The sequence below is a fragment of the Argopecten irradians genome, chromosome 5 (assembly GCF_041381155.1).
Source record: "Argopecten irradians isolate NY chromosome 5, Ai_NY, whole genome shotgun sequence".
NCBI lineage: Eukaryota > Metazoa > Mollusca > Bivalvia > Pectinida > Pectinidae > Argopecten > Argopecten irradians.
In genome coordinates, this window is record NC_091138.1 from 26,966,394 (window position 1) to 27,088,289 (window position 121,896).

The 121,896-nt window shown below is 36.2% G+C and overlaps 7 protein-coding genes and 1 pseudogene across 7 annotated transcripts; 4 read left to right on the plus strand and 4 right to left on the minus strand.

The window, feature by feature from the left end:
• Positions 1-7,406: 7,406 nt before the first annotated feature.
• On the minus strand, positions 7,407-26,077 carry LOC138323383 (rhodopsin, G0-coupled-like). The gene is made up of 5 exons (XM_069267966.1): positions 25,633-26,077; positions 21,728-21,890; positions 21,147-21,274; positions 10,900-11,240; positions 7,407-7,892 (listed from the first exon to the last, which is right to left on the minus strand). The coding sequence occupies exons 1-5, from the start codon at positions 25,736-25,738 to the stop codon at positions 7,407-7,409; spliced, it is 1,224 nt and encodes a 407-aa protein (XP_069124067.1). The 5' UTR covers positions 25,739-26,077.
• Positions 26,078-58,492: 32,415 nt separating this feature from the next.
• On the plus strand, positions 58,493-73,048 carry LOC138324357 (uncharacterized; annotated as a pseudogene).
• A 6,202-nt stretch (positions 73,049-79,250) lies between these two features.
• Positions 79,251-82,613, plus strand: LOC138324358 (zinc finger protein 862-like). The gene is made up of 7 exons (XM_069269431.1): positions 79,251-80,221; positions 80,379-80,559; positions 80,667-80,670; positions 80,830-81,146; positions 81,490-81,711; positions 81,889-82,027; positions 82,161-82,613. The coding sequence occupies exons 1-7, from the start codon at positions 79,438-79,440 to the stop codon at positions 82,428-82,430; spliced, it is 1,917 nt and encodes a 638-aa protein (XP_069125532.1). The 5' UTR covers positions 79,251-79,437; the 3' UTR covers positions 82,431-82,613.
• A 424-nt stretch (positions 82,614-83,037) lies between these two features.
• LOC138323384 (von Willebrand factor A domain-containing protein 3A-like) lies at positions 83,038-87,659 on the plus strand. The gene is made up of 6 exons (XM_069267967.1): positions 83,038-83,200; positions 83,760-83,911; positions 84,080-84,206; positions 84,898-84,995; positions 85,228-85,280; positions 85,506-87,659. Exons 1-6 carry the CDS (start codon positions 83,066-83,068, stop codon positions 85,553-85,555), a joined length of 615 nt encoding a protein of 204 aa, XP_069124068.1. The 5' UTR covers positions 83,038-83,065; the 3' UTR covers positions 85,556-87,659.
• A 217-nt stretch (positions 87,660-87,876) lies between these two features.
• LOC138323385 (dynein axonemal assembly factor 5-like) lies at positions 87,877-96,828 on the minus strand. Its single transcript, XM_069267969.1, has 10 exons — positions 96,078-96,828; positions 95,385-95,627; positions 94,803-94,889; positions 93,983-94,215; positions 93,418-93,627; positions 92,279-92,422; positions 91,773-91,941; positions 89,143-89,441; positions 88,432-88,780; positions 87,877-88,105 (listed from the first exon to the last, which is right to left on the minus strand). Exons 1-10 carry the CDS (start codon positions 96,706-96,708, stop codon positions 87,969-87,971), a joined length of 2,502 nt encoding a protein of 833 aa, XP_069124070.1. The 5' UTR covers positions 96,709-96,828; the 3' UTR covers positions 87,877-87,968.
• Positions 96,829-96,846: 18 nt separating this feature from the next.
• On the plus strand, positions 96,847-101,752 carry LOC138323386 (17-beta-hydroxysteroid dehydrogenase type 6-like). Its single transcript, XM_069267970.1, has 5 exons — positions 96,847-97,291; positions 98,397-98,606; positions 98,897-99,082; positions 99,273-99,405; positions 101,419-101,752. Exons 1-5 carry the CDS (start codon positions 97,138-97,140, stop codon positions 101,750-101,752), a joined length of 1,017 nt encoding a protein of 338 aa, XP_069124071.1. The 5' UTR covers positions 96,847-97,137.
• A 122-nt stretch (positions 101,753-101,874) lies between these two features.
• On the minus strand, positions 101,875-106,256 carry LOC138323387 (citrate synthase-lysine N-methyltransferase CSKMT, mitochondrial-like). The gene is made up of 2 exons (XM_069267971.1): positions 106,105-106,256; positions 101,875-102,932 (listed from the first exon to the last, which is right to left on the minus strand). The coding sequence occupies exons 1-2, from the start codon at positions 106,190-106,192 to the stop codon at positions 102,283-102,285; spliced, it is 738 nt and encodes a 245-aa protein (XP_069124072.1). The 5' UTR covers positions 106,193-106,256; the 3' UTR covers positions 101,875-102,282.
• Positions 106,257-110,517: 4,261 nt separating this feature from the next.
• LOC138323388 (sodium-coupled monocarboxylate transporter 2-like) lies at positions 110,518-121,431 on the minus strand. The gene is made up of 15 exons (XM_069267972.1): positions 120,846-121,431; positions 120,438-120,503; positions 119,882-119,933; positions 119,077-119,144; positions 118,484-118,638; positions 117,947-118,087; positions 117,355-117,457; positions 117,136-117,224; positions 116,232-116,347; positions 114,755-114,822; positions 114,172-114,258; positions 113,717-113,913; positions 113,109-113,209; positions 112,733-112,857; positions 110,518-112,007 (listed from the first exon to the last, which is right to left on the minus strand). The coding sequence occupies exons 1-15, from the start codon at positions 121,212-121,214 to the stop codon at positions 111,771-111,773; spliced, it is 1,974 nt and encodes a 657-aa protein (XP_069124073.1). The 5' UTR covers positions 121,215-121,431; the 3' UTR covers positions 110,518-111,770.
• Between the last annotated feature and the right edge of the window lie 465 nt (positions 121,432-121,896).

A 121,896-nucleotide genomic window follows, 5' to 3' on the forward strand; every position in this document is an offset into this window, starting at 1 on the left:
CAGTTGGAATAAAACCCAAATACATCAAGGTCAAAGTAACAATTATTCAAGTTTAACTTTAAATATAACAAAAAAGAAGCTGTAATTTAGTTTTTTACGGAGTTTCCATAGAAACGGAAAAATTTCCAAAAAATGGAAAGTACTCAACAGCAAAAGGCACAACTCGGGCATTGTCTGATGTATACAGAAAGTTTCAAGGATCAGCGTTGAACGGTTTTGGCGTTATAGTCCGGAAACAAAAGAAAACATTATTAATTTGGTATTTTTGACTAAGTTTTCCATGGTAACGGATAATTCGGTTTTTAAAACAGTTTTTGAGTTATAGTCCTGAAAAGGATCTCGGACGGACGGAGCCCAAACAATATCCCCCCAAACGCGTTTCGCGGGGGATAATTATCAAAATTCAAGATGGTGGTTTGTTGGCCATCCTGTTCACCGATCGGTCCGAAAATGCAATATGGACAACTAGACCCCTAGGGGAACCTGCACATGGAGACCGATCCCTTCAGTACTTTCTGAGAAATAGCGGAAACAAACTTCAATTATCATAATTCAAGATGGCTTCCTGTCGGCCTTCTTGTTCACCGATCGGTACCCAAGTGCAATATGCATAACCAGGGACATAAGGTAACCTTCAGTACTTTCTGAAAAATAGTAGTAACAAGCTTCAGATCTCAAAACCAAAGATGGCGGCTTGTCGGCCATCTTATTCACCGATCGGTCCCAAAATGTGATAGGTACAACAAGACCCCTAGTGGAACCTGCACATGCAATTTGATACAGATCCCTTCAGTTTGTTTGTTTGTTTGTTTGTTTGATTCATTAACGTCCTATTAACAGCTATGGTCATGTAAGGACGGCCTCCCATGTATGCGGTGTTGCGTGTATGTTGTGCGAGGTGTGTTTTTGGGAGACTGCGGTATATTCATGTTGTGTCTCCTTGTATAGTGGAACTATTTCCCTTTTTATAGTGCTATATCACTGAAGCATGCCGCCGAAGACACCAAGTAACACACCCTACCCGGTCACATTATACTGACAACAGAGCGAACCAGTCGTCCCACTCCCTGTATGCTGAGCGCAAAGAAGGAGCAGAAACTACCACTTTTATAAAGACTTTGGTGTGTCTCGGCCAGGGGACAGAACCCAGAGCCTTCCTCACAGGGGGCGAACGGTCAACTCAAGGCCAGAAGTGAGGCGTTGCCAAGGGAGGCATTAGGAAAGATAAAGTCAGTTAGGAAGAAGAGAAAAGATCAGATCCTAAATTTAGTCGCCTTTTACAATCATGCAATAGGGGCAGTAGGTACAAATCTCACGCCGTACCTGCAGGGCCGGATCCCTTCAGTACTTTTTGCGAAATAGCGGTAACAAACTTCAATTGTCAAATTCCAAGATGGCGTCCTGTTGGCCATCTTGTTCACCGATCGGTACCAAAATGCAATATGCATAACCAGAGACCTAGGGGACCATGCACATGAAATTTGAGACAGCTCCCTTCAGTACTGAGAAATAGCGGTAACAAACTTCAATTGTCAAAATCCAAGATGGCTACCTGTCGGCTATCTTTTTGACAGATCAGTCCGAAAATGCAATATGCATAACTAGACCCCTAGGGGACCCTACATGTGAAATTTGAGAAGAATCCCTTCAGAACTTTCTGAGAAATAGTGGTAACAAACTTTGACTATCAAAATCCAATATGGCGGCCTGTCGGTCATCTTGTTGACTGATTAATCCCAAAATGTAACATGCACAAACTAAACCCCTAGGGGAACCTTCATGTGAAATTTGTGATAGATCCCTTCTGTACTTTCTGAGAAATAGCGGTAACAAACTTTAACTATCAAAATCTAAGATGGCTGCCTGGCGGCCATATTTGTTGACCAATTGGTCCCAAAATGCAATATGCACAACAAGGGCCCTAGAGAAACCTACATATGAAATTTGAGAAAGATCCCTTCAGCACTTTCTGAGAAATAGCGGTAACAAGAATTGTTAATGGACGGAAGTTCGGATGGAAGGACGGACGACGGACAAAAAGCGATTTGAATAGCCCACCATCATCGGCTAAAAAATAACTAAATAATGAAAATTATAATGATAACGATGCTTATAACGATAAATGAAATTCAGGATACGAATAAAATTCAAATGGGTAGGAGAAAAACACAAGAAGGAAAAGGAAGACAGGAGGATTAAGGAGTCAAAAGAAGAAGAAAGGGGGAGGAACTGTAGATTATAATATGGTTGAATAAAGGATAACAAAATATTAGTGTAGATCAATGCAAATATGACATTATAACTTATTATGAAATTGTATGTACATAATCATATATACATGCATCATTGTCTAATCGGGTAGGGCGTTAGAGTTTTACCTGCTGCCCCTATTGCATGACCGTAATAGGCGACCAAATTTCAGGTATTATCTTTTCTCTTCTTCCTAACTGACTTTATTCTTCCAAACGTCTCCCTTGACACCGCCTCAATTTTGGCGTTCCATTGAGCGCTTTCCCCTGTAAGGCAGACTCTTGGTTTTGTCTGCTGGCCTAGACTCACCAAAGTCTATAAAAGTGATAGTTTCTGCTCTTACTTAGCGCTCAGCATAAAGAGAGAGGAACGACTGGTTCGCCTGTTGTCAATACAATTTGACCGAGTGAAGTGTTTTGGTCTCTTCGACAGCATGTTTCAGTGAGATAAAACTATAAACACTATTAAAAGGGTAACAGTTCCTCTATATAAGAAGGCATAACACGAACATACCGCAGTCTCCCAAAACACGCAATTCGCACTTTATACACGCTACACACCGCATACATTGGAGACCATTAATCAAACAAACAAATAAACCAAATATGCCTAAATAGGATAAATGAGAAGTTAGTGCGTAGCAGGGCAGTCATCTGCAATGTTTTACTGGCTTTGACTGTTTCCTCCCTCTATATTTTCCCTGAATGGTATCTGTACCATCTACAAGAAATATACATATTTACAATATACTGTATGTATCTTCCTATGTAATCCAAATTAACGTTCTCTTATTTCTAAGCAGCTGACAGACAGGAGAGTTCCACAGGGCCGCTTAGGTTGTTTTATGGTGGAGTATTTGAGTAATTAAATTCTTAACATTTGAGAATAACGTGAAGAAAGCGTTCCTTTTCATATCTGTAGTGCGAGCCTCCGCAGTATGACTTCCGATACTTTACAAACAACTGACGTTATGCTAACCAATCTGTAATTATTTTAGCATTTTTCAAATCGTCTGGTACTCTTCCTGTTTTCAGTGAAACTGAATAGTTTCATTAATAATGATAAAATTGTCTCTGCGGTTTTTCATGAAAATGTAACTTATCCATTCCTGGCGATTCATCTAACTTCAAATTAAAAAGGTCCATTTATACGGTATCCTGCTTAATCGTGTAAATTATTTCTTGTAGGGAAAGGATTCTCGCATTATCTTCTTACAAACGTACTTAGAAATAATAAGATTCTTACATATTCGCTTTTATCTGTTAGCTTGTTCTTTGCGCGATTTTTTCCCTATTAAATACTCATCACGTTTATATCATAGTTGGTCAGTGGTCAGTGTTAACATATAGGTATTTGAACGCTTTGACTTTTCTTCCCTTAATTCTCACTGATTTTGACAATTCGTCGAGGCTAATCATGAACTCTGATTATCCGTCTATCTCATACCAAAGGTATTCCGTACCATGTTCCGCTTTTCCTATATCTAGGACATTACAGGTGTCGAAACTTTGCACTCTTTCTTCCATATTGTTTTTGATGATACAGACCATTTTTTATCCTTAACTATTTTTCGGACTATTTGCGGCACATACATTAACTCGTTTTCATCTCCTTGACGTATTCTTTGAGTTCCCTGAATATTTCTTACTAAGCCTTATAACTCTGGATTGTACTTACGTAGGCGATGGTGAGTTGTAAATGAAGATGACGTTCTGTTATGAGTTGAAGCAGCTAATATTGATATTGAAATATGAAACGTGCCTTGAGACAATGATAGATGTTACCAACATGATTCAACTTCTATCAATATATATATTAATATCGAAATATGAAAGATACCGGGCGTTCCATTTGCGGGTTATTAGATGTTATTAGATCTACATGTTGGTCATTGGTGTAGCTGGTAACTCTAATCTACATGTTCCCTTATGATATACATTGTACGTATAGAGACATGCGTATGGCCTTTATAAACAAAAGACATCAGTTGGCTAGTAAATTACATTACTAATTTGTATCAAATATCAGGTGACTGTTAAGGCCCATGGACTTCTTATTAAAATGACAACAAAATCGTTGATTTGGAAACAAAAACTATTATCAATATCAATAAAAGTGATCATGATGCAAAATGTTATATTCAGATACATTAATTAATTTAATCAGAACAGCAAATATTTTTGGTTTGGATCGGACACTGGAAAAATTTATTACGATATTAGAAAATAAAGTGTGATTGTAATAGAATGAGAGAATGCAGAATGAGAGTGATGTAAAAATATACAAGCAAATTATTATTACACAAATATTCCATATTAATCGTGTTATTGATGTAAGAATAATAGTATTGAATGAAAGAAGAGTAAGTAAAAGAATGATAGTATTAATGGGATTGTAATAAAATGAGAGAATAAGAGATATATGTACAATGAAAGGTAAAATGAGTGCGATAATATGTTGAATTCAAGATGATTTTATAACAAAATGCTTACATGAAATAATTGAGAGATGAGTAAGTAAGTGAATGATGAAAATGTACAAGTTGTTTATATGAACATGACTTTCATTCATGGTTCATCAAATATATCAGAATCTAAACTTCTTCTATTAAACGAGTTCTTTTGTATTGCCTTCATTGTTTGCCACTACTATATTCTTTGAGGTGTTGTTTGTTCCAATAGTCAGATGACCATTAAGGCCCATGTAAGGCAAGGTCCTCTTGTATTGCATAGCAATTAGATATTAAATGTTCATGATGGTCCTGACGTACATTATATAATACCAAGGTACATGTATTTACAGCATATATATATATATAATTCAAATAAAACCATTGTGACTACAAGTGCTACACGGCGCGGTCAAGTGACAAATGTGTTTTAAACCCCTAGACAATGTGTTAAACGCAGAAACTAATATTAGATCACTACACATATATTTTTAGCCCACCATCATCAGATGGTGGGCTATTCAAATCGCTTTTTGTCCGTGGTCCGTCCCTCCGTCCGTTAACAATTCTTGTTGTCGCTATTTCTCAGAAAGCATTGAAGGAATCTGTCTCACATTTCATATGTAGGTTCCCCTAGGGCCCTAGTTGTGCATTTGGATTTTGGGACCAATCGGTCAACAAGATGGCCGCCAGGCAGCCATCTTGGATTTTGATAGTTAGGGCCCCGCATCGAGATGCGGGTGCCCTATAGTAATCAGGTTGTCCGTCTGTCCGTCCGTCCGTCTGTCCGTTTTTTTTCTTTTGCACATTAATGATGGAAGGGAGTGGAGTATTTTCCCCATATTTTACATGATGATTCCCCATCCATCCTAGATCTGCTTGGTAATTTTTCAGGCTGAAATTAAATTAAAAAATCGGCCATCTTGGATTTTAACATTTAAAAAAATCACAATGTTGTTGCTCTTAACTGATAAACATTTTGTTATAACATTATGATGCAAAGTTGTTCAGAATTAAACAAGGAGTTGACTGTCCAAAGGTAAGGTCATGGGCTAAGGTTACTAAGTCAAAGGTCAAGGTCAAATTTAACAAGCAAATATTTGTAGATCTTATGTGATGGGTAAGAAATAACATTTACTATGAACTAGTATACAATATTCACTTAGAATAGTTTCATCTAACTTGATATTTTTTTTCAGAATTTATCCTGAAGTAAGTTGTCCAGAGACAAAGAAAAGATATACCATTCCACAGAGTTTATTTGCAGATACAACTCTTATGGAAAAAAAACTTTTACATGATTAAAATATTTGAGCAAGACCTTTATTCCCTTCCTTTCACATTTGTTATGTGTTTCTTCAGCAAACTATGAGGTTTACCTTGTTTAAAAGGGGTATTTGAGTTATTTGTATGCTCTTAATGTAATGTTAGCTTGGAATCAGGATTCAAGTTAAATACTTGGAAGACTTTTTCCAAAGAATTATAATAATGTACCATCATCGGTTTCCCAATTAATGTTGACATTAATTATTTATTAGCAACATATAGCTAACACGGAAGAATTCGTTATCAAAATACTACTTTTCCACTTAAGCACGTCAGACACATAGCGGGGCCCTTTCTGACGTGTCAGTGTTCTAGTTAAAGTTTGTTATCGCTATTTCTCAGAAAGTACTGAAGGGATCTGTCTCAAATTTCATATGTAGGTTCCACTAGGGCCCTAGTTGTGCATATTGCATTTTGGGACCAATCAGTCAACAAGATGGCCGCCAGGCAGCCATCTTGGATTTTGATAGTTAAAGTTTGTTATCGCTCACTTTTGCCCTCGAGTTGAGCGTTCGCCCCTGTGAGGAAGGCTCTGGGTTCTGTCCCCTGGCCGAGACACACCAAAGTCTATAAAAGTGGTAGTTTCTGCTCCTGCTTAGCGCTCAGTACACAGGGAGTGGGACGACTGGTTCGCCTGTTGTCAGTATAATGTGACCGGGTGGAGTGTGTTGCTTGGTGTCTTCGGCGGCATGCTTCAGTGATATAGCACTATAAAAAGGGCAACAGTTCCACTATACAAGAAGACACAACATAAATATACCGCAGTCTCCCAAAACACGCACCTCGCACAACATACACGCAACACACCGCATGCATGGGAGGCCGTCCTTACATGACTATAGCTGTTAATGGGAGGTTAATTAATCAAACAAACAAACAAAAATGATATGTAGGTTCCCCTAGGGCCCTAGTTGTGCATATTTTGATTTGGAACCGATCGATCAACAAGATGGCCGCCAAGGAGCCATCTTGGATTTTGATAGTTGAAGTTTGATACTGCTGTTTCTCAGAAAGTACTGAAGCGATCTGTCTCAAATTTTATATGTAGTATTTTTGCAAAAGTTTGAAAAGCAGAGAAAAGATCCCTCTTTCCTTTGTCAGACATAGATCATTCTTTGGTGGGTCTCCAAGATCCCTCTGGGATCTCTTGTATGTAATAATTTAGAATAGAGGCAAATTCATAGACGATTTGGGTAGTCAAATAGATGTAAAATAACTCATTATAAAACATAAGACAAGCAGCGAATAATTATTCACTTTATTTCGAAGAAATTGAAAATATTATTTTGAGCAAATCATGAAAACTGTCAGAACTCTATATAACCACGTCAACGGGGTGATCTTGAGATTCCATTCCGAACAAGCAATCACTATCGTACCATCAGATAGCAGAGAAGTCAACATTGTTGGAATTAGGGGAGATAATCACCGGATCTCGTGGCTCAATTCTAACAGTTTGACTATATAAACCTGAATTTGCTCGAATTCTTCTGATTCGTTCATTTGATGAGTTTGTGTTTAAAGAATTAGCCATGAATAAGCGTTCATCTGGTAAGTCGTTGCCTACCGTATAAATGACACTATTAGTGCGTCGTTGTTGATAATATGTAACACGTGGCCATAACGTAAAAGCAGCTACACCAACTCTGCGTCTTGTCCATGGAGCCACCATCTCCTTTAAGGAATCACGAAATGTCGAGTTGGTGAAGGCGTAAATAAAAGGATTATATGCACAAGATGCTTTAGCAAACAGCGTTGGAAGAGCGGCCACCGAGTGGTTGAAGTTGAAACTAGCAACACTCATGCCCGACATAATAGCGTACGGAGTCCACGCAACAATGAACGCAGACATCATCATGAAACTGATCTGCAATAAAAACCGTTAACATATAACATTGGTAACACATAACCTGGTTTGAGGCAGTCATTTTCACTGTAGTGAAAGCTAGTTCTTTGTAATAATGAAGATACATATTAATAACGTTTTCCAAAAAAAGTAAGCATTTTAATTCAAAAACATGTCTCCATTAAAGCACTTTTATTGGTTAAAAGTCGAACGAGGTGGTGTTGAATTATAATTTAGAACTAATGAAATGAATTATCTAAAATAGCTAACAAGAGACCTATGGGCCGTCAAGGTTCAATTCAATAATTATTTCAACGGGCAAAAAATCTGTAAATAATCGTCGAATCAATCTAATTTTCAAACTCATTCGATATCTTTCCAATATTAGTCTAAATGCAAAGTTTTATTGACCGCGGTTTATATCTACTAAATATCGCGTTCACAAGGCCCAATATTAATTATTAGTGCAAAGGGCAATGACTCCATATATTACTGTCGAATCAAGCTGATTTTCAAACTCGTCCGAATCTTTCCAATGCTAGTCTAGACAGAAAGTTTCATTAAGCTTGGCTTATATTTACTCAAGTTATCGCGTTCACAAGGAAAAGTTAACGGGCGACGGACGATGCACGACGGACGCCGCATGACGACTGACAAAAGACTATCGCAACAGGTCACCATGACCTATGGTCAGGTGACCTAAAAATTATGAAGTTTGACATAAAATATCCACATCTTTTGCGTTTTTCAGGGCTTTTCATTTATGGTAGAAAAAACCTATTGTGTTTGTTCTGTATTCATTATTATTCTTCTGCACAGAAAATTGTATACAGAGGATCTGAAATGGTAAGAGGTATGCCAATGGACATGTCACCGGCTAATTGATATAGATGTAATAACACCACTATTAGAGACCACTTATTTTTTATCGGTTATATTGCCCTGATTCGGTGTAATAGCTGATACATTTACAGCGTATCTACATTGACAAGTAAAACAGCATACGCTCTATAAAGCTTTAGAGTATTTGATGGAAAAATGACAAGAAGTGAAGGGTATTTTCACCCGTTAATTATGTATATATTATACAATGTACATGTATACACGTGTACATGTAAGGTATAATTTTGCTTTAAATACATAAATACACATTGAATTAAGATATATAGTTAGGCTGATTTTTTAAGTAAATACGATTGGAAAATGTTATATAACTAGTGGCATATAGGGAATTTCCATTAGACAGATACACATTATAACTAGGGATATATAGGAAAATTCCTTTAGACGGATATATACTATAACTAGAGATATATTGCGAATGTCCATTAGACGGATATATACTATATCTAGGGATGTATAGGGGATGTCTATTAGACGGATAGACATTATAACTAAGTATAAATAGGGAATGTTCATAAGACGGATATAGACATTATAGCTAAGGATATATAGGGAATGTCAAATGATGATATAATGTTAAAAGAAAAAAAATGTAACTAATTAGTCCGCTAAACTTGCCTATAGTATTAGGTTTTTATTCGTTTTGTTCTTATATATAGTTCATATTAGGCAAAAAATATTTAAAAATCCTAATAATATAGACAGGTTTAGCGGACTAGTACCTTATATCATGACAAATGAAAATAAAATAATGGTAGAAGCAAGTATAAAACCTTATAATATAATGAAAACTTTTCTTTATAGCCGCAAAAACCTGTACAAAATATGATTATTTACACTTAGAAACTCGTCACAAAAATTCTGCATACGCTTCAACGTTTATTAGATTTAACACAGTAGAACTTGTAGTCGATAAAATGGTGTTTTCAGTAGATAGCAGATGTGTCCATTAGAGAGATGAGATTTCCTGCGATCGGATGTTTTGAATGTTCCCGCATCGCGCATGCACATAGGGATTGTTTACACTCAGCGAAAAATAATAATATGAAATAGTGACTAGGTCGTTTCTGTTTATTTTCAGTTTTTCTCCATTTTCAACAAAATGGCTATACAAACTTTTAAATTTTGTTATTAACACACAGTACACAAATTTTACAATTATCTTTATTTCTTTAATTCTTTTAGTCTTTTATAACATGGGTTTTTAACGATTTAGTCCCTTTATAAAAGTTCTGGAAGGCCTTCTGGCCTAACATTAGGCATGTAGCAAAGTTTGATCATATGAACGACCTTGACCTTCATTCAATATGGAACATAAATGCTAAAATCTTCAAATGACATCTAGTGAAGTTCTAAAAGGCCTAGAGACCTAGTATTAGGCATGTAGCATACAGACATACATGGCTACCGCGTTAATGAATATGATTCAAGGTCACAGGAACCAAAAACTCAAAATTTTCAAATGACATTATAGGGTTGTTTGTTAAAGATGCTACACCGCTGACAAATGGGATTTTTTCATTATCAAAAACAGGAGCAGACGATTGGGTATTTTTCTTCAGTTACAAAAGTTACTTACTTTACACCATTACCACCATTGAAAAGTTTGAGCTTCTACTTTTACTTCAAGTTAAAAATATGAAAAATAATTAATTGCATCCCGAAAAAATTCCGTGACACTATATCCTATATGGAATGAAGTACTGATTGCGCATGCACCAAAGGCGAAATAAATTATTTTATATTATTTTTTGTGTTAATTAGGCATATATACACACGATTAAACACCTATTATTGTTCAAATGATGAATATCATTTATGCTCTGTCGGCGATGGAGCATCTTTAACATGATTAACCTTCATCGAAGTTTCTTTTTGGTGAAGAGTATTAATTGCAATTTTAAGTTTGCAGAAATTGTGATTGTATATCAAGTATTCTTATCTCAATTCTACCAATAATCATATATATTATTAAACATGTTTGAAACATTCAAAGCTTTATTTTGTTTAAATATACACATTCAGGGCTCCCTTAATTCATGAATATGATAACTGTTCCTTCAAATTTCTCCTGTACTTAACATGTGAATATTAATACAGAAAATACTACCGATCGGTTACTCACCAATGTTACACGTTGCTCAAGGTCTTGTATATATCGTGGCATATAGCCTTGGCGTGTACGGGTTTCATTCCTCCTGGTAGATATGCATAGTTTTTTCCTAAGAATCATCCCATAGGAGAACGTAATCACACTTAAAGGGAACATGTATATCGCCACGATGACGGATACTGTGTATGTAAGGTCCCCGACCTCTTGACCAAACCAATTCAAACTACAAGACACTGGTATGATTTCCTCGACATATGACGACCATCCAAGGAGTGGGGACACAGTCCAAAATAGAGCAAAAAACCAGATACAGAAAATGATCTTTAAAACCATCGTCTCTGTTATCTTTTTACCTGAAACATGTTTCCAAAGGAATGTTTTATGTGCCGTAAGCCAAAGTAATAAACCAATTAAGGAATTCAGGTACATGCAACATTTCCAGTGATATCGGTAATTATATATTGAATTCTTGAAATAGATTTTCATCTAAATATTCATAAAACACAAAATAAGAATTATAACAGTGCATGTTTTTCAAAAAGATCACAGAAGAAAAATTAGTTTAAGTGAGATAGCTTGTTTGTTTGCTTAATTAATTAATGTCCTATTAACAGCTATGGTCATGTAAGGACGGCCTCCAATGTATGCGGTGTGTTGCGTGTATGTTATGCGAGGTGCGTGTTTTGGGAGACTGCGATATATTCATGTTGTGTCTTCGTGTATAGTGGAACTGTTGCCCTTTTTATAGTGCTATATCACTGAAGCATGCCGCCGAAGACACCAAGCAACATACCCCACCCGGTCACATTATACTGACCACGGGCGAACCAGTCGTCCCACTCCCTGTGTGCTGAGCGCTAAACAGGAGCAGAAACTACCACTTTTAAAGACTTTGGGGTGTCTCGGCCAGGGGACAGACCCCGAGCCTTCCTCACAAGGGCGAACGCTCAACTCAAGGCCAAAAGTGAGGTGGTGCCAAGGGAGGCATTAGGAAAGATAAAGTCAAATAGGAAGAAGAGAAAAGATAAGATCCTAAATTTAGTCGCCTCTTACGATCATGCAACAGGCAATTAATTTCTTGTAAGGTTCTGCATGTGCTAAACTTGCATCAAATGATCCTGACATGGTCCCGACCAAGTATTGTTATTTTTCGGGTCGATCCGAAATTCAAGACTGCCGCCACAGCTTCAAAACACATTTTGAACTTCTCAAGTTCTGCCATTGCCATTTTGCTGAAACTGGTATGAAATGATCCTGACTTGGTCCAAACAAAGTGTTATTTTTCGGGTCGATCTGAAATCTAGGATGGCCGCAACAGCCGCCATCTTGAAAACACATTTTGAACTTCTTTTCAAGTTCTACCGGTGCGATTTAGCTGAAACATGCATGAAATGATCCCGACATTGTCCCGACAAAGTGTTGTTCATTTTTACAGTCAAACCGAAATCCAAGATGGTCGCTACAGTCGTCAACTTTAAACACATTTTGAAGTTCCTTTAAAGTTATACCTGTTCAAATTGACTGAAACTTGCCTGAAATGATCCTGTTGTATGTTCTGGTCGATGACCGGTAGGAAAATACTCAAACACGTCTTGTCTGGATTTCACGTCTGCTTTTGTTTCTGGTCTTATATCTTACATCTCTTATTGCGCATGCTCAGCCTCTCACTTACGTGCGTATTGGAGTTATCTCCCTTTCCACACACATGCATACTATGTCAATACCACACTCCTCCCTCTTTTCTAAACTGAAGCATATCATGTAACAGCCATATTAAGGTAATTTCAACAATTTTAATTTGCTGATGTTTCACCTACTGGTGGAAAGTTCACACGTTTGGCAACAGTACAGTTCCATTTGTTCTGCTTCACGAGCATTAATTCTAACACGATGTCCATGAAACCACTCGAAACAGAAATCGCATTGAATCATAAGACTACCATCCGGTTTCCTACAGAGACAGTAGGTCTCTTGCTGAATGTGTTCCGGGGTTTCCTTCAGGTCCGTTATCCATTGCGGCAGGTTACGATCAGTGCAAATCTTTAGGCGATCATGGTTTATAGCCTTCTTCGACCTGCCGATTTGCACATCATATACGTAGGGTGTAAACTGTCCACAGATTAGCCCAGGACCCTTCCATACATCCTTTAACTTGGGATTTTGACCAGGTGGTGTAGCGTTGTCAAAGATATACACTATTTCACCTACCTTGAATTGTGTCAACTTCATCCGTAGGTCATAGTCACGTTTCATCCTTTGTTGTGTTGTCACCAGATGTTTTCGGGCAAGTGCGTTTGCCTCTTGAATCGCGTCAACCAAGTGATCAACATAAGAATCCGTTTCGCAGACTATTTTCGTAGAGGGTACACGATACATAAGATCAGCTGGTTGGTTCGTCTCCCGACCAAGCATCATGTAGTTTGCCGTATATCCTGTTTGCCGATTAACTGCACACCGCAAAGCCCCTGCAAGCTGCTGCAAATACAAATCCCATTCATTTTGAGACTTGATAAAACATCTGATGGCGTTCATAATGGTGCGATTATATCGCTCAACTTGTCCGTTTGCAGATGGTCTATAAGCTGTATTCCTCGTTTTATGAATTTGCAGTACTTCACACAGTGATTTGAACAATCGACTTTCAAAGTTCCTTCCTTGGTCGGAATGTATCTGAAAAGGGTAAATAAATCTGGCGAAAAAATCGTTTACAGAAGCCCTAGCGGTGATCTCAGCAGTCTGTGATGGAAGTGGCACACACTCCACCCATTTGGTAAACTGGTTGACCATGACTAGAATATATTCGTTCCCTTTCTCGGTACAAGGCAGTGGTCCCATAAAGTCTAGATGGACTCTTTCCATGGGTTCCCCGGACTGAAGCAATGTCAAAGGACAATGCGCTTTACGATTTGGTTTCTTTCGTGTATGCAGACAATGCAGCTCTTCACAAACTTTTGTACATCGCGAGGTAAACCATACCAATGAAATCTTTGTTTGACCATCTGTTCAGTGCGATTTATCCCTTGATGTGCACTTGCTGGGATATTATGACAGAGCGCGATAGCTTTCTCTCTCATACTTGGTGGCACTACCAAATAATTTGCTGAAGTTTCGCCTCCTCGTGGTTCTTTCCTTAACAGTATCCCATTTTCATCTAGGAAATATAGGGGTCTGTTAATCCAGTAATACTTAACGGCACGATTTGTGCTAAATAGCACCCCATCATCTACCTCCTTCCCCGTTTTCAAAAACTCCAGGAGAATAGAGAGGTCTTCATCCTTTTCTTGTGCCTCCTTTATTTCTTGTGTTGAATACTTCAATAACTGAGTATCTAGGACACCAATGTTGGCATTTGTATGGTCTGCATATGTCAAAATGTTTATTCCTGTAGTAGAGACTTCTATAGTGAACTCATCTCTGTCATCTACCGGTGTTACTGTCTGTACCCCTGGGAGGCTGCTTAATGACACCGCTTCATCCACGTTAGATATCAACTGATGCCATTGTTCGTGTGCACGCACGCAATATGAGCAACCACCACACGGTAATGTCGATGGCTGCTGGCCATGCTTATATTGGTCACATTGGTCCTTTGCTTCACTGCGGGACAAACCATCTGCATTTTGGTGATCTTCACCTCGTCGATGCTTTATGACAAGATCATATTGGCTTAACTCTTCAAGCCAACGAGCCAGTTGTCCCTGTGGATTTTTGAAATTTAGTAACCAAACTAAACTGTTGTGGTCAGTTCTGACTGTAAATGTCCGTCCTAGTAAATAATGACGAAAGTGCCTAACACACCGAACTACCGCCAAAAGTTCTTTGCGCGTTGTACAATAACGTCGTTGTTCGGGGGTAAGCGCAAAGCTAGCATATGACACAGTTCTTTCTTGGTCACCCTGAACTTGGCTAAGTTCACATCCAATTGCATAGTCTGACGCATCTGTGTCCAGTATGAATGAGTCCTGACCATTTGGTATGGCTAACACAGGTGGCGAGGTCAACGATGACTTAAGCTGTAAAAATGCTTGCTGATGTTCGTCTTCCCACTTCAAACCATTCTTTCCAGTCAACTGATATAGTGGGAAAGCTATGTTGGCATAATCTGGGATGAATGAACGATGGTAATTCGCAAACCCTACGAATTGTTCGACCTCTTTTGATGTTATTGGCGTTGGCCAGTCTTTAATTTTCCCAACGTGTTGACCACTGGGCTGAATGCCATTCTCGCTTATTGTCCGTCCAAGGAATTCCACTTTCTTCCTGAAGAATATGCATTTGGCTGGTTTCAATTTTAATTGATAGGAACGGAAGCGTTTGAACACGTGTGAAAGATTTCTGAGGTGCTCATCAAATGTTCGTCCCAGCACCAATATATCGTCAAGAAATGCTAAAACAATGTCCCACGTTAGTCCGCAAAGCACAAGATTCATCACTCTGGCAAATGTTGCCGGGGCGTTGCAAAGCCCAAATCCCATTTTCACAAATTGAAAAAGTCCATGTTTTGTGCTAAATGCTGTTTTCGGTCTATACGTTTCACTTACTGGGACTTGCCAATACGCCGAATTCGCATCTAATTTAGAAAACCATACATTATCAGTCAATGCATCCAGACATTCTTCAATTAGTGGTAGAGGGAACACATCCTTGGTTGTTACTGAATTTAAACCCCGATAGTCTACACACCAGCGTACTCCTCCGTCGCGTTTCCGAATCAGGACAGGGGCAGATGCCCACTCTGAAACCGAAGGCTCAATAACACCTGCATCAAGCATCTTCCGCAAATGGGCTTCCTCTTCATTTGAAAAACAGGCTGGAGTTTTGCGAAAACGTTGTTTAATAGGCTTTGTACTTCCAGTGTCTATATGATGTTCTATGGCCTTGAAGCAACCCAAATCGAAGTCATTCTTTGCAAAAACATCGGAATACTCTACGAAGTCATTCTTTGCAAAAACATCGGAATACTCTATGACAAGTTTTTCGAATTGAAGTTGTTCTTCTTGTTTAAGATGTTCCTTTGCATCCTCTATTAAACACTTGACATGTTCTGGAACTATTTCGGAATCTGTTTCAGTACATTTCAAATTATTTACAAATATTTCTGAAATGTCTTGTCCATAATCCATATCCAGAATCTCTTCAGCTTCACTTGCCGTTGCAACTTCAGTTTTCCGCTTCAAGATAATATTCTTGTCTGTGGTGTTGACACAACAGAGCTTGATGTTCAAACTGGAGTTGAACACTGACCGTGGGATCAGTAATCCATTTTGCAATGTCGATTCTACTACTATGTTTGACATTTCCATGCTGTCAGAAATTCTACAAGACACTCGGGCGACGCTGTTAGGTGGCACTACTGTTCTCTTCTTTACAAACACCTTGGTGGAGGTATTGGTTGAAAACGACTTTCCCGTACTTATCGATAATTTTTCTTCACGCAACTGCAAAGTTAATGACTCTCCACTGATATCAAGTTTAGCTTTGTTAGCTTTTAGAAAGTCTAGACCAATCAGGACGTCATCTTCTATGGGTCCAACAAAAATATTCCCACTATAGCTTTTTGATGCTAGGTCTAATTTTATTGGTCCAATCACAAAACTTTCTATGAGTTGATTTCTGCCTGCCGCGTTAAGTGTCACATGTTTGAGAACTTTAGGAGGGTTATCAAGTTGTTTATACACGTCATCCGATATAATAGATATTTCCGCTCCTGTGTCTATGACGGCTCGCGTTTCAAATCCACCAACCGTGATCGGTACTTGAAACATTGATGTAGAACGAAGACGCTCTATCGTTCTGTTCTGATTAATAAATGATTTTACAGTTTTCTCCCCTTTAGGATCACTGTTAATATCACTTCCATTATCCGGTAATAGAAGTTTATCGTCTTTAGACGTTTCAACATCAAATGTATCCGTTAGAACTTCACCTTGACTAGCTATAGGGCCCATTCTAATATCCAAGGTCGGGATTAGGCCCTGCTGTCCGACCTCTACTCGTTTAACTCCTCTTTGACTTCTAACTCTTCTGATTCACAAACCGACTCCAACTCGTTTGAGTTAGATACGTCAAGTGCCTGGACCAATTTCTTCTCTTCTGTCCTTAAAGGGCAGTTTGGCTTTATATGCCCCTTCACACCACAACCATAACACAGGACATCCTTTTTAGGATTTGATATGGCTGCTAGCACCTGCCGCATTGAATCTTGCAATTCGTTGACTTTCCTTTCCAATGATGAAAGTCGTTTGGTTACTGCCTGAGAATCATGATCAGCATTGAATGAAGTTCGCTGGCTTGGATTATTCATTACCTTTTAAGTAAAGGCCCGGCTTACGTTAGGGTGTTCTGGATCATCCTCATGACATGCCTCCTCATTGTTCTGATATTTTGGTCTTTCCCTGCCATAGATTGCTTTTCTGTTATGTTGAAACAGGCGAATTTGGTCGATCACTTCAATAGTACCCAGTCTCTGGTTTAGTACATGTTGACCTGCTTCCTTATTCAATGCTCCCTGACAGATTGTTGCAATAGCTTGTCGGTACATGAATTCCTCTGGAATGTCTCGGTAAGCTTTGGTCGCTAATGACACCACTCTGTCTGCCCAATCTGCTATCTTTTCTCCTTGGTATTGCTGAGCACTTCGCAATCGCGCTTGTGTCGTTTCGGGCAGTTCTTTGAATCCGAATCGTCTGTCCATCTTGACATGATATCAAAGTATTCAATTTTGGGTTCGCGTTCCAACAGTAACGTAAAATATTCGCTTGCCTTTCCTTCCAATACTCAGCAGAGATTATCCTTACATTCCCTTGCTGTCAAGTTTTCAGACTCTGCAAACTTAGTAAACTTTGTTACAAAGGCTTTCCAGTCTGAGTTTCCGTCGTACTTTAGAGTCTTCGGAATCATCACCCGACGTCTTTGAGGTTGATAATTATAATTATGAACTTGCTCATTATGTTGTTGGTATGGATCTCGACCTCTGCCGTTTGGCGTATACCTGTAGTCTGGGGGTCCATATGGATTCCTTTGAAAATGATGAACTTGATTACATGGCAATGGCTCATGCTGATATGACGGTTGTTGTTGAACATATCCATACTGAGCGCCTCCCTCATAATTAGAGAATCTATAGGTTGATGAAGGTTCTTGCTGATATGAAGGATGTTGTTGAGCAAACTGAGGGCCTCCAACTAAATGAGAGGATCTAGCCGTTTGAGATTTATCCTTTGGGGAACTAACCTCTCCTGGATGGCTACTGGCTGTTTCACTCAAGCTTGTTGCTCCACTCATTGAAAATTGGTCAATCCTTTTTTCGTAGCTTGGCGAAAAATCCACACAATTCATCATTGCGTCTGTTGGTTTGAGGTAGGGTATTGAAAGAAAAACTTCTCTATTAATGTCCCCTAACACCTCTCTGAGCTGTAGAATCTTATCTGCTAAGCGATCCCCAATACCTGGAATTTCCTTTAAGGAATCCTTATTGGCGAATTTTATGCGAATCATTTTGTGAAAGGGGAAGAGGAGACAACAGATCACCAACCACACAAACACAAAATATTGCTTTAGTTCAAACTTCTATGTGCATGGGGATCAGGCGACAACAGATCACCAACCACGCAAACACAAATAAGTAAGCGTTCAAATTTTCCTATTTGGAACTCTCTAGCTTTGAAATGTCCGCAGATATGCCAGTAATTATCTGGTTAAATAACACCTTTTTCGTCTCTTACTTGGCGTGCAAACCATCATAAAAGTGTTCGTAGTTGAAATTATAGGCAACGACAAGTTTCCGGGCTCTACCGCGTCGTTTTTTGTGCTTTTTAATCACAATGTCAGCCCACTTGACTGTCCAACTAGCTGGCACGTTTTGCTGGTTTAACAGGTGAATTCTTGAATTCACCTCCAATATCACACTGTTATGTTGTTCCTGTAGAGGTCCAAGATGTTCGGTACACACTTGTATCTTGCTGTAAGTTGTTTGAAAATCCTTTAATGATGCAGGAGGAATTGTCACAAAACTGATGTTAGAAGTTGGTCGTATCTCCTTAATTCTGTCCTTAAAATTTGTAAATTCTTTTACCAAATCATCTGCTGATTTTTCTGATGGTATAATTGTCTTTCCTAATGAGTCACGTTTAAGAACTAATGAGTCGTTGATACCGGCTGCGATTTTGATAATTAGTGTTTTTTGTGGCTCGAATGTCCGTAAAATTGGAATTGATAATGCTCTTAAGTCTTCTATTTTACCGCCTCGTTGAATAATACATTTCAATCGGAATTTATCTGCAGGAGTCTTGAATTTATCGAAATTATTTCCTCTTGAGTCAGCAATGAGCACTCCAGCAAAATGTCTATTCATTTATAAGTATGAGTCCAAAACAAGAAATTTATAAATTCAAATGCTAAAATAAGTAATTATCTTATTACTGAAAACTTAGTATATTAATTATATCATTGAGAATCAATAGTAATACATATATGTGATATTATTATGGAAAATAAATTTCAAAATGAAAATGAAGAATTCTGGGATATCAAATAAAATTACAACATTTATATCAAATACAATATTATCAAAATTACTATTAAAATGGATACCAGATATGTACAGTATTAATTAATAACAGTACCAGAATGATCCACTGATTAATCAAAATAGCAAAATTTTCAATACATACAATGAAACAACTATAACTCTTGTTCAAAAATGCAATATACAATTAATGTATGTGAAATATTGACAAAATATATTTGTTATTATAATTATTATATCAAGAAATCAAGTTCAAACATTAAACAATTGAAATAATAAATTATAAAGTCAAATACTTGCAATACTATTGGGGATTAGCGTCCACAAAACACCCACAACACCGAATAGCACAACAATATTAATCAATAAAGAAACATCACTATCAACAAAACTTTCCGCGGGAAAATAAAGTTGACTCCGCACAATTAAAAAAAACAAATTTAATACTACACAGTACAGTTAATTACAACTTGATAATGTAAACAAAAGTTTCTTTATTACAAATTACTGACACTTCAAGGTATTAAGCTAACAGCAGACCTTCTACACAGGAAAGCTATCACTCAAAACATTGGTTAAGCTAACAAGTCGATCACGTAACAATATAAACAAAAGTTCAAAGATGGCGTGCACCTTCTCCACGGGATATTACGATCTTGAAAACACTTAAAACACGCAAAAAAAAAAAAAACCCCACTGAAATTTCTGCCCAATTTCAGAAAATACTCGCGAACAAGTCCACCCTGCTCGTGACGCCGATTTGTTGTATGTTCTGGTCGATGACCGGTAGGAAAATACTCAAACACTTCTTGTCTGGATTTCACGTCTGCTTTTATTTCTGGTCTTATATCTTACATCTCTCATTGCGCATGCTCAGCCTCTCACTTACGTGCGTATTGGAGTTATCTCCCTTTCCACACACATGCATAATATGTCAATACCACAATCCTGATATGATCTTGACAAAGTGTTTTTGGTTGATTCGAAATCTAAGATGGCTACCATGGAACCATATCTAATACATTTTTAATATGACTTTTTACCAAGAAAGAGACATGATCATTATGTGCCTTGGCCCTCTTGTTTAATTTTAAGTTAGTTTATATTTAACGTCCTAGGGTCAAATAAAAACGGCCTCTCATGCATGCAGTGTGTGAAGTGCGAGATGCGTGTTTTGGGACACTGCGGTATGTTCGTGTTGTGTCTTCTTTTATAGTGGAATTGTTGACCTTTTTATAGTGCTATATCACTGATGCATGCCGCAGAAGACACCAAGCAACACATGTATACCCCATCCGGTCACGTTATACTGACAACGGGCGAACCAGTCGTTCCACTCCCTGTTTGCTTAGCGTTAAGCAGGAGCAGAAACTGCCACTTTTATAGACTTTGGTGTGTATCGGCCAGGGAACAGAACCCAGAGCCTTCCTCACAGAGGCGAACGCTCAACTCAAGGCCAAAAGCGAGGCGGTGCCAAGGGAGGCATTAGGAAAGATAAAGTCATTTAGGAAGAAAAGATAGTATCCTAAATTTAGTCGCCTTTTACGATCATGCAATAAGGGACAGCAGGTACAATTCTAACGTCCTACCTGCAGGGCAGGGCCATTTATAGACAGTCTCCCATGTGTGTAATGAGTGAATGCAAAAGTATGAAGAAGAGAAATGATAAATTTAGCCGGGTTTGAGGATCGAGCAATAGATGTAATGTACCTGCATGGTCGTAAAAACTTACGGTATCCATACTTGCAAACGATGACGTAACGACAGAAGCCGAGTGCGGCATGGGTCATTATACTACTCACGCCGGAGTTGAAACATATAAACGCATACAACTTGCAACCAGCACTTTCAAAAATCCACCTAGAAAAAGAAAGTACGCACAATCAGGATATCAACATCATCAGGGTAGGCGATCACTTGACTCAAAATGATACGTTTCGTTGAAAAATATGAATAACAAAGAGTAAATCTTAATACATCTTTCACGTATATCATAATGTCTTTTAAAATGACAAGATTTGTCCGATTTTCCCATGATCCTTCAATTTAAAATACACTGTAGTAGAATGTAAATACATGGACAATGATGGGAAAATAGATGTAAGCGGTGGCGTTTTGATGAATTATCGAATAAATTCATAGCATTTGTTTTAAAATACAATATTTTTTTGCAAAAAACTAAAATAATTGCATTAATTAGCTCGTGTTAATATTTAAATTTTATAAACCAAAGCTTAACAATTGTTTCAACAATGACAACGTATTTAAAATTTCCATATTTACAATGACTGAGTTAAGATTGTCTGTGTTTACCTGTTTGAAAATGCCGAGACTGCCGTCATGGGATAACCAATCAGAGCCACGAAGAGATCACTCAATGCTAGGTTTAAAACAAAGAAGTTGATTGGACGTCTGACGGATCTTCGTTTGGTAAAAACGAGGACAATGAGCAGATTTCCGGATATTCCTAGCACACCTGTCAACATAAAATGTTTTTTTTTACAAAGAATTGCAAATTAGACAAAAGGGAAACAAACAAAAATGTTTATTTTATTAAGTTTATTATATAATTAACTTGATTGAATTAAGTATACTAAGTACATCTTATCTTTAATAAAGCCAGACAATAACACTAATTGTCTTGAACTCTTTCGTCAGGACACGGTGTCAAGTTACTGGCAATTTCCATCGGTATCGCCATAAACTTCAATATCTATATTGTCATTATATAAGTTTATATATCAACACTAACATAGTCTAATATTAAGAACACATTGGAGTATATTAGCGTACGGTGTTGATAAAGCGCTTAAGGAAAGTGGGGTACTGAGGTGGAATATTTTTAAAATACAAAATTAAAAACCATTACATGCATGGAAGTAATGTTATGGTACATGTATAAATAAAAACACGTTTTAGTTTAAAGCATCCGAAAAGGACATTTACAACCAATGCCGGTTGTCATAACTATCTTTTATTACAGTGTATGTCTTACTTCAATAAAAAAAAACCTAAAATGACCATATATACCATGAATATGTATTCCCATACTTTACGGAGGCGTGAGAATTAGTTACGGTTTATATCAGTATGGACCAACAAGTATGTCCATAGAAATAAAATGGGCGTTTCTGGGGACTTGATCAGAAATTGGTGATTATCATATTCTACAGATGTACATAGTTCTACAAATCAATGGATAGAAGGCTCGCCAGACAAACAAGAGATCCCAGAGGGTTCTTAGCGTTCACCAAAGAATGATTAATTAAGGTCCTACTAATAGCCAGGCCTCCGATGTATGCGGTGTGTATGAAGTGCGTGTTTTGGGAGACTGTGGTATATTCATGTTATGTCTTCTTGTAAAGTGGAACTCTTGACCTTTTCACAGTACTATAAGAAGGAAGAATGCTACCGAAAACACCAAGCAACACATCCCACCCGGTCACTTGTTTCAAACGTCACTTCCTTTCCATATGAATTTTGAAACAGGTTCCATTACTTTCTGAGTATTATGGGTAACGAACTTTAACGGACCAAACAATCTATCGGCCTGTTGTCTGATACCTTCAAAGCTCAAGGGTAAAAATTTAAGACAGAATACTCGCGTTCTTCCTCAGAAACAATATAATAAGCTTTCAAAAGAAATATACACATATGAAGTTTGAGAGAGATACACAGAATAATATTTGAGACATATATCGATATAGCGATAACAAGAATCTTTCACGAACGGTGAAGGAGGGACGGATGAATTCAAGTCGCCATTCATATGTGCTCTCCGTCCTGCCTTCAACATTGTTGTTACCACCATACTGAGAAATCTTTTGTCTTCTAGGGATATCAACTTCTTATGTAGACCCTAATTTTGCATTTTGGTCCCTATGGCTAAGAGGCAGTCATCTTGAATTTAAGTCTTTTATTTAAACTGCATCCAGAAAAAAATCCATGATACTCCCCTGTCTAGATTGAGGTACTGATTACAAAGAAAACACAAGAAAAGTAGATTATTTTTATGTACTTTTTTGTTAAAAAAACATATATATATACCCGATAAAACATCAATTATTATCCAAATGATATATATTATTTATTCTCTGTCGCCAGTAGAACATCTTTAAGGATTAACATGAATACATATTCTTTTGTTATACAGCTGTAAAATTCTCAATTCGGTGTAAAATAAGAGTAAACTCTGGTTTTTATGTCATAGCTCCATAACATTACACATAGTAAGGTTTGTTTCTTTGATTGAATAACGTACTATCAACAACCAGGGTCATGTAAGGACGGCCTCCCAGGTATGCGCAGTATTGCGTGTATGATGTGCTGGTGAGACCGCAGTATATTCGTGTTCTGTCTTCTATTTCAAATATATACGGTTACATTTTGTATAGCCTCTGATTTATTAATATTGTTTTTGTTTTAAAAACAAGATTACAAAGTATATCTTGCTTATATTTTATATCCTTATACACTGCACATCATAATTGTCTTCCGCGCGTTAAAGATGCTACACTGCTGACGAATGGTATATTTTTACTATAGAAAACAGGAGCAGACAAATTAGTACTTTTTCAGTTACAAAATATACTTACATTACACAATTACCACCAATGAAAAGATTTTTCATTTTTACGTTTAATTAAATATATTTAAATAATTTATTGTGTCTTGAAAAAAATCCGTGTCACGTAAAAGATTTTAGCCTATTTGCCCCCGTGACCTTGATTGAAATCTTTAAAACAACTTCTTTTGAATAACTAAAAGGCCAAGAGACCTGATATTGGGCCTGTGGCATGCACGGATGAAGGGCTACCAAGTTTGTACAAATGAATGACATTGATCTTCATTCAAGGTCACAGGGGTCAAATAGGCTAAAATCTTGAAACGACTTCTTCTCAAGAACCGAAAGGCCCAGGGTACTCATATTGGGCCTGTGGCAAGCTGAAATGAAGGGCTACCAAGTTTGTTCAAATGAATGACCTTGACCTTCATCCAAGGTCACAGGGGTCAAATAGGCTAAAATCTTTAAACGACTATGTTGTATTGTGCCAATAGTCAGATGACCCATAAGGCCCATGGGTCTCTTGTAATTTTTTGATCCCTGTGACCTTGAATGAAAGTCATTGCCATTCATTTGAACAAACTAGGTAGCCCTTTATCCCAGCATGATACAGCCCCAATATGAGTACCCTGGGCCTTTTGATTATTCAGAAGAAGTTGTTTGAATAAACTTAACGTACAGTGACGGACTGTGTATGATCACAATAGGCCATCCTGAGTGGAGAAGTTTTTTGAATTTTATATAACAAATGTTTTATAATGATTTGTCCTGCAGGTAGGGCGTTAGAACTGTACCTGCTGCCTCTATTGTATGATCGTAAAAGGCGACTAAATTTAAGATCTTATATTTTCTTTTCTTCCTAACTGCCTTTATCTTTCCTAATGCCTATCTTGGCACAGCCTCACTTTTGGCCTTGAGTTGAGCGTTCGCCCCTGTGAGGAAGGCTCTGGGTTCTGTTCCCTGGCGCGATACACCAAAGTCTATAAAAGTGGTAGATTCTGCTCCTGCGTAGCGCTCGGCAAACGGTGATTGGGACGACTGGTTTGCCCGTTGTCAGTATAATGTGACCGGGTGGGGTGTGTTGCTTGGTGTCCTCGGCGGCATGCTTCAGTGATATAGCACTATAAAAAGGGGAAATAGTTCCACTATACATGAAGACACAACATAAACATACCGCAGTCTCCCAAAACACGCATCTCGCACTACATACACGACATATATGACCATAGCTGTTAATAGGACGTTAATTAATCAAACAGACAAACAAACAAATTTTTGTTCAAGATATTGACAATATGAATGTAATGTTCATTCATGCACTATAGCCCTGTACGCTCCCTCCTATAAAATTCTTCATTGTGGTTTGCCTTTGGCCATACAAAGTTCCGTGGTTTTGGAAAAGTCGGTTATCATTAAATTCGTCAAGATTTCGACACAATATATATGATGTTTGGTCCTGCTCTAAAACCCTTTTCGCTCGCTCCTATATAATAAACAAAATTTCTGAGAAGTCGAGTATGTGTAAAATGTTTATGGATAAACGACAATTAGCATAGGTCATGAGACCTTTCTCAGTTAACCAAATGAAAGCATTTTGTAAACCCGTAGATATAGTGTAATATGTGAATAAATCGTTTAATGAATATATACTTACTAACGATGGATATGATGATTCCTATTGTCCTATATCCAGAAGGCTGTATACCAAGTGCTCCCGAGGGCTGATTCCCATTTGATATATTGCTCCAAATACGTACCATACTTGAGTATCACATTGACAGAAAACCGTTGAGAAGAAAATTGTAAATCGCCTTTTTGCACCTTTTTATCCTGAATGTGTAAAAAGGATCTGATGACACTATCACTTAAATTTCAGTTGTGACATCACCGAATTTGGTATGGAGACCCATTGTTCCAATGGAGACCCATTGTTCCATATTTACCCATGTTCCATCAGTACGGTAGTTAATATCATTCGTTGTCTCTGACACTACTTGGGAGCACTCTTAGACACAATAGAAAGATATTTGAAATACGATTACCAGCAATGCGCTATCTCTAATACTTTGTAAGTCCACGTTCACGCTTACAGCGAGCGACTCCATAAATCTTCTGCAACAAACGTTGTAATCGGCTTTTATGTCAAACCAGTGTGATGTTAAAATCATATATTTATATATATATATATGAAGTTAACGTACTAATTGGCTCTAGTAATCATTGAGCCAAATTGATTTTTTCTTCTGATTTTTGATCATATTAGGTATGCTTTATTACAATGAAGAATATCACTCGGTGACTTTATTTTTGAAACACATCTCATACATTATGAACGGGCAAACCAGTAGTCACACTCTCGGTATGCTCAGTGCTAAACAGGAGCAGAAACTACCACTTCTATAGAATATGGATTATGAGAAAGAACCCAGAGTAATTTTGTTCTCAGTTAAAGACTTAACATTTTCGTGATATAATTCCTCGAATTTAGTACGACAATACATATCAATACGAAATGCAATTGAAACATTGCATTTTATTTAGCCATTACAAATATTTTAATAAAACATTTGACATTAATGGCTTCAACGTAATGACGATTGATTATTGTTAGACACTGAAACTTTTCAAAAATGTTTCTCCCTCGAAATCTAAATTTTATCATACAGATACTTAAGGAATGCAAATGAAACATCACATTTTCTGAGGTATTTTAAATAGTTTTAATAATTTTTGACTATAGAAGCCTCAATGTGACGGCATGCACATGAGTATAACGTTAAAGACCATTTGTAACATGAAGTCAATACGGAATTGAAGAGGGAAATTACAAATATAAAATACGTTAACAATGTTTTGGTTGTAAACCTTTAACATTTCCATATATCTACAATGACGAAGTCGTTACAGTAAATTTAACGGGGAAGACCGTGGACATACTCAACAAGTTTACACGCTTAATTCCTTGACAGCACTCTGTAACATTGCAAATTAATACCTGTTCTTTGCATAACTAATCTGAACACGAGAACATTATATCAAAATATCACACCATGAAAGGTTTGCTGTGAGAAATTGGTAGAATAGTTTTGTACATTAACCGATACATTAAGGATATTTAGCATGTATAGCATATATTTCAGGTTTTTCTTAAGATATCCTTTGATATTAAGGTTTCTTATTAAGTAGCATGATTTAACCATGATTGTATCTATTAGTGGTATGCTCAATCGATATATCGGGTGATTTACTTCATTAAGATAATAACACGGAAAAAACATCAAAATCCTACCAAAATTATGTATATTAAATAATATTTTTTCCACGACAAGGAATCGTTCTTCATCTCTAAATCCACCAAATACCCAATAAAATAAAAGTAAGAGTTAATCTATAAAATAACGTGGTCAGTGACATACTGAATGGTACTATGCTGATGAATCATACTATCAATTTGTACTTAAAATTTATACTTTGGGATCAATCAATCGTACACCATATATCCTTACAATGTAATCTATAAGTCACATCCATTGTAACTACATGGAACATATTTCTTCATTATGAGGATGTTATGTTTAGCTAGAAAGGTCATGCGTGTTCAATACAACGTTCACAACAGAATAATCTGATCATGATTGACGTTTCTGTAGTGATACGTGTTGGAATAATTAGGATCTACCTTTATCGATCTGAAGCTGTACGGGATTTTTACACGTACCTTTTCATGTCATACGACACGTTGCTAGTGATAGATATGATGTACCATTATGCTTTTTCCATAATACCCCCGTGATCCGATCGTGTATATCATAATAATACTGTATTTTTACGGTTTGAATTCTGTCCATATTTTATGCCAATGAATAACATTACAATTGAGTTTTAGTACAAAATTAAAATTTACACAACTACTAAATCTGAATAAAAGATTAGCCATTTTCACATATGATGAACACTAGTTGAAATCCCTTATGAGTTGCATACCGTTCTGTATCATTCACCAACGACAAATTTTGATATTTTATATAGACAAGTTTACCTTTGAATCGTAGAGGATTCAGTTACATGAACAAAAATAATCACAAACTTAAACGTTGCTTGTTATGACAGTATGAATATAAACAAATACGTGTTGTTTTGTCGTATAAGTATCAGACATTTAACAAGAGCTGTTGGAGAACAGTAAAGCTCGCCTATTCAGAAGAAGTTGATGTTCAAGTATTTACTATTTAAATATGGAAATATGACAAATAAACAGACTCAAAAAACCCCTAAAGGGCCCCAAATTGGTTGTATTATCACGTTCAGCATCCATACACATTAGGAAAATAAAATCATAAACATTTATGATGACTTAAGCTTAAAACAATAGACAAAATAGAAACTTGCTCAAAAACTTTAACATGGAAATATGACAAATTAACAGACTCAAAAAAAACCTAAAGGGCCCCAAATTGGTTGTATTATCACGTTCAGCATCCATACACATTAGGAAAATAAAATCAAACATTTATGATAACTTAAGCTTAAACAATTGACGAAACAGAAACTTGCTCAAAAACTTTAACGTGAAATGGGACGCCAACACTGACGCCGACGCCGGGGTGACATTAGCTCCCCCTATTCTTCGAATAGGCGAGCTAAAAAACCATTTTATGGAGACAAGCAAAAAAATAAATAAAACGACAGTGCTACATTATAGATTCGATATTTTATAGACGGTTTGTTTTTTTAGTTCATATACCGAGAAGCTTTAAAACCATTTTGCTTGTGATTTTTTTCTTTTCAAATCAGACACATAAAATATTTGATCAACATTAAGTAATAAGCGATACTAAAATTCCGTGTTGCTGAACTTCATGTGTTTGGATTTCAACTCTCATTCACAATCACTGCCACATTTGACTACATTGTTCCATTACACGTCCTATTAACAGCCAGGGTCATTTAAGGACGGACTCCCATGTGTGAAATGTGCTACCAAAACTGATCATGTGTATGTATTAAATGCGGTGAATGGCTTCGAGGATTCTTTTCTGAGCAACTTTGGTTCCTTGATGAAGTTGTATTGATTTGTTTTCAAAAATATTTTTTCTTTCAGTTTTACCGAATCATAGCATACATACAGAAACGCAGTCTCATTTGCGTAATGCCGAGCGCAGCAGCAGGTGCAGAAACTACTACTTATATAGCATTCCTCATAGTGGCGGGCAGTTAACTAAAGGCCAAAAGGGAGCGATGTCAAGGTAGATGTTAGATCATAAACTAGGTCAATGGACAGTTGATTTTTCTTCGGTTACTTTTATATCATTATAGGTTATATTTGTCAAGTATAAAAACGAGCTGTTGGGGAACTCGCTCTACATGTCTTGATTCTTCAGAACAAAAAATCACATATGTTTGGTTTCAACTCCACGTTCATTCTCCTTTCTTATGAAGGGGGAATAACTCCTACAATTAGAGTGACGATTATCTCCCTTTGGCAACATAATGTAATCTCATCACATTCGTACAAATACATGATAAAAAACATCAAACGCACGAAATAATTTCTGATAACATGTAGTAAGTAAAAAAAAGAGGAATTGTCGCGATCTACCTGAAGAACGAAACGTACATGTTGTGTAGCATACAGTTATGAAATTATGAGCGTTTAAAGTTCATTCGAAAAAAAGTATTTTTTTTTTTACATCTGTGACCTTGACCTTGAACGTTATCGTCCATCCTGAATGGAAATCCCTAATAAGAAGAAAAAACAGAACAAAAACAATAGGATTTCCATCCTGAATGGAAATCCCTATTTAGAAAAATTAGCAAAATTGATACCATGGTTTGTTTAATTTTGAATCCCAACCATATAATGATGCTATAGATACCAAATGAATATGCTATCCAATACATACTTTCAGAGAGAAAGTAATTTATATGAAAAAAGTAGCCCTATTGACCCTTTTAGCCCCTATAAGGAAGAGTGTTGTCCCATGCATAGTTGCAGAGAAGAAGTCGTTTTTATGGTAACAGCCAAATTGATCCCTTTTGGCCCCGCTCCTTAGGTCTCCGGGGGATCAGCCCAAACATTTGTACAAATGTGAATCCCCACCCTATAAGGATGCTACCATTGCATTATGGGTGCTATCACATGCTTAGTTTCAGAGAAGAAGTCGTTTATATGGGAATAGCCAGATTGACCCCCTTTTGACCCCGGCCCTTCGGGGTCAGCCCCATCATTAGTACAATTTTCAGAAGGTAACCAATAAGGAGCAACCAGTCAAATTTTGTTAAATTCCAACCAGAATTCGATTACTTACTGACGGACGCCAGGGTATGGCATAAGCTCACCTTGAAGCAGGTGAGTTAATTAAAGTAACTAAAAGTAATTTTAACGTCCTATTAACAGCCAGTGACGCCCTGCAGGTAGGGCGTTAGAATTGTACCTGCTGCCCCTATACTCCTTTCTCGCGCGTCATGGCCACCGAACTGGAAACGAGGCTGTGGGCGCACCACCAGCGCCACCTACTAGTGCAAACATGGCCGCCAAGCACTGTTGTGTACCACTGTGCAGTAACGATTCAAGGAAATGTCAGTCTGTATCGTTTCATCTTTTTCCGAAAAACGAAATAAGAAGAAGTAGATGGATCGTGAATATCAGACAAGATGAGGGGGATTTTTTCAAGGCATGACACAGTATTATATCAAAGCAGATCTAAAGTTTACGTAGGGCCTACCTGCCTACTGTTGACCAGTTCTCGCTGAAGTACCAATTCTCGCCATCGCATAATATAATCACAAACGAATTTTGGGACAATTTTTTATGGAAATCAGCTTGAAAGTGTCTTTTATCAGAAGAAGGCTTCATAGAGATACAGATGCGATGGCGAGAACTGGTCGCCTGCCAGTAGTGTAACGTTATAAACACAGGGCACACATATTGATCACAGGAGTTTGACGTTCTGTCAATAATATATAGTAAAATTATATAAAAAAAATACCACTATATACTACAAAGGGGTATTTCTTATATATTATTGACAAAATTTCAAACTCCTGTGCATTGATTATGTATGGTATTAGCTAGACACGTAATATTACTAATTGTACGCTTATTAGGCTAGTCTATGGTTAGTCCTTTTAAATTGTTGCTCCTTACGGAACTGATAAAGATCAATAATAATACACATATGTGTGTCCCTGTCGACTCGTATGACAGTACTATGTACTGTTAATATTGTTGCTGTCTGTACTGCGGACTGAATCCAACTATGTACATGTCTTTTTGTTCCACGATGAGAAACTTTTTATGGGCATTATATATATATATATCAGTGACATCTATGGGAAGCAGATGTCGTCGTCTAAACTTGTGCTGTTAATTATAATGCAACAAAGACCAACTACACCCCTCTCCCTCATACATGCCAAAGGACGACGTCATATGTACTTACATGTATATAATAGTACTTCATTGTATGCATCTGTACAGGTAGAACGAATATACGTTCCCGGCCGGGTACGTCTACGAAATGGTCCCTGTATATTGTAATGGAGCACTGCCTTAGAAAATCACTCGGGCAGTTTTCTATACATGTACTTTGTTGTAGGTTCGCAATTATTTTAAGCGTATACATGCATCTCATTTCATGATTAGTGTCCGTACCGATATCACGTCATCCGAGTTCTTTTCTCTGGGTTTTAGTGTTGACATATCTGATTTGACTTCCGGTATGGATGATAATATATATATATATAGTTTCAAATGCACAGTACATGCAGCAGGTAACATATTATGTCTACAGTATAAAGGACAGGATAAAACAGAAATTAATGTTGTTAACATCGCTGGAACTGTGAGTGCAATATAAATATTGTCATAAAATATAAGTACATTGTATTATATAACATCAATGCATGATATGCTGATTAAGATAAATATTTTGTTTTCCGTTTAGAGTCAGCTGGTCACATATATGGGACATAATATACAGATAATCCACGACATATGGGTATGATGGGACAAAATTCACAAAACAGAGATAGTATTCCTAAAATTTCTTAACAACGTTATAAGATACAGTAACTAAATAAAACAAGACACTAATTTTTATAAATTGTGATAATACCTATACACCAGCTGTCCTGATTGTTCAAAAGGTGATTACTGGTAACTTAAATCATTCCATAATAGATTTTTGCACTTCTCCTCTGCTGCAAAACTTGTATTTATATTTCAGCAAGCATGAAAGGAATGGAGTTTAAAAATAATATATTGTGTAAAGTTAATATTTTATATTAAAAGAAATTTGAATATGAACAATGTTGTTATAAACTCAAAGTAAGTGAAATCGAAGTCTAAAAAAGACAGAGAGGCACTTGCTGGGTTGAATATGGTATAATTACAACTGAACATACAATACATGTACACGATATGTGTACCAGTACGTACAAATCATTTTATTCTCTTAACAAGAATCTTTACACTGAAACCTGTGTTATTTCTGATTTTCATGTGCCGTTATATAGCATTCATTTATTTACAGATAACGGGGTCAACATTTGTGTGTTCGGAGCATTTTTCCGCGGATGACTTTCAGAGGACCCTCACTGGAATGAAGAAATTGAGGGAGGGAGCAGTTCCAACTGTTTTTGTATGGAATAAAACCAGGTCGGAGAGAGCACCTCCTAAAAAGCGTCCATTCATTGAATTGTAAGGAGAGTTAATGCATGATATATTTGAAATTTCTAACATACAGTTTGTGTTGATAACTCCATTTAGTTTTTCTTTTTTATCTAATTTTACTAGTTTCATTTCACTCTTAAAACATTTCGAAAAAAACCACTACATTTTATACGAAGCAAATTTGTTCAGCTTTTAATAAAGTTATTATACATATTATAGATAAATATATTATTTTCCATTTTCCCTTGAAATATGGTTTTTACATATTAGTTTTCTTAAATTTAATCTGACTTATTTAATACAGGTTGTTGATATAATATTGAAGGTCTTGCTGAAGTTTTCAATTGCTGTACATTGGACCTAGACAGAAAATCCTTTTGGATTTATTTAACGTCCTATCAACAGCCAAGGTCATGTAAGGACGTGTCAGGTTTGTTGGTTGAGGAAAGCAGGAGTAACAGGAGAAAAACCACCGACAGCCAGTCAGTACCTGACAATGACCCGCATGGGATTCCAATCTGCATGCCAGAGGTTGAGGGCTTATGGTAATATGTTGGGACATCTTTACCACTCGGCCACCGCGGCCCCACAGACAATCGTCATGAGGAATATTGTGTATCGAAACATAAACTCCTGTTTGTATAAGTATAATACTTAAAATATTATACAGGTAATTGTATATCAAATGAAAAAGTACATATAAATCTTATACATATAGAGCATACATCACACCTAAACTATGTTTCTATGGATTGTGTTGTGAGTTTGATACAGTGTTGGTTTTTCGATGAGTTTGTATTCAGAGTTTTGTATTTTGGTACCATCCATTTGTTTTGGATGCTGGGTTCGAGTCCCAGAGGACTCCTACATACATTCGAAAAACTTACTTTTACACAATGAAAATAGAATATTTCTGTCAGAAATTTGATAGGCATTTTATCTTCAATAACTGTTAAAAAATCTTCTCTTTATTCACATATAAAGAATCCTCAATTTGAAAAGAACTTCATACGTCGGAAGAATTTAACTAAGAAACAAATATTTTGATATGAACGTGTTAATATTTACTTAAGCTTGTGTCAGTGAAAATGATACTTCATAATTTTCTATGTCTTATGAAATATTTTTCTGTTAACAAATGAAGGGAAATATTATGTTCTTTTTAAATGGACAGAGAGAATCCAAGTCTAGATGTTGAAGTGAAGCCTGTCGATCCAGACAACAGTCACCAGCCCCTCCCAAGCCAGGATCATGACTATGTGCCAACTCAGCTGAGTGATAGTGAGAAATTGGAACTGGCCAGACAGCACATAGCATCATTAGAAGCTAAGTTGGAGGCACAAACAGTTCAGAGGTTTTGTGTTGAAAAAATTGCTGCAGATGACAATACATTATGTATGTATACTGGTTTTAAAACCTATTCTTGTTTTAAGGCTGTGTTTCAAAGTATTCAGCCAACAGCCACCTCTATGACACGTTGGAGTCAGATTCAGCGCCAGAGAGTAGGAGTTGATAGCAAGGAAGATCCTTTTAGATCTGAAAGTCCTTCTCTTATTGACCAGTTTTTTATGTGTTTATGTCGTATTCGACAGGGGCATAATGAGCATGACCTTGGGGTTCGTTTCAATATTTCAACAAGCACTGTTAGCAGACTGTTGATCACATGGATTAATTACCTATATTTCATGTTAGGCTCTTTGCCTATTTGGCCTTCTCGACAAGTTGTAAATGCCAACATGCCAGTTTGTTTCAGAATGACATATCCTAACACTAGGGTTGTGATCTACTGCACAGAGTTGCGTGCTCAGACCCCAAGTGCTAAGGTTTTGAATTCTGAAACATACTCGAACTATAAATCACATACTACGTTCAAAGGTTTGATTGGCATAACACCATGTGGTGCTATAAGCTTTGTGAGTGTCTTACATACTGGATCTATTTCAGACAAAGAAATAACCAGGGTGTCTGGTATAATTGAACTACTTGATGTTGGAGATGAGGTAATGGCTGACAAAGGTTTTTTGATTAATGAGCTTTTACATAAGGTTGGTGCAAAACTTGTTATTCCACCTTTTCTTGGTTTGAAAGGTCAGTTTTCAAAGCACGAGGTGAAAAACACACAGGAAATTGCCAGACTAAGGATTCATGTTGAGAGAGCCATCAGGCGGTGCAAAGAGTACAAAATCTTTGACACTGTATTGCCATTCACTCTGGGTAGTTCTGTGAACCAGATCTGGACAGTATGTTGTCTTTTGACAAATTTTAGGGGCAAATTATTTTAGAATTTATTATGAGCCCCTACATTCAAAAGCATTTAAGCCTATCTAATATGTACATTTTTGGTCATAATATTTCTTGTCATATCACAACATATATGATTGTATAATTTGGTGATGGGGTTTATTTAAAATGCACATCTCTATTATACCGTAGACACATTTTGACACAAAAACATCCATGTTAGGTAGATGCAGGTTACTAACTGTAGATGAGTGTTTTAATGTTTTTCTATGAGCAATTTGACTTAATTCCCTTCATGTCCTTATTCATGGCACATTCTTAATGACTCTACCTAAATTGTATACAGGATTGTTTAAAACAATAACTATTTAATTTGCTTTATCATTGTACTAATAGGAACAAGTTATTGCAAGGACAATGCACTTTGCGTTATAAAACATAATTGCAAGACTTAAAGACCATGCTCTTACACACACTTACGGTAACCTGTATGAGTACCTGTATCAAACCCTACTTGACATGAAGTGGGAAAAATATGTGAAGTAGAATATGTCAAGTTTTGATTGCATTTCTTCCCATTTTGCTTGGTCAAAGACAATTCTTTCCAAGTGGTGGTCATTTGAACACCAGACGAAGAAGTCGCACCATGGCATTGCGGTTATAGCCATCTGCCCCAGCATTTGGTAATAATAGTCATGCGTTTTCTTCAACTTATTACTATTATAATTTTATTTGTTGTTTGTTTATTTGATTAATTAACGTTCTATTAACAGCTATGGTCATGTAAGGACGGCCTCCCATGTATGCGGTGTGTTGCGTGTTTCGGGAGACTGCGGTATATTCATGTTGTGTCTTCTTGTATAGTGGAACTTTTGCCCTTTTTATAGTGCTATATCACTGAAGCATGCCGCCGGAGACACCAAGCGACACACCCCACCCGGTCACATTATACTGACAACGGGCGAACCAGTCGTCCCACTCCCGTTTTGCTAAGCGCTAAGCAGTAGCAGAAACTACCACTTTTACAGACTTTGGTGTGTCTCGGCCAGGGGACAGAACCCAGAGCCTTCCTCACAAGGGCGAACGCTCAACTCAAGGCCAAAAGTGAGGCGGTGCCAAGGGAGGCATTAGGAAGGATAAAGTCAATTAGGAAGAATAGAAAAGATGATATCCTAAATTTAGTCGCCTTTTACGATCATGCAATAGGGGCAGCAGGTACAATTCTAACGCCCTACCTGCAGGGCCATTGACTTCGAGTAGTCCCCAAGACCGTGTTGTTGAGTCAAAGACAACACGGTCAGGAGAAGTACCCAAGTAAGTACAGCTGGGACAAATCCACATTTGTATACATTGTTATTAGTTACATTGGCGTAACATTCACATGCTGTCTTTTCATGAGATAAACCATGTTGCATCGCCTTTGTAACTACCCTTTTTTTGCTACATAAATTTTCTGCAAAGTTATGGAAATCTTTTCTGCGGGAACAAATAATTTTGAATTTAGAGGATGTTAGTCTCGTTTTCCGGAAACTGTGCCAAGATGATGATGCAGATTGTTCTTTTGTGTTGTTCTCAACCTCGCTGGCTTGTTCTTTTGTAACATATAATCCTTGGTACACATCAACTTCACCTTGTGTCATTACACAATTATATTGCTGTGTTAAGGTATTAGAAATGACATTAGGTCGCGGTGGTGCAGTTTCATCATTTATAATGTCACCACAGTCTACAGTGTTTACTTTTTGCTGATATGACAGCACACTCCCAACAGGGACATGTCCAAACTTAGATTCACATGTATCCATATTGTCAACGTCAGCATTTTCTAACAATCTCATATATTGTGAATCGATATCAATTTCCATCAAGTTTTTGTATAACCGACTTGTGAACTCTTTGTAGGGAATGGCTTTCAATGGACAGTATAATGTGCTTTGAACACAGACAATCTTTCTCTTTAAAATGGGATGCTTTTGAATTTTATCTGAAACGGCAGGAGGCTCAACCTTTTTTACCCTGATTTCCTCAATCGGTCTATTAGTTATACCATCTACTCTTGATGGTTAATGCCATGTCTGTGGCACTGATGTTTTTGACACCTGTAAAGGTATGGTTTTCAATTAGAACAGTACATTACGAGGTGACCAATAAGACTACAAAGAAACCATTTTTCTTTTTTAACATGAGAAAGATAATATCATATGAATAGCAAAGTATTCCATATTTTATTGCTTACATTAATATCTTGGATGCAGGGCGTTAAAGTTTTATTCCATATATTCCGTAAAAGGCGACTTATTTAAGGACCTTGTAATGTCTCACTTGACACCGTCTCACCTTTGGCGCTCCGAAATCAGTTACAACTAACATCTTCGAAAACACATTGTGAACTTCTCAAGTTCTACAAAGAAAAGATAAGATCCTAAATTTAGTCGCTTTTTACGATCATGCAATAGGGGCAGCAGGTACAATTCTAACGTCCTACCTGCAGGGCCAAATGTGTATTCAATTGACATTCACAATAGCACGCAATATCTGCACAATATCTAAGCAAATTATCAATATCCAAAAGGTCAATTGAAATTAGTGTTTCTACAGACAATAGTATTCTGTTGAATTTTACAACTAATTAAAATAAACAACAATAAAATCCGGTTGGTGTACATGGGTTTATTGGTGGGGTATTGATGTCTACTGCAGAAGAGATGTGCAAACGGTTTATGAGATAAAAAAAATGCGAAAATAATTATCTCAATACGATTTAAATGCAATAACAGATGATTAAAGACAACAATTTTCTGTATTTCCCAGACAAAGAGTCCGTTAGAAGACGGGACATTATGTCCACAAGCATCAGACTGCTTTATTGAACCATGCACAGCCCTTTATATTAAGTTATAACGATATTATATGTCTTGGTTTTTCGATGAAGGGTTATTTCACGACTGCATAAGACTGCTTTATTGAACCTTCCAGAGTCCTTTACATTTACATCTGTAGTTATATGGATTTTAAAACTGTTTAGACCTATTGATACAACTACTTGACGACTTTTTAAATCTTTCAATGTCCTTCACATTTAGTTAAATACATGGATGTATAACTGTTTTGATCTATCGATAAAAATGACTTGACGACTATGACGACAGAATATTCTGATGAACTTGAAATTCGCGACCATTTTAAGATTGTAATATCAATCGTTTAATCTGCTGTTTATTTAAAGTTGTATGGTCTATCACTTTCGCTCTTTTTGTCATAGTGAAAACTGTTTAAGTGTTATACACATTTTCCCCCGTCTGTCCGAGGTTTAAACTTTCTACTTTTACCACTTTTTATAAAGTTGCAGCACTGGAAGTATTTTTAATTATAGAAGTAAAAAATCTTTTTAACGTGTACACGTCAAAAATAAGCTCGAAAGATGCCGAATCATTCCGAACTCTTCCGAACATCGTCGCGACAATCTCGAAGTAACACGAGAGTTGTGAAAACAAATGTCAACAATTTTTTTCATAAACAAAACATGCTGTCGACCCCAGCAGACTGGATCTACAAAGAAAATAATGCTTGCACATTACAATATTTGAAACACACAATATTGATTTACGGCAATGTGTGAATTAGATGTTTCAAATACTCGCTTTGTGGACATATACCAGCACGATTTGCTCATATTAGCCAGAAGGAAAACGTAAACAAACACATGTGCGCTTACGCTAGTTACCTGGATCACCACGTGCAGGACGTGTGGACATAAGTCACGTGGTACGATTCGGAATGCCGACAAAAGCCGAAGGTACTGAACGGTGATTGAAGGCGCTGTATTCAAAACCAGGAATATATTATCCCTATATTTCGGCGCTCTTAATGACGTCTGTGATGTTGTATGATTATCTCGGTTGACACGTCAAATCCAAGCCTGATTTGCCACTCTTACATAAAACAGAATTGAAACTAAACAAAGTAATCCCAATATTGACCCAGAGCTTAAGCCCTGGCTATTCTCTCAAGGATTCAATAGATCTAGAATTAAATAAACAATGTTCAAGAAAATTTGTAAGATTTTTCCTTGTAAAGGAAGTTGTTGATATCTTCTTGGTGCCCCTGGACTCTGATCTGGTGGTCATTTATTGAGGTCAAGGTGCACTTTAAACTAAGCACCATGGATGCCCTTTTTTCCTGCAGGGGCGTAGTAGGATGGGGGGGGGGGGGGGGGGGGGGGGCAGAGGGGGCAAATATGTCTTTTTGCCCCCCCCCCCCATTTTCGCTGAGTGAAATGTTCTAAAAATTCACATTTGAAAGAAAAAAGGGTCCTACACATTTTTGAACTTTTTAGAAAATATTTCGCTGCACGACGTCACGTTTCCTAAAACATTCAAGCATGTAATGTTCAAACCTTTAATAATGAAAATTCAATACACACGAACTAGACTAAAAATGTCCATCAAGGAATTATACTATTACAAAAAATGCTTCTTAAAAGATTTATTTGTTTATATGTCTTAGCAAGACAATCAGTTGATTATTATTTTAGTTACACAACAATGTGCCGATGGTGTGAATCCGGTATGTTCAAATTCCTTTGACCCCCAATAAATATGTAATGCTATATGAAAAAAGTAAATCAAGTATCTACTGTGGGTGCGAGGCGCGGGGGGGGGGGGGGTGTTATGAAATTATGAAATATTGAGGACCTTTGCCCCCCCACTACGTTTCATCTTCCTACGCCACTGTCCTGTCAGAATCACTGAAGTTTTGACTATGTTTTGATTAATACTAGTTATGTGATAAATAGAATCTTACACTCATGGCTACATCATTTGAAATTTATTAAACTTAAATTTATAAAATTTGAAATACCACGAGCCTTTAAGGATATTTTGACATTTTATTTCCAAAATAACAACAGTTTTCTGGTTTTTTTTTAAATATCATACAGTGTCTAGGTAAAAGGAGACCTAGTTATAACACTCACTATACAGTAGTGAATGTCAAACTTGTAACAGCCTCATCAGCTTGAGAAAGGTTTTCAAAATGTTTCTAAATCAAAAAAACAATTTAAAAAAAAAATTGATACATTGAAAGCCATTTCGGTTAAGGTATAGACTTTTAAATATATGATTTGCTTGCTGTTGACATTTTTTTCATCTGTGATGAATAACACTTGGAAACGGTAACTATTTTAAATACTAGTACCTATATATATATATATGTAGGTAATCTTCCTCAATATAAAAATTAAATATGATTAATAAAACAAAAGACTGAAGTATGAAAGATGTACCAATTAAGTAATTCATTTCTGCGTATGAATAAAAGCTACAAATAGATCCTTTAATGTGATGATTTATTTAACTGATTTTCATATCATTCAGCAGTATCAAGGATTTAAAATAATTTAATTACCTGGTACCATATGTGTTCCAATTAGGATGTACAATTCGGATGTAGAATAGAGTTCTCTTTTTTTATTAGTTTAACGTCCTATTAACAGCCATGCAGGGTCATTTAAGGACGTGCCAGGTTTGATGGTGGAGGAAAGCCGGAGAACCCGGAGAAAAATCACCGACCAGCTGTCAGTACCTGGCAAATTCTCCACATAGGATTCGAACTTGTGACCCAGAGGTGGACGGCTTGTGGTAATATGTTGGGACAACTTTACCACTTGGTCACCGTGGCCCCACGAATAGAGTTCTCATAAAAGGTCTCATAAATGTTATGATAATTAGAAAGATTGGCACCTAATATAACTCATTATCCTAATTGCCCAACATGAAATTCGAATTAGCATTATACATTTCCAAGGCATTTCTTGATTAAAGCACTTTATTGTTAAATCTTATGCAAGTACATGTATGATCAGGTGCATGTATACCATCAAACAACTGACTTACTTGTAAAAGGGTACGTGGGTTTTAAATTAAAAACTTTAAATTCTTTAAATGTTCATATGAACAGTTTCCATTGGGATTGGGTAAAGGGAGGTAATTGGCTTATTATTTTTTAAGGTATATTTTCTAGCAAAATGCTGCATATCACTAAAAGAATTGCAAAAACAAAGAAATGCATATTTTAATTTTGGATTGAGTATTCGGTCAGACCAATATTGTCTATATTTTGACATTTTTTTTTATTTACATGTGGAAAAACAGTTTCTTATTGATAAAATGGGGGTAGCAGAGACTTTTACATGATTATTCGTGATGTACATGTATAATTACATGGTATTTTTCAAATCTTTGATGCCGTGTCATTATGAAACGATATAATCCATATTAAATGAATTCTGGTTATTTTATTTTTTTTTAATATTTTTTTTTATTTTTCAAGACATAATACAGGCATATACACATTCACTCCGACATACCATATACATTATACATGTATAGATAGTAATTGCAATCATATGAAGTACATACATACATTTATACATCTATTACATAGATTTATACATTTTCTGGTTATTTTAACTTGATTATAGCAGTAGTTTTATTTTGGGTTTTTTTTTCTCTGTAAAAAAAACTGTTTAACATTTCTTGTTCTCTAAAATGTATGTATTTGTAAGAGATTGAGTGCCAGCCAGGCGATATTGTCTATTATTACCATTTTTTTTTCTTTTTTTTCGATAAAATGGGGGTAGCTAGCAGAGACTTTTGCATGATTATTCATGAAAATGCATATTCCAGGCAGCAATAGCAATTATGATGAACTCCTTGCTTAATTGTATGTCATAGGGACAATTATAAAATGCCACATTCAAGTTTTAAGTCTCCCTTTATTTAAGAAAATAGCAGAGTAATAGCCTAATCCTTCTCCATACGCCAGGGGTTACTATCACTCAGGGGTTGGTTTGAAGTTGGGTGTCACTTTCTCTGTAATCTTGAAAGGAAGTCTATGCAGGACTCAGTTTTGAGGTCACCTGAGATGAAGTCTCCAGTGACCTAATCTAATTTTGCAGAGACCTTTCAAGGCCAAAGGTCAATCAAAATTGTGAATTATATGGTCCCCTAGGAACCTGAGGGTTGGAGCAAAAAAGGGTCAATTAGGCTAAAACTTCAACAATCTTCTTCTAAAATTCAAGAAATAGTGGAATCAAATACTCTTCATAGATGGAATCACGTAGGGAGGGGGTCAAGTTTACTATAGTTTATTTAGGTAAAACACATTTTGAGCATTATTTGGTCATTTGTAATAGAAAATTAATCAGAATTATCAGTATGAAATGGTCAATGAATCATATTAACATATTTCCCATAACTGACCCCCAGGGGCCTGAGGGGTGGGGCTAAAATGGGTCAAATAGGATAGGCTTAAACTTCAAAAACCTTCATCTAAAATTGTGGAAATGGTAGAATCAAATACTTTTCATAGATGGAAAGGTCTTAAGGTCCTTTACAATGATTATGAATTATATATGAACCTTGGGGTCTCATGTTTTCCCCTCGGGAGGGGTCAAGTTTACTATAGTTTTTATAGGGAAAACACATTTTTGAACATTATTTGGTCATTTGTAATAGAAAATGAGTCAAATGTTGTCAGAATTATCAGTATGATATGGCCATTGAATCCTATTAACACATTTTCCATGACTGACCCCCAGGGGCCTGAGGAGTGGGTCCAAAAGGGGTTTCTTTTAATTCATAAATGCTTTTTAAAGATTTGAACCAACTTTGCAATGTTCTTTCTGTATCAGAACTCAGGTGACCATCAAGGCCTCTTGGGCCTCTTGTTTTCTTCTGAACTGCATCCAATTTTACTAAGAGATATTGGTCCATGGGTGGATATTACGTCAGTGATAGTAACCCCTGGAATATTGAGGATGTAGCTAAAAATGATTTCTGCAAGCCTGTGATTGGTCAGTTTGTTTCTTCTGAAGTGGCTCCAAGTTACTATGAGATATTCCAAGAGTGGATATTACGTCAGTGATAGTTACCCATGGAGTTAGTATTGAGGATGTAGCTTAAAAGGATTTTTTCATTTTTTAATTACATTCCTTTATTGGTGTTTTTATAGACAATCAATTATAATGTATCTTTCAGGTTAACTGCCAGTATATATTATACAATGAACTACCAAGGTTGTTTAAATAAATAACCTTGACCTTTATTCAAGGTCACAGGGGTCAAATAGACTAAAATCCTTAAATGACTTCAAGCTCTGGTATATTTTTAGGTCATCTGACCCGAAGGTTCAGGAAGATCTATTGTCATCATGCATCGTCCGTCATCGTGCGCCGTCTGCAGTCTGCAGTGCGAAACTTTTTCATTCAAATGAAAGGCCCAGGGTACTGATATTTGGCCTGTAGCATGCTGGGATGAAGGGCTACCAAGTTTGTTCAAATGAATGACCTTGACCTTCATTCAAGGTCACAGGGGTCAAATAGGCTAAAAGATTTTAAACAACTTCTTGTGAATAACTAAGAGGCCTAGAGATCTGATATTGGGTCTGTGGCATGCTAGAATAAATGGCTACCAAATTTGTTCAAACAGATGACCTTGACTTTCATTCAAGGTCACAGGGGTCAAATAGGCTAAAATCTTTAAACAACTTCATGTGAATAAATAAGTAGCCTAGAGACCTGATATTGGGCCTGTGACATGCACAGATGAATGGCTACCAACTTTGTTCAAATGAAGGACAATGACCTTCATTCAAGGTCACAGGGGTCAAATAGGGTAAAATCTTTAAATGACCTCTTGTGAATAACCAAGAGGCCTAGATATCTGATATTGGGTCTGTCGCATGCTAGAATAAATGGCTACCAAGTTTGTTCAAATGAGAACCTTGACCTTCACTCAAGGTCACAGGGGTCAAAAATGCTAAAATCTTTAAACGACTTCTTCTCAAGAACCAAAAGTCCCAGGGTAATCATATAGGGTCTGCGGCATGCTTGGATGAAGGGCTATAAAGTTTGTTCAAATAAATTATCTTGACCTTCATCAGGTCAAATAGGCTAAAAAATTTGAACGACTTCGTGTGAATAACTTAAAGGGCTATAGAGACCTGATATTGAGCCTCTAACATGAATGACTACCTTGAGACTGGAAATTGAATTTGCAGCATGGTGGGGATCAAAGGACCTCCCCCTTGAGACTGGAAATTGAATTTGCAGCATGGTGGGGATCAAAGGACCTCCATTCACGGTCTAATTCATTAAATATATCAGGACCTGCACTTCTTCTAATAAATGAGTTTTTTTGGATTGCCTTAACTGTGTGCCACTTCTTTATTCTTTGAGGTGTTGTATTGTGCCAATAGTCAGATGACCGTTAAGGCCCATCGGCCTCTCGTTCATAACCTAATGGAATTGGTCCCGTTTAAGGGTAACAACAAGAGTTATCTTCCCTTTCTATTCTCTTCATTTCATCCGCGACACTCCTTCAGGTGTCGCCCAACAAGTAGTGGAACTGTTGCCCATTTTATAGTGCTATAGTGCTATATCACTGAAACGTGCCGCCGAAGACACCAAACAACACAACCCACCCGGTCAAATTATACTGACAACGGGCGAACTACTCGTCTCACTCCCTGTTTGCTGAGCGCTAAGCAGGAGCAGAAACTACCACTTTTAGCCTTTGGTGTGTCCCGGCCAGGGGACAGAACCCAAGCCTTCCTCACAGGGGCTAACGCTCAACTCAAGGCCACAAAGGAGGCGGTGCCAAGGGAGGCATTAGGAAAGATAAAGTTAGTTAGGAAAAACAGAAAAGATAAGACCTAATTTTAGTCGCCTTTTAGAGAGCAACCAACTAAATAATTTTACATAGACCATAATGTTAAACTTTGTTTAAGTTTTGTACTGTATTATTAAAGCAAAGTTTGTTTGTTTGTTTGATTAATTAACGTCCTATTAACAGCTATTGTCATGTAAGGACGGCCTCCCATGTGTGCGGTGTGTTGCGTGTATGTTGTGCGAGGTGCATGTTTTGGGAGACTGCGGTATATTCATGTTGTGTCTTCTTGTATAGTATAATCACCAAGCAACACAATCCACCCGGTCACATTATACTGACAACGGGCAAACCAGTCGTCCAACTCCCGTTGTGCTGAGCGCTAAGCAGGAGCAGAAACTACCACTTTTATAGACTTTGGTGTGTCTCGGCCAGGGGACAGAACCCAGAGCCTAGCGCTCAACCAAAGGCCAAAAGTGAGGTGGTGTCGGAAGAACAAAGTAATTTAGGGAGAAAGAAAAGGTAAGATTCTAAATTAAGTCACCTTTTACGATCATGCAATAGGGGCAGCAGGTACAATTCTAACGCCCTACCTGCAGGGATTAGTGAGGTATTGTGTTCTATAATTAAAGTCTAGGTTCTCCTATAACACTAGATAGAAAAAAAAGTTTGGGCCCTTCTGCTCAAACTCCAACCAGGGTAGCTTTATTGAAAACCGCAGTCTCCCAAAACATGCACCTCGCAGAACATGCACTAGAAAATCCTGAAATTGTAATGTTTTTACCTATTCATTATCAAAATTGATATTTTGAACCTAAATCTCAATATGAATTTCCAAATTGATATCATGGTTATCTAGGAATAATTATCTGTCAGAAAACATTTTTACTTTTGAAATTCATAATTAGCCAGCCAATCAGCGGCCGGGTTAAAATTATATCCTGGGCTCAATCTTGTATACACAGGGGCCATTTCGAAGGTCTTTTTTCATTTAGTTGGTTGATCCCTATTTTACGATCATGCAATAGGGACAGCTGGTACAATTCTAACGCCCTACCTGCAGGGCCACCTTGGCAGATAAGACGTTAATTTAATCAAATAAGCTAACAATTAAACAAGTTATTAACAAAGAACTACATTGTTTACGGTAATTTCGCGACCCTTTACCCATTATCCTGTTGTTCTCAACACAAACAAATTACCAGGATGATAAGCATAAATGGGTCCAAATCCAACCACATTATACTGATAAAGTGCAAATCAGTCTATCAATTTACGCTATATAAAAGTTACTTGGTTAAAATGACTAGTTCCCTACTTTTTCCAAAACCCTCGTCAGCTGTGTGGTAGACTTTCGAACTAACACACCCCTGGAAGCTAGCACACACCCAGACTCGGCTATATCTGTTTAACCAATTAGATTCAATGTGGGCGGGACTTGTTTCCGATCACGCCATCACTTGCTAGGCGACCTAACAATTTAGCTGAGCTAGTTTCCGAGAATGCAATCTCCTTTGACGTAATCAAACGACGTTAGTATCGATCGGAAACTGTTACCGAACACGTCGTCATGTTTACCTTGTAAGTGAGAGGTTTGTGAAAAATGTAATGGGGTCAGAGGACAATACCTTTAATATGTACATATACATACAGTTATGTACATTTTTAGGCTACCTGTAAGTGTTTTATGTCACGAAATTTCAATAATACATGTATATACATTTAGTATTAAGCCTCTGCCCTGCAGGTAGGGCGTTAGAATTGTACCTGCTGCCCCCATTGCATGATCGTAAAAGGCGACTAAATTTAGGATCTTATCTTTTCTCTTCCTAACTGACTTTATCTTTCCTAATGCCTCCCTTGGCACCGCCTCACTTTTGGCCTTGAGTTGAGCGTTCGCCCCTGTGAGGAAGGCTCTGGGTTCTGTCCCCTGGCCGAGACACACCAAAGTCTATAAAAGTGGTAGTTTCTGCTCCTGCTTAGCGTTCAGCATACAGGGAGTGGGACGACTGGTTCGCCCGTTGTCAGTATAATGTGACCGGGTGGGGTGTGTTGCTTGGTGTCTTCGGCGGCATGTTTCAGTGATATAGCACTATAAAAAGGGCAACAGTTCCACTATACAAGAAGACACTACACGAACATACCGCAGTCTCCCAGTACACTCACCTCGCACAACATACACGCATCACACCGCATACATGGGAGGCCGTCCTTACATGACCATAGCTGTTAATAGGACGTTAATAAATCAAACAAACAAACAAACAAACGTATTAAGCCTAGTGATATGAAATGTTGAAATATTGAGAAATCATAGCGGAATTAAATTAAATCCTGCCGTTTGAATAGAAGGAAAACAAAAAGGACATGGAATCTTAATTTTCCTCTCGGAATAATTTGGATGATTGCAATGAAAACTTTCTCAACCTCTAATGTAGTGTATGAGAGAAATACATTTTTAGTCTAATCATAGCTTTTGTATGTATCGGTTAATTACAACAGTTAAAGTATGGGTTGAGTGATATCAAGTTTCTGGTTTCCCTCGAACTTGCCTATTTCCCTCGGTTCCGCCTCGGGATATAGACAAGTCTCGGGGATACCAGAAACTTCAAGTGCTATGTCCGCCATCCCCATACTTAAACTGTATAATACCATATACACTTTACCAGCCTTACGTCTATCGCCTTGTCATCTGTTTAGAGTTACCTTAGGCGCCCCGCCTTTCATACAGAGAGTAATTAATTTCCTGCTCACGTAGTAGGTGGCGCGTCTTTTTAACATCTTTCCGGAAGTAGCATCGCCAGGCTTGCATGATGCACGAAACAAGTAGATTGTTAGTTCTTGAGGCGACTTCAAAATCAATAAAAAGCATGTCCTAGTATGAGCATAAAATATGTCTTTAAAATCATGTGACAATGGTGACATATCCTAAATATGCATGTAATAAGTAAATTTGACGACTTGTTTTATGAGAATATAAAGTCTTTAAAAAGATAATAATAATAGACTTTATTTAAACTTGATTACATGTTGAGCTTAATAGTTCGTCTTGTACGTGGTCAAGATAAAAGATATATATCACCGTGTCCAACCGTACTTTGGAGTTTGCGGTTGAAGTAACGCAGAAATTGCGGTTAAAAGGCGGAAATCGGAGGTAAGCCGGAAGACAAATAGTAATATTTTCTCCCAGGATATTTTTTCTGGAAATCTGAAGTGTGCACTTGGTGGAGAAATGCCATATTCAAATTTGGAAAGCGATGACTTTGTTGTTTACCGTCCATGTTTTGCAAACACTTCGTAAATATTGCCAAATTTGGCCACTTTTCGTCAATTGTCAAGTTCATGACGTTCTGCTGCTTCACATAGCGAGTGTAGGTCAATAACAACGGGTAACAAGAAATGTGTAGATTTAACGCGACTCTTTCAAAAACCCTCGAAAGACTTTTTCAATGTGTAACCTTGTTCTTCAGAGATAGGATTTTGAAAACGTGTCGTTAAAAAAACGTCAGTGTTTCGGTTGACATAACGCATTTTTGGGGGGTTGCGGAAAAATTAACATAAAAAAGTGACGTCAGCCAATTGTTGCGGTTGGGATAAAGTATTTTTGCTGTTGGGTTAAGTAAGTTTAATTGATTTCCATGAAATAAAGCATTGCGCATAGTTTTGAATACACGAAATAAATGCGCGCTCCCATTGCTTCACTCAGGTATTTTAACGTTGGTGATATTAAAACAAAGCTGCAATTTTTACTTTTCAAATATGCCGAACAATGTCCCTCTTACGCTATAGTAAAATGATTTATTGTTTCTCAACCTATCTTGATGAAATTTGGTACTCTGTTACGCCAAATGAAATGCTTCAAAATGCTATGTGAAACATTGAATCTATCAATTATGTTTTGAAAATATTGCCAAAAAACAATGTCTATCTAAAATGGGACACACATTATTCTGTATTGAGACGGTGCCGGAGTAGATACCGTCGGTGTGGTAGGGTAGGAATGAACAGCTACACCGTATCAATAGAGACTAGCGACAAGTCTGATCAATGTATAACAAGATACACATATCATGTACATATTCCAAATCTGAAAGCAGTATCCAAAATTGTTAAGGTTTTTCAAAAGTATATCAAAAGTCACGGGTTAAAAAAGGAAACATGTATTTGTTCTTCCCATTTTAACGAACATTACATGATTAAGTAAATATGTGTTAAAATAAGCTTGTTCTCCGTATAAGTACATATTCACACGACCTTGTAATTTTAACCCCTGGAAATACTGTGACTTTCCGGAGACATCTTAACCCCCTGAGGAGTATATAAGTCATCGTACAATTCCGAGTACTGTCCAGGCTGACATAATATCCGTCGATGTACCCACTGGATGATGGTGTTCAAAAACATAGTAAAACATTTCTGAAACTACATCATGTTTAAATTTAATGTTTTACAATAGCAAAAAATGATCGAAAACACCTCTTAAACATCCCAAGTTCATGAATAAGTTGACCATCATCCAAAACATTATAGGTTTTGTGTGACCAAAAACCGCAACCTCATTCACCAAAAATTCAATTTGCTTTTTTGTGCAAACTTTTGTTTGTTTCTTTGTTTGATTATTTAACGTCCTATTAACAGCTATGGTCATGTAAGGACGTCCTCCCATGTATGCTGTGTGTTGCGTGTATGTTGTGAGAGGTGTGTTTTGGGAGACTGCGGTAAATTCATGTTATGTCTTGTGCTATACCACTGAAGCCTGCTGTCGAAGACACCAAGCAACATACCCCGTCCGGTCACATTATACTGACAACGGGCGAACCAGTCGCACCACTCCCTGTATGCTGAGCGCTAAGCAGGAGCAGAAACTACCACTTTTATAGACTTAGGTGTGTCTTGGCCAGGGGACAGAACCCAGATCCTTCCTCACAGGTGTTAACCGCAATCTCTGCGTTACCTCAACCTCCAAAGTACGGTTGGACACGGTGTATATAGAAATTCTCATGTTCATATTTGCATTTAAAATGATTCAAATTAATACCTTCATAATTAATTTTAAAAATTGACTTTTACTTTTTTTTTTTCAAGTGTATGTATATAGCAAGTTATCGGCTTGAAGTCTTCCCGAAATAATTTAGGATAATTGTCCATTTATTACTGGTACAATTAGCTATTTGAAAAAAAGTTAAACAGCAGGTATATTTCATTAAACGGTAAAACAAAAAAGTTATTTCGTTAAAATTCGATTATTTTGTCTTTTTTCAGAATACTATAACCTCAAATGATATTTGAATTCCGTTGTTTGAAAGCAGCCGGGTCGTATTCATGTTTCTTGATTTCTGCAAAATACAATGTACGACATTACAGTGTAATTTCTACCCTATGATAGTGTTTTGGACTGATTAGAAATAATGCCGTCCTGTCTAGAATATTTGACCTCATTAGTGCAGTGATCAGTAGTGAGATGATCTATAATTCCTGTGAAGCTCTCTGATATCATGTGACAGTAGGCACATATGTAGATAGACATATCTGAAAAAACAGGTCTTCCAATAGGTACAAACATTTGTTTTGCGTGCTATTCGCCGTACAATCGAAAACAAAAATTATGCTATTCGCCGTACACAATCTTTTTAAGTGGATTTCTTAATAAATAGAAGTAATTATATTATAAGACATATGGATTTTACCTTAGATATGCATTACGTTTCTGTTGGGCTAGTTGAAATAGTTCATAAAGAGTGATAGATATAGTTTTCGTAGTTCTGAATGTGATAGATCAATATTTCCAGGTACCAGGCGCTACGTTTTGTGTGAATGAGAGAAATCTAGAGAAACTTCAGTAAATTGATGATTATCATTGGTAAGTAACAACACTCATACAACTTGTCCACAACTATTATTAGCTATTACATTCGTAGAATAATTAGAAAGAAACAAATATTAACCTCAGCATGCATTTCATGATCGTAAAAGGAGACTAAATTTAGGATGTTATCTCTTCGTAACGTCTCCCTTGACACAACCTCACTTTTGGCGTTTGGTTGAGCGCTCGCCCCTTTGAGGTAGGCTCTGGGTTCTGTCCCCTGGCCGAGACATACAAAAGTCTATAAAAGTGGTAGTTTCTGTTCCTGCTTAGCGCTCAGCATAACGGGAGTGCGACGACTTGTTCGCCCGTTGTCAGTATAATGTGACCGGGTGAGGTTTGTTGCTTCAGTGATATAGCACTATAAATGGGGCAACAAGTTCCTCGATACAAGAAGACACAACACAACCATACCAAAGTCTCGCAAAACAAGCAACTCGCACTACATACACGCTACACACCGCATGCAAGGGAGGCCGTCCTTAGATGACACTAGCTGTTGACAGGACGTTAATTAATCAAGCAAAGAAAGCAGAACGATGGCGGATGGTTTGATATTAGGAGACGGTGGAAATACTTAATGACCCCTTACCTTAGACCAATCTCAGCCAAACAGGATCGCTTTAACAGATGCCACAAACGAACAAGGGTCATGATTGAGCGGACGTTTGGTGTATGTTAAAGACGTTTTCACGTTTTACATGGAGAAATCGGAATGACACCTACAGGAGTATGTGCAATCATAGGTAGGTGAGGTATAAGAACTGACGTCATCTTGTGAAAATGGAATTATTCTAAATCAATTATTAATTATTAACATTGGATAATATGCATCTTGTGCGGCAACAGTAATACACATTATATTCTTAAACCAACAGGTGCTTGTGCCGTTTTGCACAATTTAGCAAATATGCTGAGGGAACCCGAAATGGATGCTGATGGCGTAATCGAGACCGATGACATCCCAAACAATGCTTGGCGCTCAGCATACAGGGAGTGGGACGAATGGTTCGCCCGTTGTCAGTATTATGTGACCGGGTGAGGTGTGTTGCTTAGTGTCTTCAGCGGTATGCTTCAGTGATATAGCACTATAAAAAGGGCAAATGTTCCACTATACAAGAAGACACAACACGAACATACTGCAGTCACCCAAAAACACGCACTTCGCACAACATACACGCAATACACCACATACATGGAAGGCCGTCCTACATGACCATAGCTGTTAATAAGACGTTAATTAATCAATCAAACAAACAAAAATCGTAATTGTAGTATCAATGGTAAGTTAATATTTTGTGACTATAAAAATCTATTTCGTTTTACACATTAAAAGCCGTATCGGAAACGTAGTGGCCCTTTAAATTTAATTGGTCAGCTAAATATTTCACACATTATTTGTTGATGCTTCCTTCATCTTATGTTCCAGTTCTTTTTGCATGTTCCTGTTCTGAAGCTCAAAATATGTACACTGTAATCCCAGTTTGCGTTTTTCTTCACAAAGAACCTCATACTGTTTCTGCTGTAAATCTGCAGTGGTTACTTTCCTAGTCTTTGATGGTCTTGGTCACGGCCTTCGGAGTTGAGGTAGGGGTTCGTCCAAACATCAATGATAATAGATTTAGAATGGTTTTTTTTCATGTGACGGAAAAGGTCGCCATGTCTCTTGTAATATATCTGTATACCTGTATTGTATATCTCTCTAATTAATTTCAATCGCTATAGTCCAGTCTAAATATTTAAAATATATCCCTAAACAAGACAAAATTGCGACAGAATTTAATTCATTCATACCCTCTAATGTAATTTAATTGAAAATGCATAGGCTTATATGAAAATGTATATACCTGGATCAAATTAGATCTACATGTAGCAGTCGTAGACAATTGTGTAGATGAATGTGGTATATAGGTATTTAATATTGAATTCTCATCATCATAAAACATCCAATATACCAGTCTCCCCCTCTCGTAAGGGGGGGGGGGGTGTCTCCCCCGGAAAATTTTTGATTTACTTAATGCCCAGATATGCTGTTTTAACATTTCTTAGATCATAATTCTAATATTCATTCAATGATATTTTTATCAAATTCAAAATGTAAGATTTCATATTATTTTTATGTAAACCTGAAAAACAAAAAAACGGGAGTCAGGAGTCAGTTATACAATTTGACTAAAGGATTTGATAATTTGCAAACTTTCAATTCAAAATACTGTAACACTGAATGTTGCAAAAACTTTAAAACAGGATTTTTTTTTTTTCAACTTTTCAAAGTCTAAACTCAAAGAACTCTACACCAATTGACCAGAAGTCGTCATCAGACTCGGACCATCCACTTTCGTAACCTTCTTTCTCGCATTCTAAGTTAAGTCTCTTTACTTAAACTTGGAACACAAGCTTCCCCAAACTGCCTGATACAACAACAGGATATGTTTGTATCCCCATATCCTGTGTCTCCAACGCATTCTCTAGGGCTTTTTCAATTGCAGTGCACGATACTTTCTTGGGAAGACGTCGCCTGTTTTTGTCTCTAAACCAAGATTTAACAACTTCTCTGACAATCGCTTGTCCTTCAGGAGAGCCTGCACAGGAGGAGCATTTATGGCAATATGAAGCACAGCTTCTATCATAGAATTGCTCAGGCGATTGCTTTATTTTGTTTTTATGTTCTTGAGTGCACTTGTACCTGTCTTTGGCCACGCATTTGAGATTGATAGAGAAGCTGCCACCTCAGCAACGGAGCTGATCAATGGATGGCCTGAGAAGCTGACTGAAGAACCTTACGGTTGAGGTGAAAACCGAGATACCAGTTTTCACTTCTTCTGGTATGTCCGGTTTGATCACATCAACTGTGGTATTTCAGTCTATGCCACTCTGATTTCAGTTTATCTAAAGCAAGTCCGTCATCTGGGCGAAAGTGACCTGCCATTGTCTCAATCTGATGGGTGCCATATTGCAGGAATCCTACATCAGTAGAAGAGTGAACCATTACTGTGTCAAACACTGCAAATACAGCCATTATAGCAGAACTGTCAGAAAATATATTGTCAGTGTTCTTGATCAAAGCTTCCATATAATTTCTCAACAGATTGTCAAGCTCGTCTGACGCTTTCTTGGACATCTTGATATCTGCACACATATTAGTGAAGGAGTCAATGTCTGAGGCAAGATGTTCCAGTGTTTTTTTTTACCAACACTAGCTAGAGTTTTTGTTTCGCCACATGGACAGCAGGTAAAACAGCTGAAAAGTTCAGAGCATCCTTTTAAAGATGCTCCACCGCCGACAGACCATAAATGATATTCATCATTTGAACAATAATTGGTGTTTAATCGTGTATATATATGTCTAATTCACACAAAAAATAACGTAGAATAATTTATTTTGCCTTTGGTGCATGCGCAATCAGTACTTCATTTATGTAGGAAATAGTGCCACAGAATTTTTTAGGGATGCAATTAATTATTTTTTATATTCTAAACTTAAAGTAAAATAAGAAGCTCAAACTTTTCAATGGTGCTAATGATATAAAGTAAGTAACTTTTGTAACCGAAGAAAAATAATAAACTGTTTTCGATAATGAAAAAATACCATTTGTCAGCGGTGGAGCATCTTTAAAAAAATAATGAAAGTTCTGAGAGGATAGGTTAAATATCCCGAAAGATATAGATTGTACCAAGAAACTTGATAGATTTACTTTTCTTCAAAAGACCACATGCTGTTGCATGTGTCTCAGCAAATAGTTTGTTTGTTTGTTTGTTTAATTAACGTCCTATTAACAGCTATGGTCATGTAAGGACGGCCTCCCATGTATACTGTGTGTTGCGTGTATGTTGTGCGAGGTGCGTGTTTTGGGAGACTGCGGTATATTCATGTAGTGTCTTCTTGTATAGTGGAACTTTTGCCCTTTTTATAGTAAATAGAGAGAGGGTCTGAAGAATAGCCTCGAAGTCACCATGGACTGCTTTACCAGATGCGTCTAGGCTTAGCCATATTGTTCTACAAGCCTTCTTCAGGCGCTTCTCTTCCACGCGTTTCGCACCAGCGTCAAGCATGACAGCTTTCATTTCTGTTTGCATTTTTAGGTAAGCTCCCATCCGTTTCGGCGAGTTTTCAAAAAAAATGGCCAGAGCTGACAGAAAAGTGTTTCCATAGTTTTGATTTATGATCACATAAAAATTGAATCAGAACATGATAGTGCCAGTTTATGGCAAACAAAATGGATATTGTTCAGTGTTGGATTGGTCTTCCTTAGCAATGCTGCAACGCCTGCTCTCTCCCCCGCCATCACTGCCAAGCCCAGCAAACTTATTGGGATCAAGCTGGTCATCCTCTAAAGCATGCAAAATCAGTGCAGCTATAGCTTCTGCATTTGCACCCTGGTGGTCACGCGACACATCCTGGCAAAAAAGGAATGACGTTCGAGTTTTTCTCAACTCCAAATCAAAATATTGAATGAAAGTTGCAAGATTTTCAGTGACAGAGATGTCATATACCTCATCCGTCATCAAACCATAAGCTAAATCTTCCAGAATTTTTTCTTCATGGTCTGTCCAAGACTAAGAAATATTTCAGTTTTTGACCTAGCAGATCTATGGTTGAAATATTTCAATGATTCCCCATTGAAAATACCGTATGTTCGTGTTGTGTCTTCCTGTACAGTGATATTTACGTGTAGTCAGGGCGAGCCATGCTAAATTTAGTATCGCGTCAATCTTTGTTGTCATCGACTTCGACAAATCTGTGAGAGTATTCACTAAAGAGAAAGTGTAAAGTTTTAGATATGGTTAGCATTATATTTAAAATCAGCCAAGATTGTAGCAATACCTTAGCAGAAACAAAAATGTTCCAATCTTTCTTTCGGTAAACTCTTAATAGCGACGTTTTTGGCTAAAGTTTGCACAGCATTCATCTCTGTCAACTCTCACCAAGGGCGGAGCAAGTGAACCATTGATATACTTATTTATGTAATGTTTTCGGCATGTTGAAGTTAATTAGGTACAATTCTAACGCTCTACCTGCAGGGCCCACCTTTTCGGTCGGAGTGGTGCTATTTATGTAAGAATTGTATTGGGGAAGCGGAGTGCTTTGGTCCGGGAATACGTTCTGGGGATACGATGCTCCAAATATATTGTTTGTTTGATTAATTAACGTCGTATTAACAGCTATGGGCCGGAGTCGGGGATACGACTGATGGATATAAAAGGCGGAAATCAGTCTGGCTTTAGACCTGCTCCGGGTCGCACCATTTTCGCCGTGGTTGCATTATCGGATTTTAGGCATTGTTTACTGTTTATTAGACGGTAAAGTCTTGTATAAGGTTTAGATAGAATAACTCCTTGATATTTCTCTCATATTAGATTAGAGGATAAGGATCGTTTGATTATGACAAATGGTATAATCACCTCTGTTTGTTTTTCATGCAAATAGGAGGGGGGGGGGGGGCATTTTATCACACGTGATGTTGTTTGTAGGAGGGTTGGTGTAATCACCACTAGTATCCTAGTAGAAGGGTTGATAGTAATCACCATCAATTAGTTGATGTTAGTAAGGTTATATCAAGTTCATAGTGCTTATAGGTCTTGGTAGCTTTCAGGGGTTATATAGTGAATTTAAAGTGAATAGTCGGGCAAAGAAAACCAGTCTAAATGCGTTCATTGGCCTTCCAAAAGTTCTCACATATTAATACGACGGTCAAGTTCTGCTTACGTTTCCCAGTTCTGACCATTGAAATAAAGAAAAGTTGAAAGCATTGAAAGCGAGGCTGCGTGGAAATGTAACCACGGACATAGTCAGCCGGGAGGACGTTTAAGGATTCCTATATTTAAAATTATTTTCTACGTACGCAGACAGATTTTGACGAGAAAGTTTATTTTTCTATTCCATAAGAAATTATACTGGATACATTCACACCATTTTTACCGACTTTAGCCATCCTTGCCCGACTGTTCACTTTAATTGTATTATAGCCAAGGTATTGGTTGTTTAATTAAGATTATAACTAATAGATAGCAAGATTGGCTTTATATATATTTCTGTGAACTGAACTAATGTCTAAGGAGAGATATACATATTGTACGGAATGCGAGTGAATGTTTTATGTATTTTATTATTTAGTTATTGCTGAGTTATCCAATAATCAGCATTTGCCTTTTTATATTGGTGTTGCTGGTAATTCTTTGCTGTAGGTATAAAATAGGAAGCTATTGAAATACATTGTTCCTCATTATTCTAAGTGGTGCTGATATTTGCTAGGAGATTGGAGTTTATTAAATCACTAGAGTGGTCATAATGTTGAAAGATTACTGAATCTCTACAACTATACCTGTAAATTTGTTCCAGAGGACAGTGTCCTACGTACAGCATCCAAGGTAATAGTCTGTGACTATGAATCGTTATAATGACGACAGAATCCGGACGTGGCGCGATTGTGCGTTACCACCCCCAGATATTAAACAATCAACCGCCATATTCTATTTTTGAGCACAAAAAAAGCTGGTCTAAAACGAGGCTTTAATGAACAATAAAGATGTTGATTCATATCCTTAAAAGATTTTAAAATTTAGATCATTGACATATGATGATCGTAAGCCATATTTCTCAATATTCGTTATAAAGCAAAATGTGTTAACGATAGAAGGAGTCCTACGAAAGTTTTCATTGAACGTGGCACCGCAAAGGGATGTTCTAGCTTTTCTTAAGGTATTTTTCTGATGAGGATTTTTGACATGCGAACTGGTCTGAGTGAAGGGACGTAACTCGTCTGCGTTAGAAGGATGACGTAATGTACTAACATTTAGAATGTCTCAAATATTCGAAAATAAAAGTTTATTGAAATCACAATAATTATCTTATTAAAGTAAACCACAAAAATCATAAAATAAATCAAACGAAAATTAAAAAACATGTATGTCGTAAATAAGTCCGCTTGCAATGTAAACAACAGTTGCTGTGCAAACGCTGGGAGTGCTCACCATTTCTTTATTTGGACGGATGGGGGAAATAAAAAAAAACTCAGGTACGGTTTTAAAATAAAGAAGCGGTTCAACCACCTCAACGTTTCAAACATGTTTTAGGAGACTACGGTCTATTCCTGTTGTGCCTTCTTGTATTGTGGAACTATTGTCCCTTTTATAGTGCTATATCACTGAATGTTTGTTTATTTGTTTGATTAATTAATGTCCTATTAACAGCTATGGTCATGTAAGGACGGCCTCCCATGTATGCGGTGTGTTGCGTGTATGTTGTATGAGGTGCGTGTTTTGGGAGACTGCGGAGGACGGCCTCCCATGTATGATGTGTGTATGTTGTGCGAGGTGGGTGTTTTAGGAGACTGCGGTATATTCATGTAGTGTCTTCTTGTATAGTGGAACTGTTGCCCAATATATAATGCTATATCACCGAAGCATGCCGCCGAAGATACCAAGCAACACACCCCACCCGGTCACATACTGACAACGGGCGAACCAGTCGTTCTACTCTCTGTATGCTGAGCACTAAGCAGAATCATTCAACGGAATGATGTATCGTTGGAATTCGTTTCAATGTGACATTCAGTACATGTTTAGATTCTTTTAACTTGTAAACATATTTTTTTTTTTTTTTTTTTTTTTTTTTCATGTGTCCGTAGACAATATAATTATTTAATTATAAAATTTGACAAAATGGATTCATATAAACGTTTTATTAAACTATCACATATTGTGGCTTGGTATGGATATTTTCACTATATGATATATATAAATGTCACGGAAGACTCTGGTAAAAGTGACCAAGAAGGAGTTGAAATTCGAAAACCTGACTGCATTTTGAGCTACAATACATATATGGGTGCTGTTGAAAGATGCGATGGTAACATATGACAGCTGTGATTGAAGGACTTTGTAGTGTAGGGAAAAAGTCTTTTTCCATGAGCTCGGTATTGAATTGTACAAAATAAGAAGCAATCAACTTGTCCTGCAGGGAGTGTGTCCTTCATCTTGAGGTAGGAAGAGAAAATCAGCAGAAGTTCTGCAAAGATTCAGAGCTAAATACTTTATCTGTCACTGCCATCTTCAGGAAAGAGGGATCATGCAAAGCGACGATGAGTCATATGTGGGCCTGGTGAAGCAGAGTTGTTCCGAACCGCTCATCCAGAGGAACCAGTATCAAAACGAATTGAACGGGAAACCTGCTTTCAGTACAAACAATGTCAAGTGGCACTGCATTGAGCCAGGCTTTGAACTTTTTCACACAAACGTCTTAAGTCTGTTCTGGAGGAGTAAACTTTAAATCTCCATAAAATTGTAGACAGTTCCACTGTGTTATTCTTAACAAGTTTACCACAAACTGTTACTGCTGACATTTTTATCACACGTATTCTTGAATGTTCAATGTATTGGAATGATTTGTTTGATTAATTAACGTCCTATTAACAGCTATGGTCATGTAATAACGGCCTTCCATGCATGCAGCGTGTTTGTTGTGCGAAGTAAGATGCGTGTTTAGGGAGACTTCGGTATATTCATGTTGTGTCTTGTATAGTGGAACTGTTGCCATTTTAATAGTGCTATATCACTGAAGCATGCCGCCGAAGACACAAAGAAACACACCCCACCCGGTCACATTATACTGACAACGGGCGGACAAGTCGTCCCACTCCCGGAATGATGAGCGCTAAGCAGGAGCAGAAACTACCACTTTTATAGACTTTGGTGTGTCTCGGCCAGGGGACAGAACCCAGAGCCTTCCTCATAGTGGCGAACGCTCAACTCAAGGCCAAAAGTGAGGCATTAGGAAAAATAAAGTCAGTTAGGAAGAAAAGAAAAGATAATATCCTAAATTTAGTCTCCTTTTACGGATTATGCAATAGGGGCAGGAGGTACAATTCTAATGCCCTACCTGCAATACCAATATTGGAATGCATCTCCCATAGTTTTTTAAGGAAGTGAGTTTACAGTGGTTACAGAGAATAACTGTAATTAATATCTCGGAACAAATATTACATGAAAGAATTTTTATAATTTTTATTGACTGAAGAATATTTGTTCTCCCCGTGCTGTCGTAGTTTATTGCTAGTTTGTCCGAATATGTGGCAGTTGCCGTATAAACGGGCTTCTTCGCAAATCAAGCCTTTTCCTACTTGATGCACACCCAAGCTGGCTTCGTGTCCCATTGTTAAGCAGATGAATCTTAAATTACAATATAATGAATTTGGCCTGCTGGTAGGGCGTTAGAATTGTACCTGCTGTCCCTATATCATGATCGTAAAAGGAGATTAAATTTATGATCTTATCTTTTCTCTTCTTCCTAACTGACTTCGCCCGTGTGAGGAAGGCTCTGGGTTCTTGTCCCCTGGCCGAGACACACCAAAGTCTATACAAGAGCTGTTGGAGAACAGCAAAGCTCGCCTATTCAAAAGAAGTTTATGTTCAAGTATTTACTATTTAAACATGGAAATATGACAAATTAACAGACTCAAAAAAAACCTAAAGGGCCCCAAATTGGTTGTATATTATCACGTTCAGCATCCATACACATTAGGAAAATAAAATCATAAACATTTATGATGACTTAAGCTAAACAATAGACAAAATAGAAACTTGCTCAAAAAATTTAACATGGAAATATGACAAATTAACAGACTCAAAAAAACCTAAAGGGCCCCAAATTGGTTGTATTATCACGTTCAGCATCCATACACATTAGGAAAATAAAATCATAAACATTTATGATGACTTAAGCTTAAACAATAGACAAAATAGAAACTTGCTCAAAAACTTTAACGTGAAATGGGACGCCAACGCTGACGCCGATGCCGGGGTGACAACATTAGCTCCCTCTATTCTTCGAATAGGCGAGCTAAAAAGTGGTAGTTTCTGCTCCTGTTCAGCGCTCAGTATACAGGGAGTGGGACGACTGGTTCGCCTGTTGTCAGTATAATGTCACCGGGTGGGATGTGTTGCTTGGTGTGTTCGGCGGCATGTTTCAGTGATATAGCACTATATAGAGAGCAACCAACTAAATAATTTTACATAGACCAGTGTTAAACATCGTTAGTACTGTATTATTAAAACAAAGGAATATAAGTTAGCTATTGTGTTCTATAATTAAAGTCTAGGTTCTCATATATCACTAGATAGAAAAAAAGTTTGGGTCCTACTACTCAAACTCCACCCAGGGTAGCTTATTGAAATCAGACGCATTTTGCACTAAAAAATCCTGAAATTCTAATAATTTTACCTATTCATTATCAAAATTGATATTTTGAACCTAAATCTCAATATGAATTTCCAAATAAGGAATAAATACCTGTCAGAAAACATTCTTAATTTTTAAATTCATAATTAGCCAGCTAATCAGCGGCCGGGTTAAAATTCTATCCCGGGCTCAATCTTGTATACACGGGCCATTTCGAACGTCTTTTTTTTTTAGTTGGTTGTTCCCTAAAGAGGGCAACAGTTCCACTATACAGGAAGACACAACATGAATATACCGCAGTCTCCCAAAACATGCACCCAGAACAGCATACATTGGAGGCCGTTCTTACATGACCATAGCTGTTAATAGGACGTTAATTAATCAAACAATCAAACATTGAAAATGTAATATTTCGCACGTAATATTTCATACGCACATGCACATCTATGAATAAAAAATGAAGATGAAAGAATCTGGTGGGAAAAATGAAAGTGCCCTTCAGAGGAAAACATTATATAACTGTGATTTACAATAAAAACTTTCAAGCAAAACAGGTTTAAACATTTTAAAAGCATTTTGAATTTTTTCTCCTGAACAATTCATAATTCAGACATAGCCAGAATGAGAACATATATTATTACTAGGGTTAATAATCTTAAGTTTTGTCTCCTTTTACATGCAGTCGGGCCGGCAGGTACAATGCTTTAATGTCTTTTTAATGTTTATTTGTTTGATTAATTAACGTCCTATTAACAGCCATGGTCATGTAAGGACGGACTCCTGTGTATGTTATATCTTGCATGTCTGAAGTGCGAGGTGCGTGTCTTTGGGGACTGCGGTATATTCGTGTTGTGTCCTTGTATTCTGGAATGCTTGCCCTTTTTAAAGTGCTATATCACTGAAGCATGCTCCTTACAGGGGCGAGCGCTCAATAGAAGACCAAATGTGGGGCGGTGCCATGGGAGAAGTGAAAAGATAGTATCCTAACTTTAGTCGCGTATTACGATCATGCAATAGGGGTAACATGTACAAATATTAAATATTGGATGTCCGTAGCACCTTTGCAAAGATAGGTGGCACTGGTAGTGGCGTAATGTTTGCTATTTTAGACAGAAAGGTAGATATCTGACTCTATAATAATTTCTCATTCATTGAGATGTATGTCAGACTTGTCGTTACCTGACATTTACCAAAATCATAAACGTCAGGCATATTGGGTTTCAATTTGTTTGTTTGATTAATTAACGTCCTATTAACAGCTATGGTCATGTAAGGACGGCCTCCCATGTATGCGGTGTGTTGCGTGTATGTTGTGCGAGGTGCGTGTTTTGGGAGACTGCGGTAAATTCATGTTGTGTCTTCTTGTATAGTGGAACTGTTGCCCTTTTTATAGTGCTATATCACTGAAGTATGCCCCCGAAGACACCAAGCAACACACCCCACCCGGTCACATTATACTGACAACGGGCGAACCATTCGTCCTAAGTAATATAATAATACATACTGATTAAAAATTTATCTTTTACAGACATCATTGCAACAACAGATCGATAAAATCGTTCGACATATTTCTCGCGTTACTAAACACCGATCAATTAGTTTGGCCAAACAATCTGAGAATAATCTATCCTTATAAGGAAGTGCACGTCGGTCGAGTAGAGTTATAACTAGCTACATGTGCGTTTATTTCTAGATAAAAGTTGTGAGGGCGAAAAAGGTCTTGAAGAACAATCTTTTTTTGCATCTTTCCACTGGATACTAGGTTTAGAGTTTTAACGCACTACATAACTAAAATCATATTTACGGAGTCAACACTATTGCTGAAGCATTGAATTTCCTCTGCTGAAAAAGACGTGTTTATATATCTTGATCTGATAATTGTGATGCTTCAACATTGTCAAAGATTGTTTTTCTATTCTATTTGTTTGTGGACGTTTGGCGATAATTTATTGATTGCCCGATTGAAAAACTGCAGTGTGTTAGCGTTGTGGTTTCTTGTATAGCTAATGAAGTAATAATAGTTCTATTATTTTTTTACTTGGACAGGCCCATGGTATATTTTTGGATACAAAGTCAAGATTTATCTCGAAAAAAAAATTGGGCCTGTAGTAATATGAAAAGTAATTGATCCACCTTTTAAGTACTCCATGTTAACAAGTATTGTCGGTTTCTGCCTTCAGGAACCCTATTGTGTTTAATCAACTTTATTTTATATATGACACTGTTTTTTTTTTTCAGAATATACTAGAGACTGCCGTGAAAAAATCTGGGAAAGCTATATAATTGCTGTGGACCAATTCAAGTGAGGAAGTACAAAATACAACTTGTCCTGTGAACTCAAACGCCCCGGGGGGTAATTTTCTTTAATATTTTACTGTGAGTATTTTTGGACTTTTCTGTTTTAAACAAACACAAAAAAAGGCAATGGAGAATGATTAGGACACCATTGGTATGTCGGTAAGTGTTTGGCAACTGTTCATTTGCATCCACCTGTTCTTGGTGTGTGAATCCAATTTCTCTTTTTTTTTTTTTCATTAAACTTATCTTTAATGACCATTTTATAGGTTTCAGGGGGTCAAATTATGTGTTAAAAAATTGTTTAAAATGATTTTTTTCTCGTGCCAAAAAAAGAATAATTTAAAAAACCTATTGCAAGAGTTTGAAGATTTTCTGTCATTCCGGGGGGCCTGAGGCCCTGCATAGTTGATGATGTTTGCAAAATAAAAAAAAAATAATAATTGTTCATCCCAACATAAATGACCGTATTCAAGCCTTTCGAGATAATGTGCAATCTTGGATGAAATCCGGTGTGGTTTTTGCCAGGGAAAAATGTCAACGGAAGTTAGGGTTGTATATCACATCAAAAGTTAAGGTCACATAAAAACTTGTGGAATTGTCCGCCATTCAAAAATGCTGTGATATTACTTTTCTGCCAGTAAAATGGCAGGACTGACAAACTATTGTGTTTAGATTAAAATCCCAAGTTTAACTTGGGGATGAAACAGCTGCTGTTTTTTTCATGTAAGAATACTGTATTATTTTAACATTCACATGTTGATTACACATCTCAGAAAGTCTACCAAGAAGGACCGCCAGCATTATTGTATTTTGACCTCTGGCTGGCCTAAACCAGACACAAAGGGTATATGTATTGTATTGCTGTGGACAATATCAAGTGATGAGTACAAGTACAGAAAATACAAACCATTACTAGGCATATTGTTGTCACTGTTTGTGGAGATTATGAAGCATAGTTGTACAAGAAATGATCGTAAGATTGACATGAACATGTTCTATTTTTTGGAACATCATACCATTATGCACAATTGTTCAGGGTGCTATGTGTACTACACTAGTAACAGCTATTTATAGCTAGATGACCATTTAGGCCCATTTGCCCCTTGTTCTTTATGTCAACTATTTGTGTAATCAATAGAGAATGTGATAGTGTTCATACATGATAACATTGTATTGTATTGTATTATACATTTATGTATGAACTATGTAAAATATCTTGTTATACATTAAATAATAAATAATTCGCTGATATATATATATTATATTTGTAGGAGGAAGTTGAAATGGTATGCCAAAAGTTTGGTTGGGAAAACACAAATTCCTATCATCCAAAAGTGACCCATCTGGTCATGAAAACAGGTAAGAAATGGACAAATGACATTTTAATTGCCTTTTGTCTGCCGTCTGTCGTCCATTCTTTTCAATAATCAAGAGACCCAAGGTCATTAAACTGGGACAGTGTGAGAGGCATGACCTTATAGCAGGTTACGGGGCCACACTTGTCAAATCTGTTAATATAATAACAAAAGCATGGACTATCAAATAGTATTGCAGAACTCAGGTGAACATTCAGACAAATTATGTAATAATTTGAACATAAATTACATGGTTAAAACTTAAATATTATTTCCTTCTGGTAACTGACTTACTCACTTCTGGATATATATGCAAGAAATATGAATTCATTTTAACAGTTCAACAGAAAATAAATACCAGTAAAGACTCTTTTTGCCAATTGTAGAACCTGAAGAGAGCAGAATGTGTGAAAGAACATTGAAATTTCTCCAAGGGATATCTCGCCATGTATTCATAGTAAATTTTCTATGGATTCAAAACCAGGGAAATACAGGAGCTTACCAACCAGAGGTACCGGTACTCAAAACTTCAGGTCACTACACATCTGCAACTAATATTAATTTTAATCTGATCGTTACTGTACCATTAGTAACTTAGAGTGTCTGATATTTTCCATCTTATCTATATCTAGTATAGTGAGCTATTATGCTTTGTAACAAGACGGATTTCTTCCAAAGTTTGACGTGAAAAATGATTGGGGGAGGTCAATCATATATGAGCCTGGTCCAACCCCAGGGGACAGGGGCGGAGTCCCAAATGCAGCACATAGCTAAAATTTTGGTTTAAAACACACTACTCCTTAAAATGAAAATGGATTAAAAACAAAACTTGATCTGAAACATCACTGGTTGCAGTCACAAAAAATTTATATAAATGATGATGGATTGAGGAACGTGTTCCTGCTGTAAGATTTTGTCAGATGCCTGTTCAGGCCTATAAATATCTGGTTGCTGGAGAAATCTTCAGACTAATCATGAACAACCATGGATAGGTTACAGAGTAGGGGATACAACAAAATTTGGCTTATGAAATTATTATGGTAGATTCAACATAAAAGCATTTTATATGCATAAATGGGAGAGGTTATAAGCTTGTTTTCACAAAATTATGTTACCACTTAGTTTATTTTAATATCTGTTGCCCTCCTATCTGACAGAAAAACTACGAGATTGTTGGGGATACCGTTTCCATGAAAAAACACCATGGACCATACTTGTCACGGACACAACCTAACTTTCTTCTGCTCAAAGGTTTCTGTATTTATCTCATTGGACAGGCTGAAGATCTTACAAAAGGTAAGCAAAACAGTTGTCTTAAGAAAAAAGACTTTGCATTCATGTGACATTTTGAGAAAGACATTCTGGTGCATACATGTGTTTCAACTCGTTCGTTCTCATCATTGTCATTCAACATATTACATTTTTAAATAAATGCTGTTGAAAAGACTTTCTAAATACTTCATTGAAAATACCGAAACCGACCGGCGAGCGTTGCACTCTGAGAGTGGAACCATTTGTCTAACTTGAGTGGTTTACTGTTAAGATTGTCTCGGTCTCTGTCAGAGAGTGCCAGAAACAGTTTAAGATGCTATTTGTCTAGCTATTTAAGGAGATTGATGTTTAATACCATTGTTATAACTTTTTACAGTACAATAATCTGAACAGCTGTTATGTCCGTGTTACACTAAATTAAAACTTAATCAAATTGATGTTTCAGATGATCTAAATAGAACTTATTACAGCTTGTGGAGGTGAAGTAATTAGTTCATCAAAAGTGTGTCAGGTTCTGTTGTTGTGACATGCTAAACAAAATGAAGGTGAAGATATATGATAGTGTTATCATCCATGATGAAAGGGATGAAGTGTAAACGGTAAGGAATTTGTTCAAATGTTTGGCTGTTATGATATAGATAGTAGTCATTCTTTACTGATTTTAATATGTGATTAGGACACAGTAATAAAGTTAATTTTTAGTAGGTCCCTTAAACAAAGTCTCGTGTGGAACTTTCTAATTGCCCTTTTGTCCGTCGTGCGTTCATTAAATAAATTTATATTTTATGACATCTTCTCGGACACCCCCTAACCAATTTTCAGTAAACTATTTGGCAGGAACATATATGCCCTGGCCAAGGGTGCAACCAAAATTGTGAATAATATAGTCCCCACCCAACCCTATCATGGAACTGAGGTGGGCGGCCTAAAGGGGATCAAATAGACTGAAATTCAAAAAGCTTTCTTCCTAGACCTTCCAAATACTGTAGAATTCCAGGTACATTGCTGGTAGTTTATATATAGGGACAATCAAGTTATTGGCTATTATTTGTTATGATTTTAATAACGGGGATAAATTCATTTAAATCCGTAAGACATCATCTGCTTGGGTTGAACAGTTTGGATGGAATGCAACACGTTGGGTCCTGACTGACCCAAATGAACAAAACCTTTTTTTATATTTGGGCAGGGCCTAAGAAAGGTCAAATCGAAACAAACTCAAGGTGACCGTTTAAGCTTATGGACCTCTGTGTAATGCTCTTCCAAGTCACAGTAGTTTAGGAATTAATAATATACAATCATAACAACTTCCAACATTTAAGTGGAGAGAAAAGTTGATCATTTTCATTCCCATCTATGTCTTATAAAAGTTATCCCAAAGAATATTTTACACTACAGTATACTTCCTTTATTGTGCCAGTATTGTACGAAGCAGTCGGATGACTGTATAAGGCCTCTTGTTTTAGCATTTGAAATGTACACATGTTTAGAGGTGATGCTGTAAAATCAGTATTGATGTGACTCATTACAACTTCACATTGTATTTTTTTCCTTTACGAAATTGTAGAAGTCTACAAAGATTATGGTCTGCATGCTATATCCAGGGATTGGATAATTGATTCGCTGACGTGCTTTGCTGTTAAGCCAATGGATACATATAGACATGTAAGTTTTCAAGAAATTGATACATTCTACCCAGAAAACATTGACTCCATTGTTGAAAATGTAAGGTATATTTATTCTTAAAATGATTTCCATGAAATCCAGCTAATTTTAATTCTTACCTTTGCCTCTCTAAAAAAGTCAAAACCTAGCATAGATGATAAGTAATTAGATTTCTGTCTTTTAATAGTGGTACTTGTAGTATCAGATTTTATTTATAACTAAGTTTGTGATGAGCTAGAATAGCCCTTAGTAATAGATTGGCTATTTTGAGCCTGCATAAGTAATGCGATAATGTGACATAGTAATTTATCTAGTTCATGATTTAGATGAGGACCACAAAGTAATTCAAAGAAGAGATTCTGTACTAGAAGAAAAGAAAAGATTAAAGAAAAGGGACTCTCTGGCTCTAGTTCTGATATTAGATGAGGAAGACTCTGAATGACATTCTGATTTAGATGACCTGAAGACTCTTAGATTCTGATTTAGATGAGAGATGGCAATGATCATCAAGAGGGAAAAGACAGAGAGATGAGGAAGACATTGCAAGCAAAGAAGAAAAGTAGAGTTCAAAGAATGCAAGCAAAGACTTCAAAGGAGGAAAATACCTACAGACTCTAGTTCTGATTTAGTTGAGGATGGCATTGAGTTCTGATTTAGAGACTGACTCTTTTCTTGAAGGCATAGATCATGACGAGAATGACATTGCAAGCAAAGTAGATTCAAAGAGGAAAAGACGTACAGACCTCTAGTTCTGATTTAGATGAGGAAGGCATTGATCATGACGAGAATGATCATTGCAAGCAAGTAGATTCAAAGAAGAAAAAGAACTACAGACTCTAGTTCTGATTTAGATGAGGAAGGCATTGATCATGACGAGAATGAACATTGCAAGCAAAGTAGATTCAACAGAAGAAAAGACGTACAGACTCTAGTTTTCTGATTTAGATGAGGAAGGCATTGATCATGACGAGAATGACATTGCAAGCAAAGTAGATTCAAAGAGGAAAAGACGTACAGACTCTAGTTCTGATTTAGATGAGGAAGGCATTGATCATGACGAGAATGACATTGCAAGCAAAGTAGATTCAAAGAGGAAAAGACGTACAGACTCTAGTTCTGATTTAGATGAGGAAGGCATTGATCATGACGAGAATGACATTGCAAGCAAAGTAGATTCAAAGAGGAAAAGACGTGCAGACTCTAGTTCTGATTTAGATGAGGAAGGCATTACCCGTGATGTCAATTTCAACTCGCTTTACATAAAAAAATACAAAGTAAAGAAACCAAGATCTAAGCCAGGTCAGAGCAAAGGTGTACGAATATATGACAACTACCATGCTTGTTTCTTTTGTGAGAAAATTGTCCTGCATATTAATGAACACTTAAAAACACATAGAAATCAGGACATGGTAAAAAACATTCTTAAAGGTGAATGTCAAGATTTCACATTGCTAAGGAAGCTTGGAGACGATCGCCATAATAGGAAATGTGTAGAGATGAAAAAGGGAGAGATTATCTTGGCCAGACGTCCAACAGGAAAGTTTGATGTTAAAGATTACGGTCCATGCCCTGATTGTCGGGAATGGGTGATGCTGGAACATATGAAGCTTCATAATAAACATTGCCAAATCCATGAAAATAAAACTGTTAAGCCGAAAGGGAAAGATCTGGTATTTCAAGCACAGGTTTTAGCTGGTCATTTTAAGAATGAGCCATCAACTCTCATGTGCAAGGAAGTGCTCCCAATTATGACCAGGGATAATATATCAGAAACTGCCAAGAATGATCAGCTTATAATGGCCCTTGGAGAAAGCTGGTTAAGACGCAATAGAGGAAATGTGGAGAAAAGAAAATACTACGCCAGCGCACGAATGAGGTTGTGTGCTAGGCTCTTCCTTGCCCTTCAAGGCATAAAGTCTAATGACAGTGAAGATGAAAAGACCAACCTGAAAGAGGTTGAAAATGGTGAGGAGGAAAATGAAGAGTTTGCCCCTGAAGGACAAGTTTCCAAAGCAAATAACTTCCAAGAACTATGGAATTATCTGAGGCCAAAACATTTCGATGCTATTGTGTTGGCAGCAATCAAATGTGCAATCCCCAATGCAGATGATGAGGATGACTTGCTTGCTCCTTCAAATGCAATTAAACTTAAGTATGACCTGCGGCGCCTGATCAACAGCAAGTGGGCCACACTTGTCAGGAATGCAGTGTCGGAGGATGAGGAAGCAAAGGAATGCAAAACTTTGTTAGCACTCATGGACTTGGAATGGGAGGAAAAGTTACGCGTTTTGCCAGATTAGTTTTGGCAAGGAGAAAATATGAATGTGTCATGGAGATACCATCACCAAAAGACATAGAAACCATTACAAGTTACTTGACAAAGGAACTGAAAGATCTTCCACATAAACCAGAACATTACAGAAGGCTTGTAGTACTCTGCCAGGCTAGACTTTTGCTTTACAACAAGAGGAGGTCTGGAGAAATCGAAGCTATCAAGTGAGTATTGTAAAATTGTTTGTTCTTGGTGATATAGTGAAGATATGCAATATGTGTGATATGGTACAATAGTCATCACAACAGTAATTACCCTATTACAACAAGTTACAAACACGAGGTCATCGTCATCACTTTCATATATCATTTGAATTATTATTATTATGTACATAGCACAGAACTTCTTGAAACCAGATATAGCATGTTGTGAGTTGATGATACATGCTATTCAACTGCATATATATATTAGAAGCTTAAAACTCAAAATTGAGAACCTTGTGAATGTGTCTATATGTATATCATTCAAAGACCGAATGTAGATTTCAGTTCCTGTCTTATTGGTGTTTGCAGGCTGCAGTCGTATGCTTCCAGGAATACAGAAACTGACGATATTGATGAATCACTGAAATCAGGCCTGTCTCTTGTGGAAAAACATCTACTGGAATCTCAAGAATTCTTTCAAGTGAGAGGAAAGGTAAAATGAATACCAAGCTAGTACAGATACTGTTTTGATTACAAGGGAAGATTGTGATATTGTGATTAAATCACCTTTCATTGATGCTGCAAGGTGTGGATAAAAACTTTATTACAAATGATCATTACATAAGTTGAAAGCATTGTTTGGTGGAAAAGTCTGAACAGAATCTTTTATAGGTGAGACTTATTGCTTTGAATGATTAAGATGGACCTTCTAGGCTTTATAAAGAGAATTTAGTCATTGTGAATCAAGTACTCTGCTACTCTTGATAAACCGTTCAGGAAAGATTGTTTTGTACTGGCAACAAAATAAACACTTGAAAGCCAATATGATTTACATGAATTTAGACATCTAAATATGCATTCTGGTTTACCAATTTCATGGCACGATAGTGTTGTTTTTGATTCCTTGTATTGGTATTGATTGTGGAGAAGAAGAAAAAAAGAAAAAACAGAAAAAAAGATGCACACACCCTCACAATATTGCACTCATCCTCCACCACAACAAAACCTTTTGCCCAAATTTTGGGACATCCATCAACACACTGTAGTTTTTGTTTGACTGGATGTCTGATCATGTTTTGTAACTTTTTCATTCAGAGAGGTAGACCAGTTCCTGTGATCATCCCACCAGATACAAAGGAAGTTTTGAAGTTTCTTGCATCTGCAAATGTGAGAAAACAATCTGGGATAGCTTGTGGAAATCCATACCTCTTCCCCAATTCCTGGTAATTAGTACTGGTTTAATACGACTGATTCCATTTATTACAGCATTATTAATATGTCTTTATCATAAAAATCTACTCCAAAGATAAATTATTTAAATGATTCTTTTACCCCTATAAATGTTAACAAAACCTGTTTCTAGTAGTCCTGAAATGACAAATTATTAACCAAACTGAAACTTAAAATGTTTATCTTAGAAGTGACATAGTAATAACTGTAAATGAACTTTATCCTACAACAGTGAAAGGAAAGAAAGATAATTTAAGTCAATGTGGCCCTTTTGGCCCCCCCCCCCCCCCTCAGTCCTGTGGGTTTTTTTTGATATATATATATATGTATAAATGTTCATAATAAACATTGCTGATTTTGGTTTTTTTTTTTTTTTTTTTTTTATTAGTGAATCACTATGCCAGGGCATACGAGTCCTTAAAGGCTATCTGTGCAGAACTTGATCTGGTTGCTCCACACAGGATTACTTCTGTCAGTATGAGGAAATATATGGCAACTCTAACACAGGTAAACTTTTCATTTCTGATAAAAGTTTTTTCTCTCTGAACCTAGCATTTTATTTTTAATCTCTTTTACAAATTAAAACTAGTAAGAAATAGTGAAAGTCTTGTACCTGTTGTATATTAGGTCCTTTTTTAGGTGGTCATGCTTTGTCTCTCATCGCCGTCCACCTTGTATAAACCTTCACATTTTAAACTTTTCCAGTTTCACCAGTGGGATTTAGCTGTATTCTAAACAAAGTTGTCAATATTTTCATGTAGTCTTGTTTCATTTATACCTGTTAGATACTCAACTTGGACAAGCACCAATTGGAATGGGTATATAATCATTTAGGACACACTAGAAAGGTTCACCGTGAACACTATCGACAAACAAGTTCCTTGATCGAGAGGACGCAGATAAGCAAGTTGCTCCTTATTCAGGACTTGAACCTAACATCTCAATTCAAGGGGAAGAAAATCGAGGACCTTGACATACAAGGTAATAATACTTCATCATATGAATAATTTGGCTCTTCCTTGTTGTTTCTGTTTTAAATCTGAAAGTACAGATTGCCTGTATGTATGTTATTTGACCTATATTGGTATATTGATCTCGACTGATTAAAAAGTCCTGAGCAAATTGATATTTTCTGTTGTACATACAATATCTTCCTTCGTTGGAAAAATACACTGATATTGAGATTAAATTTGTATGAATTGTCAAAATGACTATAACAGTACAACAGCACAAAAATAATGATAAGCATAAACTCGATTACAAGTTATATTTGGATTAAACATATTGTCTTCTTGTATAACAACAATAAATATTAATTGTATAATACAGCAAGTGACTTTCTATTTGTTTTACATAGACATAGTGATGCCTGTCAAAATTGAGGATGCCCAATCAGATCAACTGTAAGTTTTCTTAGGTTGTAAATGATAATTTATTGTTATGCACAATCATGGTGACAAATAGGTGTGCAAGCATGTTATGCTAAACAAATATACTATTCATATAACATTTTATAATATCTTTACGTCAAATGTATATAACTTCATATGCTGTTGTGTATGCCCATACCGAAATAAAGCATGCTTTTATGATTATAAAATTAATATTTATTTTAATGTACATCAAGTGTAAAGACATCGTGACCTATGCATTGATTTTATTTTTTATTTATTTATTTTTTAATCAGATCCATACCTTTGGACAGCTTAACTGTCGATCCTGAGGAAGTTACCCATGTAGAAGCCACAGACATTATGGAAACAGCAGAGGAGGAAGAGGAGGAGGGAGAGCAAAATGATTTGGCAGTTAAGAAACGTTGTGTCCGTCAGAGATGGACAAGTGATGAAATACAGGAGTTAAAGAAATGGTTCAGTGGTTTTCTACAATCCAAAACAACACCACGACAAGATGCAATCGAACAGGCAAAGAAGAAAAGTAAACAAAGCTGGTGGAGTAATCCATTTCCGAGCTAACCACCTTATAGTGAAAAAAATATCCAACATGAACCATGCAAATAATTGAGGTACATTATCCTAAACAAGTTTTGGACTAAAGTAGATGTGCTAAAGTTTCTGGATTTCTTACAAACCCAACAATACATGTCAGAACTAACCTAGCCAAGTGGCCATTTATTTGTAAAATGGGGGGGGGGGGGGGGGGGGGGAGAAGCACTGAAGTCCAGATTGTTGTTAGCATGTAAGAGCGGTCTTATTGTCACTGTAAATGTTATTTTTGTAATTAGTATTAATAGGTTTGGAGTTCAGTACTGTTGACAACATAATTGGATATTATGTTGATATACATGTATGTCTTAAGAGCTGTCATACTTTATTTTGATTTACATCTTTATCAGCTAATTACCTTGTGTTTTGTTAGAGAGTAGATATAAAAAACCTACCAGATAGACCAAAGATAATTGTCAATGTTTTACGCATTTCTTTTGCACATTTCAATTTTTAAGTTCTTCCAAAAGGTCTGTTTTGACTTTGACTTTGACCTATTTGATATTTTTCTGTGTTCACTACCATTTTAAAAGCAAAAAGTTATGATTCCACATCGCTGATAATATAAAAGTATCTGTACACAAACAAGACATGACACAGAGAAATACAGAAATGTAAAGGACTTTTTCAACATATTTAGACATTGGCATCAAAAAGATAAATGTTCTTCCTCTGGGTACTTGCCATTTGATGTAATCTGTTTTACAGATTTCATTATAATTAATATTCTCATGATTATGTAAACTTTTATTAAAGATGCTCCACCGCCGACAGAGCATAAATGATATTCATCACTTGAACAATAATTGGTGTTTAAAAGTGTATATATATGGCTAATTAACAGATAAAGTAATTAAATAATAATTTCATTTTGCCTTTGGTGCATGCACAATCAGTACTTCATTCCATATAGGATATAGTGCCGCGGATTTTTTTCGGGATGCAATTACTATTATTTTTTGTAATTTTAACTTGAATTAAAATGAGAAGCTCAAACTTTTCAAAAGTGGTAATGGTGTAAAGTAAGTAACTTTTGCTACTGAAGAAAAATACTAAATCGTCTGCTCCTGTTTTTGACAGTGAAAAATACCATTTGTCAGCGGTGGAGCATCTTTAAGTTATCAATTTATCAAAATGGGGAACCAGATAACCAGAGTTTTAGTTGGTCTTTATAATTTTACCTTTTGAAATATAAGTTTTTTTATCTTGTTCTTGTATGCTGTTCCTGTGGGAAAAAATCTATAATTTCCTTTGAAATATAAGATAAATTTTGATTTTGTACTTTTAGAGTAGATAGTATCTACCATATTACTTTAATAATATGTGATGCAATTATAATGATAATGACAAGGTCTAAAGAAATTGTGGATGGACATTATTTTGATATTCATTATTCAAATTATAATTACCATTTGCAATTCACTGTTTTTTATTATATATAAAAATGTATGCAGAATTTATCTTGAGTGATAAAGGAGTAAACATGAAGTAAGATCGATGTGTACTGTTATATGTTCAGAAGACTGGTCGGTCTGGACGCGAAGTCATTCTACTGTAGATACCAAACAGTACACCCTTTTTGGGCTTTAAGCCAGCCCTTGTCTTTAACCTTGACACATTGTATGACTAAATATTCAGACCTTCTGTGCAGAATGCCAAGTTTTAATTGATTATGTGACACTGAAACAGGGTTTTTTTCTAGGGGCTTTTTGGGGCCGAAAATGGGCCCCATTCCCAATGGAAATTATTTCAAATTTTAGCCAAATTCCCAAAAAAATACAGTTTACTCCTGGAAATTCTATTCCCATATTACCAAATTTCTTCCCAAAATGAGGTAAAAAGGCTCTTTCCTAATATATAATTAAGGGAGAAAAAGCCCTGTGAAAATACATCGATTAGTCTCTTTTCACTTCTTTAATCAGCTTTTATCAATTACTTTTCTGTAAGTCTTGAATATAAAGCAATTATCCTATAACATTACCTATACTCCAAAATATTAATTGCATTGATGTGGAATTGGACAAATATTGGAAAATTAATATATGACTTTCAATGTATCATGTTATTGTGGACAAAATGTCACAAATTATGGACATTCAAACTATCACATAAGTTGTGGACATACAAAATGTCACATAAGTTGTGGACATACAAAATGTCACATAAGTTGTGGACATACAAAATGTCACATAAGTTGTGGACAAGGCCCAACACTAATTATAGATATTCAAACGGTCACACAAATTGTAAAGAAAATGTCACACAAATTATGGACATTCAAAATGTCACATAAGTTGTGGACAAGGTAGCAATACTAATTATGGTTTTTCAAACGGTCACACAAATTATGGACATACAAAATGTCACATAAGTTGTGGACATACAAAATGTCACACAAACTATGGACATTCAAAACGTCACACAAATATGGACATTCAAAATGTCACATAAGTTGTGGACATACAAAATGTCACATAAATTGTGGACAAGGCCCAACACTAATTATAGTTATGTTAAAAACGGACAAATTGTAAAGAAAACGTCACACAAATTACGGACATTCAAAATGTCATACAAAATATGGACATTCAAAATGTCACACAAATATGCACATTCAAAATGTCACATAAGTTGTGGACATACAAAATGTCACATAAATTGTGGACAAGGCCCAACACTAATTATAGTTATGTTAAAAACGGACAAATTGTAAAGAAAACCTCACACAAATTACAGACATTCAAAATGTCATACAAAATATGGACATTCAAAATGTCACACAAAATACCGTATTTTCCCTAATAAGGGCGCCGGGCGCGGGTAATTGACTTAGGGGGGCGCCGTTATTTGAGACCATTTTTTTCTGAAACTGCCGTGATTTCATAGGTTGTAAAATCATGAAGAATTGACGACGAAACGTTTATCAAATATATTTTACAAGATATTAACTAGAATATTTACAAGATATTTGCATTTTAACGTATTTATTACATTAAATTAAAAAGATTTTAAATGCTCAGAGATCGGCAAGTTTATGCTGCGATCGTCGTGTTGTTTACAATGACAACAAAATGGCCGGACTCGGAATTTACTTTCGTTTTCAGGGGCATTATTGACGAGAAAAACACGATTAAACTATTACAAACGATTGAATATCCGCAAATCAGTAACGATCATTGTCAAAATAAAACAAGAATACATCTAACTGGTGCACGCAATGAAAATAATGATGTTACAAATGAGTGATAACTTACGTGTGTGACAGGGTAACAAGATCATACATGCCATACCTACCGGGCGTGAGGACAAAAATCTCCCCGTATTTTAAAAGCCTTTTATTGTCTCCCCGGAGTGAGTCTAATTCATCCGCTTTCTATCAGACAGTTTTATTTTCGTATGCCAAATTTGTGTACACTGTGCTAATTTCTACGAGGAGTAACACTCCCTGACCCCCTGACCAACACCCAAGTGCCCTAATAGCAGCCTTGGGTCTTATTTCCAACTTGGCTTGTGGGTGTCACTTTCACTCACGTCTGTGTATTACGTGAAGTCAAGCAGCCGATCGGCTCGCCTTGAAACAATCAGCTGGCCCTTTCAATTAATTTTATGACTACAGCTAGTGAGCATTACAACTAAAACACAATACTGCTTACAACGTAGTGATATGATTTAACTCACTGTTTTTTAATGTTAAAATAGGGCCTATCTGTATTTGATGGATGTCACAAACTTTGCAATCGTAATGGCCGCCATTTTGGGTAATTGTAATAGATGATCCGGATTTTATAGAATTTCCGGATTTCCTAATAAGCACGTTTTTAAAAATGGAAAAAGTATTATTTTTTTAGAATTTCTGTGTGAATTTATTTTTAGAAAAAAAATATATTAATTATAAAAAATTATCAGTAGTAACTGAATTTAAATGAATAAAAATTAAAAAGAAATTTACTTTTTTTTCTCTCTCAGATTAAATTACATTTTGAATACTACTGTAACGATTCTGTTTTTTTTTTTTTAATTTAGTGCTTGTAAATGTAAGAACTTTATCTAAGTTAATTATCCGTTATTGTGAAAGATTATTAAAAAGCCCAGTCTAATATTTTCGAACAATAAAACTGCTCCAGAACTGGGTGTATACTGTGTTTATTGGGATGTGACTACTTTTGCAAAAAACCACACATTTCCTTTATTTCAGTAAAATTCAATATGGAATGCAGAACTTTCATCATAAAAAAGCAGATATATTTAATTTATTCATATTTGTCGCGCGTAAACCTCCCTCTTTTGAGACCAAAATCCCTCAAAATGGTTATCAATCTCCCTCACCACCCCTAGAAAAATATGGCATGTATGACAGATGCACAGTCGTTACTTCCTGTCATTCAATGTTACGATTTCGCCACAATTCCATGAAAAATATTCTTAAACAAGTTTTTACTCGTTCCATACGATATATATCTGTTAGTATGTATCGAGATTTCGATTTTATAAGCCGCCACAAAATCGTAGTTAAACATCATTTTATCGAGGGTGGCAGTGACACCCTGATTCACTAAACGCGTGACAATCAGGGGAGATAACTTCTAATTTTCACTTTCTTTTCTTTGCAAAGGTTTTTTTTCCACAAAAAGTCGAGGGGCGCCCTTATTAGGGGAGGCGCTCTCAATAGGGAAAATACGGTATGGACATTCAAAATATCTCACAAATTATGGACATTCAAAATGTCACACAAATTGTAAAGAAAACGTCGCATTAATTAAGGACATTCAAAATATCACAAATTATGGACATTCAAAATGTCACACAAATTATTGACATTCAAAATGTCACAAATTATGGACATTCAAAATGTCACACAAATATGCACATTCAAAATGTCACATAAGTTGTGGACATACAAAATGTCACACAAACTATGGACATTCAAAACGTCACACAAATATGCACATTCAAAATGTCACATAAGTTGTGGACATACAAAATATCACACAAACTATGGACATACAAAATGTCACTTAAGTTGTGGACATACAAAATGTCACACAAACTATGGACATTCAAAACGTCACACAAATATGCACATTCAAAATGTCACATAAGTTGTGGACATACAAAATGTCACATAAGTTGTGGACATACAAAATGTCACAGAAGTTGTGGACAAGGCCCAACACTAATTATAGTTATTCAAACGGCCACACAAATTGTAAAGAAAACGTCACACAAATCATGGACATTCAAATTGTCACACAAAACTATGGACATTCAAAATGTCACACAAAATATGGACATTCAAAACGTCACACAAATTATGGACATTCAAAATGTCACATAAGTTGTGGACAAGGCCCAACACTAATTATAGTTATTCAAACGGTCACACAAATTGTAAAGAAAACGTCACACAAATTATGGACATTCAAAATGTCACACAAATATGGACATTCAAAATGTCACATAAGTTGTGGACATTCAAAATGTCACATAAGTTGTGGACAAGGCCCAACACTAATTATAGTTTTTTCAAACGGTCACACAAATTGTAAAGAAAACGTCACACAAATTATGGACATTCAAATTGTCACAAGTTGTGGACATTCTTGGTGTCACACAAATTATGGACATTCAAAGTTGCGTAGATTGTGAAGAAAATCTCACAAATTATGGACATTCAAACTATCACATTAGTTGTGGACAAGGTGGAACACTAATTCCCCTAGCCACTGCGTCATTTTCTCAAAAGAAAATACTCGACAACTGTATGAATATATTGATATATATTTATTGACTATTAGCGATAGGTACACGACGATGAAACAACCACCAAACTCATCACCCTCTACACATCTCTCCATTCAACACTAAATGTACCTTCGCTGAATGTGCACATGCAGTACAAGAGCACGCCACCTATGAGAAAACTCGCCACCGAAGGGAAAATAATTTCCGTCTAATTCGCCAGGCTCAAACTACGGAAATTTAATTTATGGTTATTCAAAATTTCACACCAATTATGGACATCCAAGTGTCGCATAGCTTGTAAAGAAAATGTCACACACGTTATGGAGTATTCAAACTATCATAAGTTGTGGACACGGCGCAACACAAATTAGGGACATGCAAACTTATCACAAATTGTGGTGCTGTCCCACCATTCCTGGATATTTGTCACATACATTGTGGACAATCAGGGCTCAAAGTGGCGACCATTTCGTTAGAACTTGTCATAAAGTCACATAAATCTTAAAGAAAATGTCACATAATTTTTTAAATGTCATTTCGTGGGTCCGTTCGTCCGTCCGTAGTCGGCCATGGCGACTTAAATTAACCATTGGCGACCAAATACTGCTCCATAAGGCGCCTGAATGGCGACTAGAATTTTCCTAAAAAAAATCGGCCATTCCCGAAAAAAATCCGGAAATATAGCCCGCCTTTGATTTTTATATATAGTGACTATAGTCACCAAAACGCTTGAGTGAGTCTGACAAAAGCTACAACACAGTCAAACACTTTTATGATCACGATCTATTAGACAAAAATGGCTGAACCCAAGCGCGGGATACTGGCCTTCTTTTCATCTACTATAGCTAGTCGATCTACTACCAACTCGGCAAAAAGCAATGAACCTGGACTCTCAGATGAAGCAGAGTTAAATTCATCATCAACAGTAGTTGCGAAAAGGGCACAGAAACGACTGTTTCAGGAAAGCTGGAAAGAGAGTTTTTCGTGGTTGTTATATGACAACGATGCCAACGTTATGAAATGTAAATATTGTTCCGCTGATGACGGTGCAGCTAAGTCGGGAAGTAGTTTTATTCATGGATGCTTTCAGTTCAAAAAAGAATCATTAAGGAAACACAATGATAGTAATGCCCATAAAATCGCTATGGAACACTGTCTTAGCAAGCGAAAACCAAAACAAATAGTGTCATCTTTTCAAAAACAAAGCCAGAAATCCGACGAAAAAACTATCAACGAACTTAAAATCAAGTTCAATACTGCTTACGCCATCGCAAAAGAGGAGTTGCCATTCACTAAATTCCGCGCATTGTTACAAATCCAAAGGAAAAACGGTCTTGAAATGAACGAAATGTACGAGAATGATGTAAAATGTGCAGAGATTATACACTGCATCAGCTCCACGTTGAAAGATGAACTTGTCAATCATTTAAGAGACAGCGAATATTTCAGTGTCCTTATTGATGCTGCTACCGACTCATCCAATAAAGAAAATGAGGCTGTAGTTGTCAGATACGTGTCAGAAGGAATCCCAGAAACAAAAGTCCTTGGATTAATCGAACTTCAACATGCTGATGCTGAAGGTTGGTATAATAACATACCAGAACATGTACATAATTATAAAAAAATATATAAATGCATGTGTGGCATTACAGACTTTAATTATTAATTAATAAGTATATGAACATTGTATTTTCACTTACAATTAAATATTTCAATTGTACTTTTATTTATACTTAGGAACACTGGAAGCAATCAAGAAAGCATTTCTATCTGCAGATGACGAAATGTTGTTTAGGAATCACCTTGTTGGTTTCTGCTCTGATGGAGCTTCTGTTAATTTTGGAATGAAGAGTGGTGTGGCGAAAAGACTAACTGATGATTGCCCTTGGCTAATACCAATTTGGTGTCTTCCACACAGGTACTAGGCTATATTTATTTATTGTAGAAACGTCATGTACCCATTATTTAATTTATATGAGATATTACTTCCAATGAAAACTTGTCTTAGTAGTATTTGATTTTAAGAAAGGTTTACTTGCTGTTAATGAATGCTATCAATTATAAACAACTTCATAAAAATTACTACTATTTATAAGTTACAAAAAAAAACTTTATTGGATAATATATTAACTGAAAAAGAACTTTCTGAGTCATAAAAACTGTTACATTGATTCACATGCTGAAAAAGTCAGAAGTGATGGACATGCTGAAAAAGTCAGATATGGGGGCCAAAGTCATTGATGTACTGCATCTGATTTACAAGACGTACCACTATAGTCCTAAGTCTAAACGAGAACTTCAAACCTTAGCTGACAACCTCCAAGTCAGAATCAAGACTCCATCCAGAGTAAAAGGAACCCGTTGGTCTCCACATACAGAAAAAGCTTTGAAGAACCTTCTGCTTCCACCACAAGGAAAAACCAACCAGGATGTCGGACAATATTGTATTGTGCATCAGCATATGGAGCATTTAGCGGAGTCTTCAGCAAAATGCAGAAATCAAAGGTAGAGCAAAGCACTTGACAAAGATAATGAAGTCCTTCAATTTCTTGGCTTATTGCCATCTCTTGTTGGACATTTTGAAAATTATCAGTAGTCTGAGTTTTTCATTACAAACCAACAAGACCATTCTGACAACAGCAACAAGTGCTATCAGGTCATGTATGACTGACCTAACAACGATGAAGACATTACCTTTGCCCGATGGGGCTTTGGTTGATCTGATAGGGTTCCTCAAATCTCAGAATGCAGATCAGCACACATTTCAGACAGTTGTCTTGGGAGGTGTACCTGAAATAGCTGCTGATGATGATGCTAGTACTTATGACAATTTTTCCTTTGGCTTTAGAAGAAACTGTGTCACTGAACCACTTTCTCTTGTGATAGATGGAATGAAAAAGAGATATAAGAGTATAGTTGGGGAAGATGATCATGATGAACCTTCCAAGATAGTCAAGGCACTGAAGGTCTTCCATCACGACAGTTGGCCAGAGAATGACTTAGATCTGGCTGTGTATGGTAATGAGGCAGTAACTAGCCTTGTTGCTTGGTTTGAGGACATTTTGCTTAGGTAAAACTTTGTTCATGTTAACTGGTTGGTTTAGTTGTTTGCACAGTTTGCATATTTGCATGACAAGTTTGTTTGTATTTATTTTGAAATTACATTAGTGTTAATGTGCATGAGTTTATTTGTCTGTTAAATACATTAATTCTACAGTGTTTGATATTTTATTTTTCTGTTAAACAGGAATGGATGTAAAACTCCAGCTGTGCTTCCTGAGTGGAAGCTAATGAAAGTACTTGTGAAGGGGGAATTTTCCGACAAGACCTTCACCTCATTATGGAGGTTGTTCCTGACAAAGGAGCCATACTCTGACACATATCAAGTAAATAATTTCCAAAAAGACTTTGGTTAAATAATATTGCAACTAAACTTACTTTGAAACAATTTTCATAATATTTTATATATTTTAATAATGTTAAGATTAATTTGCTTCTTTGATTTGATCTTTTTGTTAGAATGTCTTGATGTTGGTGAAGATAATGCTGTGTCTTCCTGTATCATCTGCCCAATGTGAAAGGACATTCTCTACCATGAACCGGATCAAGACTGATGTTAGGAGCTCTCTGAATATCACAACACTTGAGGACTTGATCCGTATTAGTGGAGAGGGTCCAGACATCCTGGATTTTGACCCAAAATCTGCAGTCCAGAAGTGGCTGTCCACTTCCAGGAAGGTGAAATTAAATTATGTAGGCTGGCCAGAGAACTGTGAGGATGATGATTAACCACACAAACCTGAAGATTGAGGACTAAATAAAGACATTTAAACAATTTATAGTTTATTTTCATTGTATTTTATTCAAGCACTCAACAATTAGGATATAAAAACACATGCAGACATAATTAGCTCAGCTAGGCTGATTCAAAATATGCATCATCACTCAGGCTACCAAGTTTTTCAATTGGCGCCTAGATTTTATAACCTGGTAGCCTAACAGGCCACCTGAAAAAAAAATCCACTTTGAGCCCTGTGATATAGTATTACTCAGTTATTGATGAAGTGTCAGGTCCCAAGGTCATGAAAACAGTCTTAACTTTGGACTTGACGAATCACAGGTGATGTCATTTTAAATTGTTATTAAGCAAAAACTTTTATCAGTCTAAAATTGCTTTGTGATCTTGGAACCAGATTTTTAATTGTTTAACTCTCTTTCTCCATGAATTTACTAGGTATATATAAACCAATTGTTTTAGTTTATAGTTAGAAGGGTTCATGTAAACGCAGAATTAAGATATAGTACAGTGTATACTGAGGCATCCACAATCTTACAATATGTTATCTACGATCATAGAGTTTATTAACTTCACTCTAAATATGACAAGTGAGTATGTATATTACAAACTTTACAGATTTAACTTAATGCGGTTTTCTGGTGACTGTGAAGTTTGGAGTAGAAGTATACAGCCAGCAACACAGGAGAACTGTCATAGTGCTGTTAACTGGACGTCCAGACTGACCGCTGGTGGTAACACCTGTACATTGGAGGCTCTTAGGGTATGTTTCTCGTGTACTTTCACTTTAAGTAATGAATTTATTTTTGTTACCCTTTTGCCCTTTAAAATATACCCACTCGTTTGCTAAATGATGTAAAATTTTGTTTTCATTTGTAAGGTAGTTCATTTGATACTCTCACTATATGCTATATGATTGTTCAGGATTTTATGTTGCATAACATATCTAGTTCTGTCATAAACATTGAGCATTGGATGGCATTGTGATAGTAGTGCTTCATAGAACTTTAATTTACAGTTATTGATAAAAATTTCAAGGGATTAAGTTGCTGTGTGATACGGCCTCATCCATGGACTATGACTTTATTTTTCTTCAAGTACTTGACTATTTTCTGTTCATTTCCCAAACCTGGTAGTCCTTAAATTATCCTGGCAATTAATAGGCCATTAAAAAAATTGAACAAACTATTAATTAAGATATAGCTATCTATATTATGTATGCATACCAATATAATATTTCTATTCATCATACTCTGAGACAAACTTCATGGTTACATGCACTGAATAGTTTTGCTAATCATGCATACATCTGATATTTACAGCTAGCCTTTCAGGATCCAGAGATGGAGGCCATTTACATGTTAACTGACGGCAAACCTGATTCTAGTACCACTCTGGTGTTACGTGAGGTGGCAGAAATGAACATCAATAGAAATGTACAGATCAACACTATCTCTTTCAACTGTGCAGATAGGTAAGCATTCAAAATTGTTCAAAAATGTAAAACTTAAAACTGGAAACAAAAAACTCTGTGACACTTTTGTAAAAACCTTTTAACTTCCAACTCATGATTTCTGTGTCATTATAAAGAAATGGCAACTACCACATATTGAAAATAAATGTGTTTTTGATTTTCTTACAGCACTGCCAATAATTTCTTGAGAATGCTAAGTAAGGAGACCGGTGGTCGATTCCATAAGATCCAGAGTGACTTTGATGCACAATTGTTTGCCCACAAACTTTTAACAGAAGGCTTCACAGACACAGAGGTAAGAGATGTACACTACACATAGACATTCACATGTAAAGTTATATCTGTTAGAAAACCAGTTCAGGGAAAGGTAGGGGACACCAGTCCTGTAATTACACGTGGATTTTTTTGCGGTTGATTAATTTCGCTATTTCCTTCATTAACTATACAATTCAGGGTTATTTTCGCAATCAAATGACCTCTAAATAAAATCTGTTAGTTGCCTCCCTTGTTTACTGTTTGACTGGTCTAAGATTATTATGAATGGTGTATGATTGTAAAATCTGAATACATAACATTTTATACTGTTCTGGCTACTATTTTTAATGTTAATTGTTCCTTTACTCTGACCAATGTCACCTGTGCTTTTACACATACATCTACCTATCGTGCAGCGACCCATGAACTACTGGACGGGGGACAGGCTGTCAGTCTTATGTTTTAGAAAATATTACACGTTGGGGAAATTCTCACAATTAAGAGAACTTCACATAATTAGCGTAAATTTCAATTTTAGTTTACAGTTAAGTCTTTTTGAGTAGAATAAATACATTATTTATCAAAAAGATTCTGAGAAAAACATGAGTCAAAATGTATGATTTAAAAGTAATGTTGTTCCATATAGGTGAAATGGTTTTGATTTTAATGACTACTACAAGCATATGTATTCACCGTTTCTGATGTTGTTGGGGTTTTTTTCATTTTCACAGTATCCACACCTTCCTGAGTTTGAGGGAGATGACCTACGCAGACTTGGAGCAGAAATAGCTATGGCTCGACGCTTCCTCGCACAATCTAGGCAATACAGGTTTGTATTGTAGGGTCGGCATGGCAACAAATTTGTAACTAATTATGTTATATATGAAAATAGTGACATTAACTTAAAGTAGGCTTCATGCATTGTATTAGATTTACCATGATACAAAGAACAAAGTATTTTGCTGTTCTTCTTTTTCTCACTTTAAGAGGAAAAAGGGAAAAGGTTAAAAGTAAGTAGTATAAAGAGTATTGTTATACATTTCTTTTCGAATTTCTTTCAGAGCACTGTACCAAGCTAAAGTAGCACAAACTGATAAGGCAGCCAACAACAAGCGTAAGTAGAGACAAATGGTGTAAACAAAATCTACAGAGAAGGCACCCCTCCCAAAATTTACTTGTGCACCTTCATACTCAGGCATTTAACCAATGATGTTGATCAATTCATTTAAAAAGTATTTTTTTAATGAAGTTTGTTGATAACAACATGAACATATGAATGATGATGAATTCCATAACACATATAGAACAGAATATTAAATAATGATGGTTTCCATTGCAGCACCAGTAACTCCATTTGTTGTTGGAAAACCCAAGACAGCTACGCGGTAATACATGGTCTGATGTCTGTCCTTTTATATACATGTGATGCCAAGATTCCGTCCCTCATTTTGTGCTACACTTCCAGCTGATGACCTGGATTATAACTATCACAGTTTTGGAAGCCAAAGTATTCATTTTGTCACCTGGATGCCACAAAATTATCTAAATCTTGTGGCTTTAGATATGTGCATGATAAGCCTAGACTGAATATGGATTTAGTTGGGGAAAAGTGTCCATGCTAACCATCTATTCAGTTACAGAGACTAGTTAAAATCTTCTTGTAAGCATCTTTAAAAGCAGTAAAAATAAAATATATATCATGCATGCAGTATTTCTGTAGATCTTTAACTTAGAACAATGACCAACTTGATTTCCTTGAAAGCTCGGTTCATCAGATTTGTGTCTTCATTTTTTCGCCCCTGAAATTTCATGTTGAATGGTTCAACTACGTTTTCAAATGTGTTTTAGGGATGAATTGAGTTAAGAAACTACACATTTTCAGTATTAGATTTTTATCATTTTTGCCGATATTTTATAGTTGGAAATGTTACATATATTTTACTGGCGTGTAAATTTACTCCCTTTTTCGCTTCTAGGGTAAAGGTATCATTTGAGCCAACAACATATATATACATTCACTATTGAAAATATACAGGCATGTTTATGATATATATATGTGTTAAATTTGTTCAAAAGATTATATTTATCGGCTATCTAATATTGATCTTAATTTGAAAATCTAATAGCTATTAGGACTTAGTTTGATTTTATCCAAGTTTATACAGATGTAGCTGAAAATAATCTTAGTGCGGTGTTAATGTAGTTTAATAGATATTTCAATATATTTCGAGTGCTACTGGAGCAAGGCACTTTACAATCACAAGGGGATTTTATGTTGTTGATATGGTGACATGAGTATTGTTGTTTGCAATCTACATATTCTTTATAATGTAACATTAAAATATGTGAAATATCATATGAACATGATCATGACCTTGATTATTGAAATCTGCCAATACTTGAGAATCTCATTTGGTGTACAAAATGCATATAAAGTATGGTTGAATCATCATCGTGATTGTATTTAAAAGGAATATCAGGTCTTGTTTGATATTAAATTTCATTAACAGTGATTAAAATGATGTTACAAATTTCCCTTTTTTGGTGTCTTGCTCAGAGGTTTTCGTCCATTTCGTTCAGAATTGTACAACAGCTCCATGGATCTAATGGTTCAGCTGTTTTGATCATGTAATTGGTTATTGGAACTTTAGCTAACTAGGAAAGAATCTTATCGAGTCTTGCATTGCTCAAAGGCTTACATACTTTCTTAGAACAAACAAATAATCTGCATACCCTGTTGATTACATGCCCATATGTTTTGGATTCAGTTGTTATACTTCTATCTTTAATTTTATACATTATAGTAAATTTTGGAAATTTTTGATAGTATTTTGTGCTACTTAGAAGTTGCCTATATATTTGTAGGTGTTCTGGGTTTTCATATATGTAATTGTATTGTATCATGTTCATTGAATTCTTTGATATTGTCTCTGATTGAGACCTAGCTCATGTACCATGGAATAATTCAAAAGGTTAAGTAGGTTTCTCACCCCTTTTACTAGTCTGTAAAATTGAATGCTTCATCAATAATACATATATACCAGGTAGTATTTATTCCTGGAAGAATGTGTATGTACTTGTTTTATACATAATATATACATACCGGATATGTACATGTATATTTACTCTACAAATATCTGTGATATGTTTTATAACTTTATGAATCATTATTGAAGACTTCTACTTGTAGGTAATTAAAATATACTTATTTTTGAGAGTTGTTTGATTTCAAGTTCAGTGTACAGTATGTATAATGCAAAAATCAAAACTCTAATGAATTGACTATTTTTTAATGTAACAGTCCTATTTGGAAGGTTTTTGTAATGAAATCTTTTTTTGACAATTTATTCCTGAAATTTTAATGAATTAATACTATTAAACTAGGTATATGATGTATTGATTATATATGTGAAGTAGTCTCATCTAATGTGGAATTACTTCTACATTCCTTAATTGTTAAAGAAATAAAGTTAAAAGTAAATTAAGAACAAGATTATTTGTTTTCTTACTTTCAACATTTCCTCATCATATTTTGAAGACCAACCAAGTGGCCATGGTCTTTATGGCCGAGTAGTCTTTATACACATGTCAGATTGTGTTGATATTGACCAATTGGGACCCTGAGAAAATGGTCTCATTAAGCAGGGGGTCTTTATACAGAGGTGGTTGCTTCACTGTACATACATATATATCTAAAACAAACTCAGAAGAAATGTTCACAAATTTATTACAAAATAAATAATATTGCAATCTGCAACCACAATATGTAATTGATATGAATGTGATGATAATGAAGCGGTGATTAGGACGATGAGATGAGTGTCTTTGTGTAGGACAGGAGCTCCTCACAGTAGTGCTGTGACCGATGTTTATGCTTGATTTCCTCTATGGCTCCTATCAACATGTTTGGGATCAGACTCGCAGCTGAATTTAACACCTCTGTAAACATAAAAACCATATATGAAAATAAGATCAAGACTTTTAAAATCTATTGACAATCTTTTTTTCTAATTCTATGACAATTAGGTCATATCAATCACCTTTTACACTCACAGATTATGTCTTGAAAGGACTGATTTTTAGACAACTATCCAATATCGTCGGGTTTTGTAAATCCCACTGAACTTAAACAATCATGTTTGCAGATTATCTCCCCTTGGATTTTACCAATTTTCAGGTACCTTGGTATTTAGCTACACAAAGCTTATTTTCTTATTCAAACCAATTAATAAAAACAATCATATTGGTTTTTCAACTTAACCTACCTAGAATAGCTTTCTGTATCTTGGCGTCTGGATCGTCTAAATGGACGAGAAGTCCTTTATAAATCGCCTCTACATGGGCCTTGTACAGAGCTGCATCATAACGCCCACCAAAACTTCCGAGATAACCAAGCCAGGTCTTCGCAACTGTGATACGAATCTCATCATCACTATCATCCAAACGTTTTAACAGCTCTGGGTACATGTTGTGTAGGCGATCTAACTCCAGGGATGGTCCACTGAGCTCAAACAGACGTGTCATCACTCGGCAGGCAATCAGACGGGTGCTCTTATTGCTGTCGTCCATGGCTGTGATCATCTGAGTGAGAAGGTCTTCAACGACTGGAACCAGCTGTACAAAGTCAGACATCAATCATTACTACCATTACTAGAGGAATGGTGACTATAGTTTTCGTCACATCATAAATGGCATTTAACTTGATTTGTTATACAGTATATCAATGTTATATATTATATGATAACAAGATAAAATGCAGTAACAAATATAAGTAAATAAGATATATATTTTATAACGTATCAGCTTGAGCTTGATGATGTCTTCTAAATCATTGGATATTAAGTGTGAATGCAGGCCTAACAGGTCACAAGTGCATTGCACAGACAAACTGAATAATGCATTTAATTAAGTCTCAAACGATGGAAATGATGGTTGTATAAAGTATGCTACAATAACAATTTCCTGATTTCACCCACCTTTTCCTGCGTCAGTAAGCCACTTTGGAGCAGTGCCCACATACAGGAGACTGCTGTTGTCCTTATGGCGCCTGCCGTTCGTCCTGCACTCCACACACAGTTAGGAATTATCATATCCTTCACGACAGTGGCAGCAAACTCTCCAAACTTGTTCTGGGAGTCAATGGTGGTGGATGCAGACATCACCAGCTTGGACAGTAAAGAGAAGAATTTCAGTCTCACTTCAGGGTCCTTCTCAGGATTTAGGTTAGCAACCATTACTGGTATGATGTCGCCGAGGAGGTCACCAATCACAGGCCCTGTACCAAATACCAAATCAATAATTAGATTACCAATCAAAGACTTTGTTACTTCAATGGAATGATAGAAACTTCCCCTACCAAGGAAAGTCATAGAAAATCTCTTAAGAGTCAGTGTGATATTTTTGGATCAATGGAGTGTTACATGTCAGTAGCACTGATTTATTTTAAGAAAGATATATTTTTCAATATCTCAGATGCTGAATTGTAAGATGCTAACTCTTTGATCAATGGGGACTAATCATACTCGGTCTTCGGTACATGATGTAGAGACAAAGAATCCCAACCAAAACATGGTTAGTAGATTCTTTTAGCAAACATTTAAGAATAATATCTAAAGTGATTTTAGATTTTATATAATTTGAAAATTTACATCATATAACACACAGCAGCAAATGAAAAGAAAAATCGTATTTTTTATGATGCTGGTTCATGCTACCAATCAAGGTCAAAATAAACAAACGGCATATACCAACAAGTAGTTTCCCATATATATCGGTATTAAAGAAGTTAATAGGTCCTAATTTTATACAGTTAACAATTTTTATGAGTTGACTGCTTGCTGCTTATTAAGAAGTGAAACTAAACATGTTTGGTATCAATTCATACTCTTGTAATGAAATAAAACAGATCTAGAAGATTAGGGGGTATGTGTATATATATATATATATTGAATAACATTAAATTCTCAGTGTCCGGTAAACATATAGAAAAATAAAAAAATGAAACACGTTGTTAGTTTAGCATTCTGAAATTAAAAACATGTCATCGGTAAGGCAAATGCTTTCATATTCATTTGAATGACATATAATAAATGAAGTGTTGATTAATGAAGATGAATATGATTACTAGATACCACTCTCCATTAAGATAACTTTTTAATGATATAAGGGCTGTTCCAGCAAAACATATATGGCACCCAGGGAAGGCACTTTAAAAAATAGTATGTGCCATGGTGGGTTCAAAATAAAATCACTTTTGTGCCAGGGTGGCGTTTCAATAAAATCCCTTCTGTGGGTGGGTCTATCTGAAGCATTTGTAACCTTTTGAAATAAAATGCAAATTTTGTGTTTTATAATGTTGCTCAGTCATCCTGACTACAAAAATACAAAAATAAATATTGATTTTTTTTTAATTTCTGACAATATTTAATGTGTTGTTCATCTTCAAAAAAAAACAATTATTTTATTTTCTGAGTGTTTTGATATAATAATGATAGACTATTTATCTAAAACATATTATATTCATTCAAACTTGACAATGGTACAAAGAAACAATAGATTAGCTTTGGCAAAATAACAGATCTTTATTTAAATTCACTGGTATTAAGTCGAGGAAAAAGTTGCAGTTCACAAGCTTAAGTGTGAATGTTTAGATGTCTACTTTTGCATTATGCTTGTGAAACACTTCAGTATGTTTAGTAGATTTCACGCTGGTTCTACCAGGATTGTACCCTTATACAAATTTAGTAGTAGATGCAGCATATCAAACAAAAGTTCACTGCACCATATACCGGTAACGTGCAAGTTTGTCCTAGGACTTTTTGGTGATGCTAGAAATCAAAATGTGTAAATCCAAAAACAAATCGGAATGAAATAAAAAATTAAATCGCTTCTATGCCATGGTCTCGTTCATAAAAAAATAGATATGTGTGTGGGTCAACAAAATTGAAAATCATTTCTATCGGTGGGTCTCCCAATTTCAAAGTGCCTTCCCCCCTACCATATATGTTTTACTGGAACAGCCCTAACTATATCTACAGACGTCTAGTGGTGTTAAGATTCGCCTACGAGTTTTATTCATAACTTCAAATAAAACACAACATTTAAACATTAGGACTTCAGTAAGGATATGTTTTAGCATCAACACCAAGGAGGAGTCGACAACACTCACTTTGTCCCTTTGGAAGCCATGGCTACCAATTGTTTTAGGCCTAATTTCATAGTTATATCATTAAAAAGTTATCTTAATGGAGAGTGGTATCTAGTCATCATATTCATCTTCATTAATCAACACTTCATTTATTATATATCATTCAAATGAATATGAAAGCATTTGCCTTACCGATGACATGTTTTTAATTTCAGAATGCTAAACTAACAACGTGTTTCATTTTTTTATTTTTCTATATATATATATATATATGTACAAAAACTTGAATCAGGGTTATTTCCCCTTGACTATCACTATCCTTTTTTCTTTTTTTAAATATCCTACACAAATCTATACAAAGTACCGTCATAAAAGAGATATCATCCCTGTTTCAACAAAACTAACAGAAAATCACCCCCACTCAGGTTTTGGAAAATAGCGGTGACACTGTTACTGTACCTGCTTCTAGGACTAATGTGTCAAAGATCTGTCTTTCCACGGAATGAAGGTTCCACATGCCAAATGTCTCAGTAAAGGTCAGAAGCAATGGTCGGGTGTGGCGACTGAAGAGTTGTGTTCTCGACTCTAGAGTCTGAACTTTACATAGCTCATCCATTAACAGGTACACCTAGAAATAATGTTAAGACAAAGTATTCAATACCCCTGGTACACATTCTTAAACGATAGACTGGTTATCTGTTAGCTGATATCTGATTTTTTTTTTTTAATTCTTGTACATCTACATAGTTTGCATTCTGACAGAATACTTGTGAATCAGGGGGAGATGATTCACCCATTCCACTATATGCCACTTTGGCGAGGAATTGACACTGGTGAACATTAAAATATTATTTCATTATAATGTTTCCTTGAATATATTTTGTACCTACTCCAAGAAAATTTATTCAATAATATGTATAGCACCTTAATCACATCACACATTTAGATTCTACAGATTTGTTTACCTTGTCAGCTGTCTCCTGGTTTTGAGCCTGGGCTAGGATAGTGAGGAGAAGGTTGAAGAGTTTCTGACTGACAGGTGCAACATCTTCCTGGGCTACAGCCAGTATTCCCTCCACACAACACAACAGCTCTGTATGCATCTGTACCTGGTATAGTTCAGGTTTACAAAGTTATTAGTTATCATCATACCCAACTTTCATTTAGAATGTTCTGATTGGATTAAACTTGATTACATTACATTGAATAAGTTAGATATTTCCCCGGAATTGGGAGGTGAGGGAAATAATCCAAGGGAAATAATCCCTCAGTGAAATATCCCAAGGGAAATAACCCCTTGGAAGCTCTGCACGTGACTGGAAGTAGACGTCATCTGCAACGTCAACCAACAATTGCAACGCTGTTGTTTATTATTTTGCAGTCGGATGAATTAAGCAATGTTGTTGGGAACTATCTTCATGAGTTCTTTAACCAGATATTGATGTTGAATATAACAAATTTATGGATTTATTTTAATTTTGTTTGGTATAATAAATTAATTATGTCCCTATGTGTAGGGATATATCTAGAATTGTCTCCCTGGAAAGAGTTATTTTCTCGAGGGCGTATCCCTCCACAGAGGGCCATGTATGTATAATGTTTACTAACGACAATAAAACATTTCTATGTCTAAATACATCATAGAAACATCCTTTTTTGGGGATGTGGATGTGGCGCAGTGGTAGAAGGCGCCGCTATGTTTGGCTAGGCGATTGGGTGCCATAGATCGTGAGTTCGAGGCCCGGATAGGGCACGAGTCAATAAATTGTCATGCTTTCTTACATTGTGTTTCTTTGATATTTAAATACAGTGTACATATACTGCAATGTGGGGCATACATTTCTGGTGAATTAACTTAAATATTTTTTTGTAATGACACAATGCTATATGCCTAAATACAGTTTACCAAACATATTAACAGTTATGAAATATCAGAATATTGAGCAACACATTCATTGTGTTTCTAAAAAGTGTTTCATATTGATAGACTTTGATAATCAAATCAGACCATTTTCTTTTGATACACTACATTTCAACTTACACATTTTCTGTGATATTCATTCTTGATGTTTCATTCAAAAACATTAAAAATTTGTTAACTTACTTGGACAGTGTTACACACATCTGGAGACAAAATGACATCACACACATTGTCAAGGTATGGCAGGAGTGAAGCCCGCTCTGTTCCTTTGACTATCCCACCGAGGACAAGGACACAGCCAAAAGATTGCATAGTCTTCACGGCTTTGAACACAAGTTTGGACCAAATGTCTGGAGCTACGAAGTAGCCAACAAGTGTAGATGATTTTCTTATCTGAAAGTGAATAACCCAGAACATTTAGCAAAATAATAATGCAATTACAACAAGTGTTAACATTATTCTCATTTGTTTCTGGGTTTTTTTTCTTCTAAAAATAACCTTAATTCAGCATATCATATTTAGAAATTTTCTGATATAGTGGGACAGTATAAAAATGTACTCTCGCTAAATTATGCTTTTTTTCAACTACAGTACTTGTGGTGTGATTGTTGGAAATCATCATGCAAAACAATAAAGACAATTTCATTATACTGCATCTGTGGACTGTCTGTATCTTGAAATCTATAAACATTTTGCCCTCAAGTTAGTTCTCTTTACAAAATACTGTGGTTCAAATAGGAAGACATACATTGGCTACAACACTCTTCTCCTCGTCCACGGATGCTCGGTACATGCCGGTGAGAAGGGGCTCCAGGTGCTGTGTGACGTAGTCCTCTGTATTGATGAGTAGGGTGTATAACAGCGAGGCTGATTTGATGCGTGTCTCAACCACCCAGTCTAGTACATCACGCATCAGGCCGGGCAGAATCTTAGAAAAGTGCCGCATCATCAATGTCCTACATCCAAAGTTGGGTCTTTCCACTGAAACAGTTTTGTCATAAATGTATATCATGTACATACATTTCAGTATTATTTGTAGCACAGGATTTCATGCCAAATACAATGTTTATTCCATATTATTTCCTTTTAACATCAACGGATATATGCTAGATGTGCAAGATTGGTGTCATCAGAGGAAAGGTAGCATATAATTCTTATCTTTTATAAAAGTTCACAGTTTAATAAGCAAACAATATGATTAATTATAAAGCAATTCTTCTGAAAAACTGACGGGATTATACCTCAAATCTGGTATATTTTCCGAATAATAGAATGCACTATACTGTTTTGTAAATCGTTCTAAAACTTAATCTGTCTAGGATGAAATTACTGAAGCATGTAATACCAACTTAAATAGAAAATTACAAATACTTAGCATGGGTTGCACTGATGTTCTATAAATGGGGTCCTCCTCAGAAAAAAGGAGTCCCTAATGCATCTGGAATGGAGTTTCAGAAAAATAGTTGGGTCCTTTTGATTGTCTTTGTTTGAAACTTAGGATATACGGACACCCTGACTTAGTATTGAGTCCATTAACACTTGGGTTGTACATATTACTGGTTACTTACCATTTGGAGGATAATGCTGAGGTGTTTCTTTTTCAAAGTCAATTTTGTCTTTCAGTTCCTCTTCATTCTCTTTTTCATATTTCATTCCTTTAATATATCAAAGAATGATCTGTCTATATATATATATAATTAAGATAATGCTTTACATATTGATATCAGAAAACAATAAGTTTAACTGTAGGTTTTTAAAAACTAAATACAAGTTTTCTTAATTTTCACAAAATGAAATTATGGGAAACTTATTGACTCTATTGGAAGTAAAACATTCTTTAAGGGAAAAAAGTAACAAAGAGTTACGCACTGAATGCATAAGATGAGAGAACAAACTTAAAGTATGTGATATGACAAATAATAGAATTTAAAAATGCGATTCAAATCATTGAATCATTGAAAATTGATACCTGAACATGCAAAATCTGCAGTGTTAGTCAAACATACCCAAAATTGTAGTATTCTATTAAATTTAATTAAAAAGGTATTATACGGATTATACAGATCTGTATACATGTATATGTATGTATATAATATCAATATGTCTGAAGTTTTCTAGATCACATACAAATAAGTCAAATAAAAACTGACCTGTATCATACCACAAGGTGTCGGCTAATTCCTGGATGTCTGGCTGTTCATCTGTGATACCGGTCAGCAGCAGGGGTATCAGTTTGTGGTGGAAAGAGTAGCGGTCAGGCAGGTCAAGGAGCCATGTGCCCACTACTTTAACAACTGCCTTCCTCACAGCTGGTGACTGATCAAACAATCTCTGGGCAAGGTGGGACACAACAGTATCCACTGATTTCCCATTCCCATACAAAATCACGTCACCTAAAGTAATGAAAAAAGTTATCTTCAATTCAAAACACCATAATGGTTACACATGTAGTTATTAGTAAATCTGTCAAGTAGTTTAGGAGGAGTTCTGTGACAATGTTGTGTCTACAGACAAATAAGTAGACAGACTACCAAACCGATTCCAGTATACAACCACTTAACTTTGTTGCGAGGGGTATAACTAACCGGAAACCTTTATAATACTCATGTGTACATTCCGTAAAATTCAATTTCTTTCAATCAAATACATTGAAGTCTACAGTAGCGGGTAGTACATATAATTACCTATATGCACTGTACAGTGTACATACTAGACAATGTAATTATTGACAGAACATCAAACTTCTAATGGTAGGACACTAGTTATCAAATGAGAGTGGTAACGTTATATGTTGTATCTAAGTTACCAGTTAAAATAACCTTGAGAAGATTTAATATACTTACCAATCGTTTCTATAACAATAACCCTGACTCGGGAATGTTGGTGAGTGATTGTCATCAGCAGTGGTTTGATGAGCAATTCAGACATCATCTGAAAATATTCTGGAATGGCTTTTGCAAATTTTGCTGCACATTTACAACTTTCCTTTCTCACCTCAGGGTAAGGGTCTATAATTGTTTTTGTTAGTATCTTTATACAATCGTCTAAATAGGCTGCCATTTTCTTTCCAGAAAATTCCACAATATTCAGTAAAAGTCCTGTTAAGTCTAATCTTAGTTCCTCTGATGGTTCTATGATATCTTGTTGTCCGAGACGCTGAACTAGAATAGGAATGATATATGGGAGATTTTCTTGAGGTTCTGTGATGGTTTGTAAGAAATCTTTCACTAAATGAATAGCAAGTTCTCGACATTTTTCGACGGGATCTGAAAAGCATTTCAACAACGGCTTGATTATTTCACTGAAAATGACACCAGTTTCCTCTTGTTCCAGAGAAGGCTTTCGGCCAACGGTATCTTTTCGAATTCCTTCCAAAGCTCGCTTTCTTGTATTTCTGTTATCCTCGCTTAAACAGTTAATGTGACGGGCAATGCCTTGGAGAACCGAATTGGAATTCTGATCAATGGTCGCCATGTTGTTGGTATCAACGCTTACTTTTTCTACCTCCGTCCGTGGAACTCTTCACAACAAGTCGCCACGTGCTCGCTCCAGATCCAGGAACGGATCCACAGCGCACTCAAGCGTGCTAATCAGCTAGCCTATATACTAATAGACAAGAACGGTAAATTAAATACCGAGACCTCGTTAATAATTGGCCAAAATCAATTAGTTACGTTATACATTTTCTTTTTCATTTTAATCATTTTTAATTAAATAATGATTTGACCACGACAACTAGATCTATCATTTTAATTTATCAAAATGGATTTACTGTATATATATGTTCATGTCATGACAGGTGACTACACAACAAGATTTCTTCGTCAACACTGTAACTAATCGATCATAACACAGGTCAAAGTTAACGTCACTTTCGGCTTCCGACCACCGACACCTACAATTATGTACATGTACATCATGCACGACTATACAATGATTTACATTTGTTTATTCATTGTGTTCATGATTTGTTGTTCGGGACTTTACATATTCCTGTCTCTACATTTTCAAAGATCAAAGAAAGTGGAATCACACGGGAGAGTTGTTTTGATCACAGGTAAGATCGATAAACACGGTGAAGTGGGAAAATACTACCCCATTACGATTAGTATCGCGGATTGTTACAGCATTGAATTTATATATTTACTTTGCATATTGTATCGCACGAATGTAAAAAATGTAATCAAATTTTCTCTTGTCCTGGACAGAGATATCCGCAATATTTTTCTATTTCACCCTAAGGTAAAAACAAGCTACTCGACATCAGGCTTTCTGATCAATAGAATCAGTCAAACCCTTTGGGATGAGACAGGAGAATCTCAACCCGGATGGTAAGATTATTAAGTTGTCAAACACCAGGCAAAGAAGAATTCAAATTCTTGAAAAAATAATAAAATATGAAATAAGCACAATGATTAATATTATTTATTTCCAGTGCAATTTAATAATGTACTTTTATGAAGCAAATACTCAAACATTTAAAGCCTAATTAACTAAGTTAATTCAAATCTTTTTAATAGTTTTCAAGTAACTTTAGAAAATTTAAAGTTTGAATTGTGAAAAAAATTAGAGGCCTAACTTGTTATCAGGAGTGGATATTACAACGGTACGTAATATAGTAATCCCTGGTATATCGAGGATGACAAACGTGCATAAGGAGTGTCTTTTTAATAAAAAAAATAGAACCCATTTAAATATAGAAATGTGTATAATTCGTGCATCCTTATATTCACCAATTTAGCAGAATGAAAATGCCCTTATATTTTCAAATACATTTCTGTTGTGAACATTACACTTTTGAAAACAAATGTCGGACATGCCATGGAACACGTGTTGTCATTATCTTGCAGACACATTTTGCTTACTGAATTATCATTTTTAATTAGTGTCATCGACCTAATTTCTGTTTATTTTGCGTGATCGACTCCCGATTATCATATCATGACTCCAACTTCGCTAGCTAAGGGTATTCAGTACGATACTCTTTCAAAGAGAGCACACGTGTCTTACTGAATACCCTTGGCTTGCGAAGTTAATCATGACCAACAGCTGATAAATATAGGAGTAATCTTCCAATTGTTCAAAAGCATTGAGATCGTGTGCATGTTTAAATTATACTATTACATTTTATGAGAAATAACAAATAAGTCCTTATCCCACAGGATGCGATACTGGGTTCGGTAACATGTTGGCACGGCGTCTCGATGTTCTGGGATTTATTGTCTTAGCCGGCTGTTTAGACGCCAACGGTCAAGCCGCAAAAAATCTGGTAGGAGAGACGTCCCGTGTGCAGATTGTCCAGCTTGACGTCACAAATGACCACCAAATTCAAGAGGCTTTGAAGTTTGTGACTCTTCGGACACAAGAACATGGTACAAATCATATATATATGCATGTTTCCAAATAATTTCTGGAAGTCAACCTTTTGTACATGCCGTATTGTATGTTTCCGAATTGGTAACGATGACTCATTGTCGCCAAACTCTTAAAAATTTTCGAGTTCATAAATGCGTACATCTTTTAGTAAACCATTAACCACCGTTATGACACATCTTATTGCTAGGCTTCACAAGGTTTCTAATATTAAGTTAACTGATTGGAACAAAGAATGATAAGGATGATTATGATATACATGTACTTCTAATTTGTATTTTATCTGTAGGGGGACTATGGAGCCTGATCAATAACGCGGGGATAGCAGTATTTACGGAGTGCGAGTGGTGTTCAATGGACATGTACCAAAGGTCACTGGAGGTCAATCTTCTTGGAACCATACGAGTAACGAAGGCTTTCCTTCCATTGGTAAGGCGAACGCAAGGACGCGTGGTCAATGTCGCCAGTTTAGCAGGTAATTATAGGTCACTGTGACTACGACGATACAGGTTTACTATATACTTATTCTATGAAAATTTAGATGAATTATTTAATTTAACGTATGTAGATCTTAGAACGACAACATTACAGACATTTATCCCTGAAGTATGTCATGTGGTTTTCATTTTGTCTACAATCAAGTTAGATGTGATTATATATCGTAGGTCGAGTTGGCCTTCCGGGATTCACCGCTTACTCTGCAACGAAGTATGGCGTGGTTGGATTCTCAGACTGTCTTAGACGGGAAATGGCGAAGTTCAAGGTCAAGGTCATCACTATAGAACCCAACATGTACAGGTACGTGATATATGCTGATCAAAAACTATTTATTTCTAAGGTATCATAGGAACCGAGTGACTTTCAAAAAGCGTTCGATCGTGTAGATCGTATACATTTATGGTTTAAATTGTCAAAGTTAGGAATACGAGGGAAACTCCTCAAATTGATTAAATCCTTATATGGGCATGTGAAATCATGTGTAAGTCTTAATGGTCAAATCTCAGACTTTTTTGATAACAAAATCGGTCTCTTCCAAGGAGAAATTCTCTCCCCAATACTTTTTTCTTTATATGTTAATGATTTTGAATCCTTCTTCATATCTCATTGTAATTCGCAATATGACTTTCAAGATCTGAGTTTATTTCTGATGCTTTATGCTGACGATATGGTGTTATTTTCGGAGACTGTTCAGGGTTTGCAAGATTTACTAGATAACCTAGGAAGGTATTCTAATAAATGGAAACTAGCTGTTAATATAGAAAAGACAAAGGTTATTGTTTTCCGAAAAGGTGGTGCTGTACATGCTAACGAGAAATGGACATATCAAGGCAGGGATCTTGTTTGTGTTAATGAATTCACATATTTAGGAGTATGTTTGAAATTCAATAATAAATTTCAAAGTATCCAAAGCCAATTATCAAATCAAGGCCGCAAAGCCATGTTTGCCCTCTTTAAAAAATCTAACAATATGAAATTAAATATTGTAACTATGCTACATCTTTTTGATACATATATAGGGAGTATCTTAAACTATGGTTGTGAAGTATGGGGCTCGTCAAAAGCAAAGGACATTGAAAAGGTTCATACTCATTTTTGCAAACAAATACTTAACGTTAAAAAATCTACCACAAATTCTATGATTTACTGTGAGTTAGGACGATATCCATTGGAATATTACAGGAAATTTAGAATTATCAAATATTGGTTTAAATTAATTAATTCAAAAAATTGTATCTTAAATCGATCATATGAATTTCTAAGAAATGGTAACACAAGAAATTGTTTTAATTGGGTCACTGCTGTTAAAAATGAACTTTTTTCACTTGGTTTTGGATATGTTTGGGAAAACCAGCAACTATATGGAAATTGTAGTAATAACATTTTGCCAATGATTAAGCTTAGAATTTTTGACCAAGCCAAACAACATTTACATTCTTTATTGGAGGCATCTCCAAAATGCCATATATATATAAATATGTTTTGTTGATAATATTACCTTGCCTTTTTATCTCACGAAATATATTGATAAACGGTATAGAGTTTGTCTTACCAAGTTGCGTTTATCTTCACACTGTTTAGCTATTGAAGCTGGTAGATATAATAATACTCCAAGATTAAGACGTTTTTGTAGTATGTGTGATTCAAGAGAAATTGAAGACGAATATCATTTTATCCTGCAATGTAACAAATACAATAATGTCAGAAAAAAAATATATTAAGAGTTACTACTGGAAAAACCCATCTGTATTTAAATTAATTGAGTTATTAAGAGTGAAAAATATAAAGGAGTTACGTTCATTAGGAAAATATATATACGAGGCATCAAAACTAAGAAATAATCAAGGTATAGACTGATATGTAGTCATTATGATTCATTTATTAGATAAAAGTACATGTTGTAACTATACATTTATATTACATTCTCTATATGATATAGTATTGTATATGTCATGCTGAAATTTATGTTCAATATTTGTATGACTGATAGGCCGAATGGCCGAAAGTAATAAAAGAATTGAATTGAATTGAAACTGCACATCTATCTAGTATATATTAATCAAATATCTGGGGATTTTTTAACTTGCCTTCGACAATAGCCTAGAAAGGCGATGCTGATACTCTTTTTCAAGCGACCTTAGTCATTTTAGTATGACATTTATACATACATTTTAAAGGAAAGTAATATAAAAAAAATAATACAAATAACACTTCAGGTACTCTTATGATATATGCAAAATTGTTCGTCTTGACCGACGGGCGCACGTATGTAGATGGCACGAAATATCTGTTCTTCTTATTTGCATACCACAGGACGCCAATGGCAGAGCGGTCAATGCAGATGGCCAAAGCGGAGCAGTCCTGGGAAACTGCCTCACAAGAGGTTCGCGAAGACTATGGCGAGCAGTACTTCCGGACGTTCCAGGCCACACTAAAGACACACTTGTCACTGTCTTCTAAGAGGACACACGAGGTCATCGACTGTTTAGAGCATGCGGTCGTGGCAATGCACCCAAAAAGTCGTTACGTGCCTGGACAGATCATGTGTGTTCTCAGTAACCTATTCGGCGCTCTACCAAACTTCATACAGGACATCGCCATCATAAGCGCCATGAAGGCAAACGTTAGACCACAGAGTATGAAATGATGGGGAATGACATGACATGGTTTATCAAAAGATGAATCAGATGATGGTGTCCACCTCAAACGTTTTACCCAAAACAACGTGTAAATGCCAGGCCGCGGAATCAGAACGTGCAATAAAGAACATTGTTAACTGGGAGACTTTTATTTGCAATTTGAGACATAACTAGTAAGGAAAAATATAATTGGTCGTTTGTTAGTCCAAGTAAGCTATTTCGCCAAGGCAATAACAGAATACATATGGCATTATCTCATCGCATCGAAATCATCCTAAGATTAACAATCTTCCACGCTGAATAGACCGTATTGTATATTACAAGAGGAAGACGTACGCTTCCTATGGTTCACTTATTAAATGTATTCATGAATCATAGAAACACTGTTTATCATCTCTGACGAGGTTCAATAAACAAAACATCTACATTTTTTCTATCACATGCAATAGTTTGGAATATATAACACAAATCTATTTTCTTTAAATTCAAATAATTTCGTTATAAGCAAGATATAAAACTTTTGAAAACATTGTCCCAATTATGACTTGTGAGAAGACTTTGGTGTCACAGCGTACATAAAGCACTCCTGCCCTTGGGTGTCGATCTGTGTGTATGATACACGAGCACTGACTTGAATTCTTGAGAAAGTGTCCTCCAGTAGCTGTATACGTAAATCTGGATCCTCGTCCGTAATCTGTAGTAGTACACCCTCCGTACGGAGGACCCGTATACACTCGGCCATCATCCTGTCACAGGACTGACGCGCCATACCTCTGTCCTTCAGCAGCGAGTCCAATGTCCCTTTCTCAAGGACCACATGGAAAGTTTTGTCTCTAAACGGTAAAGCACGTACATCACCAGTGATGCACGCGTGTGTCGACAGTGTATTCACCGGGGAGCTCTTGGCAAGTTTCTCAGTTTGCCAACGAGCTGCGTTCGGAACATAGTCAAGACAAACCAGGTGTAGAGGAACACCGAGTGACTGCGCGAGACAAAGAGGGACATCGGATGTCCCACATCCTAAGTCCAGAAGGTGAATGAATGATTGACAGTCGCTGGTTGGCAAAATTCCCACTTTACTGATGACATGATCAGCAATGACGTCAGCAGGAGCAAGCCAATCAATAGCACGGATTTTCTTAGGTTGGTACTGGGAGTTCCAGTATGATTTCTTGCTCAAAGCGTGGTCTGAAAAATAAATGAATAAAATTATTCACATCACGGAAGGCATTCTAGCTAGGATACGATTTTGTGTGAAGGTGAGTTGCAGAGTCTTTGTATGAACATCAGCGGACACTTTAAAAGGTTACGGTACAATGGATCTCTAGACTTCAACTGTCTACATAATTTTTTTTTTAAATATACTGTAACACCATTCTGATAAGGGACATACAATTCAGTGAAGTTATAATGATGCCTCACAACCAATAAGCAAAATATTACTAAAACATTTTTGCATCCCTAATGAAGAGGGATCTGATAGTAATCTACAGTTAATATAAATTTGGACCCTCCAGAGTGTCTGTAGACAAATCGGCAAAATCGTACTCAACATTGTCTACGGGCACTTTGGTGGGTCCAAAGTTTATGTAAACTGTTTTAATGAAGGCCATAGTGAACAACTTCTTCAATTCAATTAAAACAAGACACAACTTTCGATGCAACCTGAACGACATCGAGCATTACACATCTCCCTTCGGTCGCTCCGATTGCTTTCAATGAACTCTTAGACTAATCTGTTCATTTTTAAAAGGGAAAAAATAGATAGATTTCTTGTGGCAATCGCAAAATTGTCTACCATTACTTTATTAATAAATGACAAAAGATAACAAAACAGTTTCCAAAGTTGAACAAAATATTTCAAAATATAAAAGATATTCGCCAGATTATCGAACGGGAATCATTATTCCCTTGGTATAAATTTGACAAGGGACCTATTTCTCAGGCGCGGATCCAAGGGGGGGGGCGGACCCGGCGTACGCCCCCCCCCCCCCCCCCCCCCCCCCTAAAATAGGAGAGAGAAAAAAAAAAAAAAAAGGGAAAAAGAAGGGAAAAAGAAAGAGGGGAGGGAAGGAAAAGAAGGAAGAAAGAAAAAATAGAGGGAGAAATGAAAAGGGAAAAAAATAAGGAATGAGATAAAGAGTGAGAATTAGACAGAAAGCTCCATTTCCTACTTTTTACCGTTTGATGTTATCATTTTAAAATCTAAATGTATTCGACTTTGTGGTACATACATGCATGAACATAAGATTTTATCTCCATCGCTTAAAAGGTACAATGTAAATCCCTTCAAGTATTTACTTTTTCCTAAAAAAAACCGATAAAATCCCAATATATTAGATAATTTATTGTCATTAATATTCAATATTGACAGGTTATATCTCGATATCCTTAGCAAATAAAAGAAAAGGAGGAGGGGGCGGGTATAAGGAATTGTAGCTGGCCATGAGTCTTCGCTGGTTGACTATATGCCATGCCCTTGTTCTCCAGGTTGTAAATGACATATTACACATTTTTGATTCAGCATTAAAGTCCTGTATTAAATCCGACTATAAATTCACAAATGTGTGCGTACTTTCAAAACGCCAGTTACAAGATTACTACTGACGTCGAATGCTTCTAGAAGCTTTTTATTTGTCCTAAGAAAATGTGTGTAAAGAAAAAAGTGGAAAATCAAACCAAATGGAGAACCAAATGCGACAGAAAATGAGAGCTTCTAGGGGTCTGGGTGCACACCATGGCCAGATGCCTTCCTTTTTTGTTTCAACAAAAACATATCTTACCGATAATGTTATAAGATGGGACAAACGATGTTAAAAAATTAATGCACATGACAAAAGGCTCCCTATTAGAAAACAGGATGATAGTAATAATTCCAGGCAGCGTCTGGCCATAGACAGACCACTAGCCTACTTTTCTGTCATTGTCCAATACACGAATTATGAAGATTGTGTATGTTAGTAAAAATAAATTATCTAATCTGACAGATAATGTATAAAAGTAAAAGCTTATATCGTAAAAAAAGTTCACATACATTTTTATTAGTCCTATAAAAACCTTCAATAGGCGACCCCTAGCTGCAATATTGTAGCTCAAGAGTATTTTAGACTGAAAATGGTGTCTTCTTTAGAGCTACAATTGTTCCCTATTGCTGCAAATGGAGCAAAGTGTGATGATTATGTAAACCATTATAAAACGTTTGTTTTACATTTTATCGTACTTGTTTGATATAGCTTACCTACTAGGCAATAAAAACGAACCACATAAAATATCAAATTCTCATCGAGGCATTATTTGTTTACATTATACATATGAAATTTCAGAAGGGAATTTATACGGCAAGTTCACAAAATGTGATTTTGACGTTTTGTGAGCGGTACGGTAGATAGTAAGCATGGTATTTATGTTTGTTTTGGAAAAAAATAATATGTAAATGCATAGTAGGCCGGGTACGTATATTCGTTCTAGGCAGCCCCCAGACCCCCATCCTTTTCTTTGCTTAGTGCCTCTAGAAATATTTAGATTTTAGGCAGTGCAATTCTGTAACTTTATATTCAAAATATGACATTAGACGTCAAAAATAATAAACGAACATTTTTACATGGCTTCAATTATTTTTTGGAAAAAGTGTACATGAAGTCCTCAGAAAGCAGGATTTATTAGCATTTATTCGAGGGCTTCTGGGGGCCTAGGCGGCCCCCAGACCCCCACCCTTCTTCGCTTTATGTCCATATAAATATTAAGATTTTGATATTGCAATTCTGTAAGTAAAAAATTAAATCAAAACTTCAAAAAAAAAATATGACACTTGACACGAAAACCATAAATAAACATCATTAAATGGCTTCAATTATTTTCTGGAAAATGTGTTCATGAAATCCTCAGAATGCAGGATTTTGCACCATTTATTCTAGAGCTTCTGGGGGCCTAGGCGGTCCCCAGACCCCTCGCCTGATTTGCTTGGTTACATGCCCCCTCTAACCTCAAAACCTGAATCCGCTCCTGTTTCTGTACCGACCTTCGTAATGTATAGACATTGGGGTTTAATAATCTACTTTCACTTTCAAAACGAGGCACGACTCTATATGGACATGCGGTATCCTACAGTTTTTGTAGGTCAAGAACTTTCCACATTAATGTAGGCCTAACTGAATAATTACCATTACCATTATGTAAGAGTGCAAACATAGGCATTGTAGACCAGTAGATAGAACTTTACATGAGCTAGAGTTGAGCAAGCATGTGTTGGCTGACACCGCCATCTTATGATGTATTCCAACATTTAGACTCTGTACAGTCCTACATGTAACAATGCAAATGCTTCATTATCAATACTTTACAGAAATTGGAGATATCTTACCATTAAATCCATGGCATTTCCTTTCACAATGAACTATTGTTTGTGACCTAGAAACACAAAACGTGAGGAATCCTACTCTTCCAAACATTAGTTAGATTAAAACGGTGTCAACAGAATTTTATGCCTCAGGTTTTTTTCATCCGGGAACGATGTATTTGAAAATACCATATGTTGTTTTAAAAATTACAAAGCCAGCGAAGGGACATGGAACTATATTTATTAAACCGTACACACGGTTTGTCAATCTTTTTCCGCAGAGAGGTCTTTTGTAAACAATGCAGCCTATAGGCCTACTTTCGTATGTGAGTTACTCTCGCGAATTTTGTGACCCAAATGAATTCGCGAAAGTGAAATTCTAATCAATTTTCATTTCCGCGAAATTGTTTTAAAAACTGAATTGCGAAATTTTCAGCCACGAAAAAGTTAATTAACAATTCCTTGCTTGAATGTAAACCTGCCTAAAATGAACAATACTGACAGGCGAACAGTTCTCGCCAAATATCCAGTCATCATACACCATAGTATGATACGTAACAGTCAATTAATGATTTGATCAAATGCACTTTTCCACTTGGAGCTAATTTTCTTCTAAAGATGTATCGATTGGATCGCCATGGCTACAGCCCTTCTTGCTAGTGAACTATGATAAGCAAGGTCTCCTTTTTATATTCAGAAACACCAACGTCATTTTTAAATAATTTTACCGAGTTTTGTATATCATGTCAAAAGCCAGGTACTTGGCCACGACCCTATATAACTGATGCTTCCTCTTTTATATACTCTCCTGTGCCATAACATTAAAAATTAAAAAAAAAATATCTTTAAAATAAATCGTTTGAAATGATTTGATTATTTGTCTCTCGTCATGACATTTCCGTATACTTTGGAGTTCCAGAAAACATTGTCTCAAAGCCGCATGATCCGTATTTTGAAGGTCAGTAAATCAACAAAAGAAAATAAGGGTTCATATATTATAAAACGTTATTAACTTTATCCTTATTATACAACTAAAAAGTGTCGGGTTCAAAAGAAAATATATTATTAATAATGACTAAAAGTTCGATATAATCTAAGTCCCAGTCTATGTGTTTCTACTACCGGGATAAAAATATGCTTTGGTGACAAATACTTGTTGAAATGTGACCATTGTCATCAATGTTGTGTCTGTGATTTCTTATTTTACTTCGCTTGGTTGTCTCCTGATGGTAGCATTACCCGACTGTACATTTGTACGTGTCGAAGGAAGTTATAATCATGTGCGGATGCTGCAACTTAGTAGCCTCGTGACCTGATCATTTCGAATGTTTAGGGCTATAAGCTCCTTACTATGAACTGAGTTTATGGTTTAGAAGTAGTTAAGCCGCCTCTGTTACATTTGGGCGGTCACACTCATTCCTAATGGTCAGTAAAATATTGTCTTAAGGGCTTTTCGTTTCTCCTGGTTCCAGAAAATATCGGATTAAGGAGTTCCAAGAAATATCTCATTAAAAACATCACCGTTTCATCTTTCGACGGAGACTCAACAAGTTCAAAAACAAATATCATTAGCATCTCTTTTTCTGTCGCCGATGCGTGCAAAACCACTCCAACGAATTCATTTCAATTTCAGCATCTCTGTTTCTGTGGTGATGAAGTTCAAGAAAATATTGTCTAAGAGAGTTCCAAAAATATCTCATTTACAACATCTTCGTTTCTTCTGGCAATGAACGCTGAACAAAATCATCTTACTCTCAGCATCGCTGTTTCTATTGGATTTCCAGAAAACATTGTCTAAAGGGTTTTTTGTAAATATCTCATTTGCAAACTAGTTGTTTCTTCTGTTGATGCAAGCTTAACCAACGGATTAGGGAGTTCTGTTGGGGATGTGTTCTTAATACATGAAGAGTTTCAGAAAATATTGTCTTAAGGGGTTTTTGTAGATGTCTCATTAACAACATCTCCGTTTCTTCTTTCAATGCAGACGCAACAGGTTCAACGAAATGATTAGCATCTCTGTTTCTGATGGCGATGCTGGCGTAACTACTTAAACGAAATCATTTCAATTTTAGCATATCCGTTTCCGTTGGCAATGTGTTCTTAATTGAGGTACAGAATTATCTTACTTACAACATCATCGTTTCGTCTGTCAATGAGGGCTGAACATGCTCTACGGAATTCTATCACTTTCAGCATATCTGTTTCTGTTGGCAATGTGTTCTTAATGGAGATCCAGAAAATATTGTCTTATTTACAAAATAACTGTTTCTCCTTGTTATGCGGGTTTAAGGAGTTTCAGATTGTATATTAGAAAGAAAATGTCTCATTCACAACATCCCCGTTTCTTCTTTCGATGCGGACTCGTTAGATTCAACGAAATCATCTCATTTTTAACATCTGTTTCTGTTGCCGTTGCGGGCATAACCATTTCACTGAGTTCACTCTCAGCATTTATGTTGCTTTTGATGATGCGATCTGAATGGAATTCCAGAAAATATTGGCTAAAGGAGTCCCAAAACTCTGATTCAGAAAATATTGGCTAAAGGAGTCCCAAAACTCTGATTCACAACATCGTCGTTTTTTCTGGCAATGAAGGCTAAACAAGTTCACCGAAATCTGTTGGTGATGTTGTCCTAAAGAGTTCCAGGAAACATTTCTTTATTTCATTCACAACATCGCTGTTTCTCCTAGCAATCTTCTCAGTTTTAGCCTCCCTAATTCGTATGTCGATTTTTGGGTTTAATTAGTTCAACAAACCATCTCATTTTCAGTGGCGTAGGGAGATGAAACGTAATGGGGGGGGGGGGGGGGGGCAAAGGTCCTCAATATTTTGTAACCCCCCCCCCCCCCCATTACGTTTCATCTCCCTACGCCACTGAAAATGAGATGGTTTGTTGAACCCCCCGCCGCACCTACAGGAGGAGATTAATTCAACACACAACCATATATACTTTATATACTTTTTTTATATATCATTAAATATAATCCTTGTACACATTTATTGACAGTGGGGTCGCTAAAAGGAAATTAACGAATACGCAAATTGGCCAAATTAGCGTGTGAGCGCCGAAGGCGCGAGATTTTGGGGTCTGGGGGTCGACCCCGGGAAAAATATTACGATTTAGAATGGCTGAGGTGAGTTTTACAATGTATTTAGATAATTTTGCGAGCGCGAGATTTTGTGTGTTTGGGGGGTTCGGGGGTCTCCCCCGGGAAAAAAATATTACGATTTAGAATGGCTAAGATGAGTTTTACGATGCATTTGGATGAATTTATGAGCGCCCGAAGGCGCGAGATTTTGGTGTTTGGGGGGTCCGGGGGTCTCCCCCGGGAAAAAATATTACGATTTAGAATGGCTGAGATGAGTTTTACGATGTATTTTAATGATTTAAAAGCGTTCTTACCATGGTAATTTTTCGATTTAAAGTAACATGCATTTAGAAATGATAATTGTGATAATTGTGTCGTTATATCATTGTGCAACCCTGCTCGATCTGAACTCAAAATAATAATGAATTAATTGTCTTGCTAAGACATATAAGCAAAGTATAATCTTTTAAGAGATATTTTTTGAAATACAAATGTAGTACGTAGAATCCCTTAATGGACATTTTCAGTGTAGTTCATGTGTATTGAATTTCTGCTATTAAAAGTTTGAACATTATGTGCTTGAACGTTTTAGGAAATGCGCCGCGCAGCGGAAAATTTTTTAGAATGAAGAACGAAAAATGTGCAGGAGGACCCATTTTTCTTTCAAATTTGATATTTTTAGAACATTTCATCAGTCTGCGAAAGGGGGGGGGGGGGGGGGGCAAAAAAAGATAGTTTGCCCCCCCCCCCCGCTTCCTACGCCCCTGATTTTTGTTTATCTAATTCTTCTGGTGATGCGGGCGTAATGCGGGCGTAATGCAGGGTAGGGATATCATATCATATTTGTATTGCTATTATAAAAAATAAGTCCTATCAAAGTTAAAAACTTGCTATAATTGTAAGACAACTGTACAATTAAGTTCTTTAAACATTCATGCATATCAAACAACCAATAAGGAAAATATGGCTTGAATTTATGTTGTATATGGTCAAAACGGTACAAATCCCATGAGATCCAATATTTTGTCAAATAGGCAATAGATTAAAACGAGCATACGGACATATTCTTATCTTCATTTTTGTCTATGGTCTTTTAAAACTATTAAAAGCTTAATACAGAACAGTTTTGGCTTCTCGGAGGTGTACATCCTTAAGCTAACCCTGATGTTAATTGTGTTGTTGTTTCTAGTATGTCTTTTACACGCCTTTTCCCTGGATTAACAAAGAATAGGACATTTTAACCAGGTAATTCTAGTATAACGAGTTCTAGATTTATAGCAAAAATATATACGCCTTTTCCTGCTAACAAGATGTTTTAATTTAAATACTAATAAGAAAAAAAAACAATTAAACGAGAAAAAATATTTTATTTCGTTGCCAGTTACAACCGTACAAACACAATCATGTTCTCATATATTTCCCCAAACTTTTGCTGAAGCTTTCAAACTATTTAAGTTACACACAATATGACCTTTCATGAAAACTTCAATAAAAACTGTTCTAAGTGTGGCGAAATAACGAGACTGTCAGTAATTCTAAGCCAAATGAGCAGATGAAGCTGAAACTGTCATTGTACATGTAATTGATCAAAATGAGATCATCATTAACATCACTATCACCATAACCATCGTCATCACATCAACATTATCATCATCATCACATCGTCGTTTTTATTTGATTATTGATACTTCATACTTCATTGGTCTAAATGTTATAATTATAATACCAAATTCGAGGTAGTAAGATTCACGTTACTGCAGAAATATAATTTGAAACAATTTGGCAATAAACATATAGGAAATTAATTAGATATAGTGTCATGGTAGCCATCTTCGATTTGGGATCAACAAGAGATGTAACGAAACTTTGTCGGGACCATGTCAGGATCATATCATGCAAGTTTAAGCCATATTGTACCGGTAGAACTTGAAAAGAAGTTCAAAATGTGTTTTCAAGATGGCGGCTGTGGCGGTCATCTTGGATTTTGAATCGACCCGAAAAATAACAACACTTTGTCGGGACCATGTCAGGATCATTTCGTGCATGTTTAAGCCAAATCGCACCGGTAGAACTTGAGAAGAAGTTCAAAATGTGTTTTCAAGATGGTGGCTGTGGCGGTCATCTTAGATTTCGGATCGACCCAAAAAATAACAACACTTTGTCGGGACCATGTCAGGATCATTTCGTGCAAGTTTCAGCCAAATCGCACCGGCATAACTTGAGAAGAAGTTCAACATGTGTTTTCAAGATGGCGACTGTGGCGACCATCTTGGATTTCGGATCGACTTGTAAAAATAACAACACTTTGTCGGGACCATGTCAGGATCATTTCCTATAAGTTTCAGCTAAATCCCACCAGTAAAACCTGAGAAGTTCAAAATGTGAAAAGTTAACGCACGGCGGACGGCGCACAGCGGACGGCGAACGACGACGGACGAAACATGACGACTATACGTCATCTTGACCCGAAGGGTCAGATGACTATAAAAAGCAATACTGTAAGTTTTGATGACGAACATGTTATTCATAAATTTTGATGCTAGATGAAATCCGTCGAGCTTATTGATAATGAAAAATCGTCAATTAATCTTCCATTGATGTCATAGCTTTGTGTCGTATGATGTGGACTCCTGTATTTGACTGTGTGTAAGTTGATCGCTACCAACTCCGTCACAGTTCTCTCGTCCTAAGCCACTGTCCTGACTAGCAGATCGGCTTCCGAGGTCTTTCCCATTGATTTCATCAAAGCTCGTCTGGAAGTTGTTTTTACCGTCCGGCGGTAATTTACCATTTACTTCAAATTCCACTCCCACTTCGACGCCATATCCTGGCATGGTCTGAAAATGGAACACAAATGATGTCAAATGGATTAATTAACTATAATAAAAATTGAAATACCAATATAACGGGAAACGCATAGCATGCTTATGTTATAAACGAACATCTGTGTGTGTGATGCGTGTACTTATATTTCAATCAAGAGGATTTTCAGATTGTGCAATAGAACAACTGTAACGACTATCATATAAAGTAATGAACCCTTTAGATAGAATAACCCTCGATTAACATCTTTATATCTTTTTATCCTGCAACTACCGCACATTCTGACGGATAACTACTGCCGGATAAACTTGCGCTTTATCCAAATGTTTTATCCGTCAATACGATCACGTGAAGTTGTTCCCCATCTGACTGAACATTTTCTTACTTTACCCCATTTGGATTAGTGAATGAATATTCTCCGCATCAATGAAGCGTCTCGTTTTGGGCGAAACCAAGTAAATAACTGGCAATATTCTTCGTTTTGAATGTCATAATAGTGGCAGGATAAACAGAATACACGGTTTGTATCTTACAATACAAGTTTTATTTGGGTGCTCGACATGAAAAACCGAGATGACTCGGCAAAGCCTCGTCATTTCGGCTTTCCCAATTCTCGAAACCAATATAAACCTTGTAACGTAAGATAATAAACATGTATTCTCTATATACATGTATTCAAATACGCTTAGATAGTTCATTGTATAAAACTAAAGGACAAATTTTTCTGGGTAATTAATACCTCCAGTTGGCTATAGTCTACACCGAAGCGCATTGGTTTCCGGATGGCTTCTGGTAAATATGGGAAGAGAATATCAAATAGCGGACATATCAAGCGAGGGTCAGCTTCCTTGGGTTTATTAAATCCTGAAAACAAAAAACTTAATGATAATGCCAATGTAGCAAAATAGTATGTATATCAAGTGATGATGAGGTTTTTCACAAAAGTAAAATTCATAATTTGGTTATTCTATTACTGATACTTTCTTTGTGGCTTTTACAACTACTAGGGACCTTCGAAAGGGAGAGAAAAACCAATAGTAACAAGTGCCGTCATGTTAGATATTGTGTCAAATACAGCATATATACAAATCACTTTTTTTTTTCGTTTGACTCACCTGTAATACCACTGACAATCAGTCCCATCACACAAGTAGCCAAGACGGCTGTGGCACTGTACCACATATACGACAACGTATACAATTTATGGACGGGATCACTGCAACATTTTAAAATCACATTTTCACGAGTCGATTACTACCTCCATATACATGTGTCTATAGTAATTTTTGTGAGATTTTTTTATCATGAGACCCCTTTGGGTAAATTATAAATGAAGTAGTAATGCCTTAATGACCCACTACATTACCGAGACGAAAATTGAAAGTTTCGTAAAAACAATAATAACATTAGAAAATAAATATCGATAAGATTACAACACCAGACAAATAAAGGATTTCCTGCGAAATATACGATAACAGTGAAGATTCCTTTCGCTGATCTGCCGTCATGCGCAGTGATAGTCAACTAACGCGCGGTATTTAGGACGACAGCGGAAAACATAAGTTATTTATTTTAATCAAATTGTTCAGAAGGCGATAATAAGTGAAGTATCAACAGGAAGCTAATAACTTTTGTGACTGCAAAATATCAATCTCGTTTTACATTCCCATTTTAAAAATTAAAAGCCGTTCGACCGGAAAGGTAGAGGGCTTTTAAAACTTACCTATCTATAGATGGTGGAACGTTTAATGTAAAATTCAGTTCTTGGGATACACTGGATATATTTGGTGCTGAAGTGAGATTCCAGTTACAGTCATCAGTATTAACAGGCGGCTTAGGGATGGACGGAGGATAAATCTGTGCACCTACTCCAATCCAGAACATAAACACAAGTCCAAAGAGAAGACCAGCGTACGCTCCCTGGCAACGACGAGTACAAACGACTGTCAGTGTAACTTTCATCGTTTTGTTTCAAATGTGAATTTTTATGCTATACACACTCCATTTAATGTTTGGAAAAAATGAAATACAGATTGTATTTATGAATGATATGTATTGCCATTTTCAAAAAGAGACAAAAAAATGGGGGAAAAAGAATAGAAATAATATAATTTCGATATTTGTCGTCATTTTTATGAATTACGCGTGTTTATCTTTATTTATATACGAAATAGTTACCCATTTGTTGGCCCACGGAAACATCATTCCGAGTATGAAAAGTCCCAAGAGCGGCCCTCCTATCATACCGAACAGAGACAAAGCAGCCTGTGGTAAAGAAGAACATGGCGTGGGGCATCAGAGAAATCCTACATCCTCTTATTATCACTTGGATAAGGTAATGATTGCCGTATATATAGAAGTATTACGTTTCTAATTTTACTTGCTTGATCAGATCACAAGTGAAATAATCATGTCATTCTGATTTCTTATTAATTGCCCTTTAGGTTATCATGCCACGTAGTGGATAACGGTGTAGTTCGCATCTCTAGGGTCTACAGTGCACGTATATAAATATGCATAACAACATGAAACCAATTCAATCGCAACATAACAATGTTATTACTACAGCAGAAGCTGTGTTTGAAACACGTTTGCTATGGCGCATATAGTTCCGAACCGATTCTAAACCAGACATACGATAAGAGCTTTACATACAAAAAAGTGAGAACAAGCACATAATAGACAATTCTATTGTTAATGTTCATCCTCGGTTCATGATATATGAATAGATAAAATTATAAGCCTCCCAAAACGATTTTACCTGTAAAACTCCTCCCAGCAACGAGGCTACATAGGTCAATCCGAGACAGATCACACCGAACACCAAAGCTGGTTTAGTAGGGAGATAGATCATGTATATAACAACAACTCTTTCATAGATACATTGGAGTCACAACATTGGTTTAGTTGCTGCACACGTATGCTAGAATATTTACATAATAAAAGGACCACAGGTCGTATATCCTATCTGAAGGACTAAGCGTTATGGTAATATTTCTAGTCCTATAGCGCGGATTTTGATTTGTTCAAAAGATTGTTCATCGTTGTTATGGCCCAGGCTGTAACACTTGCAATGCGAGTACAATAAAAAAAATACGCCGCCATTTGTAACATCCGTTCTAACTGATTAAGGTGCGCATTACTTTCTTAGATAAGACAATTTTGAATTTGGAGATTTTTGATGAGTAGGTTGAATTTTAGAGAGGATTTGGCGGTAAGTTTAGAATAGATTCTATTTCGTCTTGTGTTATACAGTGGAACTCGGTTAATACGAACTCAAAGGGACCTAGATAAAACTTCGAGTTATCCAGGTGTTCGAATTAAGCGAGTTCTCATGTCTACTGACGATCTCTTTACTTGGTATATATAGACAAGTTCCATGTCATAAAATGATGTGAACAAGAGAGATGTCAAAATCGCCGATGGTAGTTGCAAAATTATAACAATAAAACCGAGATATATATTATGAAATGCTGTTCTACAGCAGATTCATGAAAAAGAAAATAGGTATTTTCGGAGAACTCGTTGTTCAAAAACTCTCATTTCGAGTTATAAGAACTTTTTATGTATGATTTTTGTCTTTCGGACCCAACATTTACTTCGTATTATCCAAGTTCTTGGAGTTTTCCGAATTTGAATTATCCGAGTTATACAAAGAGAAAGAGGGAATTCAGTCGGGACCGGTAAAGTACTTCGTATTAAGCCGGGTTGTCGAATTATCCGAGTTCGTATCAACCAGGTTACACTGTATCTCCATAACAAAGAAAATATCTACTCCTGTGTTCGTACATTGCTATGTATTTCAGTAATTATTTTAACTTGACAAAATTTATAAGTTATTTTATAACCTTCCCTCAAATCCTGACAACTAATGCTCATTGTCAATGCCATACCGTCACTCACGAGATTAGTCAATATTGACACAGTGCCGTATAAAACCATAAATTTTAAACAAACCAAACAGGAAGTGAAGATAAATAGTTTTACGCTATAGTAGTTCATGTAAATAACCTTACATATCACATGTTCTCGAAAGAAGAAAGATATAACTGGTCAAAAACTTTGATACGTGGCATAAATTGTAAGTTAAAAGCTGAAGGGAATAGGGTAGTAAATATTTGATACTGTTTTTATGGCTGTTGATGGAAATAAAATGCAAATTAAATCCATTTGTATCTAGAACCTTTGAAACAAGTGTTGCTCGTTGTTCAGAAATGAAATTAATTTAATATTTATACCTAGAATTTTTGATACAAGTGTTGCTCGTTGCTCAGAAAGGTCGGGTACAAAATAAGACTTGATAATATCTTGTAGCACTACAGCAGATAAAGAGTTGAGCCCGGAGGAAATTGTACTGGAACAAAAGAAATGACATAAATCTATTTTATACTAATTGTTATCTAATCAAGTTTTGAGGCTAATATTTCTCAGCAAATAGGCTGATTAGCCTGATAGTGCATAATCTGAACGTTTGGTTTTGTAGGAACTTTGTTTTGTTGTGGTTGTCATGAATTTGAAAAATAATGAAATACACTTTGTATATCCAAAGCATTATTGGAGTCACTTACAAAAATATGTATACGCACGAAACAGTTTTAAAGTTCGAATCATGAAAGAAATACTACATGTTTCACAGTATATAACAATGGAAATGATTTATACAGTATATAACAATGGAAATGATTTATACAATTATATAACAATAGAAATGATTTATACAATTATATAACAATATAAATGATTTATAAAATTATGTAACAATGGAAACGATTTATACAATTATATAACAATGGGGCTTAAGTATATAAGTAAAACAATTGCATTAAGCTGAGTTATAATAATAAGAATGTGGAGATGTAACAATATGGAAACCTTTTAAATTGGTATGGGGGTATACTAATGAAACATATATAACAATAATACCATATACACGTACATAACATTTATGTTTTCCTTTATATATAATGGACCAGCCAGAGAAGTAACCATGGAACTTACCATTTACAAATTTAAATCAAAAGACCTATAATATAAAACAATGTTCAGAGCGTATTCTAGATATACAATGTACTATGGCTTACTGCTGAAGCTTACAGGAGATGGGTCACTGAAGATTATCGGAGTTATACCACTGAAGCTTACCTGAGAGCTCCACTAAAAAGACTGGCGACAAACAATCCCGGGAAGCCTTGAGCAGTACCAAGCACGTCCATAACAAACAGTGGAAGTAACTGAGAAGAAGATGACCTTTGGTTAGAGACGGATAAACATGTGAAAAACATATTTTCATGACTATGGTCAACACGCAAACAATAAATACAAAAGGTAGCAACAGAAACAGTAATCAATTAAAATATTTACCTGATCCGATGATTGGACAAGGCCGAATTTAAAGGGATCACAACGGCTGTAGAATCCATACATTAGGATTAGGCACAGTCCAGGAAAATTCACCCATATAGCCCTGTGGTCAAACCAAAGGCATCACGTTATTACGTTTCATACAAACATTTAAACTCTATAAAAGCTATTCATATTAAGAATACCATTACACCTGATCAAAATGAATTACTAGTTTATGAAAATCATTTATTTTCGCAGATTTAAGGAAATGTGTAAGGGACTTTTAATGAACCATTGGTCCCGTAAGCATACGCATCCATTGCTTCAGTAACAACAATAGCCATGCAATATGGGTCAATGATATATCATAATATGGTAATACTATACAGGGAGTAAGACAACATGTGGCCTTTATCAAGTATTTTGCATCTTCTCATAAAATTTAAACATGAATTGTACGCTTACACATATACATATGACTGTTACTGAAAGAAACATTATTTGGAGTGAAATGGAAATAACTAATTACATGCTACGTTTTAAAACAAAACAAAATAGATCGTTTGACATTTTATACTAGCAATACATGATAGTACTACTGACTACTCACAGCTGAGCCTTCTTGAGTGATGAGCACGTGCAGCAGCGTTGCACCATGGCCTGGTTAACACCATATATGGCGACCCACGTAAATGTTCCACCAATCACCAGTGACCAGACACTGTGTCGTTTGGCCGGGTTAGGGTCGAAACTGTAAAACAAAGTAGATGGCATCCATCAAAATTTTCATAATTGTGTTCATATTCAAATGGCACAGTATTAAAAAGGTAGGACTTTTTGATGTTATAAAAAGACTAAAATACTATAAAAATAAAATTAAATAAATGAAAGGTGTATAACTGTAATTAAACATAAAGAGATAACAGGAAGTTTATTTGTTGTTTTTTTTATATAATGTTTTATAATATTTTATATTGTAATAGAAATCCTAAAGTTCACATATCTATGTTGCGGATGTTACCGATTGTTATTTTTTTTAGATATTTTCAGTCATTGTCACAACCATTTTCACTGGATATGTTTCACATTTTAATTATTATCTAAAAATGTTCTATAATCAATAACCTCCATCTACAATAATACATACTCATCAAATACCACCCTGCTGCTGTTCTCTGCCTTCTCCCATGCCAACGCCAAACCGCCGCTCTCTATGCTTCCCTTGATTAAAATTGCTATGAGTCCTGCAAACATCATGACGACCTGGAAAGTATCTGTCCACAAGACCGCCTTCATGCCACCCTGTTAATGTCAAAACACATAGACGACATGAAGTTTGCACGAAGGTAAGAAAATATTGATGCGTTTAGTTTTGAGTCTATGCATATGATATTTTGATACAAAGCAGTTTATGAAGCACACTATATCTTCGAATTAGAACTCCACGGAATAAAGATGTGTCCAATTTTAAACTACAATCTTATCCAGTGAAATTGTCAGCGATTGTTTTCTGAAAGGAAAAGTGTTGTAACGGAATTACATCAGCCAATCAGCTGCAACGTTACAAAATACAAACGTCGACGTTATATAAATGACAGTTTCAAGACAATGAAGTAGTATCGTTTGATGACGATACGTCCCACCTTCCATTAACATAAGTGTAAACTGTATGACGGCATAATTACCAGAAAGTGCGACTTTTACTGATTGGAAGCCGCTGTGTTAGATAGTAGTACGTACCAGACAAGTGTATAGTGTACACACCGCTCCTACAGCTATTACAGATCCCCATAATGTAAACCCTGTCACTGTAAATGGAGGAAAGAAGTCTATCAGTTTATTATATACTGTTTAATGTACTGTATTAAAATGTTTAGTTAACAAACAAATTGACCTTAGGTTTAAAAATGCTGTTTGGTGGAAAAATAATTGTTTCATTTTATAATCAGTTTTGGATCATCAATACATTTCATTTTAGCAGCACTGACAAGTCTTCACAGAACACGAGGTCCCGGGGCACAATGGTCACAAGCATGCGTTCTGATACAATATGTTACAATTTTGGCCCCTATACACACCAGGCTCTTGAAGTAGACCAGAAATAATGTTAACCTTTATAGTACAAACCAACCTGATCCCAACGTGACATGTGTTTAAAATGGCAAAATGATAATAATGTTTCATATTAAGGGCTTTAAGACCTTTCTATCACTTCTGTGAGTAGAGAAGATTTCTGAACTTTTTGAAAAATTTTAACCTCTTTCGGCCCCACCGCTGAAGCCACAGCAGGAGGTCAGTCAGACCCAATTTGGTTATGTCGCTAAAATGTTATCTTATGGAAATTGAATAAAAACAATTGCCAAAAATGTGTTTTCCATATGTAAACTATTGTAAATTTACCCATTCCCCTTGGAGGAAATCCGAGACCAAGTGTCATTGAAACATCTCGTTTAGTTTTAAAGTACTCGACATAATTTTAATTTGGGTATCTCCATCATAGTAATTGAAATTTTAATTCATTCTGAATGCTATACTCTATACTTACCTGCATTAAGTGCCAATGATGGAGCATATAACACGAGGGCCATGTACAGCAACTGTAAGCATGTAGAATTAGGGGACTAAATGTTAGACGTGTAGTGGACATTACACAAGTACGTGTAATTATATTTACAAAGCAAATTATAAAATTCGATAACAAATATCATTGCAAATAGATAATTTCATATCTTTTTGAATTTTGAGTTTTCAAATCATGCCATCCATTCATAATGTTACCTGCGTTGTTATTTTTCTTTAGTCATCAATTCTTGCTGAACTCAAAATAAGAAATTATAGTATAAAATTTCATATAAGTCTTGAGTGTGGAGGGTTATTAATTTTGTATTATATGTTTATTTTTACAACAGGAGGAAAGCAAAGTGAAAAAGAGCAAAGCGATCATCGTGGTTACCAACAGTTGATCCCCGTTGTGTTATATTAGTAACAAAAACATATATTGCTATATAACAATGTCGCAGTAATGTTATAAATTAGGTCGAAAAAAATAGCACACGCTACATTTGAAATAAATTGTTCAAATTAGAAGGTGAAGGACTAACCATCTGGAAAGAGAAAGTAAGTGACCCAGCTGTCCGCACCCCCTTGCTAAACCGGTACTCCAAATACTGTGGCGAGAACAAAACTACTGTTACAAACAACATTTTGATAATAATGTAAGCCATTTATATCAAAAAGGTAACGAAATCTTACTGTGCCTTGCATGTTACCTTTAGATGCATATATGTGGATGAAATATAATCTGTGGAACTTGAAACCAGACAAAGACTCATTTTTGAGACAATTATAAAACAATTATAATTGTTTTATTACTTAACGCGATGTTGACAGCCAAAAAGAGCAACCCGAGTTGCTTGTAACAAAATTGTTGTATGCATTAGAAATAAGAATAACGACACTTCTCAATAAATATTTACTTTTATCCTTTTAGTTACATCTATATTACTTACCTCGTAAGCGCTTGTTACCCGTAATTTGTAAAATATTGGTATAAAAACGTGTGCGGCTCCAAAAGCAACAAATAGGTATCCAAGTCCGATCCACCAATACATTGTGGTATAATTGTACATTTCGGCCGGGACACCTAAGAGCGTTATGGCGGACATGAAGCTAGCCAGTAACGATAGGGATACAGGTAGAGGGTTCATATCGCCTCCCGCCATTAGGAACTCCCTTGTATTCTGGCGCTTACGATCTTTGATGGCATAAAACAAACCTATGGATGCGGAAACGGAAAGAATTAATCCAAACAGCACATAGTCTACGGTTGTGAATGTGTTTTTCACTCCTGTCTGGAAACTGTATTTATCTGACTCCATGATTGTTTAATACCATTAGTAGTGTGTTTATGGGATGCTTCACTTCTCACTTCCTACCGTCCTCTACCCTTACCCATGAACTAGATATGTACCCCACCACGCATTCGTGAACCTAGTGTAAACAATGCTAACCTTTACATAAGTGCTGTGACATGCGTTTGGAGCACGGTGATAGCAATATATTTAGATTGAGGAGCTGTGTGGTGGTGAAAGGGACAGTTCCGTTTTATTCTCAGGAGTTTTATAGTATCTTTTTATCATTAAACAATCTTATAATCTATAACAACCCAATATACTATGGATTGTGTGCATGCTTTCCATAAAATAGACCAATGCAATAAATTATTATGTACATTTATTTACATAACATGAATAAAATTTGTTTTGTTTTGGTCGTTTGAAGGTGCAAGGGTTCTGTGATTTAAATAAATATGTGTATATAAATGGTTCAGGAGTTTCTATTTATAACTGTATATTGGGATTGATATATATATTGATTGATATGATATTAAATGTCACTTTTAATTTCATGTACTTCATCATGGTAAAACAAAAATGAATTCACCAAAAATTGTAAATTATTAACCTTTTGTTTCATACTGTTTTGATTTGAAGGTAAATTAACTTATTAAAAACATGTCAGCTTTTAGGCATTAATCTAAACCAGGTTGTGTTACAGAAG

Coding starts and splice junctions, on each gene's coding strand:
- LOC138323383 (XM_069267966.1), bottom strand. CDS start 25,738: ATGGTACGTATTTGGAGCAATATATCAAATGGGAATCAGCCCTCGGGA. Junction 21,275..21,727: donor GTCTCGGCATTTTCAAACAG/GTAAACACAGAC, acceptor TTCTTTTTCTAG/GTGGATTTTTGAAAGTGCTG. Junction 11,241..21,146: donor CGTTTGCAAGTATGGATACC/GTAAGTTTTTAC, acceptor AACATGTTTCAG/GTAAAAAGATAACAGAGACG.
- LOC138323385 (XM_069267969.1), bottom strand. CDS start 96,708: ATGGCGACCATTGATCAGAATTCCAATTCGGTTCTCCAAGGCATTGCC. Junction 92,423..93,417: donor ATGTGTGTAACACTGTCCAA/GTAAGTTAACAA, acceptor GAACTATACCAG/GTACAGATGCATACAGAGCT. Junction 91,942..92,278: donor ACCAGGAGACAGCTGACAAG/GTAAACAAATCT, acceptor CATTATTTCTAG/GTGTACCTGTTAATGGATGA.
- LOC138324358 (XM_069269431.1), top strand. CDS start 79,438: ATGGCTGAACCCAAGCGCGGGATACTGGCCTTCTTTTCATCTACTATA. Junction 81,147..81,489: donor GCAAAATGCAGAAATCAAAG/GTAGAGCAAAGC, acceptor CTTTGGCTTTAG/AAGAAACTGTGTCACTGAAC. Junction 82,028..82,160: donor CATACTCTGACACATATCAA/GTAAATAATTTC, acceptor TCTTTTTGTTAG/AATGTCTTGATGTTGGTGAA.
- LOC138323388 (XM_069267972.1), bottom strand. CDS start 121,214: ATGGAGTCAGATAAATACAGTTTCCAGACAGGAGTGAAAAACACATTC. Junction 120,504..120,845: donor GGGTAACAAGCGCTTACGAG/GTAAGTAATATA, acceptor TTCTCGCCACAG/TATTTGGAGTACCGGTTTAG. Junction 114,823..116,231: donor ACTTGTATCAAAAATTCTAG/GTATAAATATTA, acceptor CTACTAAACCAG/CTTTGGTGTTCGGTGTGATC.
- LOC138323386 (XM_069267970.1), top strand. CDS start 97,138: ATGTACATGTACATCATGCACGACTATACAATGATTTACATTTGTTTA. Junction 98,607..98,896: donor TCTTCGGACACAAGAACATG/GTACAAATCATA, acceptor TTTTATCTGTAG/GGGGACTATGGAGCCTGATC. Junction 99,406..101,418: donor ATAGAACCCAACATGTACAG/GTACGTGATATA, acceptor TGCATACCACAG/GACGCCAATGGCAGAGCGGT.
- LOC138323387 (XM_069267971.1), bottom strand. CDS start 106,192: ATGTTTGGAAGAGTAGGATTCCTCACGTTTTGTGTTTCTAGGTCACAA. Junction 102,933..106,104: donor GAAATGCCATGGATTTAATG/GTAAGATATCTC, acceptor TTTATTTTTCAG/ACCACGCTTTGAGCAAGAAA.
- LOC138323384 (XM_069267967.1), top strand. CDS start 83,066: ATGCGGTTTTCTGGTGACTGTGAAGTTTGGAGTAGAAGTATACAGCCA. Junction 83,201..83,759: donor GTACATTGGAGGCTCTTAGG/GTATGTTTCTCG, acceptor TGATATTTACAG/CTAGCCTTTCAGGATCCAGA. Junction 85,281..85,505: donor TAAGGCAGCCAACAACAAGC/GTAAGTAGAGAC, acceptor TTTCCATTGCAG/CACCAGTAACTCCATTTGTT.